Here is a 144,179-nt window from a genome sequence, read left to right as displayed (position 1 = left end):
GATAACCATCGTCCCAATCAGACTGGCGATGCCGTGCTGTGATGTGGTAGTCCACGGTCGCACAGGTCTGAGTGTGTCAGGGTTCCTACACCTTTTCCAAGGTCAAATTCAAGCACTTTCAAGGTCCATTTTAAAGCTTTTCCCAGCACCTTACACCACTGTAAATTACATACCAATACATATTTAAAATGATTATTTAGTGTTTTTATCACATTAAAAGAAATAATGCTATAAACAGCCAAAATTGTATTTCCTAAAGAGCAGAAGGATCAGATATTTAAACAAATCACAAGTATTATTTTTTCAAAATGTATCACTGTGTAAGTCGACTTTGCTTACTATCTAACCTGCCCTTGGGGTGATTGTTAAAACAATTACCCCAAACAAAATCACTCGACAGGTTCACTTCACTTTCAATTCATTTATTGACATTTTTAAAAATTCACACATACGTCTTTGAGGTAGACAGTCAATCATATTCAGCTCATTGACTTTTCTAATTTGAATTCATTTATTTTTCTGTCTCTCTATTGAAAGTGTGACTGATATTATGTCCGTTAAACTGTCTTCCGCCTTCCAGCCGTGCTCTTCCATTAAAAAGAGGTGCAGTAGTCCAGAGATCCAAATAACAAACCACATTAATGAGAGTATAGTTCCTAGCATATCGGCCTACAAAATCACAACTTTTCATTTTCCATCGGTCTTAGTACACGATGTAACAGAGTCAAGTTTTAAATAGGAAAAATATCGAAGCTCTTTGGTCATTTTTGAGTGAGATGCTAATAGTCTAATAAAATTCAATGATCTATGCTAAAAGTGCTAACGCCAGACCTGGAGATTGGCTGAATGGATTCCAAAACGGTAAAACACAACTGTTTAACTATACGGGAGTTGGAAAATGATATGTAACGTTCGTGAACGAAACGTTCTTTTTGAACTAATCTTTTAGGTGAACGAATCGTTTTCGATCACGAAGTCAATCGACTCATGTTTCTCGTTCACTTAAATTCCTCCCTCCACTGCTGCGTGGCGCTATTAGCGGCGAGCGCATGCGCATCTCTGTGGATCGTTTCAGTCTGCCAAAGAATGACAAACCTCCAGCCAATAGCGTTCGAGTGTGAGATGTAACGGAGCATGGGATTGGTTGAATTCAGTGAATAAATTCACCCTTTACTGACCGAGATGCTTTGAGTTTGACTCTGAACGAGAAATCTCGTTTGTGATCGAATTGAACGAACTGGTACATCTCTTTCGTGAAGTGAGCGAAATGAACCAGTTGTGGAACGATACTGATAGCGAACAGGTTGAGCTCGGCTCGTGTAGTTTGGCATATTTACAGCAAAGAAAGAAATGCACACTTTACCACTGTAATGAAAACAGTGTAATAACGCAGGCTGATGGTTAAATGTACAGAAGTAAAGTGTGTTTGTATTATTTATTTTTAGTTTGGTTTGAACAGTTTTCTTCTTTTAAATTAAATGACTTCATTCTGTTTGAGTCATGTCATGCACTTCTCTAAAATCTGTAAAACAAATAAAAAATGTGACAGTATTGGTTAAATAGATCTCGTGTCACGTCAGTAAACAGCATTCTGAGCTACTGAACGAACTTCACTGACCGAGTCTCTGAACGAGAGAGAGATCTCGTTTGTGAACGAGCTGGTACATGTCGTTCGTGGTCATTTAGCATGCGTATCAGTCTCGTTCAGTAATCAGTGGATGCAAAAGCAGTTATAGACGATTTCACTATGTCTATAACCACACGTTTACCATAATCCCAGATATATGAATGTGTAAACGTGTACCCCAGGGTTCCATCTTGGGAACTCTTCTATAAGCATTATATGCTTCCACTTGGACACATTTTCCAGAGACACAATTTATCTTACCACTGTTGTGCAGACGATACTCAGCTCTATCTTCCGGTCAAAAACAACAAAGGATCTGTTTGACTTGTCTGCGTGACATAAATGTTGGATGGATATGAATTTCTTACAGCTCAACAATGACAAAACTGAAATCATTACCTTTGCCCCATTAGATCTGACTTCGAACATAGTCCATCAGCTTGGTTCTCTATCTTCAAATGTTCATGACTGTGTCAGGAATCTTGGTGTGATTTTCGATTCCACCCTGAGATTTGATAAGTAGGTTAGCACTGTGGTATAAAGCAGTTTCTTTCAACTTAGACTATTGCTAAAATTAATGCTTTTTGTTGTTAAAGCCCTGGATGGGCTTGCACCGCAGTACATTAGTGATCTTCTTGTTATGCACAATGCCTCAAGATCCCTACGCTCTTCTAATCAACTTCTTCTTTCTATTCCTCGCTTATAAAACTAAAGGTGACCGGGCTTTCTCTGTGGCGGCTATCCGACTCTGGAACTGTCTTCCTCTTAATATTAGATCTTCCTCCTCTGTTGCTACTTTTAAAACATCCTTAAAAACTCATTTATATTCTTTATGTTTTAACTGATGGTGTAAATGCTTTCCCATTTATCCTCAATGTTTATATCTAATGTGTCATTCTGTTTTGAAAACTGTTTTTTGTACAGCACTTTGGTTACAACCTCTGTTGTTTTAAATGTACTTTATAAATCAATAAACTAAACTAAAATACATGTCTGACCAAACAATTAAATGTTAATCATGCAAGAAAACCTGCTTTGGTCATCTGAACCACTAATTTAGACTTATTTTATTTAATGATTAGATTATGAACATTTCAATCAAGCCAAATCAGTTTTTTTGTAAGTTCTTCGATTTAAGACATTACACATAAAACACTATTTTTCGTCACCTGCTGTCATATTTTCGTCATATTTATGTAATATAAAAAAAATGGTCACTGAACGAATCTGTGAACAAATCTGAACTAATCATGTTGGTGAATTAACTGAAAATGAACGACTCTCTTGAAAGAATAAAAATGTCCACCACTAGAAAATGACCTTTTAAAAAAAGAGGAGTGTCCCTTTAAAGAAAGGAGATGTAATGAAATCAGATGATGTTGTTACCTTATATAACCACTAGAGGTCAGTGTGTGGTCATGTGATGTGTGCTGTAACATTCAATGGGACAAACTAAGAAACTTAGATGTGGAAATAAAGAGACACACTGAACTACAGATGTTTCATTACAACACATTGAACACAGCAATCTCTAGCGGCTCTTTATTCAGATCTGGAGGATCAATCACACACACACACACCTGCTTCTCTCACATCTGAGTTACTTACATTTACATTTATGCATTTGACAGACGCTTTTATCCAAAGCGACTTACATTACATTTTACATTTCGTCAATTCTTGCTATTCCTGGGAATCGAACCCATGACCATGGCGTTGCTAGCGCCATGCTCTACTGTTGTTGCTATAGGAAAGCCATTTCCTATACTTCATCAGATTCATGTTTCTTCTTCTTAACTTTAACCTTTCTTTCTCCCAGTATAGTGTGATCCCAGATGAGCTTTTCCCAGAACCCTTCCTGCCCATCAGGAGAATCCGGATCACTGGATCATCTGGACCGGTGATCATAATCTGCAGTAGGACTGGAAATATAACGCCAAGTGTATTGTCAGTGTATTATTTTATGGTGGAGTGGTCAGGTTATTAAAATTAAATGAGTTCTACTGTTAACTAATTGTCGACTACGCCACCTGGACTACACCAGGAAATATACTTAAACCACTCAATAATGAAGCACACAGGTTCGATTCCCTCATAAAAAGCAAGCAAGAGACGTGAGTAAAGTATAAAAATACCACAATTGTATATTATTACAAAAAGAGTTTAAAATTTAAACACAAAACATGCAGGTCCCCACTTCAAAGAAAGGAAAACAAAATACAAAAAAATAATAAAGAAACAGCTTAAATAATAATCATATGCATATAAATAAAACAATACCAGCAGGGCTGAGGCTCCCAAAGGCGGGAATCAATGGAGATGTTGGTTTTACAAGAACACACTCCACGCACACACACCCGTGCACTCTCATCACACTAGCAAACACTCAAAGGTGTACACCGCACACGATGAAGAACCACCACCACAAGAAGAACCATCCACCCAGGGGACCTCGCTCCTGCAGTAAATGAAGAAATAAACTAAGACAGCTGCTCCTCACAGAAAATGGCAGAGAGGGAGAACATGGAAGAGCGACAATGATCTTAATATCAAATAGTTGATCACAGGAATGGATTATAGCAATACTCAACAAGATACACACATTGAGCTGCATCAGAGACAATGAAAAATCAAAAACAAAGAACACCAGAGGACTGGTTGACCTCTTCTAAAACGAAGAGAGCTACCCAGGCCTCCCAAACAAACCAAAAAGCAGAGTACCGATACAACAAATCAGACAAGCAGTCCCCCTTTAGTTAGCATAGTTTGCTGCGCAACCGGATACAGTAGCGCTATTCCACAATTTGGAGCCGACTACAGCAAACGCTAGCCTCCCTTATTTTGCTGATATGCATGTTTTCAAAAGAGGGTTCCAGTAATTATATTCACAAAATATAATCAGTCTTTAAATAGGGAAATACTGATTGCTGATTGGTGGAAACTGCTGTCAATCACCTTTTACAATGCTATGGCCCGACATGACAGAAATCGCAGTGGCTTTTGTTCATTTACTTTATTGTTGTTGTTTTGCCGTAAAAACCCACCAATCATCATGATTTATCTCAGTGTTACTGTTACTGAGAGTATATTATCTGTGAATATAATTACTGGAACCCTCTTTTTTAAGGCAGGCTAGCTTTTCCTGTAGTCGGCTCCAAATTGTGGAATAGCCACAGTAATCGCTACAGAATCTGTGCTTAAAGCCAAACTTACATCCCAAACCTCTTAGAGTCGGCCTGTAACTGTGAGTCTTTCTGAGCTAGTTTCTCTGTAACGGTGTGTGTTGTTCTTTTTGTTTTGATCAGTGTTTGATCATTTCTGTACAGCACAATGGTCAGTGACTGCTGTTAATCGTGCTATATAGATGAATAAACTAAAACTAAACTCTTCTGAGACGAGTTATTGTGTCGTTTGGTTATATGACCTGTACAGTGCACACTTCCCTTTGTTTCTTTTCCCTGTAATTCTTGTCATTTCGAATTAATCAGTATTAATCAGTGTGATTTCCGCTTTAAACTGCCTTGATCTGTACATGAATGACTATCAAAGTTTCGGTTTTGCGCTGTGGTGAGTCAAACAAAGCATTTCAAAGCTCATTGACAGCCTTCTTTCTATTGGCTACATAGAAAACTAAATTACATTAAATGCTAAATGACATGGCTTCAGTAACAGTTTAATATCAGTTTTTATTACCTTGTTGGAGAATGTGTTTCATTTTGACTTTGACTCCAGAAGGATTACACTTGAGAGAAGCCAATAATCTATATTACTACTAGTCAAATATGTACATTACCACAGTGATATTAGGAGAATAATGGAAGGCAAAAAGTAGGCTAAATGCTTATCTATTTTTACAGCATGCACAAAAGAAATCTGCATCACTATGAAAGGGGAAAATCGCCTATTTATAATTGTATAAATTGTAATAAACTCTCTTCATCACTTAACGCCGTAGAAGTCAATGGGATCGCTCGGTCCATTTCTTTTACTGTTGTGACGGGTCTCCTGTTACTATTGGTGTTGCCGACCGGTGGGTGTGGCCTAGACTCATCGGGAGAACGATGTGCACCTGGGCAGGCTCTTTGAGCAAATTATGTGCACCTGTTTCTTCCTCTATTTAAGTTGAGCCTTTGAGAGTCAACGGGGAGGGGCTTGAGGGACTCTGAGAGAGCTCCAGCTTGTGCAACACCGTCATGAGACCGTCCTGAGTTGGTTGCTCCTTTTTTCAGTTTTGTTATGATTTTGTTTATCTTCTTTTTGCTATTACTTTGAATTTGGTTCTGTTTGACTTTCTCATCATTTGTTCACCATAGATTTCTAGTTATTTTGCCTTGATTCAACATCTTATATTTTATTACTTATGTAAATAAACCTTATATGTTGCAAAACCTCACCAACCTACTATGTCCTCCACTTATTTGTCGCGGCTTTGAGCCGGTCGTGACAAATATGGGGGCTCGTCCAGCCAAACGACAGGGTTTTCTTTTAGTATGACATACAAATAGGCCTGTTTGTCTGTGTGAATTGATAAATGTTTATTTGGTTTGTTTGATTAGGTCGGTTTAAATTTGGTTTGTTTGTTGTAAGAAACAAATTTGGGAGTTAATTGCTCCAGTTTAATGTGATTTGATTTGGGAAAGGAGTTAATTTGTTTACATTTTTTTTGTATCACAAATTCGTTATATATTTATTTATTTTATTTTTTCAAAACTTTGGAGGTTTATAGTGGTTGGTTTGATGGTTTTGTTTTTGTTGATTGTTTTGTGGGAGTTTTTTTTCCAACTCATGTATGGTAAGTATTGCTACTCTTTGTATATTTGAGGGAGATGTGGTTTTGGATTAGACTTTTCCCTAGATAGGTTTAGTGGAGTATCCTTAACCGGATGCTCCAATATTTTTTATTTTAGTTTGTTGTGTTTGTATGGTGAAAGCAGTTGGAGCATTTGTCTCGGGAACACATCCGTGTTTTGTAATGGTGACTCGTTAATCGGTTGCTATTGCAAACGCTGGTTTATAGTGTATAAAAACCCGCTGCAAGTAACTGTACGAAGATTAGGGATGAGTTTAGGTAGTTTCTAAATTTAGTTAGAGGGAATTGTTTGTCCAATTTCTCTCCCTCAATTTTTTTTTTTTTTGTAACTTAAGTAGCTGTATGTTGGTTGTTAAAATGGCCTCAAATGTGGAGGAATTTATTAGTGCTCCGTCTGAAGGTTTGTTGAATGATTTTTCTAAAGATCAGCTAGTAGAACTTGCAACTCATTATAAAATTAATTTGTCAAGTCAGGACAAACGTCTGAAGGATAATCTTAAAACTACGATAAAGATGGAGTTACTTGAACGCAGAGTTTTAGAGTCTGAAATTTCGGAAGATGCGTCAACTTTTGATAATGTGACACCATCACCATCTCATTTAACTTTTGATCAACAAAAACAATTGTTATTAATTCAGGCTGAAATGAAGGAAAAAATGTTAGACGCACAAAATCACATTGAGTTACAGAAAATCAAATTACAACAACAGCAGTTTGATCTAGAACGTTATCGTTTGGATCTAATAAGAGATGGTAAACTTTCTTTAACTGGTGAACCCGTACCTGATTCAACTGCGTGCAAGTTTGATACCGTGAGTAATTTGAGGCTGATTCCTAAATTTGATGAAAAAGAGGTTGAGCGGTTCTTTGTTTTGTTTGAACGTGTTGCGGATGCACGAAATTGGCCAGATGAAGAGCGTACTCTTATGTTGCAGTCTGTTTTTACAGGCAGAGCCCAGGAAGCGTATTCTTCCCTTAGCGTAGAGGACGCTTCTGATTATACAGCGGTAAAAGCGGCAGTGTTGAGGGCTTACGAGCTGGTTCCAGAAGCTTACAGACAAAGATTTAGATCCTGGAAGAAAAGAGAAAAGCAGACATATGTTGAATTTGTACATGAGATCTCGGTTCATTTTAATCGTTGGTGTGTAGCTTCTGAGGTAAAAACACTTGACGATTTAAAAGAATTAATGATGCTTGAGCAATTCAAGAGTTCAGTTTCAGGTCGTATTGCGACTTACATCAACGAATGTAAACCTGACACCGCGTATGAGGCGGCCGTAATGGCTGATGAATTCTCTTTGACTCATAACACTGTTTTTGGTTACAGAGCCGCTGGAGAGAATTTTCGAAAAGAACCATGGCGAAAGTCCAGTGCATTTTCCAGGTTTGTGCCTGATTTACCCAGCACACAGTTGCACACTTCTTTTGAAGAAAAAGATAAAGTAAATATGTGTAATTATTGTCATGGATTTGGTCACTGGAAGAATGAATGTCCGTTATTGAAAGCAAAAGCTGATCATTCTAACGTGAAATCTAATTCTTTGTCTCCTATAAAGCCTGTTTTAGCGGTGACTGCTTCAACAATAAGCAGTATGCAGGAGAATTGCTCGCCGTGTGTTTCAGTGTTTACTCCATTTGTTACAGAAGGTTATGTTAGACTGGTAGATGGAAGGAAAAATGTACCAGTTAAAATTCTACGGGATACAGGATCCTCAGAAACATTTGTGCTAGAGTCTGTGTTGCCTTTTTCACCGAATTCTTATACTGGAAGTAATGTGTTGGTGAAGGGCATTGGCCTGAATGTTATGTCTGTCCCAATTCATAAAATGATTTTGCACTCTGAGTTGATTCAGGGCGAAGTGGAGGTGGCTGTCCGTTCCTGCTTGCCTGTGGAGGGAATACACGTAGTTCTAGGAAATGATCTGGCTGGTGATCGTGTTTGGAGAAATGATTCACCACATTTAGTGGTTACACCATGTCCAAACATCTTAAAATTAGATGGTGATGAAAGTTTGGCCTGTCATTTGAATCCGTTACCGTCTTGCGTGATCACCCGGTCTATGAGTAAAACACAGGTTGAGGGAAAAACTGAATCTGAAAAGATAAAATTAGAAATCCCTTCAATTTTGTCAGTGTCACGTAATGAATTGATCGAAAAACAAAAAGCTGACTCGACTCTTGTTGAATTATTTGACCGAGTTGTCTCTCAAGATGCAGTTGTGAATCTTTCATCTGGGTATTACCTAGATGAGGGATTGCTGGTTCGAAAATGGGTGCCTCAGGCAGAGTTTGCGATTGGTGATCCGATGGTGCAAATTGTAATTCCTCAGTGTCTTCGGCAACTAGTGTTACAGACCGCACGTGACACTTTCGGCCACATGGGAGTGCGAAAGACGTACAAGTTACTTTTGAAGCGTTTCTTTTGGCCGAAATTGAAACGTGATGTGTCCAAATACATTAAGTCTTGTCACACATGTCAGCTTACTGGAAAACCAAATCAAACTTTGAAATCTGCTCCTCTTTATCCAATTCCAGCCATTAGTCAACCATTTGAGCATCTCATTATAGATTGTGTTGGGCCATTACCTAAGTCCAAGGCAGGTAGTGAGTATTTGCTTACAATCATGTGCCAAGTAACTAGATATCCGGCTGCATATCCGTTACGGTCTGTAACGGCAAAACTAGTCATAAAAGCACTGACACAATTTATTTCAGTCTTTGGAATACCAAAAATTATTCAATCTGATCAGGGAAGTAATTTCACCTCTAATTTGTTTGGTCAAGTTTTGAAACGGCTTAATATTCAACATAATCTCTCCAGTGCTTATCATGCCCAAAGTCAGGGAGCACTGGAGAGATTTCATCAAACACTGAAATCTTTGTTGAGATCGTACTGTGTTCAAATGAGTAAGGACTGGGAGACCGGTCTACCTTGGTTGATGATGGCAGCTCGGGAAGCTGCGCAAGAAAGTACTGGGTTCAGTCCAAATGACCTTGTTTTTGGTCATGATGTGCGAAGTCCTTTGGCTGTTTTATCTGCGGACTGGGAAAAGTCTGATCCGCCAAAAAATGTGTTGTCATATGTTAGTGATTTTCGTAGGCGAATTTATGAGGCGTGTCAGTTGGCAAAGTCCTCTCTGAAAAAATCTCAAGATCGAATGAAACAACTTTTTGATCGTCGAACTGAAGTGCGTTCGTTTCAACCTGGTGACCAGGTACTAGCGTTGTTGCCTGTTGTGGGATCGCCCTTTCAGGCTAAGTTCGTTGGACCATTTAGTGTGGCTAGTCAGATTTCTAGTCTGAATTATTTGATAAATACGCCAAATCGTAAAAAACGGACTAGAGTGTGTCACGTAAATCTTTTGAAACCATATTATGCTTTTAAAGATTGCGATGACCTTGCTTTAAATGAAGACCAAATTAGTGTGCCTGCTGGTATTAAACCGGTTTTGCTTACAGATTCTTCTGTTAGCAATGACCGTGATGAATTGGGATCAATTCCAACTCTGGTAGGTGGGGAAGATGAAATTGATCCGGGAGATTGTGTTTTACAAGGACGTCTTAAAAACTCAGAAGTACTAAGTTCTATGCATGATCGTCTTAATCATTTGACGGCGGTACAGCGTACTGATTTGATTGACTTGATTACAGAATATAGTACATTGTTTTCTGATACTCCTTCCTGTACAAATCTAATTGAGCACGACATTGATGTGGGAGATTCAAATCCAATTCGTCAGCGTTATTATCGAGTGTCTGCAAAAAAGAAAAAACATTTGGATGAAGAAATAGAGTATATGCTGAAAAATGACATCGCCGAACCTTCTTTTTCTAGTTGGGCTTCTCCATCTTTATTAGTGAATAAATCTGATGGGTCTTTTAGGTTTTGCACGGACTACCGAAAGCTAAATGCCATAACAAGGCCAGATTCTTTCCCATTGCCCCGAATTGAGGATTGTGTCGATCAAGTAGGGAATGCGAGATTTGTGAGCAAGTTTGATCTTCTAAAGGGTTATTGGCAGGTGCCTTTAACGGCAAGAGCTCGAGAGATATCTGCTTTCATTACGCCTTCAGGGTTATTTTCCTATAAGGTTATGAGCTTCGGATTGCGTAACGCTCCTGCAACGTTTCAGCGTTTAATGAATCGAGTTATATCTGGTTTGAGTGGCTGTGCTGTATATTTAGACGATGTTGTCGTTTTCAGTCAAACCTGGGAGGAACATTTGAGTCAAATTAGAGCACTGTTCGATCGCTTTATGATGGCTAATTTGACTGTTAATTTGTTGAAATGCGAATTTGCCAAAGCAACCGTGACCTATTTAGGGAAGGTGGTGGGACATGGACAAGTATGTCCTGTTCGTGCAAAGGTAGAGGCAATAGATAGATATCCTACTCCCACTACAAAGAAAGCGTTAATGCGATTTCTTGGAATGGTAGGATTTTATCGTTGTTTTTGCAGAAATTTTTCTACGGTGGCTGAGCCTTTGACTAGGTTGTTGCGGGGAGGAGTAGATTTTTGCTGGACCGAAATTTGTCAGCAAGCGTTTGAAAAGATAAAAATGCTCCTTACAGAGGCTCCCGTATTGGCTGCTCCGAGATTTGATAAAGCATTTAAATTACAAGTCGATGCCAGTAATGTGGGCACTGGTGCGGTTTTGTTACAAACGTCGGATAATGACATTGATCATCCGATCGGATTCTTCTCTAAAAAGTTTAATTTATATCAGCTTAATTATTCGGTGATTGAGAAGGAAGCGCTTGCTTTGATTTGGGCCTTACAGCACTTTGATGTATATGTTGGGTCATCGGAGGGACCTTTAGTGGTATATACGGATCACAATCCTTTAATTTTTTTGCACTCCTTACAAAACCCCAACCAAAGGCTGATGAGATGGTGTTTGTTTCTTCAGAGTTACTTATTGGACATACACCATATTAAAGGAAAAGAGAATGTAACTGCTGATGCCTTGTCTCGTGTTCACGTGGTTTGATTGTTGAAATATGTATTTCCTCTGACTTTGTCTCTCTGTTTCTTTCTTAAATGTGCGTCCTAGGAGCCAGGCTGCTGAAAGAGCGAGTTGACAGGATTGGGGAGATTTACAAGTCGGCCTTACGATTTCCACAGGAATTTTGAATTGTAGGATTTATTTTTGTTTTAAAATTGTGCTTTCTTCTTTTTAGGGGGGGTGTGTGACGGGTCTCCTGTTACTATTGGTGTTGCCGACCGGTGGGTGTGGCCTAGACTCATCGGGAGAACGATGTGCACCTGGGCAGGCTCTTTGAGCAAATTATGTGCACCTGTTTCTTCCTCTATTTAAGTTGAGCCTTTGAGAGTCAACGGGGAGGGGCTTGAGGGACTCTGAGAGAGCTCCAGCTTGTGCAACACCGTCATGAGACCGTCCTGAGTTGGTTGCTCCTTTTTTCAGTTTTGTTATGATTTTGTTTATCTTCTTTTTGCTATTACTTTGAATTTGGTTCTGTTTGACTTTCTCATCATTTGTTCACCATAGATTTCTAGTTATTTTGCCTTGATTCAACATCTTATATTTTATTACTTATGTAAATAAACCTTATATGTTGCAAAACCTCACCAACCTACTATGTCCTCCACTTATTTGTCGCGGCTTTGAGCCGGTCGTGACACTGTCTATGGGTTGATTGGACTAACTCCTCACAGGTGTTTTGGAACCGATATACCCAGAGTAAGCAAGTTCTGGGTTAATCAACCGAGAGTTCAGGGTATTCGTGACGGTGAGTAAACCTTTCTCTCTGGAATACACCCCAGCAGTACTCTTTTATTTTTCATCTTTGTATGTTGTGAGTGTCATCGTATTGTTCGCCGGGGAGACCCATTTAATGTTTGTGCCGATATTGGTGTGTCTCCCCCCCCCCCCCCCCCCCATTAGGTTATTAATGAAGGCTATGTATCTAGCCCAGGTGGTAGGCTATGTTTGTATATTTTGATTGATATTTTGGTGTGTATTATTTAATAGATTTTTTTTTTTTTACAAGTATGACTTTGAGGTTTGCTGTGCAATGAAATCATGCATGTGTGGTGACCACATGAATTATCTGAATGGGTGTACCTATTTCAATATGTTACCTTGCTTGTTGATGTTGTATTGTTTTATAGTTAACCTGTTATTGATTATGATTATTATTAATAAGCAAATCTTCAGTTGAATTGTACCTATGATGATCGCACTTACCTGGCGCCCCCTGAGTTTTAATACCATTGTCCAAATAAAATAGTTAAATATTGTATCTTGAGTACTTTAGTGTTTTCTTGGTTATTGAGCCCATATTAAATTCATGGTCCAGTAGAGAACCTGTAAATTATCCTTTTGTAGTGTTTGGGATTGTTACAATATTGCCATTAATGAAAATGGAACATTAATGTAAATGTGTATATCAAAATGATTTTAAACAGAGTTTAAAACTGTTCTTACTTCATTAATTTTCTCGCTCTAGTAAAAGAGTTCATACACATAGGTCAGAGTTTGTGCATTTTTGCAGGATTATTGATGAACAAATTTCAGAAGAACAGTATCTGAAATAGAAAGATTTTGTAACATTATACTATCATTCAAAAGTTGGGGTCGGTAATAATAATAATAATATATATATATATAAAAAAATAAAATAAAAACATTTTTTGGGAAAGAACTTATAGAAATGAATACATTTATTCAGCAGGGATGCATTAAACTGATCAAGTGACAGTAAAAACATTTATAATGTTGCAAAAGCTTTCTTTTGTTCTTTTGAACCTTCTATTCATTTAATAATCCTGAAAATTGTACACAACTGCTTTCAACACAGATAATAATCCTAAATGTGTGTTGATCATCTGGGCCCAGTTTTTCAAAAGTAATCCACTAGGATTTTGGATAACGGATTGGATCAAATCTTGAAAATGTGTTTTTCAAAAGAAAAAACGGATTACATAATCGGATTAGATCACGTAATCCAATCAGGGGTTTGATCCGGATCAAACCTTTAGTTTGGGTTTTTCAGAACTTTTTTGTAGGATTTGGATCACTTTGATCCCAAAAATCTGGATTAGACTGATCCCATCAGAAGGGTAGATTCAGCGTGGATTTCATGCCCAAAATGTAATGAAAACTTTAAAAATGTATCAAATAATACTATATTTGGATCATGCAGTATTTTACAAGATATCCTATTTATTCATAAGGTTTTCATTTGATTTGTTCATCTGCCAGGCTACAGTGATTGGGTGGGCTTTACCGTATTCAGCCTTTCAGTATAATAATCCCCCAAACAGCTGTCAAAATGGACCAAAAACAATACATTTTATTCTGTCACTAATTGATATATATATATATTCATCACAATCGAAAATATTTTTGTTTTTAGAATATTTATTAGTGATGCATGCAATGATTACAGTACATCTATACTTGATACTTGTTCTAAATCTCCTCAATGTCCAGTGTTTGTGTTGCAGGTCTCAGATGAGCGGACTGCTCAGAGTGGGGTTTTTCTTGTTTTTAGTTTTGTTAAATGTGTGTGTTTTCATTTCAAATAAAATTAAACTTATATTGACCTCACACTGGCTATTCTACTTGTTGCTCTTTACATATAGATCTACATTGTGATTTCCTATCATGTTTGAGCACTGGTTATTCAGCACTGGTTATCCAGATTTAGTGATCCTGAAAAGTTCCTATCCAGATCAGATTGATCCAATCCGATGTTGCTTTAAAAAACTGGCTCCAAAAGTAAGCTGGATTACGTGATCACGGATCGCACAAAAAGGATGACTAAATCCGGATCAATTTTATCCGGATTAAACCTTTTGCAAAAACTGGGCCCTGATGGGATCAGTTTAATCCAGATTTTTGGGATCAAAATTATCCAAATCCTACAAAAAAGTTCTGAAAAACCCAAACTAAAGGTTTGATCCGGATCAAACCCCAGATTGGATTACGTGATCTAATCCGATGTAATACGTTTTTTCTTTTGAAAAACACATTTTCAAGATTTGATCCAATCTGTTATCCAAAATCCTAGTGGATTACTTTTGAAAAACTGGGCCCAGATCCTCATCTGAGAGTGATTAGTGAAGGATCATGTGACTCTGAAGACTGGAGTAATGATGATAAACTCAGGAATAAATCACACTTTACTATATATTCACATAGAGAACTGATGATTTACATTATACAGCTTTATATAGGTAACACTAGAATAATGGTCATTAGTTAACATTAGTTCTGACAGGTTCACTTGAGTCAACAAATACAATAGACACAATTTTAGTTAACTTCTGTCCTCGTGAGTGTTCTGTGTGGGCCGTGGTGTTCGGATCCCAGCACTAGGGTCTAGTTGGGCTTCGGTTTTGTGTTGGGATTCGGACACTCATGCTCCTCATGTTATGTGTTGTGAAGCATGCAGCTGGTGTTTTTCACGGCATGCTCCTGTTTTCATGTTTTGTGTGAACATGCAGCTTACACTCTAAAAATGGCTGGGTTAAAAACAACCCAATTGGCAACCCAGCGCTGGGTAAATATAGGACAGAACACATGCTGGGTTAAATTAACCCAGTGGCATTTTAACCCAGCAGGCTGGGCTGTTGAGAAAACCCAAAATGTAGTCAATTTTTTACCATTAATGGATTTGCTATTCTGGGTTATTCTTGCTGGGTTGTTCTTAAAAAATCTCCTGTGCATTAGCCTACTCTAGGCTAATTTCATTTTTCTAATCATTTTTATTGCTTGACAAATGGTACAACACACAAATGTGTTAAAATTGGCAACAATGACAACTACAACCCTAATATATTCTGTCAATTTATTCACGTTTAAATCGAACTTTTATTTTGACGGGTTGCCGTGACTTTTGAGTGTCTGTGTTCATGATATGACACGCGCCACCGTCATTCACACAGAGACGCAAAACATGGAAGAGTAATATTTAAATAGTATTTAATATACACAGACACTGGTATATATTCGGCTATGCCCTGTGTGACACGACTGAACGCAGCTGCGGGACCGAATATAGTCTACTTGTGAGTCGATGCTATACAGATACTATCGTCACATTTTTAACATTTCAGTATGTACTTGTGACATCCCTACATACAACCATGGTTAATTTTCGTAAGGGGATCATGGTTCTGTGTAATCCCAAACTGTATTAATATCGTCTCACATGCCTAATGTCCGAGTCAGTACATTGCATCGGATTCTGAGGTAAAAATTTTGGCGTCTTAACGTCATGTAAGCTTAAGAATTGTTGCCGCGAAGAAGAAAAAAAACTATTATGCTAATTAAAATCATTATTAATGAAAACATATGAACTTATCTTAAAACATCTGCAACCAGTTGCTGTGTCTTTTGCATTGTCCTTTCAAAATGACAGTTTGGGAGCGAATTTAAACGAATCAAGGCGGGAAGCACGTGAAACAACTAAGCGCTGGGTAGAATCAACCAAGCATTGCGATCCAGCAGGTTTAACCCAACGACTGGAAATTTGAAACTACACAATGGTGTTTAAAATGTGATCAAATAAATCAACAAAAATTACCCATCAGTCTTAACCCAGCATTTTGGGTTAAAAAATAACCCAGCATTATTTAGTGTAGGAGTTGCTCATATTCCATTCAACAAACCCTGACAGTTGGGTGTTATCACAAAAGAAAAAAGGGGGAAAAGAAAGTAGAAGGAAAAAAGGAATACTTATTGGAAAATTGGATGATTTTGCAAACATATTAGTTTTGAGCATCACCATTGTGCAGAAGAGCAGAGCTTCTGGTTAGGTTGAGGATAACTGCATGAACACTAATATTATAATGCATGTTGCTTTGTTTAATAACAGCTAATGTCAGTGCAGTAACTCGTGTGATTCAGAATACAGTCTGTTAACTTTACCACAAAACTCAGGCAAATATAAGCAGGTCATTTCCAATCACTCTAATGTATACCCCTTTAAAAAAAAACATTTTTAAAAACTTAAAATACGCACATTTCACTAAAATTATTAAAATATTTGCTTCAAAGACTAATAATTTCGGTGATTTTTACACGATTGATTCAGGTAGATTGCATTAAAGAACTAAGCCTTAACAACAAATGAAAAATATGATGTGCAATTTTGTTTGTGTGATTTCGTCGGTTCGCTGATCGAGTGGATCAGCTGATTTCGTCGGTTCGCTGATCGAGTGGATCAGCTGATTTCGTCGGTTCACTGATCGAGTGGATCAGCTGATTTCGGCGGTTCACTGATCGATTGGATCAGCTGATTTCATCGGTTCACTGATCGAGTGGATCAGCTGATTTCGTCGGTTCGCTGATCGAGTGGATCGGCTGATTTCGTCGGTTCGCTGATCGAGTGGATCAGCTGATTTCGTCGGTTCGCTGATCGAGTGGATCGGCTGATTTCGTCGGTTCGCTGATCGAGTGGATCGGCTGATTTCGTCGGTTCGCTGATTGAGTGGATCAGCTGATTTCGTCGGTTCACTGATCGAGTGGATCAGCTGATTTCGTCGGTTCGCTGATTGAGTGGATCGGCTGATTTCGTCGGTTCGCTGATTGAGTGGATCAGCTGATTTCGGCGGTTCGCTGATCGAGTGGATCAGCTGATTTCGTCGGTTCGCTGATCGAGTGGATCAGCTGATTTCGTCGGTTCGCTGATCGAGTGGATAGGCTGATTTCGTCGGTTCGCTGATTGAGTGGATCGGCTGATTTCGTCGGTTCGCTGATTGAGTGGATCAGCTGATTTCGTCGGTTCGCTGATCGAGTGGATCGGCTGATTTCGTCGGTTCGCTGATCGAGTGGATCAGCTGATTTCCTCGGTTCGCTGATCGAGTGGATCGGCTGATTTCGGCGGTTCACTGATCGAGTGGATCGGCTGATTTCGTCGGTTCGCTGATCGAGTGGATCAGCTGATTTCGTCGGTTCGCTGATCGAGTGGATCGGCTGATTTCGTCGGTTCGCTGATCGAATGGATCAGCTGATTTCGTCGGTTCGCTGATCGAGTGGATCGGCTGATTTCGTCGGTTCACTGATCGAGTGGATCAGCTGATTTCGTCGGTTCGCTGATCGAGTGGATCAGCTGATTTCGTCGGTTCACTGATCGAGTGGATCAGCTGATTTCGTCGGTTCACTGATCGAGTGGATCAGCTGATTTCGTCGGTTCACTGATCGAGTGGATCGGCTGATTTCGTCGGTTCGCTGATCGAGTGGATCGGCTGATTTCGTCGGTTCACTGATCGAGTGGATCAGCTGATTTCGTCGGTTCACTGATCGAGTGGATCAGCTGATTTCGTCGGTTCACTGATCGAGTGGATCAGCTGATTTCGTCGGTTCACTGATCGAGTGGATCGGCTGATTTCGTCGGTTCGCTGATCGAGTGGATCGGCTGATTTCGTCGGTTCACTGATCGAGTGGATCAGCTGATTTCGTCGGTTCACTGATCGAGTGGATCAGCTGATTTCGGCGGTTCACTGATCGATTGGATCAGCTGATTTCGTCGGTTCACTGATCGAGTGGATCAGCTGATTTCGTCGGTTCGCTGATCGAGTGGATCGGCTGATTTCGTCGGTTCACTGATCGAGTGGATCAGCTGATTTCGTCGGTTCGCTGATCGAGTGGATCAGCTGATTTCGTCGGTTCACTGATCGAGTGGATCAGCTGATTTCGTCGGTTCACTGATCGAGTGGATCAGCTGATTTCATCGGTTCACTGATCGAGTGGATCAGCTGATTTCGTCGGTTCACTGATCGAGTGGATCAGCTGATTTCGTCGGTTCACTGATCGATTGGATCAGCTGATTTCATTGGTTCACTGATCGAGTGGATCAGCTGATTTCGGCGGTTCGCTGATCGAGTGGATCAGCTGATGTCGTCGGTTCGCTGATCGAGTGGATCGGCTGATTTCGTCGGTTCGCTGATCGATTGGATCAGCTGATTTCATCGGTTCACTGATTGAGTGGATCAGCTGATTTCGTTGGTTCGCTGATCGAGTGGATCAGCTGATTTCGTTGGTTCGCTGATCGAGTGGATCAGCTGATTTCGTCGGTTCGCTGATCGAGTGGATCAGCTGATTTCGTTGGTTCGCTGATTAAGTGGATCAGCTGATTTCGTCGGTTCGCTGATTGAGTGGATCAGCTGATTTCGTCGGTTCACTGATCGAGTGGATCAGCTGATTTCGTCGGTTCACTGATCGATTGGATCAGCTGATCTCATTGGTTCACTGATCGAGTGGATCAGCTGATTTCGGCGGTTCTCTGATCGATTGGATCAGCTGATTTCATCGGTTCACTGATCGAGTGGATAGGCTGATTTCGTCGGTTCGCTGATTGAGTGGATCAGCTGATTTCGTCGGTTCACTGATCGAGTGGATCAGCTGATTTCATCGGTTCGCTGATTGAGTGGATCAGCTGATTTCGTCGGTTCACTGATCGAGTGGATCAGCTGATTTCATCGGTTCACTGATCGAGTGGATCAGCTGATTTCGTTGGTTCACTGATCGAGTGGATCAGCTGATGTCGTCGGTTCGCTGATCGAGTGGATCGGCTGATTTCGTCGGTTCGCTGATCGATTGGATCAGCTGATTTCATCGGTTCACTGATTGAGTGGATCAGCTGATTTCGTTGGTTCGCTGATCGAGTGGATCAGCTGATTTCGTTGGTTCGCTGATCGAGTGGATCAGCTGATTTCGTCGGTTCGCTGATCGAGTGGATCAGCTGATTTCGTTGGTTCGCTGATTAAGTGGATCAGCTGATTTCGTCGGTTCGCTGATTGAGTGGATCAGCTGATTTCGTCGGTTCACTGATCGAGTGGATCAGCTGATTTCATCGGTTCACTGATCGAGTGGATCAGCTGATTTCGTCGGTTCACTGATCGAGTGGATCAGCTGATTTCGTCGGTTCACTGATCGATTGGATCAGCTGATTTCATTGGTTCACTGATCGAGTGGATCAGCTGATTTCGGCGGTTCGCTGATCGAGTGGATCAGCTGATTTCGTCGGTTCGCTGATCGAGTGGATCAGCTGATTTCGTCGGTTCGCTGATCGAGTGGATAGGCTGATTTCGTCGGTTCGCTGATCGAGTGGATCGGCTGATTTCGTCGGTTCGCTGATCGAGTTGATCGGCTGATTTCGTCGGTTCGCTGATCGAGTGGATCGGCTGATTTCGTCGGTTCGCTGATCGAGTGGATCGGCTGATTTCGTCGGTTCGCTGATCGAGTGGATCAGCTGATTTCGTCGGTTCGCTGATTGAGTGGATCAGCTGATTTCATCGGTTCACTGATCGAGTGGATCAGCTGATTTCGTCGGTTCGCTGATCGAGTGGATCGGCTGATTTCGTCGGTTCACTGATCGAGTGGATCAGCTGATTTCATCGGTTCACTGATCGAGTGGATCAGCTGATTTCGTCGGTTCACTGATCGAGTGGATCAGCTGATTTCGTCGGTTCACTGATCGATTGGATCAGCTGATTTCATTGGTTCACTGATCGAGTGGATCAGCTGATTTCGGCGGTTCACTGATCGATTGGATCAGCTGATTTCATTGGTTCGCTGATCGAGTGGATCAGCTGATTTCGGCGGTTCGCTGATCGAGTGGATCAGCTGATTTCGTCGGTTCGCTGATCGAGTGGATCGGCTGATTTCGTCGGTTCGCTGATCGAGTGGATAGGCTGATTTCGTCGGTTCGCTGATCGAGTGGATCGGCTGATTTCGTCGGTTCGCTGATCGAGTGGATCGGCTGATTTCGTCGGTTCGCTGATCGAGTGGATCAGCTGATTTCGTCGGTTCGCTGATCGAGTGGATCGGCAGATTTCGTCGGTTCGCTGATCGAGTGGATCGGCTGATTTCGTCGGTTCGCTGATTGAGTGGATCGGCTGATTTCGTCGGTTCGCTGATTGAGTGGATCAGCTGATTTCATCGGTTCACTGATCGAGTGGATCAGCTGATTTCGTCGGTTCACTGATCGAGTGGATCAGCTGATTTCGTCGGTTCACTGATCGAGTGGATCGGCTGATTTCGTCGGTTCGCTGATCGAGTGGATCAGCTGATTTCGTCGGTTCGCTGATCGAGTGGATCGGCTGATTTCGTCGGTTCGCTGATCGAGTGGATCAGCTGATTTCGTCGGTTCGCTGATCGAGTGGATCGGCTGATTTCGTCGGTTCACTGATCGAGTGGATCAGCTGATTTCGTCGGTTCGCTGATTGAGTGGATCAGCTGATTTCATCGGTTCACTGATCGAGTGGATCAGCTGATTGTCGGCTGATTTCGTCGGTTCGCTGATCGAGTGGATCGGCTGATTTCGTCGGTTCACTGATCGAGTGGATCAGCTGATTTCGTCGGTTCACTGATCGAGTGGATCAGCTGATTTCGGCGGTTCACTGATCGATTGGATCAGCTGATTTCATCGGTTCACTGATCGAGTGGATCGGCTGATTTCGTCGGTTCGCTGATGGAGTGGATCAGCTGATTTCGTCGGTTCGCTGATCGAGTGGATCGGCTGATTTCGTCGGTTCGCTGATCGAGTGGATCGGCTGATTTCGTCGGTTCGCTGATTGAGTGGATCAGCTGATTTCGTCAGTTCACTGATCGAGTGGATCAGCTGATTTCGTCGGTTCGCTGATTGAGTGGATCGGCTGATTTCGTCGGTTCGCTGATTGAGTGGATCAGCTGATTTCATCGGTTCACTGATCGAGTGGATCAGCTGATTTCGTCGGTTCGCTGATCGAGTGGATCGGCTGATTTCGTCGGTTCGCTGATCGAGTGGATCAGCTGATTTCGTCGGTTCGCTGATCGAGTGGATCAGCTGATTTCGTCGGTTCGCTGATCGAGTGGATCGGCTGATTTCGTCGGTTCGCTGATCGAGTGGATCAGCTGATTTCGTCGGTTCGCTGATCGAGTGGATCAGCTGATTTCGTCGGTTCGCTGATTGAGTGGATCGGCTGATTTCGTCGGTTCGCTGATCGAGTGGATCGGCTGATTTCGTCGGTTCGCTGATCGAGTGGATCGGCTGATTTCGTCGGTTCGCTGATTGAGTGGATCAGCTGATTTCGTCAGTTCACTGATCGAGTGGATCAGCTGATTTCGTCGGTTCGCTGATCGAGTGGATCGGCTGATTTCGTCGGTTCGCTGATCGAGTGGATCAGCTGATTTCGTCGGTTCGCTGATCGAGTGGATCAGCTGATTTCGTCGGTTCGCTGATCGAGTGGATAGGCTGATTTCGTCGGTTCGCTGATCGAGTGGATCGGCTGATTTCGTCGGTTCGCTGATTGAGTGGATCAGCTGATTTCGTCGGTTCACTGATCGAGTGGATCAGCTGATTTCGTCGGTTCACTGATCGAGTGGATCGGCTGATTTCGTCGGTTCGCTGATCGAGTGGATCAGCTGATTTCGTCGGTTCGCTGATCGAGTGGATCGGCTGATTTCGTCGGTTCGCTGATCGAGTGGATCAGCTGATTTCGTCGGTTCGCTGATCGAGTGGATCGGCTGATTTCGTCGGTTCACTGATCGAGTGGATCAGCTGATTTCGTCGGTTCGCTGATTGAGTGGATCAGCTGATTTCATCGGTTCACTGATCGAGTGGATCAGCTGATTGTCGGCTGATTTCGTCGGTTCGCTGATCGAGTGGATCGGCTGATTTCGTCGGTTCACTGATCGAGTGGATCAGCTGATTTCGTCGGTTCACTGATCGAGTGGATCAGCTGATTTCGGCGGTTCACTGATCGATTGGATCAGCTGATTTCATCGGTTTACTGATCGAGTGGATCAGCTGATTTCGTCGGTTCGCTGATTGAGTGGATCGGCTGATTTCGTCGGTTCGCTGATCGAGTAAATCGGCTGATTTCGTCGGTTCACTGATCGAGTGGATCAGCTGATTTCGTCGGTTCACTGATCGAGTGGATCAGCTGATTTCGTCGGTTCACTGATCGATTGGATCAGCTGATTTCATTGGTTCACTGATCGAGTGGATCAGCTGATTTCGGCGGTTCTCTGATCGATTGGATCAGCTGATTTCATTGGTTCACTGATCGAGTGGATCAGCTGATTTCGTCGGTTCGCTGATCGAGTGGATCGGCTGATTTCGTCGGTTCACTGATCGAGTGGATCAGCTGATTTCGTCGGTTTGCTGATCGAGTGGATCAGCTGATTTCGTCGGTTCGCTGATCGAGTGGATCGGCTGATTTCGTCGGTTCACTGATCGAGTGGATCAGCTGATTTCGTCGGTTCGCTGATCGAGTGGATCGGCTGATTTCGTCGGTTCGCTGATCGAGTGGATCAGCTGATTTCGTCGGTTCGCTGATTGAGTGGATCAGCTGATTTCGTCGGTTCGCTGATCGAGTGGATCGGCTGATTTCATCGGTTCACTGATCGAGTGGATCGGCTGATTTCGTTGGTTCACTGATCGAGTGGATCAGCTGATTTCGTTGGTTCGCTGATTGAGTGGATCAGCTGATTTCGTCGGTTCACTGATCGAGTGGATCAGCTGATTTCATCGGTTCACTGATCGAGTGGATCGGCTGATTTCGTTGGTTCACTGATCGAGTGGATCAGCTGATTATGTTGGTTCGCTGATCGAGTGGATCGGCTGATTTCGTCGGTTCGCTGATCGAGTGGATCAGCTGATTTCGTCGGTTCGCTGATTGAGTGGATCAGCTGATTTCGTCGGTTCGCTGATCGAGTGGATCAGCTGATTTCGTCGGTTCGCTGATCGAGTGGATCAGCTGATTTCGTCGGTTCGCTGATCGAGTGGATCAGCTGATTTCGTCGGTTCGCTGATCGAGTGGATAGGCTGATTTCGTCGGTTCGCTGATCGAGTGGATCGGCTGATTTCGTCGGTTCGCTGATTGAGTGGATCGGCTGATTTCGTCGGTTCGCTGATCGAGTGGATCGGCTGATTTCGTCGGTTCGCTGATCGAGTGGATCGGCTGATTTCGTCGGTTCGCTGATCGAGTGGATCGGCTGATTTCGTCGGTTCGCTGATCGAGTGGATCGGCTGATTTCGTCGGTTCGCTGATCGAGTGGATCGGCTGATTTCGTCGGTTCGCTGATCGAGTGGATCGGCTGATTTCGTCGGTTCGCTGATCGAGTGGATCGGCTGATTTCGTCGGTTCGCTGATCGAGTGGATCGGCTGATTTCGTCGGTTCGCTGATCGAGTGGATCGGCTGATTTCGTCGGTTCGCTGATCGAGTGGATCGGCTGATTTCGTCGGTTCGCTGATCGAGTGGATCGGCTGATTTCGTCGGTTCGCTGATCGAGTGGATCGGCTGATTTCATCGGTTCACTGATCGAGTGGATCAGCTGATTTCGTCGGTTCGCTGATCGAGTGGATCGGCTGATTTCGTCGGTTCACTGATCGAGTGGATCAGCTGATTTCATCGATTCGCTGATCGAGTGGATCGGCTGATTTCGTCGGTTCGCTGATCGAGTGGATCAGCTGATTTCGTCGGTTCGCTGATCGAGTGGATCGGCTGATTTCGTCGGTTCGCTGATCGAGTGGATCAGCTGATTTCGTCGGTTCGCTGATTGAGTGGATCAGCTGATTTCGTTGGTTCGCTGATCGAGTGGATCAGCTGATTTCGTTGGTTCGCTGATCGAGTGGATCAGCTGATTTCGTCGGTTCGCTGATCGAGTGGATCAGCTGATTTCGTCGGTTCGCTGATCGAGTGGATCAGCTGATTTCGTTGGTTCGCTGATTGAGTGGATCAGCTGATTTCGTCGGTTCACTGATCGAGTGGATCAGCTGATTTCGTCGGTTCACTGATCGAGTGGATCAGCTGATTTCGTCGGTTCACTGATCGAGTGGATCAGCTGATTTCGTCGGTTCGCTGATCGAGTGGATAGGCTGATTTCGTCGGTTCGCTGATCGAGTGGATAGGCTGATTTTCGTCGGTTCGCTGATCGAGTGGATCGGCTGATTTTCGTCGGTTCGCTGATCGAGTGGATCGGCTGATTTCGTCGGTTCGCTGATCGAGTTGATCGGCTGATTTCGTCGGTTCGCTGATCGAGTGGATCGGCTGATTTCGTCGGTTCGCTGATCGAGTGGATCGGCTGATTTTGTCGGTTCGCTGATCGAGTGGATCAGCTGATTTCGTCGGTTCGCTGATTGAGTGGATCAGCTGATTTCGTCGGTTCGCTGATCGAGTGGATCGGCTGATTTCGTCGGTTCGCTGATCGAGTGGATCGGCTGATTTCGTCGGTTCGCTGATCGAGTGGATCGGCTGATTTCGTCGGTTCGCTGATCGAGTGGATCGGCTGATTTCGTCGGTTCGCTGATCGAGTGGATCGGCTGATTTCGTCGGTTCGCTGATTGAGTGGATCAGCTGATTTCGTCGGTTCGCTGATTGAGTGGATCGGCTGATTTCGTCGGTTCACTGATCGAGTGGATCAGCTGATTTCGTCGGTTCGCTGATCGAGTGGATCGGCTGATTTCGTCGGTTCGCTGATCGAGTGGATCGGCTGATTTCGTCGGTTCGCTGATCGAGTGGATCGGCTGATTTCGTCGGTTCGCTGATCGAGTGGATCGGCTGATTTCGTCGGTTCGCTGATCGAGTGGATCGGCTGATTTCGTCGGTTCGCTGATCGAGTGGATCGGCTGATTTCGTCGGTTCGCTGATCGAGTGGATCGGCAGATTTCGTCGGTTCGCCGATCGAGTGGATCGGCTGATTTCGTCGGTTCGCCGATCGAGTGGATCGGCTGATTTCGTCGGTTCGCCGATCGAGTGGATCAGCTGATTTCGTCGGTTCACCGATCGAGTGGATCGGCTGATTTCGTCGGTTCGCTGATCGAGTGGATCAGCTGATTTCGTCGGTTCGCTGATCGAGTGGATCGGCTGATTTCGTCGGTTCGCTGATCGAGTGGATCAGCTGATTTCGTCGGTTCGCTGATCGAGTGGATCGGCTGATTTCGTCGGTTCACTGATCGAGTGGATCAGCTGATTTCGTCGGTTCGCTGATTGAGTGGATCAGCTGATTTCATCGGTTCACTGATCGAGTGGATCAGCTGATTGTCGGCTGATTTCGTCGGTTCGCTGATCGAGTGGATCGGCTGATTTCGTCGGTTCACTGATCGAGTGGATCAGCTGATTTCGTCGGTTCACTGATCGAGTGGATCAGCTGATTTCGGCGGTTCACTGATCGATTGGATCAGCTGATTTCATCGGTTTACTGATCGAGTGGATCAGCTGATTTCGTCGGTTCGCTGATTGAGTGGATCGGCTGATTTCGTCGGTTCGCTGATCGAGTAAATCGGCTGATTTCGTCGGTTCACTGATCGAGTGGATCAGCTGATTTCGTCGGTTCACTGATCGAGTGGATCAGCTGATTTCGTCGGTTCACTGATCGATTGGATCAGCTGATTTCATTGGTTCACTGATCGAGTGGATCAGCTGATTTCGGCGGTTCTCTGATCGATTGGATCAGCTGATTTCATTGGTTCACTGATCGAGTGGATCAGCTGATTTCGTCGGTTCGCTGATCGAGTGGATCGGCTGATTTCGTCGGTTCACTGATCGAGTGGATCAGCTGATTTCGTCGGTTTGCTGATCGAGTGGATCAGCTGATTTCGTCGGTTCGCTGATCGAGTGGATCGGCTGATTTCGTCGGTTCACTGATCGAGTGGATCAGCTGATTTCGTCGGTTCGCTGATCGAGTGGATCGGCTGATTTCGTCGGTTCGCTGATCGAGTGGATCAGCTGATTTCGTCGGTTCGCTGATTGAGTGGATCAGCTGATTTCGTCGGTTCGCTGATCGAGTGGATCGGCTGATTTCATCGGTTCACTGATCGAGTGGATCGGCTGATTTCGTTGGTTCACTGATCGAGTGGATCAGCTGATTTCGTTGGTTCGCTGATTGAGTGGATCAGCTGATTTCGTCGGTTCACTGATCGAGTGGATCAGCTGATTTCATCGGTTCACTGATCGAGTGGATCGGCTGATTTCGTTGGTTCACTGATCGAGTGGATCAGCTGATTATGTTGGTTCGCTGATCGAGTGGATCGGCTGATTTCGTCGGTTCGCTGATCGAGTGGATCAGCTGATTTCGTCGGTTCGCTGATTGAGTGGATCAGCTGATTTCGTCGGTTCGCTGATCGAGTGGATCAGCTGATTTCGTCGGTTCGCTGATCGAGTGGATCAGCTGATTTCGTCGGTTCGCTGATCGAGTGGATCAGCTGATTTCGTCGGTTCGCTGATCGAGTGGATAGGCTGATTTCGTCGGTTCGCTGATCGAGTGGATCGGCTGATTTCGTCGGTTCGCTGATTGAGTGGATCGGCTGATTTCGTCGGTTCGCTGATCGAGTGGATCGGCTGATTTCGTCGGTTCGCTGATCGAGTGGATCGGCTGATTTCGTCGGTTCGCTGATCGAGTGGATCGGCTGATTTCGTCGGTTCGCTGATCGAGTGGATCGGCTGATTTCGTCGGTTCGCTGATCGAGTGGATCGGCTGATTTCGTCGGTTCGCTGATCGAGTGGATCGGCTGATTTCGTCGGTTCGCTGATCGAGTGGATCGGCTGATTTCGTCGGTTCGCTGATCGAGTGGATCGGCTGATTTCGTCGGTTCGCTGATCGAGTGGATCGGCTGATTTCGTCGGTTCGCTGATCGAGTGGATCGGCTGATTTCGTCGGTTCGCTGATCGAGTGGATCGGCTGATTTCGTCGGTTCGCTGATCGAGTGGATCGGCTGATTTCATCGGTTCACTGATCGAGTGGATCAGCTGATTTCGTCGGTTCGCTGATCGAGTGGATCGGCTGATTTCGTCGGTTCACTGATCGAGTGGATCAGCTGATTTCATCGATTCGCTGATCGAGTGGATCGGCTGATTTCGTCGGTTCGCTGATCGAGTGGATCAGCTGATTTCGTCGGTTCGCTGATCGAGTGGATCGGCTGATTTCGTCGGTTCGCTGATCGAGTGGATCAGCTGATTTCGTCGGTTCGCTGATTGAGTGGATCAGCTGATTTCGTTGGTTCGCTGATCGAGTGGATCAGCTGATTTCGTTGGTTCGCTGATCGAGTGGATCAGCTGATTTCGTCGGTTCGCTGATCGAGTGGATCAGCTGATTTCGTCGGTTCGCTGATCGAGTGGATCAGCTGATTTCGTTGGTTCGCTGATTGAGTGGATCAGCTGATTTCGTCGGTTCACTGATCGAGTGGATCAGCTGATTTCGTCGGTTCACTGATCGAGTGGATCAGCTGATTTCGTCGGTTCACTGATCGAGTGGATCAGCTGATTTCGTCGGTTCGCTGATCGAGTGGATAGGCTGATTTCGTCGGTTCGCTGATCGAGTGGATAGGCTGATTTTCGTCGGTTCGCTGATCGAGTGGATCGGCTGATTTTCGTCGGTTCGCTGATCGAGTGGATCGGCTGATTTCGTCGGTTCGCTGATCGAGTTGATCGGCTGATTTCGTCGGTTCGCTGATCGAGTGGATCGGCTGATTTCGTCGGTTCGCTGATCGAGTGGATCGGCTGATTTTGTCGGTTCGCTGATCGAGTGGATCAGCTGATTTCGTCGGTTCGCTGATTGAGTGGATCAGCTGATTTCGTCGGTTCGCTGATCGAGTGGATCGGCTGATTTCGTCGGTTCGCTGATCGAGTGGATCGGCTGATTTCGTCGGTTCGCTGATCGAGTGGATCGGCTGATTTCGTCGGTTCGCTGATCGAGTGGATCGGCTGATTTCGTCGGTTCGCTGATCGAGTGGATCGGCTGATTTCGTCGGTTCGCTGATTGAGTGGATCAGCTGATTTCGTCGGTTCGCTGATTGAGTGGATCGGCTGATTTCGTCGGTTCACTGATCGAGTGGATCAGCTGATTTCGTCGGTTCGCTGATCGAGTGGATCGGCTGATTTCGTCGGTTCGCTGATCGAGTGGATCGGCTGATTTCGTCGGTTCGCTGATCGAGTGGATCGGCTGATTTCGTCGGTTCGCTGATCGAGTGGATCGGCTGATTTCGTCGGTTCGCTGATCGAGTGGATCGGCTGATTTCGTCGGTTCGCTGATCGAGTGGATCGGCTGATTTCGTCGGTTCGCTGATCGAGTGGATCGGCAGATTTCGTCGGTTCGCCGATCGAGTGGATCGGCTGATTTCGTCGGTTCGCCGATCGAGTGGATCGGCTGATTTCGTCGGTTCGCCGATCGAGTGGATCAGCTGATTTCGTCGGTTCACCGATCGAGTGGATCGGCTGATTTCGTCGGTTCGCTGATCGAGTGGATCAGCTGATTTCGTCGGTTCGCCGATCGAGTGGATCAGCTGATTTCGTCGGTTCGCTGATCGAGTGGATCGGCTGATTTCGTCGGTTCGCTGATCGAGTGGATCGGCTGATTTCCTCGGTTCGCTGATCGAGTGGATCGGCTGATTTCGTCGGTTCGCCGATCGAGTGGATCAGGTGTGTTGTGTTGTCGTTGGTGTCGATCAGCTGATTTTATATTATATGGCTTGTATAGATCAGTTGTGGTGGCTGTTTGCACTCTTCATCATTATCTTCATCTGAAAGGATCTTCAGGTAAGTTCAGACTGATCTTTCCTAACATTGTACTTCAGTCTTTACATCTGGCACTAGTTCACAAAACCTCAAGTCATCATGATTCACATTTCCATTCATTTTATTAGATTCAACAGATTATTTTATGATTCTGCTGCAGACTTCTAGAGTATGAATTTATATTTGTATAGATTTCAGCGTAAGAAACCAAGAGGTGAAACTATAAAGCTCTAACAGTCAGTGACGTCTAAAGTTAAAATCTCTCTGAATAAACAGGAAGTGCTTTGGATATAAATTGAATAAAGTAATCAAATGTAAAATAACTGCATATTTAACTGTTTAAATTAAAGATTAATCCTTATTAAACGTACAAAAGCTATTCAGTCAAGAGCAGTGAGTGATGTCCTTATCTTTTGTTTAAACAGAAAGCAGTAAAGGCTACTGCCCCTTTAAAGGGATCCCATGGTGTTGAGACTTGTATGGCTTAATATAACATAAATGATGTCTCTTACTGAAATATGTAGTAGAAAACCCATGAAAGATCTACGTTATTTAAAAAATCGATTTTATATTTGGACCATGGGCGGCGCCATTTTGTTTGCGTTCTAGGTTGATGACGTAGAGTGGTTGCACTCCTCAATCAGCTGGCTTTACCCGTAGCTATTTTTACCACAACGCAACTCGAAAATTGTTTCAGAGTTAAACAAAACCAATTAATTGCTTTGTAATTGTACTTAAAACACACTCAAACATACATGTGCACACAAACTCACCTACACAAGTCACAAACAGATCGGCGGGCGGGCACACACACCTGAGAGACTGCGCTGTCTCAATCGAGATGTTGGGCTGCATCTGAAATCGACCCCTATACCCTGAAATAGGGCATTATTTGAAGGGACGGCCATTTGTAGTGTTGTCCGACATCATAGTGGACATGTTTGAGTGCAGTCATTCTCACGTTGCACCGCAATAACGAGTGTACAGCCGATTTACAAACAGCTGTCCGACTTCACGCACCCAAATGTGCACACAGACTCACACACACCCCAACAGATCGGCGCGAACACACACACACACACACACACACACACCCCAACAGATCGGCGCGAACATACACACACCCCAACAGATCGGCGCGAACACACACACACACACACGCACTGCGTGCGCGCATACATAACCCTCAATCCCTGTGTTGATATCATAGATAGACTGTTGATATGCAGTAGATTAACTGTAATGCCTAATGTATCCAGCAGAGGGAAATATCTAGGTAGGATGATGGGATAGGGTAACGTGAGGAAGAGAGGCAGGATGTTTTGGTGATGATGCATGGGATTGGTTTGTGCATTAAAGTTTTTGAGCACAAGCTCAGTGAATTAACCTCAATCTTTAAACTTTCACTTTTAAGACACAAATAACATTCGCTACTTTTGTTCACTAATACAACTTGAAGGAGTGAATGAAGACGAGTGCGTGAAGTCGGACAGCTGTTGTGTGTAAATCGGCTGTACACTCGTTATTGCGGTGGAACGTGAGACTGAATGACTGCACTCGAACATGTCCCTATGGTGTCGGACAACACTACAAATGGCCGTCCCTTCAAATAATGCCCTATTTCAGGGTATAGGGTCGATTTCAGATTCAGCCCCTGTCGTGGAGACTGAGCAGCCCAACATCTCGATTGAGACAGCGCAGTCTGTCAGGTGTGCCCGCCCGCCGATCTGTTTGTGACTTGTGTAGGTGAGTTTGTGTGCACATGTATGTTTGAGTGTGTTTTAAGTACAATTACAAAGCAATTCATTTGTTTTGTTTAACTCTGAAACAATTTTCGAGTTGCGTTGTGGTAAAAATAGCTACGGGTAACGCCAGCTGATTGAGGAGTGCAACCATTCTACGTCATCAACCTAGAATGCAAACAAAATGGCGCCGCCCATGGTCCAAATATAAAATCGATTTTTTAAATAACGTAGATCTTTCATGGGTTTTCTACTACATAATTCAGTAAGAGACATCGTTTATGTTATATTAAGCCATACAAGTCTCAACACCAGGGGATCCCTTTAAGACCTAATGCACGGATATGTGTCATCTTTCTTGACTGAATAAAGTTCGCTTAAGGCGTATTCAGACTATGGCCCTGTCCCAACCCAGCTAACAGTTCTCCGAACATTGGCTAAGGTTCTCTGAAAGTTCTCCCAACATTATCAAAAAACGTTCTTGCAGTAATGTTATTAGAACGTTGTGCCAACGATATTTGCTATTGATTAACATTCTAATACCGTTAGGTTTAAAACGTTATTCTTACATTGTTAGTGGAACCTTTTAAAAACGTTACTAGGTTAAAAAACTATTAGCCATTACCAATTAGTCATACAGCTTTTTTCTTAAACTTCAGATACATAATTTGTATATCCAGTGACAACTTAATGACACTTAAATGCTATTTTTCGTCAAAATGTTTTTTTTTTACAATCAGCAAAATTGTAGGAGGAAATTGGTTCATTTTGAGGTTTTTGGCTCTATTTTTGTCTTCCAGGTTTGAACTGTCATTGTCACAATTTGTAGATTTTAATGCCGCAAGAAGGAATGATTTGTGAAACGGCGTGTTGTTATCCAATGAGAAGACACTTCACTTAATTAATCTCAGCAGTCACATGGGCTTTTTTAACCACACTTTTAATACCTTTCTGGTCGACAATATATTATTGCTGCAGCCCATCTAAAAAAAATATTAATTTGAATGACTATTTATTTATTTATTTTCATCTGTAATGAATTGCACTTGTCCCCACCTAGAAGCAAAATAATGCGATCAATAAAAGCGCTATTTGAAGTTATGTTCAAAAGCTGATTTGCTCTATTTTGATTGCTCACTATAACTGTTATCCCAGTACTTCTGTGATCATTCGAATATTTGAGATATAATGATCCTGTATGGTTTTTATACTGTACATGATGTATTTGATGGTTTTTATACTGTACTTTTTCTGCTCCAGAGGCAACACAAATGCAGATTAGTCAAGGTTCAGCAAAGAAGGCTATGCAATCTTTTAACGATTAATCGTGCATAAATCATCTCTTAAATTTACCAATGCATTTTTCACTTTCCAGACCACCATCAGAATACCCTTGGCAATATTCTACTCAAAGACACCAAACATGCTGGAGAAAGATTGAACTGTCATGTGTTCATTCATTGGTTCATTATCAGCTGAATCTGTGTAAGATGTTGCATTACAGATAGCTGTCACTGAGTGTTATCGAGGTAATCTAGTAGGGCTAGTTCATCAAGGGTTTCAGCCAATAAACAGGATGGTGTAGCGGTCAGAATACAGGAAAAAAGACGAGGAGGTGATATAATTTCTTCTTCAGATTGTATTGGACTTCAGCAGTGCTCATCAGAACATTCCAATATCCAGTATTGTCATTCTAGTCTGATAATAAAACAAGTAAATCACCATTAGGTACTGCCATTTAAACACTACTTAAATTTCTATGCAATGTAAAGAATATATCCACACATATAATCCAAAGGTTCATCGAACATTAATGTCTCAATAAACATTACTATGCCTCTTTGAACATAAAAAGAGAAGGCTCACACTAGTTAACTTATTTCCTACAGTGTGTTATGGCATAAACATCGTTATATCACTATAAATCTCACTCATCACGCTGGCACATGATAATACATAGCAATTCAACAATATAGAAACACTAACACAGCAATGTGACAGTCACTTACTTTCCGTTATTAACTCAACACATGAACATTGGAAGCTGGATTATTCAGAAAGGACTAAAGAAGCTGTACGACACAGATACGTGGTCTAAATTATGCCGTTGAACTTGATCTTAATGTCACGCTAACTACACATTTTATCATCCGTAACCACAGAATAAAAGTCTTAAAGCGGCAGGCACACAGAAAACTCAGAGCCTTTTATACACAGAGAATATGGATGTGTACTTTTCATCCATCTTGAGGTTTCCAAACATAGTTAAGAAGGATTTGGATGGATCATTGTGGTCTTTATCACAAGTTCTAATCAAAAATAGTCTTTTTTCATATCTCTGGACCAGTAGGTGGCGCAGTGCCGAAATGCATCAGATGGCCTCAGGTCCAGTTTGATATAGCCTTAAAGGGATAGTCTGTAAGGTTCTTAAGTGGTCTCATTCTCCCAATTATAATACAAATCTCCAAGAAGTTTTTATAAGTTAAGAAAATATCGAATGCCAGTAAGAAGGTGACCTCCCACAGATCTGATACAGGATGCCTCCTATATGTAAATAAGTGCTCGCCTTCACAGATGTTGAGAAACCATTCAAACACAAACTCTGTTTACCCATTTGTGACCCCCCAAAGAAGGGGCCAAAATCTAAATATAATCAAAGAAAACACCATTTGGTGACCTATTGAACTATCTGGGTATTTAGGGAAAGGTGACACACAACTTGGCGAATCTGTACTCAGATGTCCCGCACAATTGACGTGTGTAAATTGTTACGTTTGAATTTATTCTGAATTTATTCAAATTTATTTGAATTTATTTTCTCAAAGTAGATTAAGTGAAGACTTATGTTACCGCAAATCTGCGTCAGGTTAAGTATCGGACCAAAAGTCTAGTTGAATGGAGCATAGGGGCACACTAACTGAGATTTTGGTATTCTGACTAAACCTTTGGCATTAATTCAAGTGTACTTAGACTGTAAAGGCTAAAACGTAACTTCCATTTAGGATAACAATAATGTTGATCGACCAATCTAAATAGGGTAAGCCTTACCTCTGTTTAAAGTAATTTTATTCTAATTAAATGTACGTGGGTTACCCACGATATGACTAAATCAAAACTACTGTTGGAAGAATAATATTGGTCAATTATATCTATAAATAGTGGTCATTACCTTTGATTAGAACTAATGTTATCTTTATTCAAGTGTATACAGATCTATGGGGACTAAATAAAATATTTTCTAGAGAAAGCTAACATGAGAATAAAAGTATAGTCATTTACCTCTGTTTAACGTCCAAAACTGACGAGTTTGTGATCGTAAGACCTGCGTTACAGCTGGCGCAAAGATATTTAAACGACATAGATTCTTAATGAAGGAGTAAAAGATATAAAGTTAAAGAGTGAAATAGAATGTCGAACGTATAATCCAAACTTCTAATGTACTAAGATGGAGTCAGATTAATAGGGAAGTAATACAGATAACAAATGCATTTCATCTAATATTGTCTCATTGTACAAAAGGAAAGACAGTAACTCGCAGAGAGCCCTTCACCCGCATCATTGGCTGCCGTCCTTGGACCAGTGAGCGGGCTTACATCCACCCAAAAAGGATAATTCTGTCATCATTTACACACCCTCAAGTTGTTCCAAACCTGAATGAGTTTCTTTGTTCTGCTAAACACAAAAGAAGATATTTTGAAGAATGTTTGTAAAAAAGCATATAGAGCAACCATTGACTACCATAGTATTTTTTGGTCCGATACAAGCTGGTCATCCAGAGATATGAAAAAGGACTATTTTTGATTATAACTTCTGATGGGTTTGTCCAAAAATCTTAAAAGTGGTCTCGTTAGGTCCTGGGCCTCATGCCGAGTCAAATTTTTCAAACATTGTCCATTTTGCTAGCTCGCGTTTATTTGAAACCATGCATGAGAGTCACAGTCATTTCTGCATTATTAAGAAGACATAAAAGATAACAATCTCTATGATTCTCTTGAATATTAGTTTTTTTGCTTCTTCAAGATCAATCACATATAAAATAGATATAAAATACACATATATAAAATCTCCAGATCACCCACTCCTACAATCAGCCAACAACAGGTCCTGTCACTCATCATGGCTGTTAGGAAAAGTGGTTTCTCCACCGCATGGATCCTCATGTGTTTCTTCAGGAGTGAAACTCTATCCACACCGATCACTCCTGCGGCTTCTTTCTGCTGTGGATCCTCTCGTGTCTTTTCAGATGTGATGTCACGCCGAATCTCTTGTCACAGTGTGAACACTTGTAAGGTTTCTCTCCAGTGTGGGTCCTCTGGTGCAGTTTTAAATGTCTCGCTGAAATAAAAGTCTTCTCACACTCAAAGCACATGTAATTTTTTACACCAGTGTGTATTTTCTGATGTATGTGTAAACTTTGCATCAGTGAGAAACTCGTTCCACACACAGAGCATGAATGTGGCTTCTCCTTCGTATGAACTGTCAGGTGTTTCTTCAGGTTTGATAAATAATTAAAACTCTTCCCACAGTGATCACACTTGAACGGCCTCTCTCCGGTGTGGATCTTCATGTGAGCATTAAGGTTTTGTCTTCTAGCGAATATCTTTTCGCATTGATCACACATGAACGGCTTCTCTCCGGTGTGAACTCTCTTGTGAATCTTAAGACTTGCAATATCTTTGAAGCTCTTCCCGCATTGATCACATGAGAACGGCTTCTCTCCGGTGTGAACTCTCTTGTGAATCTTAAGACTTGCATTATCTTTGAAGCTCTTCCCGCATTGATCACATGAGAACGGCCTCTCTCCGGTGTGAACTCTCTTGTGAATCTTAAGACTTGCATTATCTTTGAAGCTCTTCCCGCATTGATCACATGAGAACGGCCTCTCTCCGGTGTGGATCCTCATGTGACGCTCAAGATTGTTTCTGTTTGCGAATCTCTTCTCACACTGATCACACTTGCATGGCTTCTCACCGGTGTGGATCCTCATGTGACTCTTAAGATATCTTGAATCCATGAAGCTCTTCCCGCACTGATCACATGAGAACGGCTTCTCTCCGGTGTGGATCCTCATGTGTGCTTTAAGGTTTGTGGATTCCAGGAAACTCTTCCCGCACTGATCACATGAGAACGGCTTCTCTCCGGTGTGAATTTTCATGTGTCTTTTAAGTTTATCAGATTTCACGAAGCTCTTCCCGCACTGATCACATGAGAACGGTCTCTTTCCAGTGTGAATGCTCAAGTGATCATCAAGACTTTGTTTGTTTGAGAATCTCTTTTCACACTGATCACACATGAATGGCTTTTCTCCGGTGTGGATCCTCATGTGACTCGTAAGGTGTGATGAAGACGTGAAACTCTTCCCACATTTATCACATGCATGCGGCTTCTCTCCGGTGTGCCTCATCATGTGAATCTTAGGGTGTATTTTTTGTGTGAAGCTCCTCGGACATTGATCACAGGTGAACGGCTTCTGTCCAGAGTGAATTCTCATGTGACCCTCAAGACTTTGTTTGTATGGAAAACTCTTCCCGCACTGATCACATGAGAACGGCTTCTCTCCAGAGTGGATCCTCATGTGTTCCGTTAAACGTATTTTTAATGCAAAGCTTGTTCCGCACTGATCACATGTGAATGGCTTCTCTCCAGTGTGGAACATCATGTGTTTCGTAAGATTTGGTTTTTGTGTGAAGCTCTTCCCGCACTGATCACATGAGTACGGCTTCTCTCCAGTGTGGAACATCATGTGTTTCATAAGATTTGGTTTTTGTGTGAAACTCTTTCCACACTGATCACATTCGAACGGCTTCTCTCCAGTATGAACTCTCATATGGACATTCAGATGTTGTTTGGTTGTGAAACTCTTTCCGCACTGAGTGCAGGTTGTAGATTTCTTGCCTTTTGTTTTCTTTATAAATGTCTTTTTAGTCTTTGAGCGACTCAAAGGTTTTTCTCCAGGTTTGACATGATGTTCCTCCTCCACTTCACTCAGTTCTTCACTCTCCTCGTGCTCTTCCATTACGTCTGAAATCAAATAAAAAATTATAATTTAATGCAGTTAGTGGCACACTTGAGACCTTAATCCCAAGTGATAGTGTTCATAGGGGGCGAGGCATTGTTCAACTCTGCCAAAATCAATTAGGAGACGTTTGGGCATCAGTTAAACTTAAGTCAGAAGCATTTCTACTTAAAACTGTGACACTCAGGAAGTGCCATCACGTGGGCTCTTTCTGCCACATGATGGGAAGATAAGAAAATAATCTTAATAAATTGTCTCAGTATTGACCGCATACATCAACCCTGTTACCAAAAGAATAATAAGCTCTATAATTATAAATAACTGGGATAATACAAGTCAAGAACTATGAATAAAATTGCATTGTTCTTATTTTGACACACTTAAGACTAGGGATGGGTATCATTAAGGGTTTAAACTACTCACACTGCTTATCAATCCAGTACTTTAAAGGCCAACTCGTTTAAAGGAAAATTTGTGTCCCCTTATTACCCATCATGGACCACCCCTCATTTTTAAGCATTGACTGAGATGGCACTTAAGTGTTGTGAACTAAGGACTACAATGATGTCAACCTCAGCCTCTGAATCAGCCGATAATGAGCCTGAAGTCAGAGGCATAACACTAGTCATTTAATGTTATTATTTAAAAAGTAATTTAATTAAAGCTGAATTTTTTTATAGATGCTAAAACTGTTGTGGTATTATAACAATGTGGAAGCGATTGGGAACAACAGCAACTCAGCTACGAAGTGGTAGGCCATGTAATATCCCAGAGCGGGGTCAGCGCATGTCACAGTGCGCAGAAGTCACCAACTTTCTGCAGAGTCAATAGCTCCAGACTTCTGTGGCCTTTAGATGAGCTCAAGAAAAGCGTAGAGAGCTTCATGGAATGGGTTTCCATGGCCGAGTAGTTCATCTAAGCCTTACATAAATCACAGTATACTCACTACAAAAATCTAGACTACACCACTGAGTGAGACGTGTTCTCTGAGCGACCAATCACGCTTCAGTCTGACAATCCCATGGATGAGTCTGGGTTTGGCGGTTGCCAGGAGAACAGGACTGCATTCTGCCAAGTGTAAACTTTGGTGGAGGGGGATTATAGGGCGGGTTGTTTTTCAGGGGTTTGGCTTGGCCCCTTAGTTCCAGTGAAAGGAACTCTTAATGCTTCACTAAGACATTTTGGACAATTTCATGCTCCCAAGTTTGTGGGAACAGTTTGTGGACGGCCCCTTCCTGTCCCAACATGACTACGCTCCAGTGCACAAAGCGTCAGCCCATAAAGACATGGATGAGGAGTTTGGTGTGGATGAACTTGACCCGCCTGCACAGAGTCCTGAGCTCAACCCGATAGAACAGCTTTGGGATGAATTAGAGCGGAGACTGAGAGCCAGGCCTTCTCGTCCAACATCAGCGACCGGACCTCACAAATGAGCTTCTAGAAGAATGGGCAAAAATCCCCATAAACAAACTCCTAAACCTTGAGGAAAGCCCTCCCAGAAGAGTTGAAGCTGGTATAGTGGCAAAGGGTGGGCCAACTCCATATTAAACCCTCCGAATTAACAATGGGAAGTTCATGTGCACGTAAAGGCAACTTTTGGCAATATAGTGTATATCGTCTTCGGTACCAAGTCGTGATGAAGAATTTAATTTATCCTATAGAAAACAATTGTAGAATTAGTTAGTAGGGATGCACCGAATATTCAGCCACATAAACTGATACTGCACTTTTGGGCCATTTTCATCACCGAAACAATACGGGCAAAATGTTGTGATGATGCAAACAGAAACCGTGACCTGCATGGGCTTGTCTAAAGCAACATGTCTGCGGTGTGGACGTATGTGGATCATCTCACATCTGATGACGCACCTATAATATAGGTTGTAACTTGAAACTAATGCTTTGTGTATGTTTCTGTCGATGGATATGCATACTGGCTCCTTAGTGATAAACTACAACAACAGCGATAATAAAAGAAAAACGTGGGCAAAAGAGTCTCTCTTTGTAAACTTTGTTCAATGTAGGCGAGTGCTGTCGTATGTTTGAATATAACCAGTAATTTACGCCATCATTTCCCGGGTATAGACATAGAAGATGTGAATGAGAACTCACTCGCACTGTGAGAAGATCTGTCTCTGTGCACTCGTCCCAAAACGCACACACGTCTCAGAGTGCGCAAATATTGAGTTCTCTTTCAAGTCTTGCGCTTGAATGGACAAACTCACACAAGAAATACTGTAATTCCTCAAATAAAGACCGGGGCCTTTATTTACCTGAACTGCCGATGGGAACCGGCTGTTATTTGAAGTAGGCTTTTATTAGGGGCAGGCCTGTATTTCTAATTCCATCTGTTTGAAATATAACTGCTTTATGTAAACCGTTTTCAATTTAAAGTGATCGTTCCAGTGGACAAATATCATAGATTTTTTTAAGAAACATTTGCAAAAATATCACCATACAACAACATAATACGCATTTTTTGTAACTCCGCGCGCAACTCCGCATCCGAAGATGAACGAGGTCTCAGCGAATCTAGCCGAGCATGACGTCTCATCACACCGGCCCCCAGTTTGCACATTAGGTGCTTAGATTTACTGAATGAGCCTAAAAAAGCAGAAATAAGCCATTTTAAATAAAGATCCAGGGTAAATAAAATAAATAAATAAATAAATAAATCACGACATTAAAGTTTAGTGAAATTAGGAAATATTTAAGAGATTGTTAATTTAGTGCATATTTTGTTCTCATGTCACAAGTAATAATATCAAGCCAAGGTTTACTGAGTTTCACACGATTCTTTTGTAGTGTGGTTTTTGGTGAAATGAACTAAAATAAATATCATCACCTGTGCACGTTAGCCCACTTCTACTCAACGCTTTTACCTGTTGGTTTATAGAACAATTACTCCGAATCGCCCTCTGTCGTTTCAGAGAATAGCACAAGGGCGAGCACGTCGTTTGGGGAGGAGCGCGCGGCGCGCAGTCAGCGGAGACTCGCGCAGCGGAGACAGGCGAAAGTATAAACAAGGCTTGAGATGCGGCGCTGTACGGAGCTGAGCTTCGAGGCTTGGGTGCGACACCCTAAAGACATAAAAGAGACGAGAGGCTAATATTAGGTGCGTCTTAATCAGCTCCCTAGTTCAGTAGTCAGGGCACTGATCAGGACATACCAGTAAGTCAATGGGCTGATCCCTGATCAGTGCCCTGACTACTGACGGAGCAGATTGAGACGCACGCATTGTGAAGACCAATATTTGTAGCCTGCCTGTATTTTCACAGATGTCCCATCTCTCATAGACTACAGTAGCCAATTTAAAATGGCACATGCATCCGTTATATTCTCAATTTAATTTACAAAGCAATCCCTGTAAAGTGTTTAGGTTAACTATAGAAGAGATCAGGATTAGTGTGTGTCGCACTGGCATGACTCGCATCGGGGCGCATGGCATAAGGATGGTTTCGCATTAAATTAACGGCATTTAGGAGATTATCCACTCATTTTCCCCTCGGCCTTTATTTGAGACCGGCCTTTATTTGTTCGTGTTGACCACGCCCCCGGCCACTATCAGAGGCCTGGCGTTTAATTGACTACAGGCTTTTATTTGAGGAAATACGGTATGTCAACATGTCCATCTTGATGAGTATCCTAGCAAACATAGTCTGAATATGCCTTAAGTGAACTTTATATAGTCTAGGAAGATGAGCATATCCATGCATTAGTAAAGGGGCAGTAGCCTTTACTGCTTTCTGTTTAACTCTTTCCCTGCCAAACACGGAAATTTCCGTTATTTGTGAGAAAAACGCTTCCAGGCCAATAACGGAATTTTCTGTGTTTTCACTGTCGGGCGCTAGGGGGCGCTATTGTGCATCTTCTGAATCTCCTGATCAAAACACACTCGAGTAAGACGCAGTGAAACGAGCGATCGCATGTAATCATATGCATATGAAAAATAAAGTGATTATCCTCATTAAACAGCATATGAATCAAAACTGCCTAATGTTACTGAATGAAATGTGGACCCAGGATGAGCTACAGGACTGTGTAAGCATTAGGAGTGTTGATGGACATGCTCAGATATTCATAAAACAAAATATTTTATGGGCTATTAAATCTTTGTGAAAATTGTCAAAAACCCCGGCGGTGGCGGACAACTTTTTTAAAAAACGCTGGCGAAAGAGTTAATGTCAAACAGAAGATAAGGACATCACTCACTGCTCTTGATTGAATAGCTTGTGTAGGTTTAATAAGAAGTAATCTTTAATTTAAACAGTTAAATATCCAGTTATTTTACATTTGATTACTTTATTTAATTCCTGTACCTTTCTGCAGGCCAGTAGGCCTGTACATTATTATTTAATGTAGCCTACACATGAGTGAGGTCAAGTTAAACATCTTAGTATACTGTGTATACTGTATACTTTAGTATACTGTCATATACTGTACATTGTTGCAATGTGCTAAATAAATATTTGATTTCCTCTTTTTCGGTTTCGGCCAAGAATTTTGATTTCGGTGCATCCTCTTTAGTTTGCAAAGAAGTTTTTTTAGGCCTCATGGCCTTCATGACTGAGCGAAGTCTCACAGGAAAGTCTCTGTCAGTCGACATCTGCACTGATAGTAAAGGCTCTTTTGGTTCACATGGCCTTTAATGTGTTGTTCTCTTGATAAAAATAATGATGAAAAATCCCTTTGTGGCACATTTAAAATATGTTTTTGCAGTAGATAAGTTGGCAGTCGGCCACAAGAGAACAAGATAGCCTGTGAATGAAGTAACTGTGGCGAAAGTGTTGGGAGTATTTGGGAGATTCCAGGAAGAGAACGGAAGGAGAGCACCTGCACATGAGATCCTCTGTTAAACTGTATTAAAGTGTGACGGGCTGTATTCACAAATCATTTCATCTTAGCACTAAGAGTTCTCCTAAAGAGCAGTAGAAGTTATTTGATTAAACCCATTCCCAAAGCTGCTGAGAGCAACTTTTACATAGAAGCGTTGTGGAACGAGGTATCATGTTGCCATATTCAAATTGTCATATTAAAATAAAGATTTTAGGCTTTTAAGTTTAAATAAAGTAGGCTAAGTATCACTAACTAAACAAATACTTTGATTATGAAATCCAAATGAAAGGAGCATTTCCCTCCATAGGCGCAGACACGACTGCAGAGATGACGAGTCAGAATCGTCTCCTTCATCGCTACAGCCCAACTCCGACACTAGTTTATCAATCAACAATTAAAATAGATGTCTACTTGCTATTTTTACATGTATAATTATAACAACATTACTGCGGACCAAAGTGCTTCACACAAACACAATAAAAAGAGAACAGTCAAACAAAACAAGCAAATTAAATTCAACAACTAAACCATAAAACCAAACTGAAATCAAGACAAAGAATTTAACTCACTTAGACTAACATATCCAAAATCATGAATAGGCCTGAAAATATAAATGATCTGAGAGATGACTTAGGGTGCTTTCACACCTACCTTGTTTGGTCCGGATTTTCGGACTTTTCAGTTTGGACCTGTAATAAGGTTCTTTGATGGAAGGAAGGAGGCGGGAACCGGCGAACATTCAACAACTTTTATTAAATAAACAAAACGAAAGTAAACCGCGGGCAGCCCCTCATGGACGACTGCCTGCACACAAAACAAAACTGTCCTCGCTCGTCCTTGACTGGTGTCGCTCGTCCTTAAATGCCTCCGAGCTCCCTCATGAGAGGACTCGAGACCGGTGTGGCTCGCAGGTGGCGCTCTTTCGATATCACGTCCCCGGTCTCACTCGCTCCTCCCATGTCTCTCCCTTGTTCACCTCGCCACAGGTACGAACCAAAATTACAGGTGTGAAACCTCCCTCAGACCATGGTCCAGACCAAACAGACGAAATTTGGTCTGACGAAAAGAGGTAGTCTCGGTCCGGACCAAACTGAACAAAGCTTCGGTTTGTTTCTTGTGTGAAAGCATTTTCTGTAAAGTTCGGACATTTACAGGACGTTCTGGTGTAGGATTAGTAAAAAAACAGGTTAAACTCACAGCACACGCAGTGATGGAGCGCGCAGCATTTTAAACAGAACCGCTTGTGTAGTCAGCTCGCGTGATCTGCCGATACTGTGGCTTTTCATAATTTAGCTCTGGGAAGCATTTAATATCGTGTTTCTGTACCCACTCCTTCTTAAAACTAAAATTAATATTAATTAATTACTGACCTGATGAAACGATTGGTGTGGGAGGGGCTGATCTGATGATGTGATTGATGTGGGAGGAGCTTTACTGATGATGCGACTGCTGTGGGAGGAGCTTCACTGATGATGAAATGCAGTAGGAGGGGCTGATCTGACAAAAGCAAAAATATATCAGTTACTAAGTTTGTTTTGTTGTTAATACTAATAGACAACAGAATAAAAATAATTTAATGTCAATTTTGACACAAATAAATAATGGAAAGAAATAAAGTAGAAAGGATCAACAAATACCGCAGTACTTTCTCATTTACAGGAGATGTGAAGACATCATCATAATAAATGAGGTGAAAACAGGAACTATTGAGATGAAATAAAGAGTCTTTTCAGCAGCTCTGTTAATATTGATGAGCCTCAGACTATCAACACTCATTCAACAAGACATTCAGGATCATCAGCAGATCATCTCACTTTATTCTGACTGTTTGCTCTTACAAACACATTATTACACTCAGGATATATGACTAAAGACTTATAAACTGCTCTACTGAAAGATAATACTCTAATATCTCACAATATGCCATTAAAAAACAACACTACACTCAGATCAATACTTACCCTAATATATCTAAATGAATCTAAATATAGTTCAACTTTCTAATAACTACTATTAATGTAATAAAGTAATTAGATCATTAACATATTTTGTACAGAAAATGACGATGATCACAAAACCTTTAAAACATTTCCAAATGAACATGTATTTCTGAAGTCTCACGTGGCTCATTATAGGCTAGTGTGAGTATTTTAATAATGTAAAGCAACTAGCTTTAAAATGTGAGCTCAACACTTGTATAATTCCCCTCACATATCTCAAACTTTGCCTTTTGACTTGACCTTCATTAACAGTTCTCACTCAAACATTAAAACAATCACACACACACACGATCCCAAAAGCACACACACACTCACTCAGGTCTGAATGAACTCAACACATGTTCCTCTCATGCTCGCTGCTGCTGCACTAAATGTCTATTTCAGGAGGAAGACGCTCAAGTAGCGCTGAGCCCGATGAGAACAATACAGACATGACCTGTCGCTTCATCAAACTGTATAAAGTGTGTGTGATGGTGTGTAAATATGAGGAGAAATACCGCGAACTGGCTCGACTTACCTCAGAGACGATCGCCGCTGCTGTTACTGAACTTCTGAACGACAGTACGGGCTGACTGACTCGCTGCAGCTGTGTGTGTGCGTGTGTGTGTGTGTGTGTGTGTGTGTGTGTGCGTGTGTGTGTGTGTGTGTATTTTAGGTTTTGCTGACAAATGCGTTGGCCAATCGGAATCTGTGAATGGAGAAAATACTATTGTGCAGACTTGGAGCAGGCTCATATAAGGCTCAGTTTCGCCCTGTTTAAATCGAGCTGTCAGTATATCATCATTTTTCCTGTCAGTGTCAACTTGACATTACCAAGGCAACATAACCTGTTATAATCATGACATAGCAGATTAATGACAAACTTAAGAAACTACTTATCTTTATTCACATTACATTAAACTGTCATGTGATTGGTTTTGGCTGTCGTGACGCCATTATAATGTCATCATTTTTTTATGACCACTTTTTTTTTCAGTGGTACAAATTGAATTTGTAATTAAGATGTCATTAAGTGTTAATACTCTGTTAAATTGTTTTATAACAGTGTCATGAATATTTTTCTTGACCTAAACTATGGCGTCATAGAGGAAATCGTAATCCTGGCTCTTATCTAATATTTGTTAAACCACCCTTAATGTTGTCAATATGTAATACAAATATGCCATAATTATCATGTTGTAAGTGTATAAGTGTGTGTCATGTTTTTTAGAGTGTATACTGTGCAATTATAACCTGCCAACTCTCACGCATTTGGCGTGACACACACGCTTTCGGCTCTGTGTCACGCTCTCACGCCGCCCAACTTCATCTCACGCCAATTTGCCAAACCTGCCTTTTCTATTAAACAAAGCCAGGCCTATAGCTTTTTTATATGGTTATTAAGTTTTAATGCGAAATTCAAACAATAAATAGCATTTGGCGCTAATGAAAGCGGAGTGGCATCATGCTCTCATCTGCCGGCGGCGCGCACAGTCACGTGGATCATGGAGCGCGCAATACTTCTAGGGCTGTGTCAATGCATTTGAATGGCTTACACAGATACACAACAGCTTAATAATAAATAAAATAATAATGCGTTCGATTTATATAGCGCTTTTCAAGGCACTCAAAGCGCTTTACATTGAAGGGGGGAATTTCCTCAACCACCACCAATGTGCAGCATCCACCTGGATGAGCCATATTGCGCCAGAACGCTCACCACACACCAGCTGATTGGTGGAGAGGAGACCGAGTGATGAAGCCAATCAGGAGAGGGGGATTATTAGGAGGCCATGATGGACAGAGGCCAATGGGCAAATTTGGCCAGGATGCTGGGGTTACACCCCTACTCTTTTTCCGAAAGACATCCTGGGATTTTTAATGACCACAGAGAGTCAGGACCTCGGTTTAACGTCTCACCCGAAGGACGGTGCTCTTTGTCAGTATAGTGTCCCCATCACTATACTGGGGCGTTAGGACCCAAACAGACCACAGGGTGAGCGTCCCCTGCTGGCCTCACTAACACCATCACTATACTGGGACGTTAGGACCCACACAGACCACAGGGTGAGCGTCCCCTGCTGGCCTCACTAACACCATCACTATACTGGGGCGTTAGGACCCACACAGACCACAGGGTGAGCGCCCCCTGCTGGCCTCACTAACACCATCACTATACTGGGGCGTTAGGACACACACAGACCACAGGGTGAGCGCCCCCTGCTGGCCTCACTAACACCATCACTATACTGGGGCGTTAGGACCCACACAGACCACAGGGTGAGCGCCCCCTGCTGGCCTCACTAACACCATCACTATACTGGGGCGTTAGGACCCACACAGACCACAGGGTGAGCGCCCCCTGCTGGCCTCACTAACACCATCACTATACTGGGGCATTAGGACCCACACAGACCACAGGGTGATCGCCCCCTGCTGGTCTCACTAACACCATCACTATACTGGGGCGTTAGGACCCACACAGACCACAGGGTGAGCGCCCCCCGCTGGCCTCACTAACACCATCACTATACTGGGGCGTTAGGACCCACACAGACCACAGGGTGAACGCCCCCTGCTGGCCTCTCTAACACCATCACTATACTGGGGCGTTAGGACCCACACAGACCACAGGGTGAGCGCCCCCTGCTGGCCTCACTAACACCTCTACCAGCAGCTACCTAGTTTTCCCAGTTGGTCTCCCATCCAGGTACTGACCAGGCTCAGCCCTGCTTAGCTTCAGTGGGAAACCAGTCTTGGGCTACAGGGTGATATGGCTGCTGGTTTTGTATAGCTTCACTATACAGATGTTTACAGCAAGTTTTGTTAAACAGTACAGCTTGTGCATTGCTTAGTAAGTCAGCCATATTCACAGGATCGTTTTATTAGAAGAGTGATAGAGATGCAACATTGTTAACATTATTTTCATTCTTGAATTTAGCCTTCAGGTATATACTAATTGGTCACACACACTCATACTCTTTGATGGTCAAATGTGACCATACACTGTAACTATTTTTCAATTAAATAAGTGTTCTATATTTTAGTTCAATAATCTTTATTGAATATTTTGATGAGATCTTTTGGTACTAAATACATTTGTGCAATAATTGTTGTCAATTTATGACCACTTAAAATACATTTCTTCTAATATTTGTATTATTTATGTTTTAATTTGTGTAGTAATTAAGGTTAAAATAGAGAATTCCAATTCAAGGAGGTAAATTAGATTCATTTTGTTGCTTAAAAAATAATAATGCTAATTTGTAATGCCATTATAGGTGCCTTATGGCTCTTTAATAAATATACATTTGAATAAATCTTTAGATATGATCAAACACTAGATTTATTTAAATGTGAAATTTTAAAACGTTAATAACTTATGCATCATATTAGGACTTAGTATCCTAATATTTTTAATGAATAATGAGACTTATATAAGCACACACAACAAGTGAATATTAATGAATGCGAGCACATCATTTGACCCAAGAAACGTTTAAAATAGTGCTAAGACAAACTCATTTTTCCTTATTATGTATACATACTACATATAAACTGATACTCAATTAAGTTCGAAATAGACCCCCCCCAATCACACAGCCAACTGTGATTCCACTGTGCTTCTACTCCCAGAACATTCAAAGGAAATCAGCCATCTTGGTTGAGTTCACTGGAGTTTAAGAGCATGAAAAGGCGGACAGCTTGACATGAGGCCGTGAGAAGGATCTTGGGAAAGTCTGGGACAGTTACGGCCTTGGATCAATCAAGACGATAAGAGCCTAACGTCTGTGGGAAACAACAGTAGTGAAGACTGAAGAGCTCTCTTTGGATTCTGATATGTCAGTAAACCCCTGACGCCTAGAAGCCCAGAGCTGAGAAACCCGAAGAGAATCCAGAAACATCTGCTATCTCAGAATTAGGCGTGGCAAAATGGCTCGATAATGTCACCTACAAAATTACAATTAACGTCATTTGCGCTACGTTTCACGTATGAATATGAAATTGGGCAGACACTTGTAACTGCCCAACACCTACAAAAAAGTCCCTGTGCAAAATCTGAATACAAAAGAGTGTAAGGCCGCCCTAATCGTCTCAATGGAGGCTAACGATTGGCTGGTGAAGGTCGCTGCGCGTTCGGTCTTTTCAGCTGGGCAAAGGATTTTATTCCAATTCCTCTTTATCTGACTCCATTTAATCATAATTTTGAATTTAGGTTAGAATGCCAATTGGGTATTTGCTCATTGATATTTAATAGTTAATCACACATTTAATTATTCTGTTTAACCCTTTGTTGAAATTATACCCGTTCATAACCTGAATAAATCCAGAGCAAGTCAGAATCAATCAAAGTGTAACAATTTATTAACAGTCAGGTATGCTGTGTTATCTTGAAACGTCCAGCATTACGGGCTGACCTGACTACAGAATCGAGCCCTGATCTCTTTGCAACATTTCCTTAAATACCCAGAACCAGACGCAAAAACTCTTGCTTTAAATCTGCTGTGTCGTCATCAGAGCCAATCGTGGATCAGCTGTGATGTCATCAGAGCCAATCGTGGATCAGCTGGGATGTCATCAGAGCCAATCGTGCTGATTCACCGCATGACAGCGATCACGTGTGTTTCCTGTTTATTCGAAAACCTTATGCTACGCTAATGCTCACAAATCATTTTTTATAACAGTAAAACGTATCGGCATCGGTCTGCGCATCGCTGGGTGAAGTCGAACAAGCCTGATGTGAGTGGTGTGGGAGGAGCTTCACTGATGATGTAAGTGGTGTGGGAGGAGCTTCACTGATGATGTGAGTGGTGTAGGAGGAGCTTCACTGATGATGTGAGTGGTGTAGGAGGAGCTTCACTGATGATGTGAGTGGTGTGGGAGGAGCTTCACTGATGATGTGAGTGGTGTAGGAGGAGCTTCACTGATGATGTGAGTGGTGTGGGAGGAGCTTCATTGATATGTGAGTGGTGTGGAGTTTATCTGATGAAGTGATGTTTTTTTACTAATCGATACATGTTTGTCTATTGTAGAGTAACTGATATTTTATTGTTCACCCTAAAAGTATATTCTGTTTCTTCATTTAAATAGTCAGATATCTAAAAATTTTGAAACGAAATGATGTAATATAAATTATAGATATAAATAATGGTAAGGACTACAGTTGAAAGCATAAAGATAAAAAGTAAATAAAAAACTGCAACGTAATCTGCTGACTAAACTTTCGTCGTGGTGACGTAACTAGTTGTGTTGTGTCACCTGGAAAAGTAAAATTCCCGTATATGTTGTCACAACGTAACATTATAAAGTTGCCAGTTAGTAACTGCAAAGTTGTGGCAACGTCATGGATTAATAACTGTGTGTTGGTAATCAGTTGGTAATTTTTTTTAATTATTTATTTTTCAATAGGCGGACATGCTGTAGTTTATCCTAATTTATGTCCTCATTTGTCCAAACTAATTTAAAGGGGCGGTGAAAGGCTGTTTCATGCATACTGAGCGTTTTACACCTTTAAAGACTTGGATTCCCATCCTAAACATAGACAAAGTTTCAAAAACTAATGTTGGACGTTTGATGGAGTATTTCTGTGTCAAAAATACTCCTTCCGGTTTCTCACAAGTTTTTTTCGAGTATGGCTCAGCTTAACGTTAATAGAACGGAAGGTCCTTGTATGGGTCGTACGGGCTCTTCTCCCGGAAGGGTGCGCGCGCGTGACTAGAGCGAGAGAGGAAATGCACGCTAAACACTCTCAGGGGCAGATCCAGTCATCCGCGAACACGTCGCGCCGCGCTCCACTTTATTCCTATGGGTGACGTCGAGTGACTTCAACGCTTCAGCACAGCATTCCGGGAAGGCAGCGCTGCATTTGAACAGATTTGAATGCAGAAATGACGGGAAGCTTCACAACATCGCTTCAGTCGCATCTCAAAGTGGATCTCCACACTCCAAGAAGTGTGTTTTTGACGGAGCGGTCCCAGCGATAAAGGTTCGGTCCTGCTTTGGAAGCAGCCGGTGAGTAAAACTGCTTCAAATGTCTGTGCTGTCGGCTATCGTCACGTGAGTAAACATCAGTAAACGACACGATCACGTGCTTCGTCTTTCAAATGCGCTAACGGACTCCATTGTTGTTCTATATATAAGTTAACGTTACACTAGTCTGACGTGCAAAACCGTTTTGCTTGCTACTGCTAAGGTTTACGTTAGTCACATACAATAGTCCATAAACCGAATCATGTCCACATAAACTGCGAGTAAACACACACAAATGTTGACAGCTCACTAAATACAGTCCATACCACAGAGATGGACGTCCTGCTGTTGCTGTTTCTATTTCAGCCTCCGAATTAGATTCTGGATCATATCTATTAGCTGAGATCGATAGCAAGGGTTTCTCCACGCTTGAGGACGTCACCGCTTTGCGCGCTTGTCATTCTTTAGCTCCGCCCACACGATACGCCTCCAGGCGCTCTGTTTTTTCCGGAAAGACTCGGTACAGCCCATATTTCTTTTATAAATATAATAAAACTAAAGACTTTTCGGAGATATGAAGGATGCAATACTACTCTATAGGTAGTCAAGATTGACATAAGATTGACTGAAACTGAGTGTTTCACCCCCCCTTTAAAGGCTATTTCAATGGATGTGAATAACGAATGCAGACTTTAGTTCATTCAGTTAATTTATTTTGAAAAACACACAAAAACGAAGAATAAAACACCCAAATTATTAAACAAAAACATAGGAGATACAGCAGAACATGAATAAAAGCATTCACGATGCTCTGTGCTCGGCATTATAATGTTAAACATAATGTATGCTGTGCTGGCATCTGTTGACAGCAATGAAATGAGCTTTAAGTGTGAATTTACAGGGGATGTGAAGACATCATCATAATAAATGAGGTGAAAACAGGAACTATTGAGATGAAATAAAGAGTTTTTTCAGCAGCTCTGTTAATATTGATGAGTCTCAGACTATCAACACTCATTCAACAAGACATTCAGGATCATCAGCAGATCATCTCACTTTATTCTGACTTCATTATTCCACTCAGGATATATGACAAAAGACTATTTAACTGCTCTTCTGAAAGACAATGCGGTTATTTGTGGATAAACATCAGTAATGCCACCCTCACAAATGGACTCTTCCAGACTCCCCCTCCTCTGCTCGTGATGCGGACTGCTCCAAAACTTCCCGGAGAACAAGAGTTCAGACAGTGAGGATGCAGAGATGTGCTTGTGTATAGTTATTAACAGTTAAAGTGGTCAGAAGGGACAGACTTTGTGGATTATGTGTAAGTATTGTAATCAACTCCGTCGCCACTAAGGGGCGCTATGGAGCTATCTTGTGGATTTGCACTTACGCTGCCACCACCTTTAATTTTAACCCGGTTTGGTCCGGGAGGAGCACTCAATGCACACAAGAGCCACCTGATCAAGAAAGTATACACTTTATTAACAATAATAGCAGCCTTCTGGCATTGTCACATTTGGCTATCCTGAATACATACACTGGTCATTTCATTCCTTTCTACAGTGCACACACTTTAAAAATGGACACCCAATACACACTCAAACTTCACAGCAACCAATAAATAGTGGACAATATCATAAACACAGCACACTAAAACCCTCTTAATATAATAACCAGTACACATAATCAGCCTACAGCATTTAACGGGACATGCGCACACACAGCTGACCAGGACAGACAATACACAAATGAATGGATAGATAAAATAGTTTTGGACTTCCCTGTCCGTGCCTGACGGCACCCCGCCGTCACTGAGAAGACACGCCCTTCTCCTCCGCAGCAATATTAGGGGACGTCTTTCCTGAGTGAAGCCTGTCGGGGTCCACCTATGTTCACTTTCCTCTCTACCTATATGTTCCCCCACTATCTACCTCCGGGCCAATAAGTGGTACCCCGGTGTTCTTCAGCGTCGGTGGTGCTAGCCAGCCACGAACGCCACAAAACGGCCCCTCTTTCCCCGTAGACCCTCCAAGCTTGAATCAATCACGTCCGTATTCAACAATACATTGTCACAAGAAGCCCGTGTATTCTTCCCCTCCCCCTCTTTTAAAACCACACAACAATTATAAATTGTCCGCAGGTGTGCTCATCCAGCTTGTCCCTTCTCCCGTGTTTGTCACTCTGGATGACGTCACACATCCCAAACGTGCAAATCATTACACTACCCCCTCTCTTGAAAACATGGACTCGTCCTCGAGTCCTTACTCGGTTCCAGCATAATCTTTGAACCACACAGGGGGTCTCCGTGTCCGTACAGGTCGGCCCCCCTCTATATTCTGGGCTCTTGCGCATTCAGGCGTCCCAGAGTCTAACACAATTGGCAGGGAAATTTCTTCCGCCATAGACAAGGTTGGCGAGTCCAATTGCCCCAATGCCACAGACACTTCACTCCTCGTTGTAGCAGATAAGGAGGGCTCCCCATCTGTATCAGGAACCCCAAGGGAACAAGGCTCCTTAATGTCTGAAATTACAGCAGGGGGATGAGACCCTACAGCCTCAACAGGGAGCTGTACAGTTTGAGAGCCCCCAACAGTAGTAGGCGACACGGATGGAACAGATCCTCCAACGGGAGAAGACGAAACCCCTGGATGAGCCCTCTCAGTGGCCCTGGACCAAGCAGGTGGATGGAAATCAACCGCAGGGATATCAGGTGGCCGTGACCGTCGGAACACCCAGCTAGACCCAAAGCGTGGACCCTTTTCTTTTCTCCAAGTAGTCTGGCTAGGTATAGTCTCCTGGTCAGTTCCGGTCCTATGGCCACCCCAAGACTCTGCAACCATAGAAGGAACATGAGGTTTTAGTTGATTAAAATGCACCACATGATCAGCGCCTCCTGCTTCAAGCTGTATTCTGTACAGAACTTCTGATACCCTTTCCAAAATTCTATATGGACCCTTAAACCGTTTCTGTAATTTTGGGCTCACCCCCTTCTTTCTAGCCTTATTCTTTAACCACACCAACTCACCTACTGAGTAATACTGAAATCTGGCTTTAAAATCAAAATGTAGGTTTTGATGTTCAGAAGCTCTAGCCTGATGATGTTTCACTGATTGTACCACGGTAGAGAGACTTTCAGCTACCCTCTTCACATACTCATTTACAGTTGTAAATCTCTCCTGACCATCTACACCCATCATTATATCAATGGGCAGAACCATTTCTTGGCCAAACAGAACTTTATAGGGGGGTAAAACCTGTGCTGGAATGGACACTACTCCGATATGCCATCATCACATAAGGCAACAGAACATCCCAGTTCTGCTGATTATCGTTTACATAAAAAGATAGCATAGAAAGCAGAGTACGATTAAATCTCTCAATCATTCCATCTGACTGAGGCTGGTATGGAGAGGTCCTTGTCTTGTTAATATCCAGCAACCGGCACAGTTCCCCAAACAAATTTGATTCAAAGTTCCTACCTTGATCAGAATGTAGGCTTCTAGGGGTTCCATAGTGACACACCCACTCCTCTACCAAAACTCTAGCTACTGTTTTTGCCTCCTGGTTAGGGAGTGGATATGCCTCAGTCCATTTTGAAAAATAATCCCCCACCACCAAAACATATTTGTTTTTAAGGGTCGTTTCAGGCAGGGGGCCTAGTATATCAAGTGCCACTCGTTCAAAGGGGCGAAATGTCACAGAAGGAACGAGGGGGGCACGAGGGGGGCACGAGGGGCAGGACCAGTCTCTTTACGAACCGCACACTCAGGACATTCCTGACACCAACGCTTCACATCTCTATGCCACCCCGGCCAATAAAAACGATCTCCCACCTTTCCCTGCAACTTCTGCACTCCCAAATGAGCCCCAGTAGTTACATTATGCAACAGCCCTAAAATTTCTGGCACCATAGACTGTGGAATAACAACTTGGGTCTTAGCCCTCAAACCTGGTTTTGCAGGTAACACCCTGACTAACCTCTGCCCTTGGACCTGTAGCTGTTCCCAAACCAAGGCATACTTTTTAAGGGATGGATAAGCGTTCATACTCTCCTGTCTACTCCCACCCTGATTCTTCAATTTTAACAGCAAACTCAGCTCCGAATCACTCTGCTGGACTCTTGTCAGTTTAGTCTCTTCTTCTCCCTCCCTTATTCCCTGCTCCAATATCACGCCCTGCTCCAAAGCACAAACTTGAACTACAGGTTCAATTTCTAACTGGTTAACAGGGCTAATGATGGCATCCCCTAAATACGCAGGCAACCTTGACAATGCATCTGCATTAGTATGATCCTTACCAGGCCGATGAACAATCTTATATTGAAAGGCAGCCAATTGTTCCAACCAGCGGGCCAGTTGGCCTTCCACCCCCTGAAAATTATGCAGCCACCGGAGAGAATTATGGTCTGTTCGCAACAAAAACTCTTTCCCCAAAAGTGTTTGAAATATTTTGTAAATGTGACCACACTTAACAATTCTTTTTTTGTGGTGGCATACTTTCGTTCCTGTTTACTCAAGGTTCTGCTAGCGTATGCCACCACTCGCTCCAGGCCATCCACTTCCTGGGACAAAACAGCTCCTATCCCGGCATCACTTGCATCAGTATCTAAGATGAAAGGGCGCTGGGGGTCGGGATACGCTAAAATTGGAGCAGTAATAAGACAAGATTTCAACTTATCAAAAGCAGCCTGACAACCACCATCCCACTGAAATCGTCTACCTTTTTCTGTCAGCCTATGCAGTGGTCTAGCCCACTCTGCAAAGCTCTTTACAAATCGTCTGTAATAAGATGCTAAGCCCAAAAAACTTCGTACCTCTGTCTGGTTTTTAGGGGTTGGCCATGCTTGTACCGCCTCCACTTTACTAGGATCAGCAATCACCCCTTCAGCTGAAATAACATGACCAAGGTACTGCACCTTGGTAGCAAACAAGTTACACTTAGAGGGCTTTACTTTGAGATTGGCAGTCTGTAATTTGGACAAAACATGGCCCAGCCGCTCCAGATGTTCCTCAAAATTTTTACCAAAGACTATTATATCATCCAAGTATACTAAGCACACAGACCATTGTAAATCTGCCAAGATTAAATCCATGAGCCGTTGAAATGTACTTGGACTATTGGATAGACCAAAAGGAAGAACGTTAAATTCAAATAGCCCCTGTCTAGTTATGAATGCAGTCTTGGGGCGATCTTTAGGATCTACTTCCACCTGCCAGTAACCACTGGCCAAATCCAGGGTAGAAAACCACTGGGCATGGGTGAGACTATCTAATGCATCATCGATGCGTGGAAGAGGATATGCATCCTTTCTCGTGACATCATTTAATTTGCGATAGTCAACACAAAATCTCAACCCGCCATCTTTCTTTCTCACCGGAACAACAGGGGCGGCCCAAGGACTGCATGATGGCCGTATAATGCCGCTTTCCTGCATCTGCTTCACATGGTCTGCTACCTCGTGTTGCAGATGAAGTGGTACTCGACGAGGGGCCATTTTAATGGGATTTGCATCACCTGTATCAATTTGATGGAGGGTCCTATGGGTCCGTCCTAGATCTGTATCATTCTTGCTAAAAACAGAGAGATAGTTATTTAACAATTCTTTAATTAACTTTAACTGTGTTGGTTCCAATTCCCTGTTTTGCAACCCCAAATATTGTAACAGTACTTCGGCTGTCCATGGTTGCTCTGAGTCTTTAAATGATACTGGGGTGTTAACTGCACTCTCTATTATCTGAACATCAGTACAGAGGGTTCCAATGGTCATCCCTCTTCTTAAGGTAAGTTCATCACTTGTTACATTAATGACCCTTAGTGGCAACACCCCTTTTTCCACCCTACATAACACACGGGCCACCAAGACATCTGTAACCAATCTATCAGAGGGTTCCAACATTCCTTCTATACACTCTAATCCGACCGCTTCAACGTTACCAGGAATTATAACCTCTGTCCTTGGAGGAACAATCACATCCTGCTTCACTGACACAGTCCTGGTCTTATTATTGACATTACCCACTAGACATGTGCCGATTTTCCATAATGCGATTTATCACGATAATGAATATGCACGATATTGTTATCGTGAGCACTTTAAAATATCGTAAATAATAATTTATTAACAATTTATAATTTTTTTATAATGCACTCAAGAATACTTTGCCCATCAACCGTATAAATGCTCAACACCGCTGTATTCTGCGTCAAAGGGACACCCGCTCAGATATAAACAAGCCCAACGTGCGTTTGCACATGACTGAACCGGTGAAGGAGACGCGCTGCTGAAGTGCCGCTCAGTGACAGCAGAGGGCGCTGATGAACTGCAGAATGCAGCCGGTTACCCCGGAAACCAGCAAACAAACAAAAAACGCATGTAGTTTTTAAAACAGCCATTCGTTTTTTGTAATCTCAATGTTGTTCATCACAGCACCAAATACTTAATACTTAAAGACTTAATAGACTATTTATTTTCAAATTTAAACATTTTTATGTTTTAATCTGGACTACAACATACCCTAATAATTAGAACTGTTCATACCCTAATAATTAGAACTGTTCTAATTATTTGTTATTGTTCAGTATAACTTTGAGATACGACTTCATTAGTTAACATGTTAATTCATTATTACCAAACTGACAATGAAAAATACTTATAAAGAATTAATCATTCTATGTTAATTTCTTAGTTACTTTTTAATAACATTAAAATAAATAATCAAAATAACTTTTTTAATGGAACTTTTCTTAAGATAAAACTAACAATGATCAGTATTTCTTAACTAACATTAACAAAAACATTATACTTTCTGTACCAAATGTAGCTATTGCTCAATCTTAGCTAATGCATAAACTAATGAGACCTTATTGTAATTTGTAAGCCTACCTGTTGTTCTTTATAGCCTAATTCTTTTGCACTTTAATCTGTTTGAAAATTGTACTTTTACAGCTCTGAAAAAAAAATCAAGAGACCACTTAACATTGATTTCTCAAGAGTGGTCTCTTCATTTTTTTTCCAGAGCTGTATATATTTTTGGTGCATTATTGTATTTAAACATTCAGTTATTTTTGTTCTTACAAAAATAGTTCTTAAACCTCTTATGCTATGGCAACACTTTTTTTTGCAACTTATTTCAATATCGTGATAATATCGTATATCGTGATAAAACTTCATCAATTAATCGCAACATGAAAAATTGATATCGGCACATGCCTATTACCCACATGTAAAGGCAGACACTTTCCCATTAAGGTACAGCATTGTGAACTCAAGTCAATTACAGCCCCACATTTCATCAGGAAATCAGTACCCAAAATTATCTCCTGCAAGGGTATATCGGCTACTAAAAAATCTGTGGCCAAAGCCAACATTTCAATCTGACATACGGTTGACCACTTTCCCAAAATATTCATTTGTCCCCCATCAGCCACCGACACCCTCCCTGAATAGGGCATTAGTTCAGAACCTCCCTTTGTTGCTTGTAGCCAAAATTCCTTAGATACAACAGAAACCTGTGCACCTGTATCTACCAGCAAGTCACAAACCGCTCCTCCCACTCTGGCTGATAACAACACCCCTACGCCCTGTTCGCTGAGAGAAACACTAATCTGTAGGCCAGTCATATAATCAGGGAGGGGGGCAAGCATTTGGCCTTCTTTGCTTGCCCCCTCTATTTTCCCTGTACATAGGGGCACTCCCTTCTCAAATGACGGTCACAGCCACATTCCCAGCACACATCACCACGACCTCTCAGACCGCGACTGGGACCCTGTGACTCAGATTGTTGAGGGGCCCTAAAAGGGGAGGGATTATTAGCTTGGGGTTTAAGACTTTGTACAGTCACCTGTAAAGCTTTAACTTCCTGGCGCAAACTCTCTACAGTTTCAAGCAAAATAGTCATTTGTACATCATTAGAAGTGGTATTAGACACTCCACACACCCTAGCTTCAGGTGTACTTTGGCTACGCTCTAATTCTCTAATAAGTTCGAGCTCCGAAGCCAAATTTATGGCTGCCTCTAATGTAGCCGGTCTAGCACTACGAAGCTGTATTCTTAGCTCACCCGTCCCCACATGAGCAATAAAATGTTCGCGTGCTAATAGATCTTGCGTATCACCATTGGCCACTGGATAAGATTTAGCCACCAATCGCCTTAGAGCATTACCAAACTCACGTGCAGTTTCCCCTGCCAACCTTCTTCTCGATGACAAGCTTGCACGGTTCCAATCCTCACTTTCACACGGATCAAAACATTTGCTCAAAGCTTCTTTTAATTTCTCATAACTACTACGATCTTCTGCTGTCAAACCGCAAAATACATCCCTAGCTCGCCCAGACAATAAAAGAGACATAAACTTCAGCTTAATTTCCCCGTTCCAATTATTCACCTCTGCTGCCATCTCAAATTGCTGGGACCAATCAGACCAATCCCGGCCACTACCTGTAAATGTTTCTGGCATAAAAACTGGGCGATTCACTATGCTATTAGTAACAGGGATCCTATCCATGGCTACTTGAACAACAGGCTCTTGACTAGAATGTGCATTTTCAGTACGCTCCATTTTATTTATTTATTTACTAACCAAAAGAAGAAACAAACAAATAAATTATTATATATATTTATACACAATATTTGGGTTCCGTCCCACCGCTGCCACCAGTGTAATCAACCCCGTCGCCACTAAGGGGCGCTATGGAGCTATCTTGTGGATTTGCACTTACGCTGCCACCACCTTTAATTTTAACCCGGTTTGGTCCGGGAGGAGCACTCAATGCACACAAGAGCCACCTGATCAAGAAAGTATACACTTTATTAACAATAATAGCAGCCTTCTGGCATTGTCACATTTGGCTATCCTGAATACATACACTGGTCATTTCATTCCTTTCTACAGTGCACACACTTTAAAAATGGACACCCAATACACACTCAAACTTCACAGCAACCAATAAATAGTGGACAATATCATAAACACAGCACACTAAAACCCTCTTAATATAATAACCAGTACACATAATCAGCCTACAGCATTTAACGGGACATGCGCACACACAGCTGACCAGGACAGACAATACACAAATGAATGGATAGATAAAATAGTTTTGGACTTCCCTGTCCGTGCCTGACGGCACCCCGCCGTCACTGAGAAGACACGCCCTTCTCCTCCGCAGCAATATTAGGGGACGTCTTTCCTGAGTGAAGCCTGTCGGGGTCCACCTATGTTCACTTTCCTCTCTACCTATATGTTCCCCCACTATCTACCTCCGGGCCAATAAGTGGTACCCCGGTGTTCTTCAGCGTCGGTGGTGCTAGCCAGCCACGAACGCCACAAAACGGCCCCTCTTTCCCCGTAGACCCTCCAAGCTTGAATCAATCACGTCCGTATTCAACAATACATTGTCACAAGAAGCCCGTGTATTCTTCCCCTCACCCTCTTTTAAAACCACACAACAATTATAAATTGTCCGCAGGTGTGCTCATCCAGCTTGTCCCTTCTCCCGTGTTTGTCACTCTGGATGACGTCACACATCCCAAACGTGCAAATCATTACAGTATTCTCTGAATTAGTGATTACTATATTGCTAAGAGACATTAAGGAGCGCTGCTGCGGCATTCCGTCTGAATGTTAATAATTAATAATTCGGTGTGCACATAATCTTGCCGCCTAAATACATTGTTTTGATTCCGCCAGCGAACGTTCCACCGCGGCCCAAATGCGGACGTCCGCCGAAAGTCCGTGAGCGAACGTTACAAAGCGGACCAAATGCGGACCTAAACGGACGTTCGTAACGTCCGGGGGACGTCCCCTGTTTGCTGGGTGTGTTTCTATCGGAAATTTGATAATTCCCACTTCTGAAGTCGTGATAACGAGCTCGTCGCATTCAAATGTTGAAATGTGAGGGCGTTCATGTGCAATTTTTACCTAGGAAACTCATTTACGATAATTCCGATAGCACGTGAAGGCTAGCCTGACTAGCCAGACCCACATCCAGATGTTTGGTCTGGAAACTCACCATAGGCAGCTCAATCCAAGGGGCGGATAAATGGCTGTCTTTCAAATTCCCTCTGCACGCGATAGGATAGCGCTACAACCAACCAGAGCAGCGAAGGTGAAGCAGAGCTCGTTGACAGATTAAACATTCGCCGTATCCGTTTGGCAAAACTCCGAACACATCTTCCCTTTTTAAGAATGACTTCAGTGTGTTCTTTTGCTGCGGTTACAGCTGATTTTATATTATATGGCTTGTATAGATCAGTTGTGGTGGCTGTTTGCACTCTTCATCATTATCTTCATCTGTTTTATGCTGCGCAAAAGGATCTTCAGGCTCAAAAGGATCTTCAGGTAAGTTCAGACTGATCTTTCCTAACATTGTACTTCAGTCGTTACATCTGGCACTAGTTCACAAAACCTCAAGTCATCATATTGCCCATTTTGCTAGCTCGCGTTTATTTGTCACCATGCATGAGAGTCACAGTCATTTTTGCATTATTAAGAAGACATAAAAGATAACAATCTCTATGATTCTCTTGAATATTAGTTTTTTTGCTTCTTCAAGATCAATCACATATAAAATAGATATAAAATACACATATATAAAATCTCCAGATCACCCACTCCTACAATCAGCCAACAACAGGTCCTGTCACTCATCATGGCTGTTAGGAAAAGTGGTTTCTCCACCGTATGGATCCTCATGTGTTTCTTCAGGAGTGAAACTCTATCCACACCGATCACTCCTGCGGCTTCTTTCTGCCGTGGATCCTCTCGTGTCTTTTCAGATGTGATGTCATGCCGAATCTCTTGTCACAGTGTGAACACTTGTAAGGTTTCTCTCCAGTGTGGGTCCTCTGGTGCAGTTTTAAATGTCTCGCTGAAATAAAAGTCTTCTCACACTCAAAGCACATGTAATTTTTTACACCAGTGTGTATTTTGTGATGTATGCGTAAACTTTGCATCAGTGAGAAACTCGTTCCACACACAGAGCATGAATGTGGCTTCTCCTTCGTATGAACTGTCAGGTGTTTCTTCAGGTTTGATAAATAATTAAAACTCTTCCCACACTGATCACACTTGAACGGGTTCTCTCCGGTGTGGATCTTCATGTGAGCATTAAGGTTTTGTCTATTAGCGAATATCTTTTCGCATTGATCACACATGAACGGCTTCTCTCCGGTGTGAACTCTCTTGTGAATCTTAAGACTTGCATTATCTTTGAAGCTCTTCCCGCATTGATCACATGAGAACGGCCTCTCTCCGGTGTGGATCCTCATGTGACGCTCAAGATTGTTTCTGTTTGCGAATCTCTTCTCACACTGATCACACTTGCATGGCTTCTCACCAGTGTGGATCCTCATGTGACTCTTAAGATATCTTGAATCCATGAAGCTCTTCCCGCACTGATCACATGAGAACGGCTTCTCTCCGGTGTGGATCCTCATGTGTGCTTTAAGGTTTGTGGATTCCAGGAAACTCTTCCCGCACTGATCACATGAGAACGGCTTCTCTCCGGTGTGAATTTTCATGTGTCTTTTAAGCTTATCAGATTTCACGAAGCTCTTCCCGCACTGATCACATGAGAACGGTCTCTTTCCAGTGTGAATGCTCAAGTGATCATCAAGACTTTGTTTGTTTGAGAATCTCTTTTCACACTGATCACACATGAACGGCTTCTCTCCGGTGTGGATCCTCATGTGACTTGTAAGGTGTGATGAAGACGTGAAACTCTTCCCACATTTATCACATGCATGCGGCTTCTCTCCGGTGTGCCTCATCATGTGAATCTTAAGGTGTATTTTTTGTGTGAAGCTCCTCGGACATTGATCACAGGTGAACGGCTTCTGTCCAGAGTGAATTCTCATGTGACCCTCAAGACTTCGTTTGTATGGAAAACTCTTCCCGCACTGATCACATGAGAACGGCTTCTCTCCAGAGTGGATCCTCATGTGTTCCGTTAAACTTATTTTTAATGCAAAGCTTGTTCCGCACTGATCACATGTGAATGGCTTCTCTCCAGTGTGGAACATCATGTGTTTCATAAGATTTGGTTTTTGTGTGAAGCTCTTCCCGCACTGATCACATGAGTACGGCTTCTCTCCAGTGTGAACTCTCATGTGAAGGTCAAGATGATATTTCGTTGAGAAAGTCTTCCCACACTGATCACATTCGAATGGCTTCTCTCCAGTATGAACTCTCATATGGACATTAAGATGTTGTTTGGTTGTGAAACTCTTTCCGCACTGAGTGCAGGTTGTAGATTTCTCGGCTCTTGTTTTCTTTATAAATGTCTTTTTAGTCTTTGAGCGACTCAAAGGTTTTTCTCCAGGTTTGACATGATGTTCCTCCTCCACTTCACTCAGTTCTTCACTCTCCTCGTGCTCTTCCATTACGTCTGAAATCAAATAAAAAATTATAATTTAATGCAGTTAGTGGCACACTTGAGACCTTAATCCCAAGTGATAGTGTTCATAGGGGGCGAGGCGTTGTTCAACTCTGCCAAAATCAATTAGGAGACGTTTGGGCATCAGTTAAACTTAAGTCAGAAGCATTTCTACTTAAAACTGTGACACTCAGGAAGTGCCATCACGTGGGCTCTTTCTGCCACATGATGGGAAGATAAGAAAATAATCTTAATAAATTGTCTCAGTATTGACCGCATACATCAACCCTGTTACCAAAAGAATAATAAGCTCTATAATTATAAATAACTGGGATAATACAAGTCAAGAACTATGCATAAAATTGCATTGTTCTTATTTTGACACACTTAAGACTAGGGATGGGTATCATTAAGGGTTTAAACTACTCACACTGCTTATCGATCCAGTACTTTAAAGGCCAACTCGTTTAAAGGAAAATTTGTGTCCCCTTATTACCCATCATGGACCACCCCTCATTTTTAAGCATTGACTGAGATGGCACTTAAGTGTTGTGAACTAAGGACTACAATGATGTCAACCTCAGCCTCTGAATCAGCCGATAATGAGCCTGAAGTCAGAGGCATAACACTAGTCATTTAATGTTATTATTAAAAAGTAATTTCATTAAAGCTGAAATTTTTTATAGATGCTAAAACTGTTGTGGTATTATAACAATGTGGAAGTGATTGGGAACAACAGCAACTCAGCTACGAAGTGGTAGGCCATGTAAAATCCCAGAGCGGGGTCAGCGCATGTCACAGTGCGCAGAAGTCACCAACTTTCTGCAGAGTCAATAGCTCCAGACTTCTGTGGCCTTTAGATGAGCTCAAGAACAGCGTAGAGAGCTTCATGGAATGGGTTTCCATGGCCGAGTAGTTCATCTAAGCCTTACATCACCAAGTGCAATGTAAAGCGTGGGATGCAGTGGAGTAAAGCAGACGCCACTGGACTCTAGAGCAGTGAGACGTGTTCTCTGAGCGACCAATCACGCTTCAGTCTGACAATCCCATGGACGAGTCTGGGTTTGGCGGTTGCCAGGAGAACAGGACTGCATTCTGCCATGTGTAAACTTTGGTGGAGGGGGATTATAGGGCGGGTTGTTTGTCAGGGGTTTGGCTTGGCCCCTTAGTTCCAGTGAAAGGAACTCTTAATGCTTCACTAAGACATTTTGGACAAGTTCATGCTCCTAAGTTTGTGGGAACAGTTTGTGGACGGCCCCTTCCTGTCCCAACATGACTACGCTCCAGTGCACAAAGCGTCAGCCCATAAAGACATGGATGAGGAGTTTGGTGTGGATGAACTTGACCCGCCTGCACAGAGTCCTGAGCTCAACCCGATAGAACAGCTTTGGGATGAATTAGAGCGGAGACTGAGAGCCAGGCCTTCTCGTCCAACATCAGCGACCGGACCTCACAAATGAGCTTCTAGACGAATGGGCAAAATTCCCCATAAACACACTCCTAAACCTTGAGGAAAGCCTTCCCAGAAGAGTTGAAGCTGGTATAGTGGCAAAGGGTGGGCCAACTCCCTATTAACCCCTACGGATTAACAATGGGAAGTTCATGTGCATGTAAAGGCAACTTTTGGCAATATAGTGTATATCGTCTTCGGTACCAAGTCGTGATGAAGTATTTAATTTATCCTATAGAAAACAATTATAGAATTAGTTAGTAGGGATGCACCGAATATTCAGCCACATAAACTGATACTGCACTTTTGGGCCATTTTCATCACCGAAACAATACGGGCGAAATGTTGTGATGATGCAAACAGAAACCGTGACCTGCATGGGCTTGTCTAAAGCAACATGTCTGCAGTGTGGACGTATGTGGATCATCTCACATCTGATGACGCACCTATAATATAGGTTGTAACTTGAAACTAATGCTTTGTGTATGTTTCTGTCGATGGATATGCATACTGGCTCCTTAGTGATAAACTACAACAACAGCGATAATAAAAGAAAAACGTGGGCAAAAGAGTCTCTCTTTGTAAACTTTGTTCAATGCATGCAAATGCTGCCGTATGTTTGAATATAACCAGTAATTTACACCATCATTTCCCGGGTATAGACATAGAAGACGTGAATGAGAACTCACTCGCACTGTGAGAAGATCTGTCTCTGTGCACTCGTCCCAAAACGTCTCAGAGTACGCAAATATTGAGTTCTCTTTCAAGTCTTGCGCTTGAACGGACAAACTCACACAAGAAATACCGTAATTCCTCAAATAAAGACCGGGGCCTTTATTTACCTGAACTGCCGATGGGGGCTGTTATTTGAAGTAGGCTTTTATTAGGGACAGGCCTGTATTTCTAATTCCATCTGTTTGAAATATAACTGCTTTATGTAAACCGTTTTCAATTTAAAGTGATCGTTCCAGTGGACAAATATCATAGATTTTTTTAAGAAACATTTGCAAAAATATCACCATACAACAACATAATACGCATTTTTTGTAACTCCGCGCGCAACTCCGCATCCGAAGATGAACGAGTTATCAGCGAATCTAGCCGAGCATGACGTCTCATCACACCGGCCCCCAGTTTGCACATTAGGTGCTTAGATTTACTGAATGAGCCTAAAAAAGCAGAAATAAGCCATTTTAAATAAAGATCCAGGTTAAATAAAATAAATAAATAAATAAATAAATCACGACATTAAAGTTTAGTGAAATTAGGAAATATTTAAGAGATTGTTAATTTAGTGCATATTTTGTTCTCATGTCACAAGTAATAATATCAAGCCAAGGTTTACTGAGTTTCACACGATTCTTCTGTAGTGTGGTTTTTGGTGAAATGTACTCAAATAAATATCATCACCTGTGCACGTTAGCCCACTTCTTCTCGACGCTTTTTCCTGTTGGTTTATAGAACAATTACTCCGAATCGCCCTCTGTCGTTTCAGAGAATAGCACAAGGGTGAGCGCGTCGTTTGGGGAGGAGCGCGCGGCGCGCAGTCAGCGGAGGCTCACGCAGCGGAGACAGGCGAAAGTATAAACAAGGCTTGAGATGTGGCGCTGTACGGAGCTGAGCTTCGAGGCTTGGGTGCGACACCCTAAAGACATAAAAGAGACGAGAGGCTAATATTAGGTGCGTCTTAATCAGCTCCCTAGTTCAGTAGTCAGGGCACTGATCAGGACATACCGGTAAGTCAATGGGCTGATCCCTGATCAGTGCCCTGACTACTGACGGAGCAGATTGAGACGCACGCATTGTGAAGACCAATATTTGTAGCCTGCCTGAATTTTCACAGATGTCCCATCTCTCATAGACTACAGTAGCCAATTTAAAATGGCACATCCATCCGTTATATTCTCAATTTAATTTACAAAGCAATCCCTGTAAAGTGTTTAGGTTAACTATAGAAGAGATCAGGATTAGTGTGTGTCGCACTGGCATGACTCGCATCGGGGCGCATGGCATCAGGATGGTTTCGCATTAAATTAACGGCATTTAGGAGATTATCCACTCATTTTCCCCTCGGCCTTTATTTGAGACCGGCCTTTATTTGTTCGTGTTGACCACGCCCCCGGCCACTATCAGAGGCCCGGCGTTTAATTGACTACAGGCTTTTATTTGAGGAAATACGGTATGTCAACATGTCCATCTTGATGAGTATCTTAGCAAACATAGTCTGAATATGCCTTAAAGGGGGGGTGAAACACTCAGTTTCAGTCAGTGTCATGTCAATCTTGAGTACCTATAGAGTAGCATTGCATCCTGCATATCTCCGAAAAGTCTTTATTTTTTTTATAATTATAAAAGAAAGATGCGCTGTTCCGAGTCTTTCCGAAAAAAGCAGAGCGGGTGGGGGCGTGTCGTATGAGCGGAGCTAAATAATGACGTGTGCGCGCCGCTGCTATTGTGTTGAGTCGAGTGCGTCATTAAGCTGTGTCATCCCTAACAGCGGGAAAAAACTTTATTCAAAATAAAAATATGGCTTTTAATCAGATACAGCCATACATCTATGATCCGGAATCAGACCCAGAGGCTGCAGTTGAACAGGAGCAGCAGCAAAAACGACTAGAGCAGGACGTCTCTATGTGGTACAAGTTATACACTAACTATATAATATGCTTAGCGGCTTGTGTTATTTACATATTTATACTTGAATTATATCGTCGTATTTTTGTCTTTGAAGGTGTACATGTGGGAAGTGCAGTTGTGCACGTGTGTGTGTGTGTGTGTTTACGCGTGGTTTGTGTAGACAGTAAGCGGACTGGTTTTGCACGGCAGGCTAAGTTAGTGTTTACATAGAAAGACACGGAATAGTAGCGCATTTGAATGAAGAAGCGCGCTTATTTAGTTCAACATATTTCCCCCCTCTTTGTGTATTGTTGTTTGGAGTGCTTTTACAATACACAAACATAAAGTTACACATATAGTGGCCAGCTAAACAAATGTACACGCACTACACATCGCATGCTCCATTGATCAATTAACTATACGTGATCATGTTTGGGCTACTTGATGGGCATAGGCAAAAACACAGACATTTGAAGCAGTCTCACTCACCGCCCGCGGTTCTAACGTTGGGACCTTTATCGTTGGGACTGCTCCATCCTTCAGCATTAGGCGATCGGAAAATCCGGCGTCGAGCTGGGCCTTGTTTATGAAACAGTCGGCACCGAAATGCAGCGAACAGATATAAACATTCGCGCAACTCAGTTGCTGATCCGGAAAAGCAAATTACATCCACTGTTGCCTTAACGCGGGTTTTTGGGGAATCTGTGCAGGACTGTCTTGGTCTGGCAACCAAAAACGCACTTTTTTGGTGACATTGTTATGTGCACATCACCTGTCCAGCGCATCCTACAAGCCAGCGCTTTGATGGGCGTAGGCTGTAACTTTCGCTCTCTCCCTCTCTCTCTCTCTCTCTCTCTCTCTCTCTCTCTCTCTCTCTCTCTCTCTCTCTCTCTCTCTCTCTCTCTCTCTCTCTCTCTCCCTCTCTCTCTCTCCCTCTCTCTCTCTCTCTCACGCTCTTCCGGTAGAATTGTCCGTAAGGCCCATACAAGGAAATTCCGCCCCCATTAACGTCAAAGGGGACGCATGATCTCAAAAAACTTGCCGAAACTTATGACTAACCGGAAGTAGTATTTTTGACAAAGAAATACTCCCATCAAACGTCCACCTTAACTTTTGAAACTTTGTCTATGTTTAGTATGGGATTCCAAGTCTTTAACAGTGTAAAAAGATCAGTATGCATGAAACAGCATTTCACCCCCCCTTTAAGTGAACTTTATATAGTCTAGGAAGATGAGTATATCCATGCATTAGGTCTTAAAGGGGCAGTAGCCTTTACTGCTTTCTGTTTAACTCTTTCCCTGCCAAACACGGAAATTTCCGTTATTTGTGAGAAAAACGCTTCCAGGCCAATAAAGGAATTTTCTGTGTTTTCACTGTCGGGCGCTAGGGGGCGCTATTGTGCATCTTCTGAATCTCCTGATCAAAACACACTCGAGTAAGACGCAGTGTGCATATGCATATGAAAAATAAAGTGATCATCCTCATTAAACAGCATATGAATCAAAACTGCCTAATGTTACTGAATGAAATGTGGACCCAGGATGAGCTACAGGACTGTGCAAGCATTAGGAGTGTTGATGGACTCGATCTACTCTATCTGTGTTTGATCATCGCTATGAATCTGATCTGGAAACAGTCTTTCACAAATACGTGATTTTCTCAGCTTTTTGTTCAAAATTTAGCTTTTTTTATGAAACCTATATTCAAGTGTTGATAAATGCGGGTTTTTTGTATAAAAGAAGAGGGTCAGCTCTTTATTTTGATATATTGCATGCTCAGATATTCATAAAACAAAATATTTTATGGGCTATTAAATCTTTGTGAAAATTGTCAAAAACCCTGGCGGTGGCGGACAACTTTTTTAAAAACGCTGGCGGGGAAAGAGTTAATGTCAAACAAAAGATAAGGACATCACTCACTGCTCTTGATTGAATAGCTTGTGTAGGTTTAATAAGAAGTAATCTTTAATTTAAACAGTTAAATATCCAGTTATTTTACATTTGATTACTTTATTCAATTCCTGTACCTTTCTGCAGGCCAGTAGGCCTGTACATTATTATTTAATGTAGCCTACACATGAGTGAGGTCAAGTTAAACATTTTAGTATACTGTGTATACTGTATACTTTAGTATACGGTCATATACTGTGCATTGTTGCAATGTGCTAAATAAATATTTGATTTCCTCTTTTTCGGTTTCGGCCAAGAATTTTGATTTCGGTGCATCCCCCTTAGTTTGCGAAGAAGTGTTTTTAGGCCTCATGGCCTTCATGACTGAGCGAAGTCTCACAGGAAAGTCTCTGTCAGTCGACATCTGCACTGATAGTAAAGGCTCTTTTGGTTCACATGGCCTTTAATGTGTTGTTCTCTTGATAAAAATAATGATGAAAAATCCCTTTGTGGCACATTTAAAATATGTTTTTGCAGTAGATAAGTTGGCAGTCGGCCACAAGAGAACAAGATAGCCTGTGAATGAAGTAACTGTGGCGAAAGTGTTGGGAGTATTTGGGAGATTCCAGGAAGAGAACGGAAGGAGAGCACCTGCACATGAGATCCTCTGTTAAACTGTATTAAAGTGTGACGGGCTGTATTCACAAATCATTTCATCTTAGCACTAAGAGTTCTCCTAAAGAGCAGTAGAAGTTATTTGATTAAACCCATTCCCAAAGCTGCTGAGAGCAACTTTTACATAGAAGCGTTGTGGAACGAGGTATCATGTTGCCATATTAAAATAAAGATTTTAGGCTTTTAAGTTTAAATAAAGTAGGCTAAGTATCACTAACTAAACAAATACTTTGATTATGAAATCCAAATGAAAGGAGCATTTCCCTCCATAGGCGCAGACACGACTGCAGAGATGACGAGTCAGAATCGTCTCCTTCATCGCTACAGCCCAACTCCGACACTAGTTTATCAATTAACAATTAAAATAGATGTCTACTTGCTATTTTTACATGTATAATTATAACAACATTACTGCGGACCAAAGTGCTTCACACAAACACAATAAAAAGAGAACAGTCAAACAAAACAAGCAAATTAAATTCAACAACTAAACCATAAAACCAAACTGAAATCAAGACAAAGAATTTAACTCACTAAGACTAACATATCCAAAATCATGAATAGGCCTGAAAATATAAATGATCCGAGAGATGACTTAGGGTGCTTTCACACCTACCTTGTTTGGTCCGGATTTTCGGACTTTTCAGTTTGGACCTGTAATAAGGTTCTTTGATGGAAGGAAGGAGGCGGGAACCGGCGAACATTCAACAACTTTTATTAAATAAACAAAACGAAAGTAAACCGCGGGCAGCCCCTCATGGACGACTGCCTGCACACACAAAACAAAACTGTCCTCGCTCGTCCTTGACTGGTGTCGCTCGTCCCTAAATGCCTCCGAGCTCCCTCATGAGAGGACTCGAGACCGGTGTGGCTCGCAGGTGGCGCTCTTTCGCAATCACGTCCCCGGTCTCACTCGCTCCTCCCATGTCTCTCCCTCGTTCACCTCGCCACAGGTACGAACCAAAATTACAGGTGTGAAACCTCCCTCGGACCACGGTCCAGACCAAACAGACGAAATTTGGTCTGACGAAAAGAGGTAGTCTCGGTCCGGACCAAACTGAACAAAGCTTCGTTTCGTTTCTTGTGTGAAAGCATTTTCTGTAAAGTTCGGACATTTACAGGACGTTCTGGTGTAGGATTAGTAAAAAAACAGGTTAAACTCACAGCACACGCAGTGATGGAGCGCGCAGCATTTTAAACAGAACCGCTTGTGTAGTCAGCTCGCGTGATCTGCCGATACTGTGGCTTTTCATAATTTAGCTCTGGGAAGCATTTAATATCGTGTTTCTGTACCCACTCCTTCTTAAAACTAAAATTAATATTAATTAATTACTGACCTGATGAAACGATTGGTGTGGGAGGGGCTGATCTGATGATGTGATTGATGTGGGAGGAGCTTTACTGATGATGCGACTGCTGTGGGAGGAGCTTCACTGATGATGAAATGCAGTAGGAGGGGCTGATCTGACAAAAGCAAAAATATATCAGTTACTAAGTTTGTTTTGTTGTTAATACTAATAGACAACAGAATAAAAATAATTTAATGTCAATTTTGACACAAATAATGGAAAGAAATAAAGTAGAAAGGATCAACAAATACCACAGTACTTCTCATTTACAGGAGATGTGAAGACATCATCATAATAAATGAGGTGAAAACAGGAACTATTGAGATGAAATAAAGAGTCTTTTCAGCAGCTCTGTTAATATTGATGAGCCTCAGACTATCAACACTCATTCAACAAGACATTCAGGATCATCAGCAGATCATCTCACTTTATTCTGACTGTTTGCTCTTACAAACACATTATTACACTCAGGATATATGACAAAAGACTATTCAACTGCTCTACTGAAAGATAGTATATCTCACAATATGCCATTAAAAACAACACTACACTCAGATCAATACTTACACTAATATATCTAAATGAATCTAAATATAGTTCAACTTTCTAATAACTACTATTAATGTAATAAAGTAATTAGATCATTAACATATTTTGTACAGAAAATGACGATGATCACAAAACCTTTAAAACATTTCCAAATGAGCATGTATTTCTGAAGTCTCACGTGGCTCATTATAGGCTAGTGTGAGTATTTTAATAATGTAAAGTAACTAGCTTTAAAATGTGAGCTCAACACTTGTATTATTCCCCTCACATATCTCAAACTTTGCCTTTTGACTTGACCTTCAGTAACAGTTCTCCCTCAAACATTAAAACAATCACACACACGATCCCAAAAGCACACACACACACACACACACACTCACTCAGGTCTGAATGAACTCAACACATGTTCCTCTCATGCTCGCTGCTGCTGCACTAAATGTCTATTTCAGGAGGAAGACGCTCAAGTAGCGCTGAGCCCGATGAGAACAAAACAGACATGACCTGTCGCTTTATCAAACTGTATAAAGTGTGTGTGATGGTGTGTAAATTTGAGGAGAAATACCGCGAACTGGCTCGACTCACCTCAGAGACGATCGCCGCTGCTGTTACTGAACTTCTGAACGACAGTACGGGCTGACTGACTCGCTGCAGCTGTGTGTGTGTGTGTGTGTGTGTGTGTGTGTGTGTGTGTGTGTGTGTGTGTGTGTGTGTGTGTGTGTGTGTGTGTGTGTATTTTAGCTGACAAATGCGTTGGCCAATCGGAATCTGTGAATGGAGAAAATACTCTTGTGCAGACTTGGAGCAGGCTCATATAAGGCTCAGTTTCGCCCTGTTTAAATCGAGCTGTCAGTATATCATCATTTTTCCTGTCAGTGTCAACTTGACATTACCAAGGCAACATAACCTGTTATAATCATGACATAGCAGATTAATGACAAACTTAAGAAACTACTTATCTTTATTCACATCACATTAAACTGTCATGTGATTGGTTTTGGCTGTCGTGACGCCATTATAATGTCATCATTTTTTTATGACCAGTTTTTTTTTCAGTGGTACAAATTGAATTTGTAATTAAGATATCATTAAGTGTTAATACTCTGTTAAATTGTTTTATAACAGTGTCATGAATATTTTTCTTGACCTAAACTATGGCGTCATAGAGGAAATCTTAATCCTGGCTCTTATCTAATATTTGTTAAACGACCCTTAATGTTGTCAATATGTAATACAAATATGCCATAAAATGTGATAGAAAATAAAGGAATTATCATGTTGTAAGTGTATAAGTGTGTGTCATGGTTTTTAGAGTGTATACTGTGCAATTATAACCTGCCAACTCTCACGCATTTGGCGTGACACACACGCTTTCGGCTCTGTGTCACGCTCTCACGCTGCTCAACTTAATCTCACGCCAAATTGCCAAACCTGCCTTTTCTATTAAACAAAGCCAGGCCTATAGCTTTTTTTATATTGTTATTAAGTTTTAATGCGAAATTCAAACAATAAATAGCATTTTGGCGCTAATGAAAGCGGAGTGGCAACATGCTCTCATCTGCCGGCGGCGTGCGCAGTCACGTGGCTCATGGAGCGCGCAATACTTCTAGCGCGGTGTCAATGCATTTGAATGGCTTACGCAGATACACAACAGCTTAATAATAAATAAAATAATAATGCGTTCGATTTATATAGCGCTTTTCAAGGCACTCAAAGCGCTTTACATTGAAGGGGGGAATTTCCTCAACCACCACCAATGTGCAGCATCCACCTGGATGATGCGACGGCAGCCATATTGCGCCAGAACGCTCACCACACACCAGCTGATTGGTGGAGAGGAGACCGAGTGATGAGGCCAGTCAGGATAGGGGGATTATTAGGAGGCCATGATGGACAGCGGCCAATGGGCAAATTTGGCCAGGATTTGACCTGGGATTTTTAATGACCACAGAGAGTCGGGACCTCGGTTTAACATCTCATCCGAAAGACGGTGCTCTTTTGTCAGTATAGTGTCCCCATCACTATACTGGGCCGTTAGGACCCACACAGACCACAGGGTGAGCGCCCCCTGCTGGCCTCACTAACACCATCACTATACTGGGCCGTTAGGACCCACACAGACCACAGGGTGAGCGCCCCCTGCTGGCCTCACTAACACCATCACTATACTGGGGGCGTTAGGACCCACACAGACCACAGGGTGAGCGCCCCCTGCTGGCCTCACTAACACCATCACTATACTGGGCCGTTAGGGCCCACACAGACCACAGGGTGAGCGCCCCCTGCTGGCCTCACTAACACCATCACTATACTGGGGCGTTAGGACCCACACAGACCACAGGGTGAGCGCCCCCTGCTGGCCTCACTAACACCATCACTATACTGGGGCGTTAGGACACACACAGACCACAGGGTGAGCGCCCCCTGCTGGCCTCACTAACACCATCACTATACTGGGGCGTTAGGACCCACACAGACCACAGGGTGAGCGCCCCCTGCTGGCCTCACTAACACCATCACTATACTGGGGCGTTAGGACCCACACAGACCACAGGGTGAGCACCCCCTGCTGGCCTCACTAACACCTCTACCAGCAGCAACCTGGTTTTCCCAGTTGGTCTCCCATCCAGGTACTGACCAGGCTCAGCCCTGCTTAGCTTCAGTGGGAAACCAGTCTTGGGCTACAGGGTGATATGGCTGCTGGTTTTGTATAGCTTCACTATACAGATGTTTACAGCAAGTTTTGTTAAACAGTACAGCTTGTGCATTGCTTAGTAAGTCAGCCATATTCACAGGATCGTTTTATTATGAAGAGTGATAGAGATGCAACATTGTTAACATTATTTTCATTCTTGAATTTAGCCTTCAGGTATATACTAATTGGTCACACACACTCATACTCTTTGATGGTCAAATGTGACCATACACTGTAACTATTTTTCAATTAAATAAGTGTTCTATATTTTAGTTCAATAATCTTTATTGAATATTTTGATGAGATCTTTTGGTACTAAATACATTTGTGCAATAATTGTTGTCAATTAATGACCACTTAAAATACATTTCTTCTAATATTTGTATTATTTATGTTTTAATTTGTGTAGTAATTAAGGTTAAAATAGAGAATTCCAATTCAAGGAGGTAAATTAGATTCATTTTGTTGCTTAAAAAATAATAATGCTAATTTGTAATGCCATTATAGGTGCCTTATGGCTCTTTAATAAATATACATTTGAATAAATCTTTAGATATGATCTAACACTAGATTTCTTTAAATGTGAAATTTTAAAACGTTAATAACTTATGCATCATATTAGGACTTAGTATCCTAATACTTTTAATGAATAATGAGACTTATATAAGCACACACAACAAGTGAATATTAATGAATGTGAGCACATCATTTGACCCAAGAAACGTTTAAAATAGTGCTAAGACAAACTCATTTTTCCTTATTATGTATACATACTACATATAAACTGATACTCAATTAAGTTCGAAATAGACCCCCCAAATCACACAGCCAACTGTGATTCCACTGTGCTTCTACTCCCAGAACATTCAAAGGAAATCAGCCATCTTGGTTGAGTTCACTGGAGTTTAAGAGCATGAAAAGGCGGACAGCTTGACATGAGGCCGTGAGAAGGATCTTGGGAAAGTCTGGGACAGTTACGGCCTTGGATCAGTCAAGACGATAAGAGCCTAACGTCTGTGGGAAACAACAGTAGTGAAGACTGAAGAGCTCTCTTTGGATTCTGATATGTCAGTAAACCCCTGACGCCTAGAAGCCCAGAGCTGAGAAACCCGAAGAGAATCCAGAAACATCTGCTATCTCAGAATTAGGCGTGGCAAAATGGTTTGATAATGTCACCTACAAAATTACAATTAACGTCATTTGCGCTACGTTTCACGTATGAATATGAAATTGGGCAGACACTCGTAACTGCCCAACACCTACAAAAAAGTCCCTGTGCAAAATCTGAATACAAAAGAGTGTAACGCCCGTTTCACACATACTCCGTCTGCAGTGCGTGTGCGTTGCGTATTTTTTTCCGTACCCATATTAACGGATGACAGCTTTCACACTGCACGCGGATGCTGTCCGTCAGTCCGTTCCAGGTGCGTTGCGTCTGCAGCAGTGCACGGATCGTTTTCGTACCGAGTCTATTTTTTGCTGCGCTGCGCTGCGCTGCGTTGCTGCATTAAAGTGATAGAACATTGTTCGCATTAAAATAAACATGTACTGACGCGAAAATCTAGTAATTTCAACACGGATGCATATAATTTAAAATATACTCTTGTTTCAAAGTCAACACATGGCTTTTTTTCTCAAGTAAAGCAACAAAATGACACCTTACCTGGTATTTAGGTAAAAAATGTGCCATAATGGATAGCACTCGTACTTTCTTGGAGGTGAAATGCAAAGTTATTTTTGACCTGCAGGATTTCTTTTCAAAGGGTTTAAAAACGAAAGAAAAGACGAGAGTCGGTTGTTTTTGAATAGCCTATTCTAAGTTTCTAATTTAAAATGTTTATGATTTTAGGCTATAACCTATGTTTAAATGTTTTGCCTTTTGTGTGAGCTAAATCTAAAGTATATTAATATATAAATATGAATTAATGAATTGAAAAAATGTTGTTTAAATGTAGGCTTGTAGCCTACGTTAACCTGTCTACTCAGAAAGATTAAACAAAGAGAATTGCAATTCTGATGAGCCAAGATTAGTAACAACTTCTGGATTTTAAATAAAAAAATCATTAATAAATGCTGTGTTTGTGGTATGTAAAAGCGGATCAGTTGCGGACTGCAAACGCAGCATATGTGAAAGGACTACAGGGTGTGGAGCTCCTGCAACGCACACGCAACGCAACACGCACCGCACACGCACTGCAGACGGAGTATGTGTGAAACGGGCGTAAGGCCGCCCTAATCGTCTCAATGGAGGCTAACGATTGGCTGGGGAAGGTCACTGCAAAGGATTTTATTCCAATTCCTCTTTATCTGACTCCATTTAATCATAATTTTGAATTTAGGTTAGAATGCCAATTGGGTATTTGCTCATTGACTGAATTATTCAATTATTCTGTTTAACCCTTTGTTGAAATTATACCCGTTCATAACCTGAATAATTCCAGAGCAAGTCAGAATCAATCAAAGTGTAACAATTTATTAACAGTCAGGTATGCTGTGTTATCTTGAAACGTCCAGCATTACGGGCTGACCTGACTACAGAATCGAGCCCTGATCTCTTTGCAACATTTCCTGAAATACCCAGAACCAGACGCAAAAACTCTTGCTTTAAATCTGCTGTGTCGTCATCAGAGCCAATCGTGGATCAGCTGTGTCTTCATCAGAGCCAATCGTGGATCAGCTGTGTCGTCATCAGAGCCAATCGTGGATCAGCTGTGTCGTCATCAGAGCCAATCGTGGATCAGCTGTGTCGTCATCAGAGCCAATCGTGGATCAGCTGTGATGTCATCAGAGCCAATCGTGCTGATTCACCGCATGACAGCGATCACGTGTGTTTCCTGTTTATTCGAAAACCTTATGTTACGCTAATGCTCACAAATCATTTTTTTATAACAGTAAAACGTATCAGTATCGGTCTGCGCATCGCTGGGTGAAGTCGAACAAGCCTGATGTGAGTGGTGTGGGAGGAGCTTCACTGATGATGTGAGTGGTGTGGGAGGAGCTTCACTGATGATGTGAGTGGTGTAGGAGGAGCTTCACTGATGATGTGAGTGGTGTAGGAGGAGCTTCACTGATGATGTGAGTGGTGTGGGAGGAGCTTCACTGATGATGTGAGTGGTGTGGGAGGAGCTTCACTGATGATGTGAGTGGTGTGGGAGGAGCTTCACTGATGATGTGAGTGGTGTGGGATGGGAGGAGCTTCACTGATGATGTGAGTGGTGTGGGAGGAGCTTCACTGATGACGTGAGTGGTGTGGGAGGAGCTTCACTGGTGATGTGAGTGGTGTTGGAGGAGCTTCACTGATGATGTGAGTGGTGTGGGAGGAGCTTCACTGATGACGTGAGTGGTGTGGGAGGAGCTTCACTGATGACGTGAGTGGTGTAGGAGGAGCTTCACTGATGACGTGAGTGGTGTGGGAGGAGCTTCACAGATGATGTGAGTGGTGTAGGAGGAGCTTCACTGATGATGTGAGTGGTGGGAGGAGCTTCACTGATGATGTGAGTGGTGTAGGAGGAGCTTCACTGATGATGTGAGTGGTGTAGGAGGAGCTTCACTGATGATGTGAGTGGTGTGGGAGGAGCTTCCCTGATGATGTGAGTGGTGTAGGAGGAGCTTCACTGATGATGTGAGTGGTGTGGGAGGAGCTTCACTGATATGTGAGTGGTGTGGGAGGAGCTTCACTGATGACGTGAATGGTGTGGGAGGAGCTTCACTGATATGTGAGTGGTGTGGGAGGAGCTTCACTGATATGTGAGTGGTGTGGGAGGAGCTTCACTGATGATGTGAGTGGTGTGGGAGGAGCTTCACTGATGATGTGAGTGGTGTGGGAGAAGCTTCACTGATGATGTGAGTGGTGTGGGAGGAGCTTCACTGATGATGTGAGTAATGTGGGAGGAGCTTCACTGATGATGTGAGTGGTGTAGGAGGAGCTTCACTGATGATGTGAGTGGTGTAGGAGGAGCTTCACTGATATGTGAGTGGTGTGGGAGGAGCTTCACTGATGATGTGAGTGGTGTGGGAGGAGCTTCACTGATGATGTGAGTGGTGTGGGAGGAGCTTCACTGATATGTGAGTGGTGTGGGAGGAGCTTCACTGATGATGTGAGTGGTGTAGGAGGAGCTTCACTGATGATGTGAGTGGTGTGGGAGGAGCTTCACTGATGACGTGAGTGGTGTAGGAGGAGCTTCACTGATGATGTGAGTGGTGTAGGAGGAGCTTCACTGATGTGAGTGGTGTAGGAGGAGCTTCACTGATTAAGTAATTGATACATCTAAGAATGTTTGTCTATTGTAGAGTAACTACTACTAATTCACAAACTCATTTTATTTTTAACTCTAACATTATATTCATGTATGTTATATTCATCATAATGTAACTTATGTAATGTAAATGTAATGGATGAGACGTCCGTCCTTCGGATGAGACGTTAAACCGAGGTCCTGACTCTCTTTGGTCGTTAAAAATCCCAGGATGTCCATCGGAAAAAGAGTAGGGGTGTAACCCCGGCATCCTGGCCAAATTTGCCCATTGGCCTCTGTCCATCATGGCATCCTAATCATCCCTCTCTTCTGATTGGCTTCATCACCCTGTCTCCTCTCCACCAATCAGCTGGTGTGTGGTGAGCATTCTGGCGCAATATGGCTCATCCAGGTGGATGCTGCACATTGGTGGTGTTTGAGGAGATTCCCCCCTTCAATGTAAAGCGCTTTGAGTGCCTTGAAAAGCGCTATAAAAAAAAGTGAAATTCCCGTATACGATGTCACAACCTAACATTGTAACGTTGCCAGTTAGTGACTGCAATGTTGTGGCAACGTCATGGATCAATAACTGCGTGTTGGTAATCAGTTGGTAATTTTTTTTAATTATTTATTTTTAAATAGGCGGACATGCTGTAGTTTATCCTAATTTATGTCCTCATTTGCCCAAACTAATTTAAAGGCTATTTCAATGGATGTGAATGACGAATGCAGACTCAACGAGACTTTAGTTCATTCAGTTCATTTATTTTGAAAAACACAAAAACGAAGAATAAAACACACCTAAATTATTAAACAAAAACATAGGAGATACAGCAGAACATGAATAAAAGCATTCACGATGCTCTGTGCTCGGCATTATAATGTTAAACATAATGTATGCTGGGCTGGCGTCTGTTGACAGCAATGAAATGAGCTTTAAGTGTGAATTTACAGGAGATGTGAAGACATCATCATAATAAATGAGGTGAAAACAGGAACTATTGAGATGAAATAAAGAGTCTTTTCAGCAGCTCTGTTAATATTGATGAGCCTCAGACTATCAACACTCATTCAACAAGACATTCAGGATCATCAGCAGATCATCTCACTTTATTCTGACTTCATTATTCCACTCAGGATATATGACAAAAGACTATTTAACTGCTCTACTGAAAGACAATGCGGTTATTTGTGGATAAACATCAGTAATGCCACCCTCACAAATGGACTCTTCCAGACTCCCCCTCCTCTGCTCGTGATGTGGACTGCTCCAAAACTTCCCGGAGAACAAGAGTTCAGACAGTGAGGATGCAGAGATGTGCTTGTGTAGAGTTATTAACAGTTAAAGTGGTCAGACTTTGTGGATAGAAATACAGCAAACATTGAATGAAATCAAGAGTATTATTAAGAAAAGGTTTCAACCTTTGATGGCAAAAGCAAAGGGAAAGATGGCAAAAGCAATGGGATCAGGAGAAGAAAGGTTGATGGTTTTACAGGATTCAAAGGAATGTAGGAGAAGTGCAGGGAAATATAGAAGAGATGATAATATCAAGGATGAGATTTGGACACACAAGTCTAAACAGCACACTTTATAAAACGAATAAACATGATACAGGAAAGTGTGAATTTTGTGGAGAAGAGAAAACAGTGGAACATGTTATGTTATACAGTCAGAAATATGAGACTGAATGAGACTGGTTTTAATACAAAATCTAGAAAGAATAAAAATGCGATTTATATTGGGAGATATTTTACAAAATAACTCAGGAAATGGATGTTATAATTTTCTTTTTAAATATCTAAAAGTGGCTAATTTATGGAATGGAATATAAAAAGGAGAACGTGTCATTTTGTTCCACACTCCATACCAGTCGGTGGCGGTAATACACCATTTCTTCGTTTGTCAATCGCCAATAAACTTGAAGAAGAAGACTTTGTGGATTGTGTGTAAGTATCTTCTCTTCATTAGTGATTATTGCTAAGAGACATTAAGGAGCGCTCCCGCGGCATTCCGTCTGAATGTTAATAATTAATAATTCGGTTTGCACATTGTCTTGATGCCATATAATCTTCATGTGTTCTTTATCGGTGAAGGATTTGATGCTGCACTTATATTGTGTAGATTTGAAACTGTTTCTATCGGAAATTTGATAATTCCCTCTTCTGAAGTCGTGATTACGAGCTCATCACATTCAAATGTTGAAATGTGAGGGCGTTCATGTACAATTTTTACCTAGGAAACTCATATTTACGATAATTCCGATGGCACGTGAAGGACAGCATTAGGTAGACAAGTGATACGCATGCGCAGTTAACACCACGCGTAATAATCCTGCAGTGCGAGAGATATATGGGGGTTATATCTATTTCTTTAGCATGCTATTTAATGTGCTGCTTATAACTAATATTTGAATACTGATTTATAGACCTAGTACTGTTTATAGATGTATGATTCATTGCACATGTTTTCAGGGCTCCCAACTTTATAAATGATATGTAAAATGTAAAAATGTGTACCTTAAAAATGCAGTGTAAGTCGCTTTGGATAAAAGCGTCTGCCAAATGCGTAAATGCGTATATATCAGTGGTTCACCACTAGGGGTGTCCATGGTTAACCGATTGACCGATTAACCGTTAAAAATTGCGTAACCGAGTGAAACAATAGTTTACGTTAATAGTTTAATAGTTTAAAAAAAACGAGTAGTTTTGCTCGGTTAAGTGGCGTCAATGACGTGCCTTGAATTTAGTTGTAATATATGTTTTCACCCCTAGAGACCGCCAGAGCGCTCCCAGGCATTTGTAATATCCACAAGAAGAAGTCATGACCAGCTTTCTAAGCGGGCAATGAAGCGGGCAAAGAAAGCGTGGGAGCACTTTAAAAACGAGAGTGACGGGGCAAAATGCAAGTATTGCAATGTAGTCCTTACCGCATTTTTCAGGCTATAAGTCGCTCCGGATTATGAGTCACATCAGTCAAAAAATGCGTCCTGAAGAGGAAAATAACATACGTCGCACTGGACTAAAAGTCGCATTAGGGCAGAAGCAGAGCGGGAGCCGCGCGCGCTGTGCATAACGGAGCAGAAGAAAGAAAGTTTGAAGTGAGAAACTTGTGAATGACTAGAGAAAAGCAGACGTTACTTTAACTGTAACGTTAATGAAGAAAACAAAAAAGCTAATCGCGGACTGAAAGCAAGATGGCCAGAGCTGAAGGGACGAGTCCACAGATGCTTGAACTCTCTGCCGGGAGAGGCTTAGCCGCTCGAGTCAAACGCTGTGTGAATCATTCTCGGCTGCATATTTTACTAACGTTACATGCCCTAATCATGACGGCGCCCTCGCGGCCACTCGCATTGCTTGTGAACTGGAGCGCATCTCATCCTAATTTAACGAAACTCAGCGTACGCCTCGCAGACATGAAATATATCTTAAGAAACTTGAAATGTCTTTTAACAATTTAAAACGAAAAGAAATAGGCTACTCTCTGATTATGTAATCCATGATGTGCATTTCTCTATATAGGCGCGTTCACTACGGAGATGGTGGTCGTCAAATTAATAAGCTAAAAATAACCCTGACGCACACTATGGTTAACCGAGTATTAACCGCTAAGGGCCTCGGTTAACGGTTAATGAAAAACTTGAAAACGTGCAGCCCTATTCACCACAGAAAACACTCTATCTGATCATTGAGTAATTGTTTCTTTTTTTGCCTTTGATAGATAAATAGGTAGATACTTAATTCTGTCTATTATGATAAAATGCCTCTATATAATACAGCATATCATATAGACACACACAATTTTAAAGCACTATTGTAGAGGCATGATTTTGTTTAAAGGCAAGTTTATTTGTATAGCACATTTCATACCCAATGGCAATTCAAAGTGCTTTACATAGAAATGAATTAAAATAGTGGTAACATATGCATGAGAAAAAATAATACCATGTGTACGAATTAAAAACAAGGATAATTAAAACAGTTTTAAAGATAATTAAAAATAATAATAATTATAAAATCGTCAGATACACAATAGAGGTCTGAAATAAAATAAAACATTCTTCAGTTTACAGTCTACATACATGTACCATCTTTATTAGATCAGCTCTCCTTCATTTCCTTCTCAAACACGTTCATAACATCCATTTCTATCACTATTCCCTGATTTTTGCTCAGGAACCTTCTTGTTAAGGGTAATGGATTAAGTCGGATATCTTGGTGATCCTGGCTCAATTCATCTGCTAATATACAGTTATCTTTCGTTATCATAAGTGATCCTTTATGATAAGTTTACACGACAGCGCTGTACTACATTTTGCGTACAGATGACAAGCTCACCAAGATATCCCGGCTTAATTCCTTTTCCTAGTTTTGTGCAATAGGCCCCAGGTGTTAAGAAGAAGGACATATGGGGTTATTTACCATGTGTGGAGCCAAACTTTGACCATGTGTGGAAAACTACAGAAGAAGCAGAATGCTGACATGGAGCTTAGAGAGGGTAGAAGAAGGGACTGTGAGTTTAGTCTGCGTTCTGATGGCTGTATGACTGTTGGCTCTTCTTTTGCAAAAGAGTAAACCATTTATGAAATAATAAAAATGTCTCTTATTCGGGGATAGTTAAAAATTTGCCACAACAAGAGCAATAACAAGTATATAATTTTTTTTTTTTTTTAAAGGACAAATTAGTTTTAGTAAAAAACTACTGATGTGTTTTTTTCACCAGTGAAGCTCCTCCCATATCAGTGCCATCATCTATGAAGCCCCTCCCACATCAGTGCCATCATCAGTGAAGCCCATCCCACATCAGTGCCATCATCAGTGAAGCTCCTCCCACATCAGTGCCATCATCAGTGAAGCTCATCCCACATCAGTGCCATCATCAGTGAAGCTCCTCCCACATCAGTGCCATCATCAGTGAAGCTCATCCCACATCAGTGCCATCATCAGTGAAGCCCCTCCCTCATCAGTGGAGCTCCTCCCACATCAGTGAAGCTCCTCCCACATCAATCACATCATCTGTGAAGCTCCTCCCACACATCAGTCACATCATCAGTGAGGCTCCTCCCACATCAGTCACATCATCTGTGAAGCTCCTCCCACACATCAGTCACATCATCAGTGAGGCTCCTCCCACATCAGTCACATCTTCAGTGAGGCTCCTCCCACATCAGTCACATCATCTGTGAAGCTCCTCCCACACATCAGTCACATCATCAGTGAAGCTCCTCCCACATCAATCACATCATCTGTGAAGCTCCTCCCACACATCAGTCACATCATCAGTGAGGCTCCTCCCACATCAGTCACATCATCTGTGAAGCTCCTCCCACACATCAGTCACATCATCAGTGAGGCTCCTCCCACATCAATCGCATCATCAGGAGTAGCTGAAATCAGTTTTTTAAAGAGGACGGTGAGAACACGAGTGATCCAGAACCTGCAGAATGAAACACACTGAAGATCCTGAAGAACAAAGAGGTTGGTGTTTATTCTTCATTCATTCATGATAAAGTTTCTCTTATAGAAGTTACTCATCGTTACAGAGATTATTCTTCTCACAGTAACTTTGGTAACAGGGTTGATGAATGCGGTCAACACTGAACAGTTTGTGTCAAAACTGAGACAATGGATTGAGATTATTTTCCTGTCCTCCCATCATGCTGTAGAAAGGGTCCAGATGATGTCACTTCCTGTCTGTCACAGTTTTAAGAAGTGTCCTTTTTTAAAGGAGGAAACTCATGTCAGAAGTCACAGGGTTGAGTGGAACATGTAGGACACAGATAATGCTAGTATTATGATGGCTGATTTAAAACGACAGTAGTTAAAGCCGCGGTCACTCGACGTTTAGCATGTTTTGCTCTCAGCAGTTTCTCTGGACACTGCAACGGTCAGGATATGACATCACAGTCTGTGCAATTGTGTTATTTTATAAAACATAAATTGAACATTACCAATGCTAACTAGATAATACGTTTGTCAAGACCAAAGCAGAAAGGTTGAAGTAGTTTTAAAATATTTAAAGCGGCTCTATGTAAGAATTTGACTCTACTCAAGCATAAAAATACCATAATATGTTTGAATATATATTTAAGAAACATGCTAAGTTAACATTTACATTTAGGCATTTAGCAGATGCTTTTATCCAAAGCGACTTACAACTGAGGAGTACAGGAAGAGATCTGTCAAGAAGAGGCAACGAAACACAAAAAGTGCCCTAAATACAAAGATTTGTACACTACTCAGAGTAGCAAAACCAGAAAATTGAGGGAAAAGAGAGGTTAGTGGAGGAAGAGTTTAGAATTATTATTATTTTTTTATGATGAGATTAAGTGCTCATGGACGAGATGAGTTTTTACCTGTGTTTTGAATGAAGCGATTGATTCTGTCGTGCATATGGAGGACAGAAGATCGTTCCACCAACCATATATCATACTACATTTGTAAAGGGGCTCTATGTAAGAATTTGACTCTACTAAAGCATAAAAATACCATAATATGTTTGAAGATATTTAAGTTAACGTACTTGTTTATCTGAAAAACGATGCTATAGACGGTTTCATCGAGCACACACGCGTAGCCACGGTTACAGTACATTCTTGTGTAGCCAGAAAACACATTCTTGACGTACTATTCTTGGATAATATGATATAAATATTAAAGATCAAGCAAAGAGCCTATGACACCAGCGCGATAACGGTGTGTGTGACTCATCAAAAAGCCCTGAAAGCATCATAAATATCCAGTCTGACTGCAGCATTTACTCTCGAGGGAACTTTTTCTGGCTGCATTTACACTTGCCATTAACATGCGCTCGCCATGATCCAATCAAGCAGATCGGCTCATCCATAGATATATACGAATCTATGAGCTCATCAGTCACTCAAGACACCGCGCGTTTACATGTGTTCCCATCAAGTGGTCGCTTTCTGGATAAATGAACGGATTTATGGTTCACGCTAAATATTTTAATTAGGTATGTAATAGGCCTTTATCACGGAGTGTAAAACAACTATTACTCTATCCCCTATTAATGGCAGTGCCCATAGAGCAAAGGATTTTTGTGACGCATTCATATACAATCAATCTCAAACAGGGAACTTTATTTACAAGTTTAAGTTTCCCCACATTAATCTTCTATTATGAAACAAAAAAAAGATGTTGTTCAGACGAGAGCAGCCTTTCCTCGGCCAGTCCTTCTGACATCTGCCATTGGCTCTGATGAGATCCAGTTGATCTAGACGAGAGCTAGATATGGAGGATAGATATGTTTTTATTAACAATCCTTTTTTTGACAATATCATTCTGTTTAAGAGATTTTCTCATTTACAAAGGTTATGTTAGTGATTTTGAAGCATTTGTTCTATGCATGAATTGTCTACGACCTTCGATTAAGTTCAAGTGATTTCAAGTTCGTAATCGAAGGTTAAGTTCAAGTTCAACCTTTGATTAAGTTCAAATTACCGTATATACCCGAATATAAGACGATCCTGAATATAAGATGACACCCCCCCCTCCCCATTTTCCAGACTTATTTCTGGAGGAAAAAGAGATTCTTGTGGAAAAAAATCTGGTTTTCAACAGAAAATAATTTTATTTGAAAATTCTACTGATAATTAATTTGAATTTTTTTAAAGGTGTCATGAACTGGCTTTTTTTATTTTTTTAACGTCAACTAATGACGTTTGTGTGGTTTTTGCATTCACGCAAAATTTTGCATTTTGCATTGTGTGATCAATCACTGAGCTCGAGCTGTTCTGCAAGGAGGAATGGGCAAAAATTTCAGTCTCTCGATGTGCAAAACTGATAGAGACATACCCCAAGCGACTTACAGCTATAATCGCAGCAAAAGGTGGCTGTAACGAATGTTCGTGGGATATGAAGGAAGAAGACGGGGTCGGCGTGACTGGGACTTGTTTTATTCAACTCTTTCTTAGATCAAATTAAAAAGGACGCACGTGGCCGTTATACTCAGGACACTTGTACACAGATCTCTTTTAAACACTCTCGAAGACTTTTCACTTAGAATCAACTTGGTCTCCAGTTTTCACAGCACACACGCAGTCCCAGTCCAGGTCTTTCTTTCTTTCTTTCTTTCTTTCTTTCTTTCTTTCTCTCTCTCTCTCTCTCTCTCTCTCTCTCTCTCTCTCTCTCTCTAAATAGACTGTAAAATTAATAGACTATAAATTGACTGTATTGGACCCCCCTGCTGCTGTCACTAAGGACATTCAGAGATGTATTGTTGAGTTCTTTTGGACAGGTCAGCATTGGCTGAAACCTGCAGTACTTTACCTGCCTCTTCATGAGGGGGGGCAAGGTTTAATTGATGTAGATAGTAGGATTGCTGTTTTTAGACTACAAGCTGCCCAGAGGCTGTTGTATGGGGAAGATGTCTGTTGGGCTGATGTGGCTTGTGGTCTTTTGAGGAGAGGAGGACGACTGGGACTAGATCGACACTTGTTTTTAATGAAATTAAATGATGAGATATTAGCCGAGTTAACTCCGTTTTATAAAACTGTCCTGGAATCCTGGAATGTTCTGAGAACTGTTCGTGAAGAAGGAGTTGCAAGTGGATCATGGATTAAAGAAGAACCTCTCCTGTATAATCCCACATTACCTATGGACATCTTGAACTCTCATTCCATGCTGACTGCTATGGTGAAAGCTAAGTTTATAAAAGTCTCTCATCTTTGGAGTAAGAGAGAATGGTTGCCTTCAAGAGACATTGCGGCAAAGCTTGGTATTAAATCACTCCGAGTCGCAGAAAGATTAAGGACTGAATTTTTATCTGTAATACCATCAACATTTGCAGATTTTTTGGAAGAGGAAACAAAGAAGAAATGTAATAATGAGATGGTTGAGTTTCCAAGTCTGAGTGTAAAGGCAGCTGTGGAGATATGGCCAGAGGATAAAGGAAAGTTGCTGAGTTTTAAAACTCCAGAACTTAGTTTATTTGCTGATATTGGAAAAAGAGCAATGTATCAGACCTGTGTAAAAGTGAGGCATTTTGAATCATTAAAAAGCGTCTCAGACTCTAAATGGCAAGGGATGGAAGGATTTGATGTTCCCCCTACTGGTAGCTGGAGGACTTTATATAAACGTCCTATCGATAAGAGAACTGCGGACCTCCAGTGGCGATTAATACATGGAATAATAACCACCAATAGACATAGGGCACATATTGATCCAACAGTAACGGATGAATGTCCCTTTTGTCTTAAGTCTGAAGATGTGTTTCACTTATTCTTGAAGTGTGAAAGATTGAAGCCAATGCTTCTGCTGTTGGAAGAATGGAGTACAAATTTGAAATTTGAATTTTCTTTTAATGGTTTTATTTATGGCCCTAAATATAACTATCAAAACAGAAAAAGAGATGTGTTAATAAACTTTTTATATGGTCAAGCAAAATTAGCCGTGTGGCTGACAAGAAAAGCAAAGATGAATGGGAGTGTTTCTACTGATGTCAAGATGACTTTAAGGGGTCTGATTTCTGCTCGGCTTACGGTTGAGTTTGCATATTATAAAATGGTTGGAGATCTTGATACTTTTGAACAAACTTGGGGTTTGAATGATGTTTTATGTAAATTAGAAGATGGAATTTTACAAATGTGTGTGTGAGTATTTTATTGTGATTATTATTATTATCAAATTTATTTATTTATTTATTTTTTTATTTTTTTTTTATTTTTTTTTGTTGTTGAATATGAGCATATGTGAATATCTCTGTGTTTTATATATTTATATATTTTGATTAATTGTTAAAATAAAGAAAGACTAAAAGTCAAAGTCTCTCTCTCTCTCTCTCTCTCTCTCTCTCTCTCTCTCTCTCTCTGTTCTGCTGGGGTTTAAATGCTGTCTCTCCACGCCAATTACTGTAAACAGACACAGGTGTTAGTGATCTGCACTTGACCTACATGCTCACCTACATTTTTGGTCTTAGGCCTTGGACAGTTCGCAATAGCTGCCGTCTTATCAATTTGGGGACGCACCTGTCCATGACCCAAGTGGAAGCCCAGATATCTTACTTCCACCTGCCGTGAGCCCCGCCCCTCTCAGCGACTTCAGGACAGCCTGCAAATGCTGCATATGTCGCTGCCAGTCCGCACTGTAGATGATGATATCATCCAAGTACGCAGCGGCATATGCAGCATGCGGCCGAAGAATTCTGTCCATCAGACGCTGGAAGGTTGCGGGTGCCCCGAACAAGCCGAAAGGAAGGGTGACAAATTGGTGTAATCCAAACGGCGTGCTGAAAGTGTTTTTTTTTCTTTAGACATTGGAGACAAGGGGATCTGCCAGTATTCCTTTTGTTAAGTCCAGTGTCGAATAAAAGCAAGCGGTTCCTAGCCGATCAAGCAGTTCGTCAATCCTTGGCATTGGGTACGCATCAAATTTTGACACCGCGTTCACCTTTCTATAGTCTACATCAGGGCTATTCAAATCTTACCCTGGAGGGCCAATGCACTGCAGAGTTTAGCTCCAACCCTGATCAAACACTCCAACCTGTGATTTTCTAATGATCCTGGAGACATTGATTAGCATGTTCAGGTGTGCTTGATTAAGGTTGGAGCTAAACTCTGCACTGCATTGGCCCTCCAGGGTAAGATTTGAATAGCCCTGGTCTACACAGAACTGGACCGAGCCGTCAGGTTTTGGAACCAAAACTATCAGGCTCGCCCAATCACTGCTAGACTCTTCTATTACACCCATATCCAACATAGCCTCTAATTCAGTTTGAACTTTTTTTTTGTGTTCTGGCAAACGATACGGCCGGCTGCGAACGACCACACCCAGCTCCATCTCAACATGGTGCTGACTGAGGTCGGTGCGACCCGGTAGGGGCGAGAACACATACGCAAAATCTGCATGTAACGTTCGTATGTTGGTGAGCTGCGAGGGTGAGACGTGATCCCCCCCCCCTTTTTTTTCTCAGGTCCAGGGCATACTGAATTTCATTTTTCGCCGCGGAAGGTCAGTCCTCCCCAGCCTCTCTAAGGACATCAAGCACCCCCCGAGGCTGGCGCCCATAGAGAAGCTCGAAGGGAGAAAACCCCGTGGAGGCTTGCGGGACCTCGCGTACAGCAAACTACAGAGGTTCCAGCCACTTATCCCAATTTTTTTCATCCTCGTGAACAAACTTACGAATCATGGTCTTCAACGTGCGATTAAAACGTTCCACCAGACCATCTGTTTGTGGGTGATAGACGCTGGTGCGAATCAATTTAATGCCCAACAATTCGTATAGTTCGCGGACTGTCCGTGACAGGAACGGCGTGCCTTGGTCGGTGAGAATCTCTTTCGGGATTCCCACCCGGGAGATTAAAGAAAACAGTGCGCCCGCCACACTCTTCGCCGAAATAGTGCGGAGGGCCACGGCTTCCAGGTATCGCGTTGCATTGTCCACTAGGACCAATGCAAAGCGATGCCCCCGTGCAGACCGTTCTAATGGCCCGATGAGGTCCATACCAATTCTTTCGAAGGGGACCTGCACTAGCGGAAGGGGGCACAATGGTGCATTTGGGGTGGCCTGTGGATTCACAAACTGATATTCACGACAAGACGAACACCACCTGCACACGTTCTAGTGAATGCCCGGCCAAAAGAAGCGGGCCATTAGACAGTTAAGTGTTGCTTGTTGTCCTAAATGCCCTGCCATTGGATTACAATGAGCTGCCTGGAATAGCATTTCCCGGCGGCTTTTAGGTATTAACAACTGGGTTGTATCAATTTTTGTCTGGGTATCTTGGGTCACCTGATACAACCTATCCTTCAAAACTGCAAAATACGGATAGGTGAGAGGTTGTCCCGGTTGGAGGCGGTGGCCGTCGATGGAACGGACCTGCTCAAACCCATGTTTAAGCGACTCATCTTGGGACTGTTCCAGGGGAAAGTCATCGCGATCTGTGAGAGGAGCCATCTCCAGAGCACTCGGTTCCCCTGAAACAGCTTCCCGAGGTCCCGAATCCACCTCTCCCAACTGAGCGACAGCCTCCCTCCACTGCATACATTTCCCCCAACAGGCATCCACACATAAATGCCCTAATAATTTATGGAATGCTGACCAATTGGTTACCAGAATCAACGGATGCTGGAGATGCGGGTTAACTGCAGCCTCCACACTATGCTTTTGTCCCCGAAATTGAATAACGACCGGCACTAAAGGATACTTCACCACTTCCCCGTGTACACACCTCACCGTAACCGTGCGGCTGTTACCCAATGCCTTAGACTGCATCGGGCTTTGGTGAATGGAGGTCTGGTTACAACAGACGTCGGGCGGTGGCACTGGACCCATTGCGCAGTCTGCTTGGGAAGCCGTGCGATGAACTGCTCCAGTACCGCTTGATCTATGATGCCGTCGACGTCACTTCCACCGGCCATCAGCCACTTGCGGCAGGAGTCCCGGAGCTCGTGCGCGTAGGCGAAGGGCCGGCCGGAGTCTTCGAGGGTCCGGCTGACCCGCTGTAGAATGGCGTGCTTTAGGTCTTCATAGACCAGGAGATTCTGGATTGGCAGTTGGTGGGCGGCTACCTGCGCCTCCCCGGACAGTAATGACAGGAGCCGCATTGGCCAGTCCGAGCGGGGCCATCCCCTGGACTCGGTGGACCACTCGAAGAGGTCGATTAATGCCTCTGGGTCATCCTCGGGCCCCATCTTCGACATTTGGAATAGGGTCGCTGAGTCGGATGTGGCAGGGGGGACGGCCTGAATCTCCCGGTCGATCCAGCTCCGGAACAGCTCCCGGTCTTCATGCTGGGCGCGAAGGAGGACTTCAAATAGTTTTTCTTGCTCCTCCCTCACGGCCAGCAGGTTTTGATGCTCCTGGTGAAGACCGGCGAGCGACTGGACAATGTCCGCAAGCGGTGTCTTCGGCGGGGTCTGCATTGCGGTAGCGATCTTCTTCCTTCCCGGGTTTCAGCACCAGTGTAACGAATGTTCGTGGGTTATGAAGGAAGAAGACGGGGTCGGCGTGACTGGGACTTGCGTTTTATTAAACTCTTTCTTAGCTCAAAACATAAAGGACGCACGTGGGCATTATACTCAGGACACTTGTACACAGAACTCTTTTAAACACTCTCGAAGACTTTTCACTCAGAATCAACTTGGTCTCTCCAGTTTTCACAGCACACACACAGTCCCAGTCCAGGTCTTTCTCTCTCTCTGTTCTGCTGGGGTTTAAATGCTGTCTCTCCACGCCAATAACTGCAAACAGACACAGGTGTTAGTGATCTGCACTTGACCTACTTGCTCACAGCTCGGCTCCGCCTCCTCTCTCCCGCTACAGACCTCGCAAAACCACGCCCCTCCTGCCACAGTGGTGCTACTAAGTATTAACTTAAGGGGTTGAATAATTTTGCACGCCCAATTTTTCAGATTTGGATTTGTTAAAAAATACAGTTTCATATCATTATGTTTGAAGCCTGAAATGTGGCAAAAGGTTGCAAAGTTCAAGGGGGCCGGATATTTTCGCAAGGCACTGTATAGTGGCGGAATGACCCATTGATCCCCAATGACCGCTCGTCCCACTGCCACGCCTTCTGGGACCGCCCCCCTGAGTACCACAAACCCACTATTTGTCTGCTTACCTACTAAGTTTACAAAAAGCTTGTCTTCATGTTCTTAGGGCAAGGGGCAGGTTCGTTGGACCTACGGATGCTCACCAATGCACTCTACCCGGCCGTTTTACGACATCCAGTGTAAAGTCGCTCAGAGTGACTGCCGCTCTCGCCAAGGCATTACAGGGAGCCCCACAAAACTCCCTGTCAAATTTGGGGCCCCTAGCGCCTTTGTAAAAAACTCCTTATTTGACTTATTTGAATGGGCTTACCCTAGTGGTTTCATGTACACCACTTCGAAAGGGCCGATCTACTAGGGGGCACCATTTTTCTTATTGTCACGGGCCCCTGGAGTGGGCGGAAAAGTTTGTTGGCCCTACGACCTTGTTCAGGGGTCAAAAGGTCGAAAAAGCGACAGCACTTTTCATCTCGTCGCGGCCCAATGGAAAGGTCAAAAGCAGGGAAAAGCACATGTTTGTATTTTTCACTGAATATTTTTGCAGATTTTTTAAAAGGCCTTTAATATTTTGTTTATGAAGACCCCACAAACAAGCATTCGACGTCCCTAGGTCCTTACCCCCAATTTAAGGGTTTTATTCACTGAAACAGAGGAACGTTGCAGCTGCAATATATTTTGTGGCCTTCAAATAGTGGGCATGGACACTGCATTTTCTATGCAAATAAAGCACTGAAATGACTCGAAAATTAGTGTAACGTGTTTTAAAAAAATGCAAAGGAGACCACATAGGAGGATACTGATTGGTATAGTAGTTAACTGAGGTGATTTTTTTTTTTGTTATCAATTATCGACATTCAGTTTTTATGCAAACTATAAATTATTGTGACATGAAACAGACATGGATTGGTTAGACTGCGTGTGTAGAGTACAGTAGAGGTGTTTTTATATGAAATATTGACTATAATTATGAAAAATACACTTAATTAACATGTGTCCATGTGTCCACTGAATACATCAGAAGTGGGATGTTTTCTTTTTTCTTTTTACTAACACAAAAACATCCCATATCTGATGTATTCAGTGGGCCCTTGATACTGGTTTTATGGACATTCAGTTTTTATGCAAAAAATACACTATTGTGACATGAAACAGACATGGATTGGTTCCACTGAGTGTGTAAAGTACAGTATAGGTGATTTTATCAACAATATTGATGATATTTATGAAATATACACTTTATTAGCATGTGTCCACAGGGCCTTTACAATGTGTCCACTGAATACATCAGAAGTGGAATGTTTTCTTTAGCTGGGGCCTAGGGGTCAGTCCAGCACTTTAGTGGGTAAGCGGACAAATAGGGGGTACGTGGGACCGGGGGCGGGACCTGTGGGTAGGGTGGTGGTCAGCAGAGGGGTTAAGGAGTCATTTGGACACTCTAATGTTTAAGTGGACAAATAGTGGTTTTGTGGGGCGGGGCCTGGGGGTGAGGCAGTGGTCAGCTGGGGTCTAGGGGTCATTCCGTCACTTTAGTGGGTAAGTGGACAAATAACGGGTTTGTGGGATGAGAAAGTGTCCACCCCGCCATGTAAATGAATGTCACCGTCGTAATCCTGGAGTGGGACTGCGTAGCGCCACCCTGTGGAGAAAGGACGAACTGCTTTTTGTGGCCCCAAATTTCTGTGGGCTCCCGTTGAGCCCCTGCAGAAGTCAGGCCCACCAAAATCGGTCAGGGTCGTGATGGTATTCAGGAAAACACTCTTGGTTGAGTGATGTTGTTAAATTGTATCATATGTTATAAATATAAAAACTTAATATTTTGAATGTTTAGCGCAGTTTCTCAGTGTGAGCGGTGCTCATGTGTTGTGATTTCTCTTCGAGAGGCTGTGCGAGCGTCATCAGCGTGACCTTGTTATCATCATGTTCATTATATAAGACGACCCCCCCCATTTTTCAGCCTATTTTTAGGACGCAAACCTCGTCTTATATTTGAGTATATATGGTATGTAATTGATGACTCACCCTAATGTCGTTCCACACCCGTAAGATCTCTGTTCATCTTCGGAACACAGTTTAAGATATTTTATATTTAGTCTGAGAGCTTTTTGTCTCTCCATTGAAAACGTATGTACAGTATACTGTCATTTTCCAGAAGGACCAGAAAGGGAATAAAAACAGCATCAAAGTAGTCCATATGTGACATCTGTGGGTTAGTTAGAATCTCTTGAAGCATTGAAAATACATTTTGGTCCCAAAATAACAAAAACTACGACTTTATTCAGCATTGTTTTCTCTCTGGGTTGGTTTTCAATCCGCGTTCGCGAGAGTGCAGTTTGTAGACGGGATGATACTTCTCCCATCTATCTTCACTTCAATTTTGCTAAACATTCTTTGTCTGACATGAAGTTCCTGGGCATCGAGAGGATTTTACCTCATAGAAGAGGCGGAGATGGAGACAAGAAATTGTTGCAAACGGAGGGATTTTGGATTTTTGAACTTAAATCTTTATTTCCTGATGACATGAATGAAGAATTTGAACTTTCTTGTTTCTTGTAATTTGCTGTAACATTTATTGTTGTTTTCAGTGCTTTGAATTTTTTTTAATGTAGTTTGTGTTATGTTCATTACTTTTCAGACTCACTTGCTGTGACACTTGTTAATTGATTGGTATTGGTGCTAATTGATTATTGTGATAATTGGATTGAGCTGAGTGCTCTGAATTGCTTGTCTTTCTAGAAAGAGATTGTCGGTTGCATTTTGAGCACTGAGGATAGCAATCTGCGGAGACGTCTGCTCGTGCTCGTCTGTTTTTAACTCACCTGCACTTTATTGCACCATGCAATTGATAAAATACATTTTGTATTTTCCTAGACTTATTTGGATGCAGTATGTGGTCAGTTGGACTGTTTTGGATGAATTTTCTCTGTTTTGCTCAAGTTTATCTTTTTTGGTTCTACGCACCTGATGGAAAAGAGAACTTTTTCAACTGAGATCGCAACAACTTTTTGACCTAGAAATTCTGTGTTGAAAGATCTCTCTGCTCCGTTAAACAGCACTTGGGAATTATTTGAAAAATAATGAAACCTTTCATAGGAGGCTAATCATTTTGTCTTTCGCTGTATGTCCTTTCACATAAATTAACATTTTGATACTAAAAATTAAATTAATTATTTATCTCATTTCAGATGTGATGGAAGAAAGCGAGGAGAGTGAAGGACTGAGTGAAGTGGAGGAGGAACATCATGTCAAACCTGGAGAAAAACCTTTGAGTCGCTCAAAGACTAAAAAGACATTTATAAAGAAAACAAAAGGCAAGAAATCTACAACCTGCACTCAGTGTGGAAAGAGTTTCACAACCAAACAACATCTTGATGTCCATATGAGAGTTCATACTGGAGAAAAGCCGTGCGAATGTGATCAGTGTGGAAAGAGTTTCACACAATTATCAGGCCTTAAAGGACACATGAGGATCCACACTGGAGAGAAGCCGTTCTCATGTGATCAGTGTGGAAAGAGTTTCACACAATCATCAGCCCTTAAAGGACACATGAGCATCCACACTGGAGAGAAGCCATACTCATGTGATCAATGTGGGAAGAGTTTCACACGATCAACACACCTTAAAGTACACATGGGGATCCACACAGGAGTGAAACCACACATATGTGACCACTGTGGAAAGAGTTTCATACAATCATCAGCTCTTAAAGCACACATGAAAGTCCACACTGGAGAGAAGCCGTACCCATGTGATCAGTGCGGGAAGAGTTTCACACACAAACAAAATCTTAAGAAACACATGAGCATCCACACTGGAGAGAGGCCGTTCTCATGTGATCAGTGCGGGAAGAGTTACACTGATTCGGCAACCCTTAAGAAACACATGATGATCCACACCGGAGAGAAGCCGTTCAAGTGTGATCAGTGTGAAAAAACATTTATTGTGTCATCAAACCTGAAGAAACACCTGACAGTTCATACGAAGGAGAAGCCACATCCATGCTCTGTGTGTGGAAAGAGTTTTTCACTGCTGCAAAATTTACACACACATCAGAAAATACACACTGGTGTGAGAGAGTACATGTGCTTTGAGTGTGAGAAGACTTTTACTACAGCAGGCAGTTTAAAACTGCACCAGAAAATCCACACTGGAGAGAAACCTTACAAGTGTTCACACTGTGACAAGAGATTCAGTCGGTCAGGAAACCTGAAATCACATGAGAGGATTCACAGCAGAGAAAAACCTTACAAGTGTTCACACTGTGACAAGAGATTCAGTCTGTCAGGACATCTGAAAAGACATGAGATGATTCACACTGGAGAGAAACCTTACAAGTGTTCAGACTGTAGCAAGAGATTCAATCAGTCATCAGATCTGAAAAGACACGAAAGGATCCACAGCAGAGAGAAGCCGCGTGTGATCCGAGGCATTTCCTCCAAGGAGGCAAGAGAGAACATTTTATGAAATGTTTATTAAGTGTAACTTACAGTCATAAAGTCATAAAGTATCTTATCCAACTCCTTAAAGGTCCCGTTCTTTGTGTGTTTACAAACCTTTGATTATGTTTACAGTGTGCAATATAACATGAGTTCATGTTTCGCATGTAAAAAAACAGTATTTTTCACACAATTTACATATCTGTACAGCGCTGTTTCCTCTGTCCTAAAAACGGCCTGATGATTTCCTTGTTCTATGAAGTCCCTCCTTCAGAAACACGTAACGAGTTCTGATTGGGCCAGCTCTTCCCGCGCTGTGATTGGACAGTAGCTTAGCGCACTTTGCCCGGAAAGGTCCCGCCTCTTACCATAACGGGGAGATGCAAGCGCTGAATGCGCGCTCTTCTCCACGCGGGAGAGCAATGAAACCACGCCCCCTATTTTGCGTGTTCTTGTGGGCGGAGCTTTCGTCAACAAACGGTTCTAGTGACGTCATCACAGCAGGAAGTGCAGCGGTGTAGTCCAAACCGGCCGCTCGCTGTAGGCTTTGAAAGCGAACTTCTGTTAAATAAAACAAATTAATACAAATAAAATACAATACAAATAAAATACAAAAAATACAAATAAAAAAGGAGAGAGGGCACCCTTGCCAAATGCCACAATGAATATCAAAGCTTTGTGAAGTACCACAAGCAAGTTTGGCAGAACTATTACATCCATTGTACAATGTTTAACTGCTTTCAAAAATACATTTCCAAAACCTAACAATTTGATAACTTTGAAAATAAAATCTAAATCAGTTATTCTGTCTAAACCTTGTTTCATTCTTCTAGCAAAAATAATTGCAACCAATTACTGTCATTATTGAGTAAACTAATTTTCTCCTACCACTGCTATAGAGGGTATGCATCGACGTCACTTTCCCGCCGGAAGTTCCCAGAAAACCCCTCTCTTATCTTTTATTTTCACAATGTCTGCAACTGTCCAATTTTGGTGAGCTCGTACAAATTGTCGTCTCTTTTTCCTATTTGTAGTGGAGATGAGTGGTACCCGGGTGGGTCTTCTGCTGTTGTAGCCCATCTGCCTCAAGGTTGTGCATGTTGTGGCTTCACAAATGCTTTGCTGCATACCTCGGTTGTATCATATAAACCATCACATAAACCATTGTAACGAGTGGTTATTTCAGTCAAAGTTGCTCTTCTATCAGCTTGAATCAGTCGCCCATTCTCCTCTGACCTCGAGCATCAACAAGGCATTTTCTCCCACAGGACTGCTGCATACTGGATGCTCTTCCCTTTTCACACCATTCTTTGTAAACCCTAGAAATGGTTGTGTGTAGGGATGTCAATTTTCTGAAATTCCCATGATCGATCGTCGTTTAAATTAATGATCAATTAATCGTTAACCGTAATATTGAAATATGCGTCTACAGCAGTGGCTTATAGCCGACAGCATGACAGGATGTGCAATGCTGCTCAAAACGCCATGTTCTTCACCAAATGAATGAGAAGGATTTTTTTTATCTAAACAAAGGGCTATGGGATTGTAAAAATCGATGTTATTTATAATTTAATTAAATGACTTATTTAATAACCCTGTAGGCCTAATACAACACCAATGCCACTCAGATCTGTTATTCAGAATGTGTGGACGCTCTTCCAAGAACAATGTGCTGAAACGTCACCTAAACCCAATTCATTCAAAACGATTTTTAAAATATTGTTTTCATTAATGTTATGTAATGTGAAAGTCCCAATCAAAGATTTTATTAGTAGTGCGTTGCTGTTTGAAATGCGTGAGCTAGCTGATGCGCTGAATCAACACTGGTTACACTGAAGCTCTTTGCTAGCGCGTTATTTAACTCAACAAAAAGCTTCCTGTATGAGATTAATCAGAATTATATAAAGTTAACAAAACATTATAAGTTATATATCTTCACAAAATGATGCGAATGCACAAGTGAACTTGAGTTGCTGATTCATATTCAGAATGGGAGACGCGTGGTGTTCACGCGCTTTAGGAACAACGCTCTGAAGGAACAACAAATTCTGTAATATTACAATCTGATGCGAATGCACAAGTGAACTTGAACTAAGTTACATGCGCGAGTCAGAGTGCGTGACTCATGTTGTACACGCGCTCTTCCTGGATCAACGCAATGAAACACACGGCAAATAAACCCAAATACTTAACAATCACAATGTTTTATTAAAATAGTGTTCTCATTAATGTTGTGTAATATGACAGTCCCAATCATAGTCATTATTAGTTGTGCATTGCTGTTGGAGCTGAAGCTGATCACCGCCACGCTTTTACTACCGCTTGCCTCTAACATTAATTATTAACCAAATGCATGAGATAAATCATATTACAACACAATATTACAACTTACACCCCCTTTGACTCTGGATGGTAAGCACTGGATAACTGGTGATTTATACCAAGCCCTTTGAGAATCTGTTCAAACATTTTCGACGTAAAGTTTGTGCCATGGTCCGTCTGAATTATCTTTGGTAAGCCAAAAGTAGAACAGAATTTAATCAACTCTTTCACAACTGCTTTGGATTTCAAGTTGCGTAAAGGAATAGCTTCAGGGAAGCGCGTTGCAGAACACATGATAGTCACTAAATACTGGTGTCCTGCCTTAGTCTTAGGCAATGGCCCAACACAGTCAATGACCAGTCTTTCAAATGGTTCACTCATGACAGGAATGGGATTAAGCGGAGCAACGGGAATTCTCTGGTTCGGTTTTCCTGCAAGTTGGCAAGTGTTGCAAGCTTTGCAAAACGCAGACACAGTAGACTTTATACCAGGCCAGTAGAAGTATCTGGAAACCCTATAGAAGGTTTTTGTCACTCCCAAATGACCAGACATTATATGTTTGTAAGCCAGTTTTAACACAGGCGTGTGATAACTTACAGGCAAGACTATCTGCTGTACCTCCTGACAAGTCGCATCATCAGCATCAGGTTTCCATCTCCGTCTCAGCAGTCCGTCATCCCAGAAATAAGTCACTCCCGAATTATACATTTTCCCAAGATCTGCAGCTTTAACACAACTAGTTAGTGTCGGGTCTTCTCTTTGCGCACTTACTAAATGCTTTCGGCTCCCAACTAAGGAGTGTTTTGACTCCAAAGTAGGATCAGGTTTTAGCTCAGGCTCTACAAACAATGTACACTCCAATGGAGTAGAGTCAGGAAGGAGGAACGAATCAGCAAGATCAATCATCTCCTTGAAGTTCTGTGCTTGAGCACAGGTCACTGCACATGCAGGGAATGCTAAAGGATATAAAATAGAAAGATCAGACTGTTCTTTTTGCATTTGGGTATGTGTCACAATCGGAGTAGGAAAAACTTTGCCACCTGCTAAATCGTTTCCTATTATTAAGTCTACACCTTCCACAGGTAACTGTTTACGCACACCCAGCTTAACAGTTCCACTGACAAGATTTGACTTCAAATGAACTGTATGCAAAGGCACATTAACACAATGCATCTCAATACCTCGGACCAATACATCAAAACCAGTGTAGGTTTGAGCAGAAAACGGTAAGCTATGTTCAAGAACAAAGGATTGAGCAGATCCCATGTCTCGAAGCATAACAACTGGCTTGAACTCAGCGTCAGGAAAAATTGAAACCAGAAACAAACAACAGACTTAAATAACCAAATCATCAGGAGAGGGCAAGGCCAAAATAACAAACAAAACAATCTCTTACTAAAGGGTATTAAGTAAACTAGAGTCCCTATCAAAAGAAAGTACAATACTCTTACCTCTCTCCCTAACTAAAAATAAACAGGAGAAAACTTAGGAGTGGGTAGACCCAAATTAATTGGCGCCCACCTCCCTACACGGTTATACAACTTCTGATCTCACACCAAGTCGAAGCGGCCATATCTTTGTGTTCACTCCACAGTGTCACAATACACACATCACAAGTCACAATTTGCTAAATAGCAACTAAAGCCACTTTGCGTCTGGGTTAGTGGAAAAGGGACTCCTCCTGAGCTTTGGCTCTCTGCTGCTTATATCCACCAGGCTCCAGCTAATTAGATGCGGGTCGTTTGGAGTGCTGCATGACACAGAGATAGAGAGAGAGAACAATAGGGAGGGGAGAAATCATCATCACACCATTCAACACATAATTACGTCACAGGTCGTAACAGCACAAAATAAAAGGCTGCGAATGCACATGCAAACTTGCAGTAATGATGAAGGTGTAACTCCAGCTGTAAAATGGTCCCAAATAGAACTCGGGCACGCTCGCTTCATTTTTTTCTCCCGTTTCGCATTTGAGCCGCACGCACGCGCATGACCCTGCTTAATCGATGATCGATAAGTCTTATCGATCAAATGTCTTATCGACAATTAATCGATCATCGATTAATCGTTGACATCCCTAGTTATAACCCATATTATATAGTTCGGCCATATTGTTTTATTGATGAAAGTCTTTTCGGCAGAAAACCGAAAATGCGCTTTTGGGCCTATTACGGCCGAAAATATTCAAACAGAACTCGGGCACGCTCGCATCATTTTTCCTCCCGTTTCGCGGTTGAGCCGCACGCATATATGCAACATGTTACATGCATGTGTGTTTGGGACAGAGGGGAACACGGTCGCATTTGCAGCAGATATATGCTGCAAATCTTAAATCAAAGCACGAGAATGACAGTGTCAGAGGAGAACACCGGAAAAGGTGACAGAATGGATGATATTCGTCTGTTTTTGCAATGTACGAGCCGCGGTTAAGCTGCACAAGACAAACAGTGGCAGTGCGAATGTACAACGGGTGCGCGCTGCTCCCGCTCTCCCTACACACTTCTGCCCTGCCAACGCACTGCTTTTGACAAAAGCTTGAGCTGACACTAGAGTAGCTTGTGTTTGGACACAGATATACATTTATAGATATTTATAGATATACATTTATAGATCACCACAGGTAAAACCACACTGCAAAAAATGCTTTTCTTACTTGGTATTTTTGTCATTTTTCCTGGTCAAATATCTAAAAATTCTTAAATCAAGATGCCTTTTCCAAGAAAAATTACATGCAATATTTTTTTTAAAGATAAGATATGGTGGGGGGTCTCAACGTAAGCCATATGGGGTTATTTACCATGTGTGGAAAACTACAGAAGAAGCAGAATGCTGACATTAAAGTTAGAAAGGGTACAAGGGACTGTGAGTTTAGTCTGCAGAAAGTTTTTCTATAAAGCACTGTGAATTTAGCCTGACAAAAGGTGTTTGGTCTGGAAACTCACCATTGACAGGGCTCAATCCGAGGGGCGGATAAACGGTTGTCTTTCAAACTCCCTCTGCACGCGATAGGATAGCGCTACAACCAACCAGAGCAAAGAAGGTGAAACAGAGCTTGTTGATAGATTAAACATTCGCCGTATACGGTCGGCTAAACTCCGAACACATCTTCCCTTCTTAAGAATGACTTCAGTGCCGTTCTTTGTTCTTTTCTCAGAGAAAAGCTTAAGTCCAAGTCTTCCAGAATTGCAGTCAATGCTGATTCGAAAGACCGCCGCCGTTTGCCAGTTTCTGTGTTTACTAGAAGCACGCAACTCGGCCGTCGTCATTGTGGCCCCGCCCACGACTCTATGCACGATGTGATTGGCCCGTCCAGAGTGAGGGGAATACAGCTCAGAAGGGTATTGAGAGTTCCTAGACGACACTTGCAGGCAGATTAAAATTGCTGCCGTTAGGGTGCGTCTAGATTTCTAGGCTACTTTGAATTGCCATTGGTTATGAAATGTGCTATACAAATAAACTTGCCTTGCCTTGCTTACTGATGGCTGTATGACTGTTGGCTCTTCTTCTGCAAAAGAATAAACCATTTATTAAATTTACAAAAATTCAGTGATAATTGAAAATTATCAAGTATATAAAAACAAATTACAAAAAAAAGGACATACATTCTTAGTTGTGTGAGTAAATTACATATTTTTTTCATCAGTGAAGCTCCTCCCACAGCTGTTACATTATCAGTGAAGCTCCTCCCACACCATTCACATCATCAGTGAAGCTCCTCCCACATCAATCACATCATCAGTGAAGCTCCTCCCACACCATCCACATCATCAGTGAAGCCTCTTCCACATCAATCACATCATCAGTGAAGCTCCTCCCACACCACTCACATCATCAGTGAAGCCTCTCCCACATCAATCACATCATCAGTGAAGCTCCTCCCACACCACTCAAATCATCAGTGAAGCCTCTCCCACATCAATCACATCATCAGTGAAGCTCCTCCCACAGCAGTCACATCATCAGTGAAGCCTCTCCCACATCAATCACATCATCAGTGAAGCTCCTCCCACACATCAGTCACATCATCAGTGAAGCTCCTCCCACACATCAGACACATCATCAGAGAAGCTCCTCCCACAGCAGTCACATCATCAGTGAAGCCTCTCCCACATCAATCACATCAGTGAAGCTCCTCCCACACATCAGTCACATCATCAGAGAAGCTCCTCCCACACATCAGTCACATCATCAGTGAGGCTCCTCCCACATCAATCGCATTATCAGGAGTAGCTGAAATCAGTTTTTTAAAGAGGACGGTGAGAACACGAGTGATCCAGAACCTGCAGAATGAAACACACTGAAGATCCTGAAGAACAAAGAGGTTGGTGTTTATTCTTCATTCATTCATGATAAAGTTTCTCTTATAGAAGTTACTCATCGTTACAGAGATTATTCTTCTCACAGTAACTTTGGTAACAGGGTTGATGAATGCGGTCAACACTGAACAGTTTGTGTCAAAACTGAGACAATGGATTGAGATTATTTTCCTGTCCTCCCATCATGCTGTAGAAAGGGTCCAGATGATGTCACTTCCTGTCTGTCACAGTTTTAAGAAGTGTCCTTTTTTAAAGGAGGAAACTCATGTCAGAAGTCACAGGGTTGAGTGGAACATGTAGGACACAGATAATGCTAGTATTATGATGGCTGATTTAAAACGACAGTAGTTAAAGCCACGGTCACTCGACGTTTAGCATGTTTTGCTCTCAGCAGTTTCTCTGGACACTGCAACGGTCAGGATATGACATCACAGTCTGTGCAATTGTGTTATTTTATAAAACATAAATTGAACATTACAAATGCTAATTAGATAATAGGTTTGTCAAGACCAAAGCCTAGCAGAAAGGTTGAAGTAGTTTTAAGGTTTGTTGTTGTTGTATTTTTATACCGCTGTAACATCCTAAACATTCCCATAACCTTTAATAATCATGAACAGCTTCTTACCTGAAGGTTAAAGATGGCAGGAGCAGGTGATGCTTTAGGTGTGGTGTCCTTAAACCAGCTCAATCTCGAGGTCATGTGCACTGGGCAGGAGAGACCAATATTAATATCTAAACTACAACAAAATAAAGATCTCTCCAATCTAATCGAATCACAACAGAATTTTCTCGAATCGCCAAAGGATGGCTTCGGTTTACTCAAAAAAAGAAGTTTCAGAATAAAACAAGGATCAAAAATAACAAATATATATAAAATATATAACAAAATAATGTGTAAGTCTTCACCTGAACAGCGGCCCCGAAAAACATTGCGTTTTATACTTATCATATCCTGGGGCCGTAAGAGGCTATGACTGTCCTCACAATATAACAATTCCTCCTTATAAACTATTTGCCTTGGACTACACAGCAATCATAATATGTGTCCAAGGTTATTATAACTTTTGCAGCAAGCACGCATATATTTCTTTTATCTTGATTTGCAGGGAAGCTCTGAAACCACAACTCTTATCACAGCTGACAATCAGCTTGAACTTCCCCTTTTTAATGGTTTTACGATTAGAAATGTGCAAACAGTCATACTTATTGAAGCTAGATGAGAAAATAAGCAATTAAACTCGCATCTTAAAATATAAACTTTGTTGCAAGGTAATATAATTGTTGCAAATAACTAGTATAATAATATGTACAGTCATCGTGGCAAAAACACACACATTTAGTGTAGACTCCAGAAGAAGAATGGTTAATGCTCACAAAGGAGAAGAAGGATATACATGTTTATCCAAGCATGGCAGAGATTTCAAAAACTTTGGAAAGAAAACTAAAGGGAGAGATTTCTAAAGACCTGAGAATAACTGCCAAGACACTATAGCGAACGATTTAGCCAAGTTTGGGATTTATGTCTCAAGAAGACGGTCACTGCACAGGAATGGACGGCAAGGTTGCTGACCAAGAATAACTTCACTTCTGAAAAAGAGAAACCTCCAGGATAGACTGAAGATTGCCAAGGACAAACTGGAGAAACATTAGGCATACAGGAAGCATGTCCTTTGGTTAGATGAGACTGTTTGGAGAAAGAAGGGAGAGGCGCTCAACCCACAGGACACTGTTCATGGTGAAAGTATAATGATGTGGGGAAGTTTCGGTGGGAATCTCATCAGGGTCGAAGGAATCATGAAAAAGGAAGACTATGTTAGGGGTTAACATCTTATGACCCAAGACCAGTAGTGAAAAATAAAGACCAAGAGTCAGGATTGCAATCAATTAAAGAAAAATGTACTCTAAGGTGCCCTAGAATGAGTTAAAACAATATTTTAAATTGTTCTTCGATATCTACATATAGGGTACTTATTTAAGGGTTAAAATTGTCCAGATACGGTTTTACAGGTCCATTTAAAGACCCAGAAATTGTCCCTAGGATGTAATGCTCTGTTTTTGCCTTATTTGGAAGGGTCATAAATATTGTGTGGTGTTCGGCTCTGATTGGCTCTTTCACTGCGTGGCTCATTTCAATGACAGAAACACATCTACCGTATACTGTCAAACATGGAGAGATTATGCATCCAACCTTATGTTTGATCCTGTTTCTGACAAAGTTAAAGATTTTTAGGAACAACCAATTGTTTTAAGATTGGAAATGGACGCTTTTGAATGGTAAGTTTAGTCTTCAGTAAGACCTGCAAAACGTAACGTCAGTACTATAACTTCAGCCTACATGTGAACTAGCATATAACATTATCTTTACACGTTAACTTATATTGTCAGCAGTCACAACTTTGTTTTTAGCATTTTAAAAACATTTTAATCACTATAATGCGTCACTGCTTGATTTTACAACGATAGCTTCTTCACTTTGAATCACAAACTCTGAACAGCGAACTGGGTAATGTTAGAGCACAAATATGTTGTTTGTACAGCACTGCCTACAGTTTTTTTTTGTTTTTGTTTTTTTAAACAAATTGACAATGCCTTATCAAATTACTACCATTTCAACTTAAGTGGTGGAGATGACATTAGCTAGAAGGATCGAGTGAGCATCCTGCGTTGGCTCTAGACAACACAGGGGATATTATCGTTAATGTTGTCTCTCACTAAAAAACTTCCAGTTAAATCTGAAATTGTTGAGACAGTCAATAAGTGGATAAAATCACTTCTTACTGCTCGCGGGGATATAGTTTGAATTGCCGCCTCTCCAGTATCAGACGCTGAGTGAAGCCTGCTATTGTCCAGGTTAGAAAAATGTCCATGGTGAAATGGGCCGAGCACACAAACAACTTTTAACTAAATAGTTGCGGTATCCGGTTATAGATAAACATGCCTGTTGACAGTTTTGTTCAGTGGGAAGGCTATGAAAAATCCCCATGTCCCCTGCATAGCCTGGAACATACCATCTATTTCCATGATCTGCCATTTTCGCTATCCTCGCGTGACACGTGCTGCCGTATACAAATGTTGGGGGCGTACATATTAATGATCCCCAGTGATTGCGTCACAGTTGGCGTTCGCCTGAAAATCGCCTGTTTTTTCGTGGTGTTTTTTACAAACAAGATTTACATATGAAGGAGGAAATAATGGTGTTTGAGACTCACTGTATGTGATTTCCATGTTCACTTCTGGTGAAGCGCTATCTCCAAACAAACAAAGTGAGTCTTTGACTGAGGACCAGAGTCCATGCCAGGACAACAACAAATTTGGAGGAGCTTAAAAGAATTGCTAAGGAGGAATTGGCTGTGAATCAGGAGACATGCCTTAAAGTTAAGGCGACTAAAGGCTGTTATCAAGCAAAAGGGAAACACTATTGAGTATTAACATCTGAGGGCTAATAATTGTAGACTGTAGACTTTGTTATTCTTTATTATTTTGTTTCCATTTGTATTACAAAAACTCCAAGTTTCCTAAAGCCTAGTTCAGACTGCACGGTTTTCAAACTCGTCGGGTCACTGCTCTTTTCACACTGCATGACTATCTGGAGTATCATTCAGTCTCTGCTGTGTTCACACTGACCGATGGATCGGAGACAGAGGAGTTCACACTGCATGACTATCTGGAGTATCATTCAGTCTCTGCTGTGTTCACACTGACCGATGGATCGGAGACAGAGGAGTTCACACTGCATGACTATCTGGAGTATCATTCAGTCACTGCTGTGTTCACACTGACCGATGGATCAGAGACAGAGTTCACACTGCATGACTACCTGGAGTATCATTTAGTCTCTGCTGTGTTCACACTGACCGATGGATCAGAGACAGAGGAGTTCACACTGCACGACTATCTGGAGTATCATTCAGTCTCTGCTGTGTTCACACTGACCGATGGATCAGAGACAGAGGAGTTCACACTGCATGACTATCTGGAGTATCATTCAGTCTCTGCTGTGTTCACACTGACCGATGGATCGGGGACAGAGGAGTTCACACTGCATGACTATCTGGAGTATCATTCAGTCTCTGCTGTGTTCACACTGACCGATGGATCAGAGACAGAGGAGTTCACACTGCATGACTATCTGGAGTATCATTCAGTCTCTGCTGTGTTCTCACTGACCGATGGATCAGAGACAGAGGAGTTCACACTGCATGACTATCTGGAGTATCATTCAGTCACTGCTGTGTTCACACTGACCGATGGATCAGAGACAGAGGAGTTCACACTGCATGACTATCTGGAGTATCATTCAGTCACTAATGTGTTCACACTGACCGATGGATCGAAGACAGAGGAGTTCACACTGCATGACTATCTGGAGTATCATTCAGTCTCTGCTGTGTTCACACTGACCGATGGATCAGAGACAGAGGAGTTCACACTGCATGACTATCTGGAGTATCATTCAGTCTCTGCTGTGTTCACACTGACCGATGGATCAGAGACAGAGGAGTTCACACTGCATGACTATCTGGAGTATCATTCAGTCACTGCTGTATTCACACTGACCGATGGATCGGAGACAGAGGAGTTCACACTGCATGACTATCTGGAGTATCATTCAGTCTCTGCTGTGTTCACACTGACCGATGGATCGAAGACAGAGGAGTTCACACTGCATGACTATCTGGAGTATCATTCAGTCACTAATGTGTTCACACTGACCGATGGATCAGAGACAGAGGAGTTCACACTGCATGACTATCTGGAGTATCATTCAGTCTCTGCTGTGTTCACACTGACCGATGGATCAGAGACAGAGGAGTTCACACTGCATGACTATCTGGAGTATCATTCAGTCACTAATGTGTTCACACTGACCGATGGATCAGAGACAGAGGAGTTCACACTGCATGACTATCTGGAGTATCATTCAGTCTCTGCTGTGTTCACACTGACCGATGGATCAGAGACAGAGGAGTTCACACTGCATGACTATCTGGAGTATCATTCAGTCTCTGCTGTGTTCTCACTGACCGATGGATCAGAGACAGAGGAGTTCACACTGCATGACTATCTGGAGTATCATTCAGTCTCTGCTGTGTTCTCACTGACCGATGGATCGGAGACAGAGGAGTTCACACTGCATGACTATCTGGAGTATCATTCAGTCTCTGCTGTGTTCTCACTGACCGATGGATCAGAGACAGAGGAGTTCACACTGCATGACTATCTGGAGTATCATTCAGTCTCTGCTGTGTTCTCACTGACCGATGGATCAGAGACAGAGGAGTTCACACTGCATGACTATCTGGAGTATCATTCAGTCTCTGCTGTATTCACACTGACCGATGGATCAAAGACAGAGGAGTTCACACTGCATGACTATCTGGAGTATCATTCAGTCTCTGCTGTGTTCACACTGACCAATGGATTGGGGAAAGAGGAGTTCACACTGCATGACTATCTGGAGTATCATTCAGTCTCTGCTGTATTCACACTGACCGATGGATCAAAGACAGAGGAGTTCACACTGCATGACTATCTGGAGTATCATTCAGTCTCTGCTGTGTTCACACTGACTAATGGATTGGGGAAAGAGGAGTTCACACTGCATGACTATCTGGAGTATCATTCAGTCTCTGCTGTGTTCACACTGACCGATGGATCAGAGACAGAGGAGTTCACACTGCATGACTATCTGGAGTATCATTCAGTCTCTGCTGTGTTCACACTGACCGATGGATCGGGGACAGAGAGATTCACACTGCATGACTATCTGGAGTATCATTCAGTCACTGCTGTGTTCACACTGACCGATGGATCGGAGACAGAGGAGTTCACACTGCATGACTATCTGGAGTATCATTCAGTCTCTGCTGTGTTCACACTGACCGATGGATCAGAGACAGAGGAGTTCACACTGCATGACTATCTGGAGTATCATTCAGTCTCTGCTGTGTTCACACTGACCGATGGATCGGAGACAGTCGCAAACTACGCTTCCCAACATTCCCAACCAAACACACGTGTGATGTGACAAGTAAACAACGCGAGATCACACGTGCGTCAGACCGGAGTTCTCACACGAGACTTGGAATTATTGTTAAAAATGATAAACTGCACAAAGTTTGCTCCAAATTGTCTGTGTGCTGATATGTGGAGAAAAAGAAAAAAGATTGTGGCGGAGGAAATTGTTGGAGAGACAGAGGGAGCCAGGATTGTGTTCTGCAAAGAGAGTTTGAGGTAAATAAATAATCTGCTGCTGCTGCGGCTGGACGAGCAAATGTTTGGGCTTTGTTTCTGTTTGATAGAATTGTAAATATATTAAAATACTGATATGCTGTCTCTATAACTCCTCCCGGTCATTTGATCATTTGCCGATCATCGCGTGCACGATCATTTGACGATGATCTCGAGCATTTTTCGATTTCACAAAACCTGTCGACGAGTCAAGTTCGGGGCTAAAATCGGGCAGTGTGAACTAGGCTTAAATAAACTTTTATGTTTAGAAATGCTGTGCTGAATGAAATCTTTGCTCCGTTAAACAGCACTTGGGAATTATTTGAAAAATAATGAAACATTTCATGGGGGTTAATAATTTTGTCTTTCACTGTATGTCCTTTCACAGAAATTAGAATTTTGATGTACAGTTAAATGAAATATTTATCTTATTTCAGATGTGAGGAACTGAGTGAAGTGGAGGAGGAACATCATGTCAAACCTGGAGGAAAACCTTTGAGTCGCTCAAAGACTAAAAAGACATTTATAAAGAAAACAAGAGCCAAGAAATCTACAAACTGCACTCAGTGTGGAAAGTTTCACAACCAAACAACATCTTGATGTCCATATGAGAGTTCACACTGGAGAGAAGCCATTCGAATGTGATCAGAGTTTCACACAATCATCAGGCCTTAAAGGACACATGAGGATCAGAACTGGAGAAAAACCGTACACATGCAATCAATGTTGGAAGACTTTCACACAATCATCAAACCTTAAAGCACAAATGAGGATCCACACGGGAGAGAAGGTGTACTCATGTGATCAATGTGGGAAGAGATTCACACGATCATCAAACTTTGAAGCACACATGAGGATCCACACTGGAGATAAACCGTACTCATGTGATCAGTGTGGAAAGAGTTTCATACAATCATCAGCCCTTAAAGCACACATGAGGATCCACACTGGAGAGATGTTCTCGTGTGATCAGTGTGGAAAGAGGTTCACAACCAAACAACATCTTAATGTCCATATGAGAGTTCACACTGGAGAGAAGCCGTACTCATGTGATCAGTGTGGAAAGAGTCTCTCAGGGAAATATCATCTTGAGCTTCACATGAGAATTCACACTGGCGCATGCTCTGCTGCGACAACACAGTCTGTACCCACCCTCTCACGAGTCAAGTCACTTGTTGAGTCACTCGTCCGTATCTGTTCAGTTTTTCTTTGTTTGTCCTTCGTTTCGTCTGAGCTGTCTACGTCTAGTGTACTTCTAAAATTGCCACCATGGATAACATGATCTTCATCGGAGAAACATTGGGGATCATGGTGATCCTTTTCCTGATCACCTGTAACCTCAGGTGTGCAGCGTGTCACCCGGATGTGTATTGCAGCAACAAACTTATCTACTCTCGTCAAGATCTCCTCGCTCTTCGGAGCGCCGCTACATCTAGTCTAATACCATTGGACGTAATTCCAGCTGACATCTTGGGCAAGCTGAGGAAACGAGGGAAGCGAGGAGGGGTACGCGCCAGGTTATGGAGGCGTCCTTTCACCCCCCCCCCCCTTCCTTCGGTTGTGATGGCTAACGTACAATCTCTCCGTAATAAGATGGATATCCTTCATTGCAGATGTCGAAGGGAGAAAGCCTTTAGGGCGGCCTGTATCATTGCGTTGTCCGAGACATGGCTGAACAACTCTGTTTCAGACGAAGAAGTTAGTCTGGAAAACTTCACAATCATCAGAGCAGATCGAACTAGCGATTCCGGTATGGAGAGGGTTGGAGGGGTCTGTGTTTATATTAACAACCGCTGGTGTAATAACATCAAGATCCATGACAGGGTCTGCACACCTGACATTGAAATGCTGACGCTTTCGCTTCGTCCGTACTACCTCCCGCGGGAATTTCCCACGGTGGTTATTAGCTGTGTTTATATTCCGCCTGGTGTTAATACCGACACAGCATCTGAGCTAGTAGTCCAGAGCACTCACTCTATGCTGAGTAAATATCCTGATGCTCCAGTCTTTATTATGGGGGATTTTAATAGCTGTAGGTTGCACAGCATCCTTCCATCCTTTAAACAGTATGTGAATAACCCCACAAGGAAGGACAAGGTGTTAGACTTGTGCTATGGGAACATTGACAATGCTTACTCAGCTCACGTGCAGCCTCCATTAGGCTCTGCAGACCACAATATTGGTTTTCTGGTACCACAATATAAACAACTACTGAAGAGGGAAAAGCCAACCATCTACAGCATCACCCAGTGGTCAGAAGATGCAACTGCGCAGCTGCAGGGGTCATTAGCATGCACAGATTGGGATATGCATCGATACATTAGGCTACTCATCATTTACTAATGATTTGATCATCATTTGTTCATTATTAACAATTTATTGAGATAATGGTATATTGACATATCAGTGATTAATAATATATTAACTAGTAACTTAACCATTTACTAAGGATCTGTTTGATTATTTTATGAAATGCTATTTTTTTAAAGATAGGCCTAACTTATGACAGATTTGTAAATCGTTAGCATATTAATCATTTATGAATGTATAATTATGATTTGTAAATGATTAGTTTATCATTATCTAATAACTTGTAAATAATTTATAACTGAATCAACAAAATTTACAAAAAGTAACATTTATGAAATGCATTGTCATGTTTTGTAAATCATTAGTTCATCATTAACTAATCAATTGTAAATTACTTAAAACTGAATCTACAAAATATATGTAAAATAATTAACAAATCACTCATTAATAATAATCATGAACGCGTAGTCATGTTTCAAAAATCATTAGTTAATTATTTACTAATCACTTGTAAATGATTTGTAACGGAATTTACTAAACATTTATAAAATGTTAGCATATCATTTGATAATCATTTATGAATGTTTTGTAAATGATTAGTTCATCATTAACTAACCACTTATAAATGACTTACAACTGAACATTATTATAAAGTGTTACCAAAACCGGTAATACAGTAGATTTAAATCAGTGTATATCGTATATTGAAGATGTCAATTTCATACTTAAATGCTACTGTACATCTCTGAGCTGCCACTGTAAATCTTTATATATATATATATATATATATATATATATATATATATATATATATATATATATATATATATATATATATACATATATATATATATATATATATATATATATATATATATATATATATTATATTATATTATATTATACAAAACACCTGGAATGTGTACAAGAGATTTTTTAAGTAAAATTTTAAGCTTAAGTAAGGTTTTCAAGTCTTTTAGGTAAAATAAATAAAGAGTATTACAATAAAAAACGTTCTGTTCCTGTCGCCTAAGAATAGAAGAGCAAAAAAACAGACCAATCCGAAAACTGTGGTTAAAAACCGAGGTGTGTATTGAACCGTGGACTAACGGTATTGCTGCATCCCTAATTTTGTCACACAGAATAACATTTCTATTAATTTCTGACTGAATTATGCTGATCTGAAGAGCTGAATGACATTAAGAGCGTTCTGTTCTTCCTGCTGGACGCCACTTCTGATCTCAGAGCTCTCTCATTCGCTGAACTCATCCTTCATCTCATCTCTCTGTTGTAGACAATGCCAACGTGTGAACCAAGAACATGTCTCAGAACCGCTGGAACTGCTGCTGTCCGTATCGCTATCCATGTCAGCTGTGTGTGTGCATTGCTGGTTTTCAAATTAGCTCATTTTAATGTGCCTAATGACACTCCCCTATTTATGCAAACCACTCCCTCTTTCCACACAATACCCATCCCCCTTTCCGCAGTCGACCACGCCTCTTTTTGGAAGCCTTTTCAAATCGAAGGTGTGAAAAACACCGCTTCAGCAGCGAGGTTTCATGACCCGTGAATGTGCCTGTGTGGACTAAAGTGCTAATGTGAAAAGGGTCAAGCACGGTGGAAATATTTAAGTTTGTGATGCTGTTGGCGAATGTTCAGGACACACAGACTCGTTGTAACGATGGAAGTTGCAACCATAGTTGGCTAACAATGCTTTTGGGAAACGCACCCCTGGGCGGATCCATATATCGATGACTTCACACAAATATGACATTTATTTCATCAGTTTATTAGAGAAGATCAGCAAATAAATCATATTAAGATGTGTGATATCTTGTAAACCTGATTGCTGCGTATCCCAAACGTCATTGCGTTTCACACACTTTCTTGATCTTGAGTTTTGTGCTGAATGTGTTCAGGTTATCCCTAACCTTCCCAAATCACAAACGTTACTGCACATTTTTGAATTTGGTTATATAGAGTAAAACATAAGTATGTACTTAATATGAAGATGCAATTTAATTTAAATGATTTAACATATTTGTATTATTTGCATATTCAGTAGAGATTTAAATCTCAGTTCTCCATTATAATAATCATCAGCTTTGACTTTTCCCACTGCTGACCAGCGCATGAATATTTGATTCAATAAAACATGACAATCGGTTTAATGTTTAACAAGACACATGCAGTCTTTATCTGGTTAGTAGCTAACCACACTGCAAAAAACTGTCAAAATGAATAAAACGTTAAAAAAAGCCACTTGGTTTCCACTGTTTGCACAGTTCAGGAAGCTTGTTTTCTTATAGCTTTTCAAAGTGAACACAGTTTCACACCAGAGATCTGTCTGCTCAGCTCTGGTCTTCACATCAATGACTTTAAACGTCTCATATGGAGGAATCAATATCTCATTTTCATGAGGAAACTTAGAGTATTTTGTCAGATCAGCACCTTCACAAGTTCTGATTTCAAAACAAGATTGTTTTCCAAAACCTTTTGCTACTTTACGATCAAAAGAGGATGAAGCAAACTGGCCAAAACGAACTTCTTTGCCCTTAACATTCTGATCATATTGATCTTTAGTACCACGGTAAGTATCGAAGCAGCTAGTTTGTGTTTTCTTCAGAATCTGTATCGCTTCTGTTAACCAAAAGTGAAGTGAATACCATTCATATGTCCCATCTTTATATTTTTGTTTACCAGTACGAACAGCATCATTGAATTTCTGATAGAGATTAAAAAGTGTCTGAGTGTACACATAAATGGCAACTGAATGATTCTTTAACAAATTATCTCCTGGTGATATGTGAGACTCTTCAGCATATTTCCAAACTTCTGCAAATATATGATTGTTAGACATTTCCTTCTTCAGAAATTCTGTCTGCACTCGACGCTCCATTTCCTTTGTACAGCCGTCATATTGATCATCAACTGAATTCTCTTCCTTATCCAGTGGAAATATCTCTCTTTCATTAGCAGCAGTTCTGTGATCCTGCAGCGACAGCAATCATAATGATCAGTCATCAGTATTCATACATGTAATATTCATACGAGAACACAAGCTCACCTGTCCCAGAGCAGCTGAAATGAGCAGAAGAGCTCCAATGATCAGCAGCATCTTCATTCAGTCGAATCCCTCAGATGATCCTGAAGATCTAGTGAATCTATTGTGAAGTGCAGACAACAAGAAACACAACCAGGCATTCATTAATTCATTTATTCATCCAAGAATCCTGAAAAAAGGCACAGCACAGCAGTTTCCAACGTTGATAATAAATCCTCATATTAGAAGGATTTCTGAAGGATCATGTGACACTGAAGCCTGGAGGAATGGCTGATGAAAATTCAGCTTTACATTGACACATTCGATTTTAAAGCATATTAAAATAGAAAACCATTGTTTCAACATCTAATAATTTTTGTCTGTAATGTTGATCAAAAAAATGCTAGCTTTGTGAGCATGGGACAAAAACATAAAAAATAGTAATGTGTCCAATCTTTTGACCGAGTTCATTTAAATTAAAAATTTGAGTTAATATAACGAACATTTTTGAGAATCGACAACCTTTATTGAAATATTATTAAAGGATTTTGTAAGCATATGAGTGTCAGACACAGACGAGGACACAGAGGGTTAGTGCAGTGTTTGTTAAACAGAGCTAACGGACACAGGTTGAGCTCAAAGGGGAATCTTGACACGGAGACAGATGATGATAGATGATAACAGACTTTCCTTTAGAAGACAGAGGAAGATGAACAATGAAGATTGTCACAATTCACCAGTGTGAGTGCCCGTGATCACCACCAGAGGGCACTCCACCACGGACTGTCACTCCATCACAAACTACATTACCCATAATCCTTTCCCCGGACTCATTAGCACTCACTGTTTACACCTGTGTCTCATCACCTCATTACCTCTGCCTATATAAGCCTGGTTATCGCAGTCATTCAGGGTGAAGTCTTGTTTAGTGTCACAACCGCATTTCTGAGCGTTTCTCTGGTTTCGTGTATCTTGGTCTTTGATTTCTTGCCTTCTCCGTGGATTACCCTTTTGCCTGTTCCTTCTGTTTTGTTTGCCTTTTCGGACTGCTTGCCTGTGTATGACCTTTTGCATGTTTTATGGATTACGACTTTGGATTACCCTTCAATATATACTGCGTTTGGATCTTCAACCCAGCCTTCTGTCTCAGAGCAGTTCGTTACAGGAATCTTGACACTGAGACAGAGAACTCATTGATAACTCAATGGAGTGCAGTCTCATGCGCGTCATGCGGTTATTGGCCGCTGGGGGTGAGTAGGGTACGCTGGCGCGTTCTGGCTGCCGCTCCTCTCTCTCCGTAGTGATGCAGCGTGCTTTCATGTTTGCCGGGAAGTTTTTCTTGGTGTTGGCCTGGTTGCTTTCTATCGGCTCTGTGGACTCACAGATAGGCTCATTGGGAGCTGGTGCAGACGAGGCTTTAATGAACATGGCCTTACAGTACACCTCTCGCCAGCTCTTATCCCTGAAGCGGAATTACTATCTGTCGGGGGACTCCTACGACCGCTGTGACAGGGCTGGATTATTGCGGCCCAAGCGGTATATTCATCGGAGCACAGGACGAAGCTGCATTTCTTCCTCGTCATCCTAGTTTTAAATGTGTCTGATCCTCACTCTGCTCTCCATTCTGCCATGGTCACCATCCATCGACCTCCTAAACTGACTAAGGACTTTCTGTCTGAGTTTGCTGATCTTCTTTCTATATTGTCCGTCAGATTTAAGAGAATTCTGATTCTGGGTGACTTTAACTTGCATGTTGATCAGAAAAATTGTCTCTTGGCCAAGGATTTTCTATCACTCTTGGACTGTTTTAATGTTTCTCAGTTTGTAAATGTCCCCACTCACTGTAAAGGACACACGTTAGATTTAATTATTGCAAATGACTCATCTGTTTCTAATCTCTCTGTTGTGGATGCTGGACTCTCTGATCATCTAGCTATCTTTTTTAATATTGAGACATTTCATTCTAGTAGAGAGACTTCACGAATTATTTCTTTCCGTAAATGGCAATCTATTGATCATGCTACTTTTGCAAACTCGATTGTTTCTTCTTTAGTTGGGATGTCATCTGCTCCTCTTAACGATAACATTTCAGCATTCAATAATGTCCTTACAGTCAACTTGGACATCTTTGCACCCATAAAAACACACAATGTTTCATTTGCACAGTCAGCCCCCTGGTATAATGGTGACTTGCGTAGACAGAAGGCTATGTGTCGGAAATTAGAGCGAAAATGGCGTAATATGGATAATAATCAAAGCATTCCCAGGAAGCTCTTTCATACAATTAACAGTCTGCTCAAAGCAGATGGGGTCAGTTCTCTGACTTTATCTGACGGGCTGTGTAATGAGTTTCTCAAATCTTTTAGTGAAAAAATGTATAATATTCGCACAAATATCCATTCTTTGCAGTCGGCAGATCTAGCAGTAAACACTCCTAGGTTCTCTAGCATTCCTTTATCCAAATTTACTTTATTACAACCTGAAATGCTCTGCAACCAGGTTTCTGGTATGAAAGCTACCACTTGTATACTTGATCCCGTGCCTGGTAGCCTGTTTAAATCCTGTTTTGGTGCATTATGTCCCTCAGTTCTTGCTTTAATAAATGACTCTTTGTCAACTGGGGAGGTGCCAGCAGCACTTAAAACTGCTGCGGTTACTCCCGTTATAAAAAAGCAAAATTCTGAGGTGAAAAATCTGTCAAATTATCGTCCAATCTCAAATCTATCATTTCTGTCTAAAATCTTGGAGGGTGTGGTTGCAGCTCAATTAAACAAACACTTAATTGAAAATAAACTATTTGAGCCGCACCAATCAGGATTCCGTAAATTGCACAGCACTGAGACTGCGTTGGTGAAAGTCGCTAATGACTTACTGATTACCTCCGACTCCGACTCCACGTCCATTCTCATTCTCTTGGATCTTAGTTCAGCCTTCGACACTATTGACCATGTCCTACTACTTAATCGCCTCGAACATGTATTTGGCTTGTCAGAGACTGTTCTTGACTGGTTCAAGTCCTATTTTACTGACCGTAGTCAATTTGTTTTTATGGGTGGTTATAGGTCCAAGGTTGGTTCTGTTCATACGGGTGTTCCACAAGGGTCAGTCTTGGGTCCTTTACTCTTTAATATGTACATCTTTCCACTTGGTCAATTATTACAATCTCTCAACCTTAACTATCACTTTTATGCTGATGATACACAGATTTATATCCATACAAGACCGGGTCAGCAAGTGAACGTTGGGCATCTCTCTAACTGTATTTCAGAGATACAGAGTTGGATGTCCAATAATTTTTTGTCTCTAAACGGCTCAAAAACAGAAGTCATGCTTCTTGGATCTCCACATCAACTGCGAAAGGTTGGGTCTCCTATTCTGTCTGTTGATGGCGTTGCACTGGAGCTTAAATCCAAATTAAAAAATTTGGGTGTCATATTTGACGCCACATTGTCATTTGAGCCGTTTATCCAGAATACGGTTAAGACATCATTTTATCACCTCAGAAACATAGCTAGGTTATGTCCAATGTTATCCTTTTCAGTAGCTGAAAAGTTGATTAACTCTTTTGTTTTTACGCAGATTGACTACTGCAACGGTCTTCTAGCTGGGGTATCTAAATCATCACTGGATAAATTACAATATCTCCAAAATTCAGCGGCTAGAGTACTGTCTGGGGTCAGAGCCAGGGACCATATAACTCCCGTCTTGGAGTCCATGCACTGGCTACCTGTTAGGTACCGTATTGATTTTAAAATCCTTATGCTGGTTTATAAATCTCTGCACAATCTGGCACCTGAGTATCTAACTGACTTATTAATCCCATACACACCGCGTCGCAATCTGCGCTCCTCTCAGAGTGGTCTTTTGGTTGTCCCGAAGACACGGCTTCATACGTGGGGTGACCGAGCATTTTCTGTCTATGCTCCTAAGCTCTGGAATTCTCTCCCGGCCGATATCAGGGAAGCAAATTCATTGGTGACTTTTAAATCTCTTCTTAAAACATTTTATTTTAGGATTGCTTTTACATGAACTTGATTTTATGTGCTTATTTGCTTGTACTTAAATCGTGTTTATTCATTTGCTGTTATGTTTTTATTTTTTATTTTTATGCTGTCTGTAAAGTGCTTTGAGAAACCTACTTTTAAAGGCGCTATACAAAATAAATATATTATTATTATTATAACAGACTTTCCTTTAGAAGACAGAGGAAGATGACGGTGACCACAATGATGATGACGGGGAGGATGAAGATGAAGAAGGGCAGGTAAGGACGTGTTGATCGGTGCAAGACCAGACGAGGAGTGAAGGGTTGAAGAGTGCTTAATTCGGGTGATTGGGAACGAATGCGTGTGGAGTGAGTGTCTGTGTCCGAAGGTGGCGGTTGTGAAAATGAGTAAGTGTGTGTTTTATTTGTGATGACGCAGCCAAATTGTGCTGTTTTCATGATGTATCACATGTGATTCATATACAATAATATTTTGAGTTTCTGTTCATTAAACCAACTTCCTTCATTGTATCCACTCAAAGGTTTTATTTCAATAAACTCAAAGTTTTAAGGCAACCAGGTTACTTACTTTAAGTTTAACCAACTATATTTCTTTACAGTGTGTATATAATTTAAAAACGTGTTCATGTGCTGTGCAATAATACATGATGCTTGTCCATACATTGATTTATCTCATCATGTTGATCCACTTCTTTTCACTGTATTAGTGAACTAATGTAGGGGATAGTGTATGAGGGTATAGGGTGTGATTGAGAACACAGCATCTGAGCGTCGACTTTGAGCGCTGCTAACTCACAGTATATCACTGTAGGCTTTTTCTCGAAAACAACAAATATTCCCCAGAATACATTATTTTCAATGGCATTGATTCTCAAAGTGTGGTACGCAGGCTCCTACTAGTGGAACGCGGAGGAATCGCTGAATTAAATATGAATTGGCTGTGATGGGAAGAGGTGGAGGTGGATAAATGATGAAAAGCTCTCTCGCAGCGCGTGTTCCGTGGTGCTGTAGATCTGTCTTTCGCCTGTCCAACTATTGTTCGCTTTATTACAACTACAAATTACACCAGTATGGATCTTGTATTGCAGCGAATCAGCTTTCGTGTTATTGGCACAAGCCTCTTTCTGATCGTACCCCACAGACGCATAAAACAGATTTTATTCTTCAGCTGACCGTTCTTGCAGTTCCGCGATAGTGAAAGCAAAGGCGAATCATTCTCACCATCTTCTATAATGACCAAATAAAAGTATAATATACCCGATTGCACTAAAAGAGTTAATAACAGTGATGTAAACTCCGAACTCTGATGTCAGGCTGTGTGTGTTTGCTGCCTGTCAGCGCGCGCGCGCGAGTGTATTGTGTGTTTTTGGCTTATTAGCCTACTCTTGAACGATCAAATACACACATTATGCATATGTCTATATCTGACTTGAGTAAAAAAGTTTGGGACGTGTGAGTAAGTTCTCAAAGTGAAAGCAAACTAATATAGCTTAATAACAAACAGCACGCTTAAAGCACTGTTTCTAGATATGTATCTTTATGTTTTAATAATTTGTCCTATACTGACAATCAGGGCTGAAGGTGGACTTTGAATCAGAGGTATCTGCAGGTTTCACCAAGTCAAATGTAAGACTTTTTATGACCTTTTAAGACCATTATGACTGGTCTTAAAAGACTGGTTGATGTTCAAACTGTGCATTTACAGTTTAACAATAATAAATATACTTATTTGGAATAAACTGCCTCGTTTTTTAACTTTAGCTAAATAGTTATATATATAAATAGTAGGCCTACTACGCTACTGTTTTTAAATGTTGGTCATTATGGTGGTACTTGGTGTAAAAAGTTTGAGAACCACTGTTCTATGGTATACTGCCATTTTAATAGAATATATTATGTTACTGTCAGATTTTGGCATGTTTTTTACAGCAATGTTTACAGTAAGGATGTGCATTTAATTTAAAATAACCCTTAAAATATGATGTTTTCATGTAATAACCTCCGTTTCTCTTATGAAGCATCATATTTCAGTAGAAAGTCCTAAAACATGTAACATATCAGTGATGTGTAGATATGACGTTATTGGTGTGTGTAGGACACAAGAGGGCGCTACTTTCACTAATGAAATAAAGTGAAAGTGAAAGTAAGTGTATCTCCTGGAAAAACCTTAATAAAATACTGCAAACACACACACACACACACACACACACACACACACACACACACACACAGATGGAACTTGTGTTATTGTCCGAATATTCGTTACAAATATTGTGTTACATGAACCGCTTGATTGTTAATGTACTGAATGATAAATATCTTTGTGAGGGAAGTCAAACGGGTCTCAGGGGAACGGACATCATATTTCTGACAGTGAGAGTCACAAACTTATTTATTATAGCAGCGGTGCGTACAGAGCAGAGATCGTTTCCGCACCGAGTATATTTATATATATATAAATATATATATATATATATATATATATATATATATATATATATATATATATATATATATATACACAGGGGTGTAGCACCAAATTTTGGGCCCTGGGTACAAACCATCTTGCTGGGCCCCCGTACCATGTATGTGTATGTATAGAAAACTGACTTCTAAGGCCCCCCCCTGCCTCGGGCCCTGGTTACTCATCCCCCCAGTCCCACGCCCCTGTATATATATATATAGGCTATTGGAGGTGGAGTTCTTTATAACCTGCTGGATTTCTTGAAAAAAAGAGAGAAAGATTTAAAATCTTTAAAATCTAAATAAAAGACAAGATTTTTTTGTCTATTGTAATGTGTGATTTTTAACATTGACTATAATATATGTTTACATGTAATGCCACTTGCGTTGCGTGAGCAACTTAATATATAAATCTAAAGGCTATAAATATAAAGGAATTGAATAAAACGTTGTTTATTTTATAATAGTGCTTTTAAACATGTCATCTATGAAAGAGTGTATACAAGATAATTGTAATGATGACAAGCCATGTTCAATAGCCTAACAACTCTTAAATTTAAATAAAAAATAATATATAAAGATATAAAGGCTGTGTTTGTGGTATACAGCCGGATCAGTTGCGCGCCGCAAATAAGAAAGCACAACTTTAGTTTGGTGTGAACTCGCTATGCACCCTCCCGCCCACACACACACACACACACACACACACACACACACACACACCGATACACACTCTAAAGGTGAGAGGAAGATTGGGAAGTGTTGTGAATCGGTATACAGTCACATTGTAAGTTGTTTTTAATGACCTGCTTACCTTTAGCTACGTGTTCATGAGGTAAAGGAAAGGGGATATTTTAGTCCAGATCCAGATGTGCATGAGATTTGATCACACGAGAGTAAATATCAAGCTTTATGCTGTTTATCATAAACATTATACATTTGCACACTCCTCCTCCTCCAAGAATACTTTAGAACAAACCTACTAATCATACACATGTCATAGCACACAGTAGGCTCTATAGTTCATACCTGTGATGATGTGTGGAAGAGAGCAGATGACAGGAATGAAGACTGAATCAATCGCGACACACAGGAATAGCATTATAAAGAGGAAGTGTGTGTTAAACGGATGTAAGCAGTTGACATGTGAAATCGGATGCATGTCTATATCGGAATTCAACATTGTGCTTTTGGTCTTAAAGTGACTACACCTCCATTAGTCTGTCATTAAAGTTCATCAAAGAACACAAGAAAAGAAATAACACCCACTGATCTTTACTGAATAACTTTTGTAGCTAGTTTTAACAATCTATATTGAATCTATATTGAATTCATTTCTGTTCCTGAATACTGTTAGACTGTTACTGTGAAGTAACACTTCATTCTCAGCACTGGCTGACTGTTCACTTGTGTTCAGTAATGTTTAAATGTATGTAGTGTGGGATTACAAATTTATAAATTGTTATATCAAGGTTCCAATGTAATAGTATACTAACAGTTTGTTATGTACATAATGCTTTACAGTTTGGAGTTACAGACTGACTACATTCTAGGGAGATCAAGCTAATCAGTCTTTTGACTTTATGCACTTCCTGATCTATAAGCAACATTGTCAGAGTGATCACATTTGCATCTATTCGTCTGATTGGTACTGTTATGCTGATAGGATTAGGATTGGTGGTCTGATTGGCACTGTTATGCTGATAGGATTAGGACTGGTGACCTGGAAATGTATGGGGTGTGTCCCTTTTACCTGGGCGGCATGTGCATTCCTTTGTTTAGATTGTCTCCTCCTCTACTGTGTAAATCCCTCCCCCTGAAATGTGGTTAAATTACAATGTATATTGTTAAAATTAGACTTGGACGACTGCAGACACAGACGGCACGTGTGTTTCTCAATAAAGAGGAACGCCTGCCCGAAAGATATACCCAAGCTCTCCTGGTCTTCACTTCTGAGTTTCCAACAGTAGGCTACTCGTCTACTTGCAGTTTTTGCTGTGGAATATCCGTTGGAATCAAGAATTGTGAAATTTCTACAATTTTGGTTGCTTATTAATGCAATGTTACATCGGTCCAAACAATGAAAACAAATACGTGTTACACATGATATACTTTTATGGTGTATGGACTCCCTAAAATGATCTTGGCCACCCCATGTATAAAAGTCATAGAGCACAGAGAGAGAGAGAGAGAGAAAGACAGTCTCTTCCTACTTTGTTCTGTCTCTCTTCTAGACCTAATATATGCTAACAACCCCTTTCATAGTAATGTTTATGTTAAGTTATCATGGTTTAAGTTATGTACAGGACACCAAAACACACCGTACAGTGATATTGGCCCATATGATGGATCGGACAGAAGGTGATTAACAAACTTTCAGTGTGCATTGAGTAATGTATGAAGCAGGGATGCAAACACATAGTCAAAAAAGAGAGAGGTAATCGAAGCCCTCGCTCCGCAGCAAATATCCAGAAACTTACTTTGCCACCAATCCCCGGCCCACCCCATAGGCACAGAGTAAAATGAAGTTCTGGAAATGTGGTGCAGGGGCAGATAACATAGACCAGTGGTTATTTCGCTGTTTTTTTCAGGAGAGCCGCACTGGAAGGACAAAATCAACAGGAGAGCCACTTTAGCAAAGTGTAAAAAGTTACATCCAATAGCATATCTGCGTATCAATCTGTCGTCCCTGAAAATTTAATACTGTAAGGAAAGATTCAAATATAAATATTAAAAGGTATTGTGAACTTACAAATACACTTGCAGACTTATACACACACACACACACACACACACACACACACACACACACACACATATATATGAGAGAGAACGTTAAGCAAAGAGGAAGGAAAGGAAGAAAGAACATGAAGAAACCAGCAACCTCTGACAAGATCGCCTGATAACCTGGGTCATTGATAAAAATCAATGGATAGCCAGTCAGCAGTTTAAGTTCCTCTGGAAATACCCAAAGACTGAGTATATATACCTCTGCTTTTGGACTCTAGGGTGTTCATCTTTTGATTTGATTGATAGATGTATCCTCGTAGAGAAATGTATCTCTATGAATACTTGCTCATTGCTCTGCTGTATGATTTTAACTTGAATTGCTCTAATGAGACTGTAACAAAGTTCGATAGTAGGAGGAAGGAGCTAGATACCAACGGGTGATCCGCGCGTTGGTATCCTTCATGCGGTGGAGCCATTGGAGAGGAGCGTGGTCTGAACAGAGGGTGAACTCTCGCCCCAGGAGGTAGTAGCGGAGGGTGAGAACGGCCCACCTGATGGCCAGACACTCCATCTCTATGGTGCTGTACTTAGCTTCCCTCTTGGAGAGCTTACGGCTAATGTACAGCACCGGCCGCTCTCCCCCCTCCACCTCCTGGGCCAGGACTGCGCCCAGCCCCCTGTCCGACGCGTCAGTCTGCAACAAGAAAGGGAGAGAAAAGTCAGGGGAGTGTAAGAGCAGCCCGCCACATAGAGCAGCCTTTACTCGGGTAAAAGCCTGTTGACACGGCTCCGTCCACTGGACCGTATCTGGTAGCCCCTTTTTAGTAAGGTCAGTCAAAGGGCTGGTGAGGTCCGAATAATTTGGTATAAACCGTCTGTAATATCCCGCCAGCCCCAAGAACTGCCTAACCTCCTTTTTGGTCTTGGGTCTCGGACAGGTTGCAATTGCTGCGGTCTTATCAATTTGGGGACGCACCTGTCCATGACCCAAGTGGAAGCCCAGATACCTTACTTCCACCCGCCCAATCGCACACTTCTTTGGGTTGGCCGTGAGCCCCGCTCCCCTCAGCGCCCTCAAGACCGCCCTGACATGCTGCATATGCCGCTGCCAATCGTGACTGTAAATCACGATATCATCCAGATAGGCAGCAGCATATGCGGCATGGGGACGCAAAATCCTGTCCATGAGGCGCTGAAAGGTAGCGGGCGCCCCGAACAACCCGAAAGGAAGCGTGACAAATTGGTGCAATCCAAACAGCGTGGTGAAAGCTGTCTTTTCTTTGGACAATGGAGACAAGGGGATCTGCCAATAGCCCTTTGTTAAGTCCAGCGTCGAATAAAATCGAGCCGTGCCCAACCGACCAAGCAACTCGTCAACCCGCGGCATTGGATACGCGTCGAATTTCGACACAGCGTTCACCTTGCGGTAGTCCACACAGAACCTGACCGAGCCGTCTGTTTTGGGGACCAAAACTATCGGGCTCGCCCAGTCACTGTTGGACTCCTCGATTACTCCCATGTCGAGCATTGCGCCTAATTCTTCCTGAACTACCTTTTTCTTGTGTTCAGGCAAGCGATACGGCCGGCTGCGAACTACCACGCCCGGCTCGGTCTCGATATGGTGCTGAATCAAGTCGGTACGTCCCGGTAGGGGCGAGAACACGTCAGCGAACTCCGCCTGCAATTTTGATAAATCAGTGAGTTGTAACGGTGAGAGGTGATCTCCCCCAGGGGGCAGCGCGACTGATTGCGCTTTAATGCTCGCCTCTGGCCCGAGATCATCCTCTCCCCCGATCACCGTTGCCCACAACACTGATTCCACCTCATTCCATTTTTTTAGCAGGTTGAGGTGGTATATTTGACGTGCCCCGTTCCTATCGGATCGTATCACTTCATAATCGAGCTCTCCTACCTGTCGTGCGACCTCAAACGGCCCCTGCCACTTTGACATTAATTTCGAGCTCGATGTAGGGAGTAGAAAGAGCACTTTCTCTCCCGGTGTGAATTTGCGTAGTTTTGTACCCCTGTTATATGACCGGCTCTGGCGGTCCTGGGCTTGCAACAAATTCTCCCTCGATAGCCGCCCCAAAGTGTGGAGTTTTGTTCGCAAGTCCAGCACATACTGAATTTCGTTCTTGGCCAAAGAAGGCCCCTCCTCCCAAGTTTCTCGTAGGACGTCCAGCACCCCCCGGGGCTGCCGTCCGTAGAGAAGCTCGAAGGGGGAAAACCCCGTGGAGGCTTGCGGGACCTCCCGTACAGCAAATAAGAGGGGTTCTAACCACCGATCCCAATTTTTGGCGTCTTCCTGTACGAATTTACGGATCATGGATTTAAGAGTGCGATTAAACCGTTCGACCAAGCCGTCTGTTTGTGGGTGATAGACGCTTGTTCGAATGGATTTAATGCCCAATAATCCGTACAATTCGCTTAACGTGCGTGACATAAACGCCGTGCCTTGATCAGTGAGGATTTCCTTCGGAATCCCCACTCGGGAGATTAAACGAAACAGTGCGTCCGCAACACTCTTCGCAGAGATGTTGCGGAGAGCCACTGCTTCCGGATATCGTGTTGCGTAGTCCACGATAACTAGCGCAAAACGATGTCCGCGTGCGGATCGCTCTAATTGCCCGATGAGGTCCATCGCAATTCTCTCGAAGGGGACCTGCATTAATGGAAGGGGGCGCAATGGCGCTTTTGGGGCGGCCAGTGGGTTCACCAACTGACATTCAGGACAAGACGTGCACCACCTGCGCACGTTGTCATGAATGCCTGGCCAAAAAAATCGGGTCATTAAACGATTCAGCGTGGCCGCCTGTCCCAGGTGGCCCGCCATCGGGTTAGAGTGAGCCGCCTGGAAAAGCATTTCCCGGCGGCTCTTTGGCACTAACAACTGGGTTGTATCTACCTTTGTCTGAGTGTCTTGGGTCACTCGATACAACCGATCCTTTATTATGGCAAAATAAGGATAGGAGACCGGCAAGGCAGGTTGGAGAGACTGTCCGTCGATCGATCGGACCTGCTGAAAAGCGTTCTTAAGGGTTTCATCCTGGGACTGCTCCAGAGGAAAGTCATCGCGGTCCGAGAGAATTAGTCTCTCAATCCCGCTCGGTTCCTCTGGAGTTGTCTCCGAGGGTCCCGGTTCAGTCTCCCCAAGCTGTACTCGCACCGCCCCCTTCCTGGCCTTTTTCTCCCAAGTGGCATCCGCACACAACGATCCCAATAAAGCCGTAAAGGCGGGCCACCTCTATACTATGCTTTTGACCCCGAAACTGTATCGTGACTGGGACAACCGGATATTCCACCACATCCCCGTGCACACACCGCACCTTAACCATGCGGCTTGTATCCGACCCGCTGGAGGATGGCCCTCTTTAGGTCCTCGTACTCGAGGAGGTTCGCCACCGGTAACTGTTGTGCGGCCGCCTGGGCTTCCCCTGTCAGCAGTGGCATAAGGCGCACCGGCCACTGTGCCCGGGGCCACCCGCAGGCCTCCGCGGCCTTCTGAAATAGGTCAATAAAGGCCTCCGGGTCATCTTGTGGCCCCATTTTGTGCAGGGGCACGTGGACCGGTGCGCTGGTCCGCCCGGCGGCTTCGGCGCGAACCTCCCGGTCGATCCAGCTCCGGAACTTCTCGCGGTCCTCTTGCTGGCCCCGGACAATGGCCTTGAAGCGGCGCTCCTGGTCTGTCCGGAGGTCCAGCATGGCTTGGTGTTGGTCCTGATGGAGGACCGCGAGGGATGTAATAATGTCCGCAAATGGCGAGGCGGAGGGCGTCTGCATGGCGGCGGCGCTGTCCTACTTCCTCCCGGGTTTCGGCACCAGTGTAACAAAGTTCGATAGTAGGAGGAAGGAAGAGGACACGGGGGTCGGCTGGACGGTTGATGCTTCTTTATTATAACTCAGAACTTGTTATAACTTCAACAACACACACTGCGGTGTGAATTCTCATAGACACGCGATCACTTCCGGGTCGGCACTTCCGGCTTCCGGTAACTCAGTCTCTGGGGTTTTGCATCAACCGTCCGATCTCTCTCTCTCTCCCCGGTCTCTGGTTCCGCCGAGGTTTTATACCCTCTCCGCGCTCATTACTGGAACAAGAGACAGGTGTTATTAATCTGCGTCCAACCCACTCACTTACCGCTCGTCCCGCGGCTCTCTCTCCCGCTGCAGACCTCGCTGAACCACGCCCCCCTTGCCACAGAGACCAAGTTATTTTTTACATCTATTGCTTTGAACTGCATTCAAGGTAATTATCCTGTGTGTTCTTCCACTCATACAGGACTGCCCTGTTGAGATTGGAAAAGCTGAAGTATTATAATCTGTAACCTTTTGATATTTTGCTAATAACTATTGATTATTTTGTAACCAGTATTTTTATCTTTTGTATAAATACATTTTTATTTTATAAAGACAAAGTACTGTTCAGTTTTTACTTCAGCTTATAAAGACAGTTCTATAAGAATAGAAAGAGCATTATAGTGCATCTTACAAGGCCAAGGTCAACCAACCATCCATGAGAGAATCTGCTGGAGGGTAAGCATGAATTCATTTAAATGGTTATTGACCGATTATTGATTATGTTCATTAAAGCGTAGAAGGTCATTGACCGAGATCACTGGTATGTGATAAACGAGCTAGTGTAGGTTTAGACCTAATTCTGACCTGACAGCACAAGGCTACTTAGTTGCAATTATTATTATTGTATCCTAAGGGTTAACCAGGACCTGAGATAAATACCAGATCTCACTACAATATGCAATGCAATAAATACAAAAGGCAGACAGATAGTGGGTAGGCATGCATAATATATTTTTAATGTAAGCGCATATTTTTTTAGTGCTGTCAATCGATTAAAAAATTAGATTATATCAAATTTTTCTGTAATTAATTGCGATTTATGTTTTTTATATATATTCTATGATGCAATCATTTTACAGTAAATAGCTAAATTAATGTAGAAAAAACAAAGACAGTATATTTGAAATATTTGTTCAATGGAATATTTTTATGAATATGAATAAAGGCCGGTATCAATGAAACAGATTTGTCTCTATGAAACATTTTCCCACCGATTTTAAACATAGATTATAGCCATTCAACATTACAGTGTAAACTTTTTATTTTTATTTTTTTTTAGCATTTATTAGGCTTTAAACTTCAACTTAAAACAATCCTCTCATAAACCGATGTCATATTTACCTGTGTCCTTCCTTTCTCACAGGTAGAAAATAGGCTACAGAAATTGAACAAAGTTATCAAACAGTCCGCACTGCATAAATTATTAATTAAATATAGATTAATCCTTATCAAAGCTTCAAAAGTACTTTAGGCAAGAGCAGTGAGTGATTAACATTTACTGGCTGCTGTCGCTTTAAGATCTGCCGCTGCCGAACTGACACACTGTCTCACACGCCCTTTTTTCCTCACAACTCTTTAAGTTCGTTTAAGACACTATAGTCGAAAAAACTTGTATAAGACACAATGCTCGGAAAAACTGACATTTTGTCATAATTCTTTCTCTGTGTTATAGTTTTTTCAAGCGCGAAAGAGAACTGGATTCTGGCACGCTGTCTGCTCATAATGCTGGAGCGTAATCTATTGCTATCCATGTCACCTGTGTGTGTGTGCATTGCTGGTTTTCAAATTAGCTCATTTTAATGTGCCTAATGACACTCCCCTATTTATGCAAACCACTCCCTCTTTCCACACAATACCCATCCCCCTTTTCGCAGTCGACCACGCCTCTTTTTGGAAGCCTTTTCAAATCGAAGGTGTGAAAAACACCGCTTCAGCAGCGAGGTTTCATGACCCGTGAATGTGCCTGTGTGGACTAAAGTGCTAATGTGAAAAGGGTCAAGCACGATGGAAATATTTAAGTTTGTGATGCTGTTGGCGAATGTTCAGGACACACAGACTCGTTGTAACGATGGAAGTTGCAACCATAGTTGGCTAACAATGCTTTTGGGAAACGCACCCCTGGGCGGATCCATATATCGATGACTTCACACAAATATGACATTTATTTCATCAGTTTATTAGAGAAGATCAGCAAATAAATCATATCAAGATGTGTGATATCTTGTAAACCTACCTAATTGCTGCGTATCCCAAACGTCATTGCGTTTCACACACTTTCTTGATCTTGAGTTTTGTGCTGAATGTGTTCAGGTTATCCCTAACCTTCCCAAATCACAAACGTTTACTGCACATTTTTGAATTTGGTTATATAGAGTAAAACTTAAGTATGTACTTAATATGAAGATGCAATTTAATTTAAATGATTTAACAAATTGTATTATTTGCATATTCAGTAAAGATTCATATCTCAGTTCTCCATTATAATAATCATCAGCTTTGACTTTTCCCACTGCTGACCAGCGCATGAATATTTGATTCAATAAAACATGACAATCGGTTTAATGTTTAACAAGACACATGCAGTCTTTATCTGGTTAGTAGCTAACCACACTGCAAAAAACTGTCAAAATGAATAAAACGTTAAAAAAAGCCACTTGGTTTCCACTGTTTGCACAGTTCAGGAAGCTTGTTTTCTTATAGCTTTCCAAAGTGAACACAGTTTCACACCAGAGATCTGTCTGCTCTGCTCTCGTCTTCACATCAGTGACTTTAAACGTCTCATATGGAGGAATCAGCACCTCTTTCTCATTAAACTTTGAGTATTTTGTCAGATCAGCACCTTGACAAGTTCTGATTTCAAAACAAGATACAGTTCCAAAACCTTTTGCTACTTCACGATCAAGAGAGGATGAAGCAAACTGGCCAAAACGAACTTCTTTGCCCTTAACATTCTTATCAAATTAAACTTTACTACCACGGTAAGTATCGAAGCAGCTAGTTTGTGTTTTCTTCAGAATCTGTATCGCTTCTGTTAACCAAAAGTGAAGTGAATACCATGCATATGTGCCGTCTTTATATTTTTCTTTACCAGTACGAACAGCATTATTGAATTTCTGATAGAGATTCAAATGTGAGTTGGTGTACGCATAAATGGCAACTGAATGATTCTTTGACAAATTATCTCCTGGTGTTTTGTAATTCTTTTCAGCATCTTTCCAAGCGTTTGCAAATGTTGGATTGTTAGACATTTCCTTCGCCAGAAATTCTGTCTGCACTCGATTCTCCATTTCCTTTGTACAGCCGTCATATTGATCATCAACTGAATTATCTGCCATATCCATCAGTCTCTGACCAGCAGCAGTTCTGTGATCCTGCAGCGACAGCAATCATAATGATCAGTCATCAGTATTCATACATGTAATATTCATACGAGAACACAAGCTCACCTGTCCCAGAGCAGCTGAAATGAGCAGAAGAGCTCCAATGATCAGCAGCATCTTCATTCAGTCGAATCCCTCAGATGATCCTGAAGATCTAGTGAATCTATTGTGAAGTGCAGACAACAAGAAACACAACCAGGCATTCATTAATTCATTTATTCATCCAAGAATCCTGAAAAAAGGCACAGCACAGCAGTTTCCAACATTGATAATAAATCCTCATATTAGAAGGATTTCTGAAGGATCATGTGACACTGAAGACTGGAGGAATGGCTGATGAAAATTCAGCTTTACATTGACACATTCGATTTTAAAGCATATTAAAATAGAAAACCATTGTTTCAACATCTAATAATATTTTTTCTGTAATTTTGATCAAATAAATGCTAGCTTTGTGAGCATGGGACAAAAACATAAAAAATAGTAATGTGTCCAATCTTTTGACCGAGTTCATTTAAATTAAAAATTTGAGTTAATACAACGAACATTTTTGAGAATCGACAACCTTTATTGAAATATTATTAAAGGATTTTGTAAGCATATGAGTGTCAGACACAGACGAGGACACAGAGGGTTAGTGCAGTGTTTGTTAAACAGAGCTAACGGACACAGGTTGAGCTCAAAGGGGAATCTTGACACGGAGACAGATGATGATAGATGATAACAGACTTTCCTTTAGAAGACAGAGGAAGATGAACAATGAAGATTGTCACAATTCACCAGTGTGAGTGCCCGTGATCACCACCAGAGGGCACTCCACCACGGACTGTCACTCCATCACAAACTGCATTACCCATAATCCTTTCCCCGGTCTCATTAGCACTCACTGTTCACACCTGTGTCTCATCACCTCATTCCCTCTGCCTATATAAGCCTGGTTATCGCTGTCATTCAGGGCAAAGTCTTGTTTAGTGTCATAACCGCATTTCTGAGCGTTTCTCTGGTTTCATGTATCTTGGTCTTTGATTTCTTGCCTTCTCCGTGGATTACCCTTTTGCCTGTTCCTTCTGTTTTGTTTGCCTTTTCGGACTGCTTGCCTGTGTATGACCTTTTGCATGTTTTATGGATTACGACTTTGGATTACCCTTCAATATATACTGCGTTTGGATCTTCAACCCAGCCTTCTGTCTCAGAGCAGTTTGTTACAGGAATCTTGACACTGAGACAGAGAACTCAATGATAACAGACTTTCCTTTAGAAGACAGAGGAAGATGACGGTGACCACAATGATGATGACGGGGAGGATGAAGATGAAGAAGGGCAGGTAAGGACGTGTTGATCGGTGTAAGACCAGACGAGGAGTGAAGGGTTGAAGAGTGCTTAATTCGGGTGATTGGGAACGAATGCGTGTGGAGTGAGTGTCTGTGTCCAAAGGTGGCGGTTGTGAAAATGAGTAAGTGTGTGTTTTATTTGTGATGACGCAGCCAAATTGTGCTGTTTTCATGATGTATCACATGTGATTCATATAGAATAATATTTTGAGTTTCTGTTCATTAAACCAATTTCCTTCATTGTATCCACTCAAAGGTTTTATTTCAATAAACTCAAAGTTTTAAGGCATCCAGGTTACTTACTTTAAGTTTAACCAACTATATTTCTTTACAGTGTGTATATAATTTAAAAACGTGTTCATGTGCTGTGCAATAATACATGATGCTTGTCCATACATTGATTTATCTCATCATGTTGATCCACTTCTTTTCACTGTATTAGTGAACTAATGTAGGGGATAGTGTATGAGGGTATAGGGTGTGATTGAGAACACAGCATCTGAGCGTCGACTTTGAGCGCTGCTAACTCACAGTATATCACTGTAGGCTTTTTCTCGAAAACAACAAATATTCCCCAGAATACATTATTTTCAATGGCATTGATTCTCAAAGTGTGGTACGCAGGCTCCCACTAGTGGAACGCGGAGGAATCGCTGAATTAAATATGAATTGGCTGTGATGGGAAGAGGTGGAGGTGAATAAATGATGAAAAGCTCTCTCGCAGCGCGTGTTCCGTGGTGCTGTAGTTCTTTCTTTCGCTAGTCCAACTATTGTTCGCTCTATTACAACTACAAATTACACCAGTATGGATCTTGTATTGCAGCCAATCAGCTTTCGTGTTATTGGCACGAGCCTCCACAGACGCATAAAACAGATTTTATTCTTCAGCTGACCGTTCTTGCAGTTCCGCGATCGTGAACGCGAAGGCGAATCTTTCTTGCATAATGACCAAATAAAAGTATAATATACCCGATTGCACTAAAAGAGTTAATAACAGTGATGTAAACGCCGAACTCTGATGTCAGACTGTGTGTGTTTGCTGCCTGTCAGCGCTCGCGCGAGTGTATTGTGTGTTTTTGGCTTATTAGCCTACTCTTGAACGATCAAATACACACATTATGCATATGTCTATTTCTGACTTGAGTAAAAAAGTTTGGGACGTGTGAGTAAGTTCTCAAAGTGAAAGCAAACTAATATAGCTTAATAACAAACAGCACGCTTAAAGCACTGTTTCTAAATGTGTGTATCTTTATGTTTTATTAATTGGTCCTATTCTGACAATCAGGGCTGAAGGTGGACTTTGAATCAGAGGTATCTGCAGGTTTCACCAAGTCAAATGTAAGACTTTTTTTGACCTTTTTAAGACCATTATGACTGGTCTTAAAAGGCTGGTCGATGTTCAAACTGTGCATTTACAGTTTAATAATAATAAATATACTTATTTGGAATAAACTGCCTCGTTTTTTAACTTCAGCTAAATAGTTAGGCCGACTACACTACTGTTTTTAAATGTTGGTCATTATGGTGGTTCTTGGTGTAAAAAGTTTGACAACCACTGTTCTATGGTATACTGCCATTTTAATAGAATATATTATGTTACTGTCAGATTTTGGCATGTTTTTACAGCAAGGTTTACAGTAAGGATGTGCATTTAATTTAAAATAACCCTTAAAATATGATGTTTTCATGTAATAACCTCTATTTCTCTTATGAAGCATCATATTTCAGTGGAAAGTCCTAAAACATGTAACATATCAGTGGTGTGTAGATATGACGTTATTGGTGTGTGTAGGACACAAGAGGGCGCTACTTTCACTAATGAAATAAAGTGAAAGTGAAAGTAAGTGTATCTCCTGGAAAAACTGGAAAAACCTTAATAAAATACTGCAAACACACACACACACACACACACACACACAGATGGAACTTGTGTTATTGTCCGAATATTCGTTACAAATATTGTTACATGAACCGCTTGATTGTTAATGTACTGAATGATAAATATCTTTGCGAGGGAAGTCAAACGTGTCTCAGGGGAACGGACATCATATTTCTGACAATGAGAGTATATATATATATATATATATATATAGGCTATTGGAGGTGGGGTTCTTTATAACCTGCTGGATTTCTTGAAAAAAAGAGAGAAAGATTTAAAATCTAAATAAAAGACAACATTTTTTTTGTCTATTGTAATGTGTGATTTTTAACATTGACTATAATATATGTTTACATGTAATGCCACTTGCGTTGCGTGAGCAACTTAATGTATAAATCTAAAGGCTATATAAATATAAAGGAATTGAATAAATTGTAAAACGTTGTTTATATTATAATAAACATGTCATCTATGAAAGAGTGTAGATAATTGTAATGATGACAAGCCATGTTCAATAGTCTAACAACTCTTAAATTTAAATAAAAAATAATATATAAAGATATAAAGGCTGTGTTTGTGGTATACAGCCGGATCAGTTGCGCGCTGCAAACGCGGCGAATAAGAAAGCACAACTTTAGTTTCCCCCCCCCCCCCCCCCCCCCCCCCCCACACACACACACACACACACACACACACACACACACACACACACACACACCGATACACACGCTAATGGTGAGAGGAAGATTGGTAAGTGTTGTGAATCGGTATACAGTCACATTGTAAGTTGTTTTTAATGACCTGCTTACCTTTAGCTACGTGTTCATGAGGTAAAGGAAAGGGGATATTTTAGTCCAGATCCAGATGTGCATGAGATTTGATCACACGAGAGTAAATATCAAGCTTTATGCTGTTTATCATAAACATTATACATTTGCACACTCCTCCTCCTCCAAGAATACTTTAGAACAAACCTACTAATCATACACATGTCATAGCACACAGTAGGCTCTATAGTTCATACCTGTGATGATGTGTGGAAGAGAGCAGATGACAGGAATGAAGACTGAATCAATCGCGACACACAGGAATAGCATTATAAAGAGGAAGTGTGTGTTAAACGGATGTAAGCAGTTGACATGTGAAATCGGATGCATGTCTATATCGGAATTCAACATTGTGCTTTTGGTCTTAAAGTGACTACACCTCCATTAGTCTGTCATTAAAGTTCATCAAAGAACACAAGAAAAGAAATAACACCCACTGATCAATCTATATTTATCTATATTTATTTAACAATCTATCAATTTAACAATCTATATTGAATCTGTATTGAATTCATTTCTGTTTCTGAATACTGTTAGACTGTTACTGTGAAGCACTTCATTCTCAGCACTGGCTGACTGTTCACTTGTGTTCAGTAATGTTTAAATGTATGTAGGCTACTCGTCTACTTGCAGTTTTTGCTGTGGAATATCCGTTGGAATCAAGAATTGTGAAATTTCTAGAATTTTGGTTGCTTATTAATGCATTTGTTACATCGGTCCAAACAATGAAAACAAATACGTGTTACACATGATATACTTTCACTGTGTATGGACTCCCTAAAATGATCTTGGCGACCCCATGTATAAAAGTCATAGAGCACAGAGAGAGAGAGAGAGTCTCTTCCTACTTTGTTCTGTCTCTCTTCTAGACCTAATATATGCTAACAACCCCTTTCATAGTAATGTTTATGTTAAGTTATCATGGTTTAAGTTATGTACAGGACACCAAAACACACCGTACAGTGATGTTGGCCCATATGATGGATCGGACAGAAGGTGATTAACAAACTTTCAGTGTGCATTGAGTAATGTATGAAGCAGGGATGCAAACACATAGTCAAAAAAGAGAGAGGTAATCGAAGCCGTCGCTCCGCAGCAAATATCCAGAAACTTACTTTGCCACCAATCCCCGGCCCACCCCATAGGCACAGAGTAAAATGAAGTTCTGGAAATGTGGTGCAGGGGCAGATAACATAGACCAGTGGTTATTTCGCTGTTTTTTCAGGAGAGCCGCACTGGAAGGACAAAATCAACAGGAGAGCCACTTTAGAAAAGTGTAAAAAGTTACATCCAATAGCATATCTGCCTATCCATCTGTCATCCCTGAACATTCAATACTGTAAGGAAAGATTCAAATATAAATATTAAAAGGTATTGTGAACTTACAAATACACTTGCAGACTTATACACACACACACACACACATATATATGAGAAAGACCGTTAAGCAAAGAGGAAGGAAAGGAAGAAAGAACATGAAGAAACCAGCAACCTCTGACAAGATCGCCTGATAACCTGGGTCATTGATAAAAATCAACGGATAGCCAGTCAGCAGTTTAAGTTCCTCTGGAAATACCCAAAGACTGAGTATATATACCTCTGCTTTTGGACTCTAGGGTGTTCATCTTTTGATTTGATTGATAGATGTATCCTCGTAGAGAAATGTATCTCTACGAATACTTGCTCATTGCTCTGCTGTATGATTTTAACTTGAATTGCTCTAATGAGACCAAGTTATTTTTTACATCTATTGCTTTGAACTGCATTCAAGGTAATTATCCTGTGTGTTCTTCCACTCATACAGGACTGCCCTGTTGAGATTGGAAAAGCTGAAGTATTATAATCTGTAACCTTTTGATATTTTGCTAATAACTATTGATTATTGTGTAACCAGTATTTTTATCTTTTGTATAAATACATTTTTATTTTATAAAGACAAAGTACTGTTCAGTTTTTACTTCAGCTTATAAAGACAGTTCTATAAGAATAGAAAGAGCATTATAGTGCATCTTACAAGGCCAAGGTCAACCAACCATCCATGAGAGAATCTGCTGGAGGGTAAGCATGAATTCATTTAAATGGTTATTGACCGATTATTGATTATGTTCATTAAAGCGTAGAAGGTCATTGACCGAGATCACTGGTATGTGATAAACGAGCTAGTGTAGGTTTAGACCTAATTCTGACCTGACAGCACAAGGCTACTTAGTTGCAATTATTATTATTGTATCCTAAGGGTTAACCAGGACCTGAGATAAATACCAGATCTCACTACAATATGCAATTCAATAAATACAAAAGGCAGACAGATAGTGGGTAAGCATGTATAATATATTTTTAATGGAAGCGCATATTTTTTTAGTGCTGTCAATCGATTAAAAAATTTGATTAAATCACACATTTTTCGGTACTTAATTGCGATTTATATGTTTTTAATATATTTTATGATGCAATCATTTTACAGTAAATAGCTAAATTAATGTAGAAAAAACAAAGACAGTATATTTGTTTTTTTTTGTTTTTTTGCATTTATTAGGCTTTAAACTTCAACTTAAAACAATCCTCTCATAAACCGATGTCATATTTACCTGTGTCCTTGCTTTCTCACAGGTAGAAAATAGGCTACAGAAATTGAACAAAGTTATCAAACAGTCTGCACTGCATAAATTATGAATTAAATGTAGATTAATCCTTATCAAAGCTACAAAAGTACTTTAGTCAAGAGCAGTGAGTGATTAACATTTACCGGCTGCTGTCGCTTTAAGATCTGCCGCTGCCGAACTGACACACTGTCTCGCGCACCCTTTTTTCCTCACAACTCTTTAAGTTCGTTTAAGACACTATAGTCGAAAAAACTTGTATAAGACACAATACTCGGAAAAACTGACATTTTGTCATAATTCTTTCTCTGTGTAGTTTTTTCAAGCGCGAAAGAGAACTGGATTCTGGCACGCTGTCTGCTCAAGTCATCTCAGCGCAAGTCATCATTCAAAACTCACGACACATGACGGACATTAGCCGAGAACTAATATGCTGCTTTTGCTTGAATATGCTCGTGTGTCATGTTCGCTTGTTTGCCCATTTGCGATCGTATTGTGGCTCACTTCAGCGATGGTAAAGACCCGTTCATTTCCACACCGTATGGAGAATCTAAATCTCCTCACTGTGTGCTTCAAGATCAGCTCACACAATGTCTCCGACAAGTAAGATACTATACTCCTAAAATATGTTTGTTTCCTCTTTTCATAATCACTATAACTCTAATCTGGTCATAATTGTAATATGTCGTTAGCTGGACTGTCGGCTCGTGTTCTATCGAGTTGTTCATGAGAACGGTTTGTGTTTTGTGTATGTCGTTAGCTGGACTGTCGGCTCGTGTTCTATAGAGTTGTTCATGAGAACGGTTTGTGTTTTGTGATCGCTATAACTCTAATCTGGTCATAATTGTAATATGTCGTTAGCTGGACTGTCGGCTCGTGTTCTATCGAGTCGTTCATGAGAACGGTTTGTGTTTTGTGATCGCTATAACTCTAATCTGGTCATAATTGTAATATGTCGTTAGCTGGACTGTCGGCTCGTGTTCTATCGAGTTGTTCATGAGAACGGTTTGTGTTTTGTGATCGCTATAACTCTAATCTGGTCATAATTGTAATATGTCGTTAGCTGGACTGTCGGCTCGTGTTCTATCGAGTTGATCATGAGAACGGTTTGTGTTTTGTGATCGCTATAACTCTAATCTGGTCATAATTGTAATATGTCATCAGCTGGACTGTCGGCTCGTGTTCTATCGAGTTGATCATGAGAACGGTTTGTGTTTTGTGATTGCTATAACTCTAATCTGGTCATAATTGTAATATGTCGTTAGCTGGACTGTCGTCTCATGTTCTATCGAGTTGATCATGAGAACGGTTTGTGTTTTGTGATCGCTATAACTCTAATCTGGTCATAATTGTAATATGTCGTTAGCTGGACTGTCGTCTCATGTTCTATCGAGTTGTTCATGAGAACGGTTTGTGTTTTGTGATCGCTATAACTCTAATCTGGTCATAATTGTAATATGTCGTTAGCTGGACTGTCGTCTCATGTTCTATCGAGTTGATCATGAGAACGGTTTGTGTTTTGTGATCGCTATAACTCTAATCTGGTCATAATTGTAATATGTCGTTAGCTGGACTGTCGGCTCGTGTTCTATCGAGTTGATCATGAGAACGGTTTGTGTTTTGTGATCGCTATAACTCTAATCTGGTCATAATTGTAATATGTCATCAGCTGGACTGTCGGCTCGTGTTCTATCGAGTTGATCATGAGAACGGTTTGTGTTTTGTGATTGCTATAACTCTAATCTGGTCATAATTGTAATATGTCGTTAGCTGGACTGTCGTCTCATGTTCTATCGAGTTGATCATGAGAACGGTTTGTGTTTTGTGATCGCTATAACTCTAATCTGGTCATAATTGTAATATGTCGTTAGCTGGACTGTCGTCTCATGTTCTATCGAGTTGATCATGAGAACGGTTTGTGTTTTGTGATCGCTATAACTCTAATCTGGTCATAATTGTAATATGTCGTTAGCTGGACTGTCGGCTCGTGTTCTATCGAGTTGATCATGAGAACGGTTTGTGTTTTGTGATCGCTATAACTCTAATCTGGTCAGAATTGTAATATGTCGTCAGCTGGACTGTCGGCTCGTGTTCTATCGAGTTGATCATGAGAACGGTTTGTGTTTTGTGATCGCTATAACTCTAATCTGGTCATAATTGTAATATGTCGTTAGTTGGACTCGTGCTCGTGTTCTATCGAGTTGATCATGAGAACGGTTTGTGTTTTGTGATCGCTATAACTCTAATCTGGTCATAATTGTAATATGTCGTTAGTTGGACTCGTGCTCGTGTTCTATCGAGTTGATCATGAGAACGGTTTGTGTTTTGTGATCGCTATAACTCTAATCTGGTCATAATTGTAATATGTCGTTAGCTGGACTGTCGGCTCGTGTTCTATCGAGTTGTTCATGAGAACGGTTTGTGTTTTGTGATCGCTATAACTCTAATCTGGTCATAATTGTAATATGTCGTTAGCTGGACTGTCGGCTCGTGTTCTATCGAGTCGTTCATGAGAACGGTTTGTGTTTTGTGATCGCTATAACTCTAATCTGGTCATAATTGTAATATGTCGTTAGTTGGACTCGTGCTCGTGTTCTATCGAGTTGTTCATGAGAACGGTTTGTGTTTTGTGATCGCTATAACTCTAATCTGGTCATAATTGTAATATGTCGTTAGCTGGACTGTCGGCTCGTGTTCTATCGAGTTGATCATGAGAACGGTTTGTGTTTTGTGATCGCTATAACTCTAATCTGGTCATAATTGTAATATGTCGTTAGCTGGACTGTCGACTCGTGTTCTATCGAGTTGATCATGAGAACGGTTTGTGTTTTGTGATCGCTATAACTCTAATCTGGTCATAATTGTAATATGTCGTCAGCTGGACTGTCGGCTCGTGTTCTTTCGAGTTGTTCATGAGAACGGTTTGTGTTTTGTGATCGCTATAACTCTAATCTGGTCATAATTGTAATATGTCGTCAGCTGGACTGTCGGCTCGTGTTCTATCGAGTTGTTCATGAGAACGGTTTGTGTTTTGTGATTGCTATAACTCTAATCTGGTCATAATTGTAATATGTCGTTAGCTGGACTGTCGGCTCGTGTACTATCGAGTTGTTCATGAGAACGGTTTGTGTTTTGTGATCGCTATAACTCTAATCTGGTCATAATTGTAATATGTCGTCAGCTGGACTGTCGGCTCGTGTTCTATAGAGTTGATCATGGGAACGGTTTGTGTTTTGTGATCGCTATAACTCTAATCTGGTCATAATTGTAATATGTCGTCAGCTGGACTGTCGGCTCGTGTTCTTTCGAGTTGTTCATGAGAACGGTTTGTGTTTTGTGATCGCTATAACTCTAATCTGGTCATAATTGTAATATGTCGTTAGCTGGACTGTCGGCTCGTGTTCTATCGAGTTGATCATGAGAACGGTTTGTGTTTTGTGATCGCTATAACTCTAATCTGGTCATAATTGTAATATGTCGTCAGCTGGACTGTCGGCTCGTGTTCTATCGAGTTGATCATGGGAACGGTTTGTGTTTTGTGATCGCTATAACTCTAACCTGGTCATAATTGTAATATGTCGTTAGCTGGACTGTCGGCTCGTGTTCTTTCGAGTTGTTCATGAGAACGGTTTGTGTTTTGTGATCGCTATAATTCTAATCTGGTCATAATTGTAATATGTCGTCAGCTGGACTGTTGGCTCGTGTTCTATCGAGTTGATCATGAGAACGGTTTGTGTTTTGTGATTGCTATAACTCTAATCTGGTCATAATTGTAATATGTCGTCAGCTGGACTGTCGGCTCGTGTTCTATCGAGTTGATCATGAGAACGGTTTGTGTTTTGTGATCGCTATAACTCTAATCTGGTCATAATTGTAATATGTCGTTAGCTGGACTGACGGCTCGTGTTCTATTGAGTTGTTCATGAGAACGGTTTGTGTTTTGTGATCGCTATAACTCTAATCTGGTCATAATTGTAATATGTCGTTAGCTGGACTGTCGGCTCGTGTTCTATCGAGTTGATCATGAGAACGGTTTGTGTTTTGTGATGGCTATAACTCTAATCTGGTCATAATTGTAATATGTCGTTAGCTGGACTGTCGGCTCGTGTTCTATCGAGTTGTTCATGAGAACGGTTTGTGTTTTGTGATCGCTATAACTCTAATCTGGTCATAATTGTAATATGTCGTTAGCTGGACTGTCGGCTCGTGTTCTATCGAGTTGATCATGAGAACGGTTTGTGTTTTGTGATCGCTATAACTCTAATCTGGTCATAATTGTAATATGTCGTTAGCTGGACTGTCGGCTCGTGTTCTATCGAGTTGTTCATGAGAACGGTTTGTGTTTTGTAATCGCTATAACTCTAATCTGGTCATAATTGTAATATGTCGTCAGCTGGACTGTCGGCTCGTGTTCTATCGAGTTGATCATGAGAACGGTTTGTGTTTTGTGATCGCTATAACTCTAATCTGGTCATAATTGTAATATGTCGTCAGCTGGACTGTCGGCTCGTGTTCTATCGAGTTGATCATGAGAACGGTTTGTGTTTTGTGATGGCTATAACTCTAATCTGGTCATAATTGTAATATGTCGTCAGCTGGACTGTCGGCTCGTGTTCTATCGAGTTGATCATGAGAACGGTTTGTGTTTTGTGATCGCTATAACTCTAATCTGGTCATAATTGTAATATGTCGTTAGCTGGACTGTCGGCTCGTGTTCTATCGAGTTGATCATGAGAACGGTTTGTGTTTTGTGATCGCTATAACTCTAATCTGGTCATAATTGTAATATGTCGTCAGCTGGACTGTCGGCTCGTGTTCTATCGAGTTGTTCATGAGAACGGTTTGTGTTTTGTGTATGTCGTCAGCTGGACTGTCGGCTCGTGTTCTATCGAGTTGATCATGAGAACGGTTTGTGTTTTGTGATCGCTATAACTCTAATCTGGTCATAATTGTAATATGTCGTCAGATGGACTGTCGGCTCGTGTTCTATCGAGTTGTTCATGAGAACGGTTTGTGTTTTGTGATCGCTATAACTCTAATCTGGTCATAATTGTAATATGTCGTCAGCTGGACTGTCGGCTCGTGTTCTATCGAGTTGTTCATGAGAACGGTTTGTGTTTTGTGATCGCTATAACTCTAATCTGGTCATAATTGTAATATGTCGTTAGCTGGACTGTCGGCTCGTGTTCTATCGAGTTGTTCATGAGAGCGGTTTGTGTTTTGTGATCGCTATAACTCTAATCTGGTCATAATTGTAATATGTCGTTAGCTGGACTGTCGGCTCGTGTTCTATCGAGTTGTTCATGAGAACGGTTTGTGTTTTGTGATCGCTATAACTCTAATCTGGTCATAATTGTAATATGTCGTCAGCTGGACTGTCGGCTCGTGTTCTATCGAGTTGATCATGAGAACGGTTTGTGTTTTGTGATCGCTATAACTCTAATCTGGTCATAATTGTAATATGTCGTCAGCTGGACTGTCGGCTCGTGTTCTATCGAGTTGTTCATTAGAACGGTTTGTGTTTTGTGATCGCTATAACTCTAATCTGGTCATAATTGTAATATGTCGTTAGTTGGACTGTCGGCTCGTGTTCTATCGAGTTGTTCATGAGAACGGTTTGTGTTTTTGTGATTGCAATTGAAGGACATTACTACTAATTTCAAGATGTTGCTTATTATGATTTAAGTTGCTAAATGTTGCTTTTTATTTTGATTAAAATTACTGATGATATATGGAAGATTGCTGTAGATGAAAGTTGATGATCTTACATGTCTGTATGTGGTTGGAGGTGAAAAAGTCAATGTCTGTATGTGGTTGGAGGTGAAAAGGTTAGGGGGAGGAGTTCTGAGAAAAGCATAACCACTTCTTCATCAATCGAAACTAAATGAAGCTACAGGTTATAGGAGGTTATGGAATGGAAAATTACTGGTTGCCCTTTGTGTCCTGTACATTATATTTTCTCTATATAGATTGCTGCCTGGAGACTGATGTTAAAGGACCCCTGATTAGAGGAAATGTGGTGTGGGGAGAAGATGGAAGAACAAGTATATAAAATGAATGAGTGGTTGTAAAGGCATTCTGGAGCCAGGTTTTTTCATTCTTATGGTTAAGTGTACTTGAGTGTACACAAAGTGCTTGGCTGCACTAAGGTTTTTATTCTTATTAAATGTACTTGGATGTACTCAGATTTATAAAAAAAGAAAAAAAAGAAAAGAGAACCGGGAGGCACAGGTGTGCATAAATAGGTTAGGTGGCACAGGTGTACAAATTTAGGTTAGATAGTAATAAATAAATAAGTAAATATATAAACACATACGGAGAAATATCAAAGTCAGACATATACATATAAATACTTTAATTAACTAGACAATAGCACAATATATGAAGAAGGAAGGAAGAAGGAAGGGAAGAAAGGAAAGGTTATAAAGGAAGATTGGGACCGTATTAAGGAAATGGTATTGGCCCAAACATAGCCCCAGAGATAGAAAAGAAAGAGAGAAGGAATTAAAAAACTGTTGGAATGAGTTGAAAATCCAACATAATTGGTCAGATGAGACGAGAGGACGATGTGATTTGGCTGAAAATGTTAGGAGAATGGAAATGAAGACACATAGACAGCTCATACTAGCCAAATGAAATTTGGAGGAAGCAAAGAAATGGAACAAAGGAAAAGAAAAGAAAGAGATAGATAGACTTCATGGAGAGATGAGAAAATGGACTAGAGTAGCAGCTACGGCCACAGCATTGAGCAGAACAAGTGAGGAAGAGGGCCAGATGAATAGTTTGGGTAAATCAGAAGAGAAAATGAGCAGTAGGTCTCCCACCCCCATACAAACCATCTGCACCATTATATGTACCAGTATATGAGATAAAGGGAGGACGAGTTAATTGTGAAGGGGACAATGTTGATGATGAGGAAAAAGTGGTTAATGTGACTAGAGGAACGATTGAAGTTGAATTGGCAGCTGACGAAAAAGATGACATGGAAAATAAAATACTTGAGGTGGTGCAAGAGACCAGTTGAGAAAGGAGAGCGATGAGAGGCTGAAGGAAACCGAAAGGATGGTAGAACTGGAAATGAAAGAACTGGAGTAAATTAAGACATGATTTGAGTTATGAAAAAAGGAGGTTGAGTGATGTTGAACAGAATAGACAAAGCAGAGAGAGGTTAAACAAGCTGGAGGTAGAACAGGATGTGGTGAGCTGCTGCTCTGAGCTGAAACAGACAGAGGAAACGAGCAGACTAGTGGTAGAGGAACACGGGTTAAGATGGTGGGGAGAGGATGTTGAGCATAACGGGGAGCAGGCAGCAGGTATACAGAGAGAGGAGAGAGGAAGGAGGCAGAAGGTGATACCTGGGAATGGCATGCAGGATGACTCCAAGTGGAGTGGAGTTAGCTATGGGTGATGTTAGGATGCTACTTGGAAGCCTGGTGCCTATGTGAAAATTAGCAGCACTAGAAACAGTTGCTGGGACTGAGGGTGTGGAGAATGACCAACCACTAACAAAATACAGTGCAGAAAAAACATGACAATATTTTCCATTAAAGAACATTTAAATGTTACAATGAGGTTAAAGTTTTCCTATAAAGTATTAATTACCCTTCCAGAACTAGTGGTATCATCCTCTAGTGGACAGTTCAATGGTACTGCA

At 41.7% G+C, this 144,179-nt stretch overlaps 6 protein-coding genes and 2 pseudogenes across 10 annotated transcripts in view; 2 read left to right on the top strand and 6 right to left on the bottom strand.

The window, feature by feature from the left end:
- Positions 1 to 13,920, top strand: part of LOC137089884 (uncharacterized) — a 15,640-nt gene extending 1,720 nt beyond the window's left edge. Inside the window, exons 4-5 of the mRNA XM_067453451.1 lie at positions 1 to 65; positions 13,910 to 13,920. The exon at positions 1 to 65 is cut by the window's left edge and continues 161 nt beyond it. Coding sequence (XP_067309552.1) covers positions 1 to 65; positions 13,910 to 13,920 — 76 coding nt within the window. The remainder of the gene's footprint in view (positions 66 to 13,909) is intronic.
- Positions 13,921 to 34,093: 20,173 nt separating this feature from the next.
- Positions 34,094 to 44,092, bottom strand: LOC137090209 (zinc finger protein 160-like). The gene is made up of 3 exons (XM_067454043.1): positions 44,019 to 44,092; positions 42,872 to 42,998; positions 34,094 to 36,670 (listed from the first exon to the last, which is right to left on the bottom strand). The coding sequence occupies exon 3, from the start codon at positions 36,663 to 36,665 to the stop codon at positions 34,845 to 34,847; it is 1,821 nt and encodes a 606-aa protein (XP_067310144.1). The 5' UTR covers positions 36,666 to 36,670; positions 42,872 to 42,998; positions 44,019 to 44,092; the 3' UTR covers positions 34,094 to 34,844.
- A 2,056-nt stretch (positions 44,093 to 46,148) lies between these two features.
- LOC137056938 (5S ribosomal RNA) lies at positions 46,149 to 46,265 on the bottom strand (annotated as a pseudogene).
- A 12,733-nt stretch (positions 46,266 to 58,998) lies between these two features.
- Positions 58,999 to 71,036, bottom strand: LOC137090237 (zinc finger protein 658B-like). 4 transcript variants are annotated; one of them, XM_067454107.1, is made up of 4 exons: positions 70,942 to 71,011; positions 70,062 to 70,161; positions 69,799 to 69,925; positions 58,999 to 61,843 (listed from the first exon to the last, which is right to left on the bottom strand). In XM_067454107.1, exon 4 carries the CDS (start codon positions 61,836 to 61,838, stop codon positions 60,186 to 60,188), a length of 1,653 nt encoding a protein of 550 aa, XP_067310208.1. In that variant the 5' UTR covers positions 61,839 to 61,843; positions 69,799 to 69,925; positions 70,062 to 70,161; positions 70,942 to 71,011; the 3' UTR covers positions 58,999 to 60,185. The 4 variants fall into 4 exon arrangements, with proteins under 4 accessions (XP_067310208.1, XP_067310227.1, XP_067310217.1 ...); XM_067454126.1 differs by having other exon boundaries at positions 70,062 to 70,126; positions 70,942 to 70,990; XM_067454116.1 differs by lacking the exon at positions 70,942 to 71,011 and adding an exon at positions 70,740 to 70,916 and having other exon boundaries at positions 70,062 to 70,126.
- Positions 71,037 to 72,944: 1,908 nt separating this feature from the next.
- Positions 72,945 to 73,061, bottom strand: LOC137056784 (5S ribosomal RNA; annotated as a pseudogene).
- Positions 73,062 to 79,156: 6,095 nt separating this feature from the next.
- Positions 79,157 to 109,470, top strand: LOC137090194 (zinc finger protein 658B-like). The gene is made up of 4 exons (XM_067454008.1): positions 79,157 to 79,233; positions 82,007 to 82,761; positions 93,978 to 95,165; positions 108,692 to 109,470. The coding sequence occupies exons 2-4, from the start codon at positions 82,728 to 82,730 to the stop codon at positions 109,378 to 109,380; spliced, it is 1,911 nt and encodes a 636-aa protein (XP_067310109.1). The 5' UTR covers positions 79,157 to 79,233; positions 82,007 to 82,727; the 3' UTR covers positions 109,381 to 109,470.
- Positions 109,471 to 111,870: 2,400 nt separating this feature from the next.
- On the bottom strand, positions 111,871 to 121,005 carry LOC137090390 (ecto-ADP-ribosyltransferase 5-like). Of its 2 annotated transcripts, none has more exons than XM_067454388.1 (3): positions 120,950 to 121,005; positions 113,476 to 113,572; positions 111,871 to 113,400 (listed from the first exon to the last, which is right to left on the bottom strand). In XM_067454388.1, exons 2-3 carry the CDS (start codon positions 113,530 to 113,532, stop codon positions 112,612 to 112,614), a joined length of 846 nt encoding a protein of 281 aa, XP_067310489.1. In that variant the 5' UTR covers positions 113,533 to 113,572; positions 120,950 to 121,005; the 3' UTR covers positions 111,871 to 112,611. The 2 variants fall into 2 exon arrangements, with proteins under 2 accessions (XP_067310489.1, XP_067310497.1); XM_067454396.1 differs by having other exon boundaries at positions 120,735 to 120,996.
- A 7,763-nt stretch (positions 121,006 to 128,768) lies between these two features.
- On the bottom strand, positions 128,769 to 134,194 carry LOC137090401 (ecto-ADP-ribosyltransferase 5-like). Its single transcript, XM_067454408.1, is given in 3 exon segments — positions 128,769 to 129,879; positions 129,955 to 130,051; positions 134,123 to 134,194. Coding segments are annotated over 2 exon segments (834 nt in total). The 5' UTR covers positions 130,012 to 130,051; positions 134,123 to 134,194; the 3' UTR covers positions 128,769 to 129,102.
- Positions 134,195 to 144,179: the final 9,985 nt, after the last annotated feature.

Source organism: Pseudorasbora parva, chromosome 2 (genome assembly GCF_024679245.1).
Source record: "Pseudorasbora parva isolate DD20220531a chromosome 2, ASM2467924v1, whole genome shotgun sequence".
In the NCBI taxonomy this organism is placed as follows: Eukaryota; Metazoa; Chordata; class Actinopteri; order Cypriniformes; family Gobionidae; genus Pseudorasbora; species Pseudorasbora parva.
Note: the sequence above shows the minus strand (reverse complement) of the source record. Positions and strands in the feature narration are given on the sequence as shown.

Excerpts from the sequence above, each read along its gene's own strand:
- LOC137090209 (XM_067454043.1), bottom strand. The coding sequence starts at position 36,665 with ATGGAAGAGCACGAGGAGAGTGAAGAACTGAGTGAAGTGGAGGAGGAA.
- LOC137090237 (XM_067454099.1), bottom strand. The coding sequence starts at position 61,838 with ATGGAAGAGCACGAGGAGAGTGAAGAACTGAGTGAAGTGGAGGAGGAA.
- LOC137090194 (XM_067454008.1), top strand. The coding sequence starts at position 82,728 with ATGAAACACACTGAAGATCCTGAAGAACAAAGAG. Across the intron at positions 82,762-93,977 it reads AGATCCTGAAGAACAAAGAG|ATGTGATGGAAGAAAGCGAG; the intron begins GTTGGTGTTTAT and ends ATCTCATTTCAG. Across the intron at positions 95,166-108,691 it reads GAGATTCAATCAGTCATCAG|ATCTTGATGTCCATATGAGA; the intron begins ATCTGAAAAGAC and ends CAACCAAACAAC.
- LOC137090390 (XM_067454388.1), bottom strand. The coding sequence starts at position 113,532 with ATGAAGATGCTGCTGATCATTGGAGCTCTTCTGCTCATTTCAGCTGCT. Across the intron at positions 113,401-113,475 it reads TTTCAGCTGCTCTGGGACAG|GATCACAGAACTGCTGCTAA; the intron begins GTGAGCTTGTGT and ends CTGTCGCTGCAG.